The sequence below is a fragment of the Camelina sativa genome, chromosome 3 (assembly GCF_030686135.1).
Source record: "Camelina sativa cultivar CO46 ecotype springtype chromosome 3, ASM3068613v1".
NCBI classification, from domain to species: domain Eukaryota; kingdom Viridiplantae; phylum Streptophyta; class Magnoliopsida; order Brassicales; family Brassicaceae; genus Camelina; species Camelina sativa.
The window spans coordinates 16,599,611-16,743,789 of NC_141882.1; the positions used below are offsets into that span (position 1 = coordinate 16,599,611).

Genomic DNA, 144,179 nt, shown 5'->3' on the forward strand with positions numbered 1-144,179 from the left:
TGGCTATCTTCACCTTGTTCAACTCATAGGTACCTTGAACTTGAAAGTTCGACTCCATCTTCCTTTCCCAGTCTAGATAAGTCTCTGGATAATTGGTACCATGGAACGAAGGATACTGAATCTTGAGATGATTAAGCTGCTGCCTCAAAGGATCATAATCCCTGCCGTGATCTCTGTTTTTGTTTCTCCTCATTGTCTCTTGGCTATGATCTGAGGCTTCCTCTTCTTCTGAATACTCTCTATCTGTATCAAAGTATATTCAATGCCCAGCTACTTGTTCAGCTCGTCGTGGGCGTGTAGGATCTCTACCAGTTCTTCGATGCTCTCTTTCTGTGCTTTGAGTGTTTCTTCTCTGATTGAAACAAGTCTCTCTTCCCCCAGTAGGTGACTTAGCTGTTCTGGTCCGTGTATGTTTGGAAGAAGCTCCCATGTGTGCCTTTCCTTTAGCTAAGCGGAGAGCCTCATTAGGACTAGGCGGTTCTGAAGAACTCTGATCTGAAGCGCTAGTTGCTTGAGCTATATCTTTGATCTGCTTCTCAAACTTGTTACTGAGCTGCTCCATCTGTTGCTGGAACTGAGTAGACATTGTCTTGTTTGCTTCTGTTATTTGCTTAGCCATGGCTTGGTTCAAAGCTTCCATAGCTTCTGGAGAAAGCGCCATTGTACCTGCAAAATAAAGAAGAAAACTCGAAGTAAAACGTTCCTTGAGTGAAAGAACAAAATAAACTCTAAGACTCGTAATCTAGACACAAACGAACAACAAAAAATCAAATCCTAAAACTAAACAAGACTCACAACGAAAGCTAAGACAGCAGAGACTAACACAACAAAGAATTAAACAAATGAACAAAATCAAAACAACACAAAACGAGATTAGGGTTTAGAATCACTCAGCCTTTGGCACAGAGTTGGCTCTGATACCACATAATACGAACTTCCTAGGATGAAACTCTGATGGAGGCTGATGACAGGTAAGAGGCGACGTGAATTGATGGTGATGATGCACAAGTGGATCGCGAGTGACAGCAGGTGATGTTCGAGAGAGAAAAGCAATGATTCGATGGTGAGAAGTGTTAGATGGTTATATGGATTCGAAAAAAAAGTGAAGAGTTTCTTAATCACAAAGTGTTTAGAAACTCGGAATCATGAACGCATTCACGAGTTTGGATTGAGAGAAGAAAGATTCAACAATACTTGTTGCATAAAACTTCTTCGCTACCAAACAAGGAGGCGTCGCTTTTGGGTTTTATAATCAACCCTAAGGCTCGACACTCCAAACAACAGGAAGTTCAAAATAAAACAACAAGGCGTGTAAAGGAAATAAGAAAACAACGAAGCGTCTAGGTGATCTGTAGTAGTACATAAGTCACTTGTATTAGTACAAAAGTCATGGTGGCTTGTACATTATTCCCCATTGGTAATGACTTCTAGATAACTCGACGTAGTGATCCATTTGCCTCATTAAAAACCATACCGAGAAAACCCATTGGGACAAAACTCAGCTATGGGAAAAAGAGTACAAACTTCACACCTAAGTTATCTAGTTATCATTACCGGGTGAAGTATTCAGGGTGGATATGTTGAAGACTTGGATCCTTGGTAGAGTGAATGACCCGTCAGCTATGAGTGAATGAGCTTCCTTGGCCATCTCCTTAGCTCTTGAACGAGTGATCCTTCCCACGATCTCCGGTTTCTCTGCAGCTTCTGTCTCCTTGCTGACCACGATCATATCAGTAACAAATCTTTAAATCCTCCCAGACGTAGCAAACCGGCCGTCGGATATGGATGGGCTCACAGACCTAGTGAGAGGTATTGACCGTGATCATCATAGGCCGGTCATGTCCGTACGGTCGTCCGTAAAAATATACATTAAGGCCGAGTTACTCAAGACATGTGGAGAAGAGAGATTGCCTGATCACCTTAGGCCCATGAGAAGGTTCGGGAATCTCCTTATAGTTGTTAGAAGATAAAAGAGAAGTGGAGTCATAGGTTTACCTTCCTCTTAGGAGACCAGGTCGGGTCGCTTTCACCATTGGGATTAATTTTCTCTCTCTTTATGTCCCTTTCGGTTAGGCTGTCGCATGTAAGGAGTGTAGCCCTAGTTTCCTTTGATATTTAAGGGCTTATGTTGACATTGTAATTGATATACTTATGGAATCTAAGCTTCTCTTTATTCTCTTTGCCGACCAAACCCTCATCTCTTTACTTCCACTTAAACTAACATGGTATAAGAGCATGTTTTTCGATCTATAACTCTCTAAACCTACTCTTCATACTTCTATTCAATTTTTAAACTCGTTAGTGTACTCATTATCCACTTGCTATTCTACCCATTCTACTCTTTTATTCTCAAATCATTGACCAAGGATAACAACAAACCAATTGTTACTTGTTGTGGAAAAGAACCACAAAGACAGCACTTAGTGGCCGGGGATTATTGATCCATGTTGAAACGGAGCAACTCCCCAAGAAAGCCATCAAAGAAGACGGTAAAGAAGAAAAAAATGAAGACAAGGAGGCTAATCTCGAAAAGGAAGTCATGTGGTTCCAAGAAGATCAGACCGTGCTTGCCATTCTCCAAAACTTGCTGGGCGAACCAATCCTTGAAGCCTACTTGTACTGCGAGACGGCCAAGGAGTTGTGGGAGACGCTTGCGAATGTCTATGGGAACGCGACCAAATTGACCCGAGTGTTCAAAGTCAAGAAGGCGATTAACGGTCTCCACCAAGAAAACTTGGAGTTCACAAAGCATTTTGGGAAGTTTAGGTCACTATGGGCCGAACTTGAGATGCTCCGGCCAACCACAATTGGTCCGGCCATTCTCAATGAGAGAAAAGAGCAAGACAAGGTCGCTAAACTTCACACCGTTCGCGTGGTTCTCTCCCTCACTTGACCTTGTCCCATCGAACCATGCGGCCTTCCTCAGCAAGATTGATGCTCAGTTTGTTCCTCAAACATATGATGAGACTAAACAACATAAGTTGTGGCTCGATGCAGTGTCTGATGAAACCGGAGCCATGGTACGTAATCACACATGGGACGAGGCTGATCTCCCACAAGGTAAGAAGGTGGTGAGCTCCAAATGGGTGTTTACCATCAAGTATCTCAGCACTGGTGAGGTGGAGCGCCACAAAGCTCGTCTTGTGGCCCGTGGCTTTACACAAACCTACTACACAGACATGTTTGCTTTGGTTGCTAAACTTCACACTTTTCGCGTGGTTCTCTCCCTCGCCACTAAATTATCTTGGGATTTATGGCAAATGGATGTCAAGAATGCGTTTCTTCAGGGGGAGCTTTCCGAAGAAGTCTACATGTACCCTCCACCGGGGTTGGGAGACATTATTGCTCCGGGAAAGTTTCTCCGTCTTCGCAATGGCCTGAAACAATCTCCAAATGTGTAGATGTGTGTAGTTAAGTAATTTAAACTGCAATACACCATATGATAATTTTATTTTATATTCAAAATTTTTTATATAGTTTTAAAGTTGTTATTATAATTATATGATTTCAAATTATTGTTTTTATTTAACCTCTGATACATGTGTAATTTAGTAATTTAAACCCGCCATAAATTGCTGAGTTAATTTTAATTTTTACATAAAATGATTTAGTTTCTTATAATTTTTAATTTGATCAATACAATAAAACTTGAATGTTTCTCTCGAGAGCATGACACATCAGCATTGTGAAGCATTATAGAGATGATACATCAATTAAAACAGGTAACCAATATTTTTTTTTTAATTAATACAGTTCATCATTCTATGCCAATAATAATTATTCACTAACCTATCAAATTAAAATATTAATACAGATCATCTTTTTTCTAGGTGGACACATATGTATTTTCTTGAATGATTTGATTTTTTCTTCTTTCTAATTAACTTTCATCATCGGTTTTGATCCAATCAATAGAAAGAGAGCCATGAGATCACCAGCATTGCGGATTCAACGTTATTTTCACCGGTGTAACGAAAAGGGTTTGTGTGATCATGTGTTAAAAACACTTGTATCGCCGACATCGTTCAACAAGGACGTTGAGAGAGAGTTGGTGTTGAACTGTAACGCCCGCGAACCAAAACTTTGTGTTTTGGGGGACGGTGTCAATCGACACCATGGTGGTATTGGTCGACACCACTAATTTCTGGTTCGACCAGATTGAGTTTTTGATCGTTTTGGTTTGGTTTGGTTTAAGGAAAACCATTAAACCAAGGTTTAAAAGGGATAAAACGACCTAGGGTCGTGTTTTTGTTGTTTTACGCCGCTTGAGAGAGAGAGAAAGAGGAGAAAACAGTTCCTAAAGGTTTTTGAGAGAGTTTGTGAGATTTCAAGGTGTTTTTGGTGAGATCTTGCTGTGTGAGTGAAGATACAGGACTAGGAACGTGGTGGGAAGGTTGTTGTGGTGGTAGCTTCGTCTTTTGGGCTTAGATCTCATTGTTTGGCTAAGGTGAGTGCATGACTCTGTTTCTGTGATATTGTGTGTTGTTTGGTTGTTTGTGAGTTTTTCATAACTCCTGAGGTTTGGATTAGTTCCTGGGATCGTGTGGGACAAAAAGGAGAAGTTGGAGGCGAGATTCAGAGGTTCTGTTGAAGGAAATCACTGCTCGACAGTGGTGTCGGTCGTCACCAGAATGGTGTCGGTCGACACCAACGCGAGGACAGCTCGGGAACTTAGCAAGTGTCGGTCGACACCATGTGGAGGTGTCGGTCGAAACCGTTAGGGTTTCGGGGGTGTTGAGCAGGTGTCGGTCGACACCCAAGTGGTGTTTGTCGACACCAGATGTCCAGTGTCGGTCGACACCTTCTGTTATCGGTCGGCACCTTCTGGTATCGGTCGACACCCTTCTGACAGTAACCGGATCGTGTCGAGTCACTTGTGCATGTTCCTGGTTTGATTTATTGTTGTTGTTTGTGGCATGAGAAATCTTATTGCTTGTGTGTATAGCCCAGTAGATGGGAGGATTGCGTCACTGAGTGTTTATCAAATACTCATGCATCTCAATTTGTGTTTGTGGTGCAGGTAAAGGCAAAGTGTGATCGTGGAATCAAGGTAATGAAGAGGAGGATGTTCTAGGGACTCGATTGGTTGTTGTCTGGCATGGTTAGGTTGCTAGAGTTGGGTCTTTAGAACTTGCTAGGTTCTCGGTTTCTTGTTTCCTGTTGTTTGACATTGGAATGATTATGTTTGGATATTGGTTATTCTATTATTGAATATTATTGGATATTGGTATTTGTTATTCCGCTGTTGTTTGTGATTGTGGTTAGGTGGCTAGTGGGTATGGGACCACTAGTTGTAGTTAATTTATTATTAATATTATTTTATTACTATTTATTATTTAGAAAAAAAAACGGGTCAGGTTGTTTCAGTTTGGTATCAGAGCCCCTACGATTCTAGGTTTGGGTTCACTAGATTTCTGCTGTTGATGTTGAGATTGCATGTCTTGATTGATTATGTGAGTTAGTCAATTGCGTGTGGCATGGAGTCCTAGAACATCCTCTTCGAGACTACAGTGTGATTCCACGGTGAGTTTATGATTTTGTGTTATGTTAATTGTGTACTTAGCCTTCTGTTCACGGTAGTGCAGATGGTTAGAGAGGATGTTGTTGCTGTTCGTGGTCGAGGTCGAGGAGGCGGACGTGGTCGTGGTAGGGGGAGAGCCCCAGTGGTTAGTGAGACTGAGGACCAGAGTGTGACATCAAAGGGTGTTGGCGAGTCGCAGGGTGTCCAGGGGGATACCGTGAGTGTGGCCGGAGGGGGCGGTGTTGATGATCCAGTAGCCGGTGATGGTAGGGCCCCAGGTGCGGGTGTGGGGGTTCATGCTCGTTATATCAGCATGTTGACAGAGATGGGTCGTATTCGTACCAAGCGGTTTTCGGGAGGTACAGATCCTACCGCTGCGGAGGCGTGGAGGACGAGTGTGGAACGTAACTCCCATACTCTGAGATGTCCTGAAGAGTTTTCGGTGGATATTGGGGTCCACGTTTTGACTGGTGATGCTCAGTTGTGGTGGAGTTCTATGGCAGCCAGGAGAGTGCAGAGGACGACACCGTTATCCAAGGCTCCTTACAAGATGGCTCCAGCAGATATGGCAGAGCTGAAAAAGCAGCAAGAGGGTTTGTTGAGCAAGGGATTCATCCGTCCTAGTGTATCACCGTGGGGAGTTTAAGAAGAAGGATGAGAGTTTCTGCCTGTGTATTTATTACAGGGGTCTTAATCGGGTCACTGTGAAGAACAAGTACCCTCTTCCGAGGATCGATGAGTTGTTGGATCAGTTGAGAGGTGCTACTTGGTTCTCCAAGATAGATCTGGCGTCGATTTATCATCAGATCCCAATAGATGAGGCAGATGTGAGGAAGACTGTCTTCAGAACGAGGTATGGGCATTATGAGTTTGTGGTGATGCCGTTTGGGTTGACTTATGCACCAGCTGCGTTTATGAGATTGATAACCAGCGTGTTCCAGGAGTTTCTGGACGTGTCTGTCATCATTTTCATCGATAACATCCTGGTTTATTCTAAGAGTCCTAAAGAGCATGCAATGCATTTCAGGGCAGTTCAAGAGAAGTTGCGGGAGCAGAAGTTGTTTGCTAAGTTGAGCAAGTGTAGTTTCTGGCAGCGTGAGATAAGTTTTCGGGGTCATATTGTTTCTACAGATGGGGTCTCTGTAGATCCGGAGAAGATTCAGGCTATCAGGGATTGGCCTATACCGCATAATGCCACAAAGATCAGGAGTTTTCTCGGGTTGGCAGGGTATTACAGAAGATTTGTGCAGGGGTTTGCGAGCAGAGCACATCCTATGACTAAGTTGATGGGTAAGGATGTTCCTTTTGTCTGGTCACAGGAGTGTGAGAAGGGCTTTGCAAGCCTGAAGGAGATGTTGACTACTGCTCCGGTGTTGGCTTTGCATGAGCAGGGAGAATCCTATGTGGTTTATACAGATGCATCTAGAGTGGGTTTGGGATGTGTGTTGATGCAGCATGGGAAGGTGATTGCCTATGCTTCGCGGCAGTTGCGGAAGAATGAGGACAACTATCCTACTCATGACCTGGAGATGGGTGCTGTAGTTTTTGCCCTGAAGATTTGGAGATCTTATCTTTATGGTGCAAAAATACAGGTGTTTACAGATCATAAGAGCCTGAAGTATATATTCACTCAGCCCGAGTTGAACTTGAGGCAGAGGCGGTGGATGGAACTGGTGGCGGATTATGATCTAGAGATAGCCTATCATCCTGGTAAGGCTAACTTGGTTGCAGATGCTTTGAGTCGGAAGCGGGCGGCTTTGGGTCAGGAGCAGGATATGGAGTCTCTGGTAGGGGAGATCAGTGCGTTGAGCTTGTGTGCGGTTTCTCAGGAGCCGTTGGGTTTGGTTGCAACTGATAGAGCAGATTTGTTGAGCAGAGTGCGATTGGCTCATGAGTTGGATTTGGGGCTAGTGAATGCCTCAAAGGATGGTTACTCAAAGTATCAGGTTTCGGCTAATGGTACTATTCTGTTGCATGGGCGGATTTGTGTGCCCAAGGATGAGGAGTTGAGGCAGGAGATTCTGAGAGAGGCTCATTGTAGCATGTTCTCTATTCATCCAGGAGCGACTAAATGTACCGGGATCTCAAGAGGTACTATCATTAGGTTGGGATGAAGAAGGACGTGGCTAGTTGGGTTGCGAGGTGCGATGTGTGTCAGCTAGTGAAGGCTGAGCATCAGGTACCAGGTGGTTTGCTGAAGAGTCTTCTCATTCCAGAGTGGAAGTGGGATATGATTATTATGGACTTCGTGGTGGGTTTGCCAGTGTCCAGGACGTTTGATGCTATTTGGGTCATTGTGGACCGATTGACTAAGTCGGCACGTTTTCTGGCCATTAAGAAGACTGATGGAGCAGCGGTCTTGGCTAAGAAGTATGTGAAGGAGATAGTCAGGTTGCATGGGGTGCCAGCGAGCATAGTGTCTGATAGGGATTCCAAGTTCACTTCGGTGTTCTGTAAGGCATTTCAGGCAGAGATGGGCACTAAGGTGCATATGAGTACAACCTATCATCCCCAGTTAGATTGACAGTCAGAGAGGACGATCCAGACGTTAGAGGATTTGCTGAGGATGTGTGTGCTGGATTGGGGTGGCCATTTTGCAGATCATTTCAGCTTGGTAGAGTTTGCTTACAACAACAGTTACCAGGCGAGTATCAGGATGACACCTTATGAGGCTTTGTATGGGAGGTCATGTCGTACACCGTTATGCAGGACTCAGGTGGGGGAGAGGAGCATGTACGGGGAAGATTTTGTTCAGGAGACTTCAGAGAAGATTTGGGTTTTCAAGCTGAACATGAAGGAAGCTCAGGATCGGCAGAGGAGTTATGCCGATAAGAGGAGGAGATATCTTGAGTTTCAGGTTGGAGATAGAGTGTACCTCAAGATGGCCATGTTGCAGGGTCCAAACAGGTCATTGACTAAGACTAAGTTGAGTCCAAGGTATATGGGTCTGTTCAGAGTGATTGAGCGAGTTGGACCAGTGACATATAGACTAGAGTTATCTGTTCAGAGTGATTGAGGAAGTGTCTCTGCAAGGATGATCAGTTGTTGGCTAAGATTCCTGAGGATCTTCAGCCTAACATGACCTTGGAGGCGAGACCAGTGAGGGTTCTCGGGAGGAGGATCAAGGAACTTCGAAAGAAGAAGATTCCTTTGATGAGAGTCCTTTGGGACTCTGATGGTGTTGAGGAGCAGACTTGGGAGCCTGAGGCGAGCATGAAGGCAAGGTTTAAGAAGTGGTATGAGAAGCAAGCCGCGACTTGAGCTTGCCTAGCCTGGTTCCATCTGTAATTCGTGGCTGGAGCGGGAATTGAGTATTCTAGCTCATCTCTCTTGTTTACTTGGTCGCTTGGGGTGGTTGATTGTGCGACTAAGTAACAAGATGAGGTGGTGTTTGGGGTACAAAGTATCCGCGAGGCAGTGTGTTGGAGGAAAGTTTCCTGATTTAGAAGTTTCTTTAAGTGGAAAGTTTCCAGAAGTGGAAAGTGCTAAAAATGGAAAGTTTTATGAGCCTTGGAGGGGGGATTGTGTGGCCTTAGTGGCGGACTTTTGAGTCGTTGCGCCGTGTGTGGCGGTCTTTTGAGTTATTGTGTGGCCTTTGTGGCGGGCTGTTTAGCCATTGTGTGGCCTTTGTGGCGGGCTGTTTAACCATTGTGTGGCCTTTGTGGCGGGCTATTTAGCCAATATTGTGGCCTTTGAGGCGGGCTGTTTAGCCAGAGTTCCTGTTTAGGCGGTCCTTCGGGACAGATGGTCTTTGTGACGGTCCTTCGGGACGACTGGCCTTGGTGGTGGTCCTTCTTAAGACATTTGTTTGGCCTTTGTGGCGGTCCTGTTTAGGACATTTGTTTGGCCTTGGTGGCGGTCCTGTTTAGGACATTTGTTTGGCATTGGTGGCGGTCCTGTTTAGGACATTTGTTTGGCCTTTGTGGCGGCCCGTTGTGCAGTGAGATTATCCTTGTGTGGTCATGAGGTATTCCAGTGAGGGGATATGTGGCTGGTAGGACATCGTGTTGTCTTACGCAAGCCACAGAACGGAAACTTGGATAGGGATAGGACTCAGACGTGTTCAGAATTGTTTGCTCGCGACTCTTGGGGAACTTAGGTTCTCCTAGTACCGTCATATTCTAAGACTTTGTGGTTTAGGAGTATGGCTGGTATATCGACTTCGGATGACGATCCGGGGGCGCGCTGTAGTGTGGCAACCCGAGAGATGAGTATTGGACTCTCTTATATATATTATGGCATGCGGACTTAGGCCCAATGAGGAGCCAATATTATGGCATGTAGTCTTCGGTCTGATGAGGAGCCAATAGAAACTCAAGGTTTAGGCCTGTGAGTAAAAAGGAGAGTCCAAAAGTCGAGAGCAAATGATGCCTGGAGCATGAGTTTATCGCCTAGAGGTGACCTTTTGTAGATCGGTTGGAGGAGTGCGGGCCGTGGAGACTGTTGCACGAGAGTCCTTGACTGATGTTTTGTTCGAGATTCGAGGACGAATCTATATTGGTGGGGGAGAATTGTAACGCCCGCGAACTAAAACTGTGGGTTTTGGGGGACGGTGTCAATTGACACCATGGTGGTATCGGTTGACACCACTAATTTTTGGTTCGACCAGATTGAGTTTTTGATCGTTTTGGTTAGGTTTTGTTTAAGGAAAACCATTAAACCGAGGTTTAAAAGGGAGAAAACGACCTAGGGTCGTGTTTTTGTCGTTTTACGCCGCTTGAGAGAGAGAGAGAGAAAGAGGAGAAAACAGTTCATAGAGGTTCTTGAGAGAGTTTGTGAGATTTTAAGGTGTTTTTGGTGAGATCTTGCTGTGTGAGTGAAGATCCAGGGCTAGGAACGTGGTGGGAAGGTTGTTGTGGTGCTAGCTTCGTCTTTTGGGATTAGATCTCATTGTTTGGCTAAGGTGAGTGCATGACCATGGCTTATCAAAGCTAAGATCTCTATTTCTGTGATATTGTGTGTTGTTTGGTTGTTTGTGAGTTTTTCATAGCTCCTGAGGCTTGGATTCGTTCCTGGGATCGTGTGGGACGAAAAGGTGAAGTTGGAGGCGAGATTCAGAGGTTTTGTTGAAGGAAATCACTGCTTGACAGTGGTGTCGGTCGTCACAAGAATGGTGTTGGTCGACACCAATGCGAGGACGACTCGGGAACTTAGCGAGTGTCGGTCGACACCATGTGGAGGTGTCGGTCGACACCGTTAGGGTTTCGGGGGTGTCGAGCAGGTGTCAGTCGACACCCAAGTGGTGTTGGTCGACACCAGATGTCCAGTGTCGGTCGACACCTTCTGGTATCGGTCGATACCCTTCTTATAGTAACCAGATCGTGTCAGGTCACTTGTGCATGTTCCTGGTTTGTTTTAATATTGTTGTTTGTAGCATAAGATATCTTATTGCTTGTGTGTATAGGCTAGTAGATGGGAGGATTGCCTCACTGAGTGTTTATCAAATACTCATGCATCTCAATTTGTGTTTATGGTGCAGGTAAATGCAAAGTGTGATCGTGGAATCAAGGCAATGAAGAGGAGGATGTTCTAGGGACTCGATTGGTTGTTGTGTGGCATGGTTAGGGTGCTAGATTTGGGTCTTTAGAACTTGCTAGGTTGCATGTTCCTTGTTTCCTGTTTTTTGACATTGGAATGGTTATGTTTGGATATTGGTTATTCTATTATTGAGGATTATTGGATATTGGTATTTGTTATTCCGCTGTTGTTTGTGATTGTGGTTAGGTGGCTAGTGGGTATGAGACCACTAGTTGTAGTTAATTTATTATTAATATTATTTTATTACTAGTTATTATTTTTTTTTAAAAATGGGTCAGGTCGTTTCATGAACGCTACCATCGCCACATGAAGGAGAGAGGAGAAGAGAGGTAGCCATGAGAGAGAGTATGGGAGAGAGCAAGAGATATCGTAAAAAATAGAGAAAAATGAAGAAAAAAAGATGATGCCGAGAGATGGAGGTGGGAAGCGAGGAACCGGATAACAATCAACGGAGAAGGAGACGTTGCGAGGTAGTGGATCTGGTAGTCATTACTGTGACTGTGGCAGGCCACGGTGGTGGTGGAAGAGCAAAGTCGGAGTAGATCGGAGTTGGAGAAGAGAAGAACGAGAAAGAGGAATAAGAAAATAAAGCAGTTTGGAGAGGTACCTTTGAGGCTTAGGCCCGATGAGGAGCCAATATTATGGCATGCAGGCTTCGGTCTGATGAGGAGCCAATAAAAACTCAAGGTTTAGGCCTGTGAGTAAAAAGGAGAGTCCAAAAGTCGAGAGCAAATGATGCCTGGAGCATGAGTTTATCGCCTAGAGGTGACCTTTTGTAGATCGGTCGGAGGAGTGCGGGCCGTGGAGACTGTTGCACGAGAGTCCTTGACTGATGTTTTGTTCGAGATTCGAGGATGAATCTATATTGGTGGGGGAGAATTGTAACGCCCGTGAACCAAAACTGTGGGTTTTGGGGGAGGGTGTCAATCGACACCATGGTGGTATCGGTCGACACCACTAATTTTTGGTTCGACCAGATTGAGTTTTTGATCATTTTGGTTTGGTTTTGTTTAAGGAAAACTATTAAACTGAGGTTTAAAAGGGAGAAAACGATCTAGGGTCGTGTTTTTGTTGTTTTACGCCGCTTGAGAGAGAGAGAAAGAGGAGAAAACAGTTCATAGAGGTTCTTGAGAGAGTTTGTGAGATTTTAAGGTGTTTTTGGTGAGATCTTGTTGTGTGAGTGAAGATCCAGGGCGAGGAACGTGGTGGGAAGGTTGTTGTGGTGGTAGCTTCGTCTTTTGGGCTTAGATCTCATTGTTTGGCTAAGGTGAGTGCATGACCATGGCTTATCAAAGCTAAGATCTCTGTTTCTGTGATATTGTGTGTTGTTTGGTTGTTTGTGAGTTTTTCATAGCTCCTGAGGCTTGGATTCGTTCTTGGGATCATGTGGGACGAAAAAGTGAAGTCGGAGGCGAGATTCAGAGGTTCTGTTGAAGGAAATCACTGCTCGACAGTGGTGTCGGTCGTCACAAGAATGGTGTCGGTCGACACCAATGCGAGGACGGCTCGGGAACTTAGCGAGTGTCGGTCGACACCATGTGGAGGTGTCGGTCGACACCGTTAGGGTTTAGGGGGTGTCGAGCAGGTGTCGGTCGACACCCAAGTGGTGTTGGTCAACACTAGATGTCCAATGTCGTTCGACACCTTCTGGTATCGGTCGACACCCTTCTGACAGTAACCGGATCGTGTCGGGTCACTTGTGCATGTTCTTGGTTTGTTTTATTATTGTTGTTTGTAGCATGAGATATCTTATTTCTTGTGTGTATAGCCCAATAGATGGGAGGATTGCCACACTGAGTGTTTATCAAATACTCATGCATCTCAATTTGTGTTTGTGGTGCAGGTAAATCCAAAGTGTGATCGTGGAATCAAGGCAATGAAGAGGAGGATGTTCTAGGGACTCGATTGGTTGTTGTGTGGCATGGTTAGGTTGCTAGAGTTGGGTCTTTAGAACTTGCTAGGTTGCTTGTTCCTTGTTTCCTGTTGTTTGACATTGGAATGGTTATGTTTGGATATTGGTTATTCTATTATTGAGTATTATTGGATATTGGTATTTGTTATTCCGTTGTTGTTTGTGATTGTGGTTAGGTGGCTAGTGGATATGGGACCACTAGTTGTAATTAATTTATTATTAATATTATTTTATTATTTAAAAAAAAACGGGTCAGGTCGTTTCATAAACGCTACCATCTCCGCATGAAGGAGAGAGGAGAAGAGAGGTAGCCATGAGAGAGAGTATGGAAGAGAGCAAGAGATATCGTAAAAAATAGAGAAAAAGGAAGAAAAAAAGGTGATGCCGAGAGATGGAGTTGGGAAGCGGGGAACCGGATAACAATCAACGGAGAAGGAGACGTTGCAAGGTAGTGGATCTGGTAGTCATTACTGTGACTGTGGCAGGCCACGGTGGTGGTGGAAGAGCAAAGTCGGAGTAGATCGGAGCTGGAGAAGAGAAGAACGAGAAAGAGGAATAAGAAAATAAAGCAGTTTGGAGAGGTACCTTTGAGGCTCGTTGGTGTCGGATGTGACATTGGATTAGAAAGAAAAAAATACATGCATGATCACCATCTATCCATGACTCGTAGCAACTGACGAAAGTCCGATCGAAGTTATATTCAAGAAGTTATTTGGGTTGCTTTCTACACAAGGAATTACTAAAACTTCCCAAATCAGAAACCCTAGAAATCAGTTTCGAGGTTGTTCCTTGGAACAGTGTTTGGTAGTCCAAAACTTACCCGATCAAGCTGAGATTTGGTGGGGAGCTTCACGGTACTACTGGCTATAGATTCAACGGCGGGATTGTGATTTTAACGGTTAGTTATGGTTTTCCACTGGTGTGTTTTGAGACATTTGTATGGAGTAAATAGTAATATTTTAATGTTTGGTTTGACAAACAAGGTTGGATGGAGCTGAAGCTTTGTATGAGTGTTCTTGAATATTGGGACTGATATGGGAAAGAAGAAATGAGTTTCAACATTTAAGTGGCAAAGGAGGAGGAGAATTCTCGAGATAACGAAACACAAGAAGTTACGAAATATGAGGATATGTCTGAACCAAAGAAAATGGAGATAGATGTTGAGATAAAAAAGAAAAAATATGATTGAAAGTTGTGATAGTCAGAAGTTTAGACAAATGGAGACAATGCTGAGACTGAAAAAACTGTGATGGAAGATATAGAGTCAAGAGGTTAACTTGTGATTGTAGGCAATACTCATCCTTTGGAATAAAAGATGTTAGAGTTTTACAAATACTAAAATGAAGACTAAAAGACCACTAGAGTAAAGTACATATCTTTGTTTTGGAAGAAGATATGCTAGAGTTTTCAAATACTAAACTACAGACTAAAAGACCACAAGAATAAAGAACATAACTTTCTTTTAAATGCTTCATGATAGAGCCAGAATAATGGAGATGTTTTTTTGATGAAGAGATTGAAACTAGGAACTGATAGGTAAAACATTTTTTTAATTTTTTTACTTAGTTAACGCTACATAAGCATAACTATGATGTGATTTCGAATATGGTTTGAGTTGGATATTGAAATATTTTTTTATTCACAGAGGTGGATATTGAAATATTTTTTGGTTTGAGTGTGAGGCGGATTATGTTTCAGAGAATTTCATTATGAGATTTATATAGTATGGTTTTGGTAATTTACGATCCTAGAGTTTTCTATTATTTAAATATTATATTTTCTTTTAATGTTGAAAAATTAAATAAAAAAATCAAAAATGATAATTAATTAACACATGCTTTAATTTATCATTATTATTATTGCAAACAACATATTAAATTATTTTTAGGTTAATTAAAATAAAAACAAAATAAAAAATAACCTGCAGTGTAGCCCGGGTACTATCCTAGTATTAATAAAAACTATGAACTATCCCCTATATATATTAAAAGAGAAGCATTTTGGAGAAAAAGTTAATGTATCATCGCCAGATAGCTCCATAGCCAATTTATTATTCACCCTTAGTATTCTATAAAATTACATAAAACTGCCACTGACTATATATATATTTTATTTGTCAACTGCCACTGCTCTTCAATTTATTTATATACACAATATTTTGCTCCTATAAATTCTAAAATTGGTGAATATTATTCAAAAATTGATAAATATTACCCTACATATTTTCAAAATTAAATTAATTTCACTATGTATTGTAATATAGTAATATAATAACATAACTATATTATGAGATGTAAAATATATATATATATATTTAAAATCATATTTTTCAGAAATATAAATAATGTTACCTTTCTAATAATTTTATAAAGCTCTAATAGTGAAAGAATCGAATATCATTTGAAACTGTCTCAATGTTTATTCTTTTGCTAAAAACAATAACTATATTTGCCCAAAAGAACATATGATCACCAATTGAAATGACATGAATATATACTTTAATTTGGATAACTATGTAGTTAAACATTATATATAAATATGTAGTTATAGTGTTTTTACATAAACCTTAAAATTTAAAAAATTCAGTTCAATAAAAATGAAAACAAGTAATAATATTATACCAATAGCTGAGATATATAGGGATCTAATGACCAATAAAAAAATTATTAAATCCAGTGATATAATATGTAACTAAGACCAATTATTTAAGGGATTTAATGACCAATTATAGTCTTCCCCCTCAAGAAACAACAATTTTGTAATTTTATATCTCGATCAATTACAGGTACATATATTACTTTAAAAAACTAAAAATATCCAAATTAATAGAATTCTCCTCAATAAAATACCTTCTGGTATCTCCTATATAAAATACTTTATATCCCATTTTATTATTTGCCCTTCTTTTACTATATTATTTTCACGAAATTGTCATTAATATAACTAAGGAATATTATATTCAATAATTGAAGGAAATCTATACTATTAATTGAGGAATACACTTAAGAGTTAAAAAAAAATCATATCAAATATCGATGTCACCAAGCTGACCCAATTTACATATTAGGAAGAAAAAAACATTAAACAACAAATTTATTATATTTTAGGAAATCGTTCAAGTTAGTTCCATAATAATCAGCTTATGAGAATTTTTGCGTGGGTATATTCATGTATGACAAAATACGGGATGAAAATTTTCAGAACATATGCGGACATACTATTTACTCATGTAAATTATGAAGAATGGGTTTTTTTGGGTCAAAAAAAAAATAAACGTTGCAGTCAGACATATTAGACGGGTTTGATTGCTTGACAATTATGTTTTTTTAATAAAATTAAGAAAATATAACTCCGCACTTACGTGCGGGTCCGAACCTAGTATTTTTAGTATTCGGTTGTATATTCAAAGATATAAAAGATTTCAAATTTTATTTAAGTCATCATAAATGGAAATTACGTCAATCTTAAGTTATTAATTGTGACTAAGTATTAATTGTAGCAAAGAATATGCCATTTTTTATTGATAAGTTAGCATTTTTAGTTTCCATTTTGCTTTAAATTCGGGTTTTTTGCTATCACATGACTATATTTTTTTTGGGGAAATTAGAAATAAAGAATATTTTTCTTGAAAAATGTCAAAATATACTTTATTTTTACAAGTTGGACCATATAGGTTTTATAATAATCAAAACCCAGTTTTACCCTCAATTTTACAAAAACTTTAATAACAAAAATATAAATATCTAATTTATTTACAAAATAAATAAAAGAAACTTCCTAATCCGAAAACGTTAACTGCTTTGTGATCGTCCATCTCTCTGTGACTATTTCTCATCTGTGACTCTATCTCTCGACTCTCGTCCGTCTCCCTGTGACTCGACTCCAACATTAGCTGCTTTGTGATTGTCTATTGTCGTGTTTGTGCTATAATTATTTGCTCTTTTCTAATCTATACTAGTATTTTTGCAGCAGTTTTTGCCCAAAAATACAGTTTGGAAAGTTTTTACATTTAATGCTTATATTCATATCCAAACAAGATTAGTTAATTCTCTCTACTATACTTATAACCAAACAGAATTAAAATATTTTAAATATTCATATATATAGTATTCTATAATTAATATAGATATTTAGAAGAATTCCATATTAAAAAAACATATTCTCCTATCATCTTTTCTTTATTTAAAATTTTTAATACAGTGAATCGTCATATAATGCATAAAGTTAATAACAATGTATATTTTTTCCTGCATATATTGTGATTTGAATTTTTTAAAACGAACATAGATTACTTAATTAAGATAAAAAGTTTGTGTTCAACCTACATATATAGTAAATTTACCGTATATAGTAAATGATAGAATTTTAAAAAGTTTATAATTTATAACTGATATATCTAAACTTAATAAAAAACTTTAAAATTATGAATATTTAAACATATTAAATTTTCAAAATAACACAAACGAGTTATATTACATGACGTGTTATATGACATTACATGATTGAATTGATAATACTACAAAATAAAATATCATTAATATGATATTTCAATACGGGTTAAATCCTTATTTCACTATTTTAACAACACCAATATGAAATCACTCGAATCAAAATGATTTAACTAAGATAATATTAAACAAAAAAATTTGTGTGGTATACCACAAATTATATACTAAAATCACTAAAATTAACAAAAGATTACATTAGCAAAATTAGTATTAAAATAGTACATTGACAATAAAAATAAAATAAAAAACTTGCCCCGCGGTGTACCGCGGGTCATAATCTAGTTTAATATTACTAAACTAGTAATAAATAATTTGATACTTTTACTTTTATGGTTACACTTTAGATCTTTTGAATAATTTCTATTTCATTGATATTGGAGCACCGATCATAATCTTTTGTCATGATTTGATTATTTAATATTCAGGCTCTTTAATGGCTGGCCCAATCATAGTCTCTTCCTCTCCTACGAAAGTGAAACGACCTGACCAGTTTTTTTTTTTAAATAATAAATAATAATAATAATAATAATAATAATAATAATAATAATAATAATAATAATAATAATAATAATAATAATAATAATAATAAAAAACTACAACTAGTGGTCCCATATCCACTAGCCACCTAACCACAATCACACACAACAGCGGAATAACAAATACCAATATCCAATAATAATCCATAATAGAATAACTAATATCCAACATAATCATTCCAATGTCAAACAACAGGAAACAAGGAACCGACAACCTAGCAAGTTCAAAAGACTCAACTCTAGCAACCTAGCAACGCCAGACAACAACCAATCGAGTCCCTAGAACATCTTGCTCTTCATTGCCTTGATTCCACGATCACACTTTCCCTTTACCTGCACCATAAACACAAATTGAGATGCATGAGTATTTGATAAATACTCAGTGAGGCAATCCTCCCATCTACTGGGCTATACACACAAGCAAAAATGATTCCAATGTTCCGAACAACCAACAAACAAAACACACAAAACAGAAAAACGAACATCATCTCGCTGGAAGGGAGGTGTCGACCGACACCAGCCAAGTATCGACCGACACTGGCATTGGTGTCGACCAACACTACCCCACAGTGTCGATCGATGCCAAGTGGTGTCGATCGACACTCCATCTACAACTGCGATCCGCTCGAAGCCGAGAGTCGAATCTCGCTTCCCAACCTCTTCCAAGTCCAATACTCAAAACCCATGCCGGAATCATCCTTAGGAACCTGTAGCAACCAATCCCCAGCAAGAAAACACACAAAACAACAACAAACAAGCAAGAACAAGGAAATTAAGGGCTTAGATTAGCCATGGTCATGCACTCACCTCTTTGTAGAAAGATTCAGACCAAAAGCAACAAACCCAACCCTCCTAGCAAGCCTCTAGATCCTTCCTAGCTCCAAATCTCTCAAAAACAGCCAAGAATCTCACCAATCTCACCAAAAATCTCAAGAACTCTCTTTTTCCTCTTTCTCTCTCAGAAGCCTTAAACAGCGATAAGAGAACTTTCCAAAACCCTTCTGGTCGACAAAACACTTAAATATCTCGGTTTTAGTGGTTTTTCCTAAACCAAACCGGTTCAAATAGATAATTAAATCGAACTGGTCAACCCAGAAAAAAAAAACTTGGTGTCGACCAACACCCACCCCCAAAACACAGAATTTTGGTTCGCGGGCGTTACAATTCTCCCCCACCAACATATATTCGTCTTTGAATCTCGAACAACCATCAGTCAAGGAATCCCGTGCAACCGTCTCTATGGCTCGCACTCCTCCGACCGATCTACGAAAGGTCACCTCTAGGCGATAGACTCACGCTCCAGGCATTATTTGCTCTCGACTTTTGGACTTTTCTTTTCTCATAGGCCTAAACCTTGAGTTTTTATTGGCTCTTCATCAGACCTTAGTCTGCATGCGATAATGTTGGCTCGTCATCGGGCCTAAAACCGCATGCCATAATGTATAAGGAAAAATCCAATACTCGTCTCTCGGGTCGACACCCTACAACGCGCCTTCGGATCGTCATTCGAAGTCGATATACCAACCACACTCTCAAGCCACAAAGTCTTAGAATATGGCGGTACTAGGAGAACCGAAGTCCCGCAAGAGTCGCGAGCAAACAATTATGAACACGTCTGAGTTCTATCCCTATCCAGGTTTCCTTTCCGTGGCTCACGTAAGACAACACAATGTCCTACCAACCACATATCCCCTCACTGGAATACCTCATGACCACACGAGAATCATCTCACTGCCCCACAAGCCGCCACAAAGGCCAAACAAATGTCCTAAACACGACTACCACAAAGGCCAAACAAATGTCCTAAACAGGACCCCCACCAAGGCCAAACAAATGTCCTAAACAAGACCGCCACAAAGGCCAAACAAATGTCCTAAACAGTACCGCCACCAAGGCCACTCGTCCCGAAGGACCGTCACAAAGACCATATGTCCCGAAGGACCGCCTAAACAGGAACTCTGGCTAAACAGCCCGCCACAAAGGCCACACAATTGGCTAAACAGCCCGCCACAAAGGCCACACAAAGGCTAAACAGCCCGCCACAAAGACCACACAATTGCTAAACAGCCCGCCACAAAGGCCACACAATGGCTAAACAGCCCGCCACAAAGGCCACACAATGGCTAATTAAATAGCCCGCCACAAAGGCCACATAATGGCTAAACAGCCCGCCACAAAAGCCACACAATGGCTAAACAGCCCGCCACAAAGGCCACACAAGCCCTTCCAAGGCTCTCCGCCGCTAAAAATGGATGAATTCTAACTCACATAAAACCTTCCATTTTTAGACTTTCCACTTCCAGAACTTCCCATTTGTAGAAACTTCTAATTTAGAAACTTTCCTTCAAAACACTGCCTTGCAGAAATGTTGTACCCCAACCACCCCAAGCAAGCAAGTAAACAAGAGAGATGGGCTGGAATACTCCATTCCCGCTCCAGTCACGGACTACGACTGGGACCATGCTAGACAAGTTCAAGTCCCGAACTGCTTCTCGAACCACTTCTTAAACCTTGCCTTCATCCTCGCCTCTGGCTCCTAAGTCTTCTCCTCAACACCATCACAGTCCCATAGAACTCTCATAAATGGAATCTTCTTCTTTTGAAGTTCCTTGATCCTCCTCTCGAGAACCCTCACTGGTCTCGCCTCCAAAATCATGTTGGGCTGAAAATCCTCAGGGATCTTAGCCAACAACAGGTCATCCTCACAGAGACATTTCCGCAACATAGACACATGGAAAATCTTATGAAATGCACGCATAACCTCAGGTAACTCCATCATATATGCCACTGGTCCAATTCTCTCAATCACTCTGTACGGATCCATATAACTCGAACTCAACTTAGTCTCAGTCAATGACCTGTTCGGACCCTACAACATGGCCATCTTGAGGTACACTCTATCTCCAACCTGAAACTCAAGATCTCTCCTCCTCCTGTCGACATAACTTCTCAGCCGATCCTGAGCTTCCTTCATATTCAGCTTGAGAACCCGAATCTTCTCTGAGGTCCCCTGAACATAATCTGCCCCGTACATGCTCCTCTCCCCCACCTGAGTCCAGCATAACGGTGTACGACACGACTTCCCATACAAAGCCTCATAAGGAGCCGTGCCAATACTCGCATGGTAGCTGTTGTTATAAGCAAACTCTACCAAGCTCATGTGATCTGCCAATGGCCACTCCAATCCAACACACACATCCTCAGCAAATCCTCCAACGTCTAGATCGTCCTCTCTGACTGTCCATCTGTCTGGGAATGATAAGTTGTACTCATATGCACCTTAGTGCCCATCTCTGCCTGAAATGACGTCAAGAATACCGAAGTGAACTTGGCACCACATGCAACCTGACTATCTCCTTCACATACTTCTTAGCCAAGACAGCTGCTCCATCAGTCTTCATAATGGCCAGAAAATGTGCTGACTTAGTCAACCGGTCTACAATGACCCAAATAGCATAAACGTCCTGGACACTGGCAAAGCAACCACGATGTCCATAGTAATCATATCCCACTTCCACTCTGGAATAGGAAGACTCTTCAGCAAACCACCTGGTACCTGATGCTCAGCCTTCACTAGCTTACACACATTGCACCTCGTAACCCACCTAGCCACATCCTTCTTCATCCCGACCCAGTGATAGTACCTCTTGAGGTCACGGTACATCTTAATCGCTCCTGGATGAATAGAGAACATGCTCGCATGAGCCTCTCTTAGGATCTCCTACCTCAACTCCTCCTCTTTAGGCACACATATCCGCCCATGCACCAGAATAGTACCATTGGCCGAAACCTGATACTCGGAATCAACATCCTTTGAGGCATTCACCAGCCTCAAATCCTTCTCCTGAGCCAACAGCACTCTGCTCAGCATATATGCCCTATCAGCTACAATCAAACCCAATGGCTCCTGAGAAACCGCACACAAGCTCAACACACGGATCTCTCCTACCAGAGACTCCATATCCTGATCCTGAGCCGAAGCCGCCCGCTTCCGACTCAAAGCATCTGCAACCAAGTTAGCCTTACCAGGGTTATAGGTTATCTCTAAATCATAATCCGCCACGAGCTCCATCTACCGCCTCTGCCTCAAATTCAGCTCGGGCTGAGTGAATATATACTTTAGGCTCTTATGATCTGTAAACACATGTACCTTTTCACCATAAAGATAAGATCTCCAAATCTTCAGGGCAAAAACTACAACACCCATCTCCAAATCATGAGTAGGATAGTTGTCCTCATGCTTCCGCAACTACCGCGAAGCATAGGCAATCACTTTCCCATGCTGCATCAACACACATCTCAAACCAACTCTAGATGCATCTGTATACACCACATAGGGTTCCCCCTGCTCAGGCAAAGCCAACACCGGAGCAGTAGACAACATATCCTTCAGGCTTGCAAAGCCCTCCTCGCACTCCTATGACCAAACAAAAGAAACATCCTTCCCTGTCAACTTAATCATAGGTTGTGCTCTGCTCGCAAACCCCTGTACAAACAACCTGTGGTAACCTGCCAACCCAAGAAAACTCCTCATCTCTGTGGCATTCTGTGGTCTAGGCCAATCCCTAATAGCCTGAATCTTCTCCGGATCTACAGAAACCCCATCTGCAGACACAATGTGACCCAGAAAACCCATCTCACGTTGCCAGAAACTACACTTGCTCACTTTAGCAAACAACTTCTGCTCACGCAGCTTCTCTAGGACTGCTCTCAAATGCATTGCATGCTCTTCAGGACTCATAGAATAGACCAGGATGTCGTCGATGAAAATGATGACAAACACGTCCAGAAACTCCTGAAACACGTTGTTCATCAATCTCATAAATGCTGCTGGCGCGTTAGTCAACCCAAACGGCATAAGCAAAAACTCATAATGCCCATACCTCTTCCTAAAAGCAGTCTTCTTCACATCTACCTCATCTATCGGGATATGATGATAACCCGACGCCAGATCTATCTTGGAGAACCAAGTAGCACCTCTCAACTGATCCAACAACTCATCGATCCTTGGAAGAGGGTACTTGTTCTTCATAGTGACCTGTTTGAGACCTCTGTAATCAATACACAAGCTGAAACTCCCATCCTTCTTCTAAACGAATAACATCGGTGCTCCCCACGGTGATACACTAGGACGGATGAATTCCTTGCTCAACAAATTCTCTAGCTGCTTCTTCAGCTCTGTCATCTCTGCTGGAGCCACCCTGTAAGGAGCCTTGGATAACGGTGTCGTCTCTGGTTCCAGTTCAATCGTAAAAGGATCAGACCGAGAAGGTGGTAATCCCTGCAATGACTGGAACACATCCTCAAACTCCTCCACAACCTGAATACCGCTAACCGTAGACTTCCCCACTGACTCTGCCATTGATATAGTAACCAAATAAGCCTCAGGGCCCCTCTCAATCCTCTTCCCAGCCTGAATGGTCGAGATCACGAGACTCCCCGAAATTGGTTTAATCCCCTGAAAAACCAACTTCCCTCATGAGCGCTCAAACTCCACTCTACCCCGATGACAATCCAGATGAACCATATGCCGATGCAACCAGTCCATCCCCAAGATAACGTCATACAACTCCATTGGGCTGATAAGCAAATCCGCAGGCCAAGACTCTCCCGCGATCTGAACATCGATACCCCTCGCTTGACCAAAGACCCTCAGGAACTTGCCTCCAGCAACTTTGACAACTCTCGCACGCTCTCCGGGATCTCCCACGATACTCGCACTCTCTGCACACTTCGGGGTAATGAAGCTATGAGTAGCTCCAGAATCAAACATAACATGAGACTTAAACCCGCCCACCAACAAGGTCCATACACAAACCTCACGTGTTGAGAACCTAACACTTTATCACAGGACAACATAAAATATGAACTTACTAAGAATTCACAAAGATACAGTACCAAAAATTATACTTGTGATCGGCCCTGCACTGGTTCCACCAGTCTCTGCAGTCGTGTAAACCCTTGGCGCCTGCTCAATCTGTGCCACCTGCTGCCCACCCGGCTGCACCTGCTGCAACGCTGCCACTGCTACCGGCTGCAACTTGGGACAATAGGGCTTGATGTGCCCTAGCTCCCTGCAATAGTAGAATACACGATCTGCTGTCGACGGGGCACTCCACTTGGGACAGCTAGCAATCTTGTGATCCTTGCTCCCACACTTGAAGCAACTCGCACCACTCGATGTCTGCCTAGCCTCCCACCTCCTCTTGGTCCTCTGTGCAGGCTTGTCGCCCTTGCTAGAACCTCCCTGGTGCTGAGTCTTACTAGGCTGAACTGCTGGGCTAGCCGCCATTGATTGTGCCTGCTCTCAACCAGCTCTGCACGCGAAGCATACCTCCGCCCCCTACAGTGAACCCTCAAGTCATCACGTAGGGCCCTTAAAAACCTCCTGATCTAAGCCTCCTTAGACTCCATATCCTGAGCCTCGTACATCAGAAGTCGACTGAACTCCAAGTCAAGCTCCCGCACTGACTGAGTCCCCTGAGCTAGCTGAAGGAACTGCACCTACAACCTATCCAGTGCCTCTCTAGGGAAATACTTGCGGTTGAACTCCAAGACGAAGTCAGCCCAAGAACTCCACCACAACTGAGCATCACCAGTCAAATAGTGGACCCCAATGTCCACCCAAAACCCCTCAGGACATCTCAGAAAATGGTAGTTACGTTCCACAGTCGTCCTCCACGCATCCGCAGCGGTAGGATCTGTACCACCCGAAAACCGCTCGGTACCAATACGGACCATCTCTGTCAGCATGCTGATATAACGAGAATGGACACCCACATACGCAGCCACTGGCTGCCGCTCCTCCGCCACCACTGGTGGCACTACGTGAGCCTGACCCAATGCCATTGGTGGCAACCGCTTTAACAACTGCGCCATCAAACCCGCAAGGTCGACACTCGGGACTCCACCCACTGGGAAACCCGCACCCGGGGCCCTAACATCACCGGCTACTGGAGCATCAACACCGCCCCCTCCGGCCACACTCATGGAATCCCCCTGGACACCCTGCGACTCGCAAACACCCTCTGCTGTCACACTCTGGTCCGCAGTCTCACTAACCACTGGGACTCCGCCCGTACCAAGACCACGTCCGCGTCCACGACCACGACCAGCAACAGCATCCTCTCTAACCATTTGCACTACCATGAGCAGAAGGCTAAGCACACAATTAACATAACACACAAACAAAAACTCACCGTGAAATCACACTATAGGCTCGAAGAAGATGTTCTAGGACTCCATGCCACACACAAATTGACTAACTCAAATAATCAATCAAGACATGCAATCCCAAACATCACAACAGAAACCTAGTGAACCCAAACCTAGAACCGTAAGGGCTCTGATACCAAACTGAAACGACATGACCCGTTTTTTTTAAGAAAAAAATAATAAATAATAAATAAATAATAATAATAATAATAATAATAATAATAATAATAATAATAATAATAATAATAATAATAATAATAATAATAATAATAATAATAATAATAATAATAATAATAATAATAATAATAATAATAATAATAATAATAATAATAATAATAATAATAATAATAATAATAACAATAATAATAATAATAATAAACTACAACTAGTGGTCGCATACCCACTAGCCACCTAACCACAATCACACACAACAGCGGAATAACAAATACCAATATCCAATAATAATCCATAATAGAATAACTAATATCCAACATAATCATTCCAATGTCAAACAATAGGAATCAAGGAACCGGTAACCTAGCAAGTTCTAAAGACTCAACTCTAGCAACCGAGCAACGCCAGACAACAACCAATCGAGTCCCTAGAACATCTTCCTCTTCATTGCCTTGATTCCACGATCACACTTTGCCTTTACCTGCACCACAAACACAAATTGAGATAATCCTCCCATCTACTACGCTATACACACAAGCAACAATGATTCCAACGTTCTAAACAACCAATAAATAAAACACACAAACCAGGAAAACGAACATCATCTCACTGGAAGGGAGGTGTCGACCAACACCAGCCAAGTGTCGACCGACACTGGCATTGGTGTCGACCGACACTACCCCACAGAGTCGATCGATGCCATTCTGCTGGTGTCAACCGACACCAAGTGGTGTCGATCGACACTCCACCTGCAATTGTGATCCGCTCGAAGCCAAGAGTCAAATCTCGCTTCCCAAACTCTTCCAAATCATCCAATACTCAAAACCCATGCCGGAATCATCCTTAGGAACCTGTAGCAACCAATCCCCAGCAAGAAAACACACAAAACAACAACAAACAAGCAATAACAAGGAAATCAAGGGCTTAGATTAGCCATGGTCATGCACTCACCTATTTGCAGGAAGATTCAGACAAAAAGCAATGAATCCAACCCTCCTAGCAAGCCTCTAGATCGTTCTTCTTTCTTTTCCCAGCCAAAGCTCAAGAACTCTCTTTTCCCTCTTTCTCTCTCAAGGGCTTATACGACGACAAGAGAACTTCCCAAAACCCTTCTAGTCTACAAAACACTTAAATATCTCGGTTTTAGTGGTTTTTCCTATACCAAACCGGTCCAAATAGATAATGAAATCGAACTGGTTAACCCAGAAAAAAAAAACTTGGTGTCGACCGACACCACCATGGGTGTCGATTGACACCCACCAGATCGACACCCACCCCCAAAACGCAGAGTTTTGTTTCGCGGGCGTTACAGAAAGAGATTGCGTCATCGCTTCTAAAAATCCTAGGCTTTATTCCAACCCTACTTCCAGATTTCTCTACAGTGATACCAAACCTCGCCTTGAAATCCGCAATTCTCAGCTGGTGTGAAGGCCGAAACCGCTTGATTCCGCCTCTGCGGAGAAGCTTATACTCACTGTAATGGAGAAAAAGCCACAAAGAAAAAAAGTCTATGTTTCAGAGAAAGAGGAGACCTAATTACTTCAATTTAAGCGCCGACGAGTCAGTCAATAGCTTCATCGAGCCGTACACTACAATTAACAACTGAACCTAGTTGCTTCTCTTCACCTTCGTCTGGAGTAATAGATTCGTTAGAACCAAACATAACTCCAGAAGAAGAAGCTTTACTCCTAAAGCTAAAGAGTAATTGAATCTCAAAGATTGAAGAGGCGTTAAGAGAATCGACGAAGGTTCAAGAATCAGTAAGGCTAGGACTCAATAAAAATAGTGTTTTGGTTGTCACGGTTGTAGCAAGCAAATGAATGTAAATAAAAGCATGTAAAATAAATGAAACAAGCGTTGGGCATCAAGGGGAATCGCAGGGGTTCAAAAATCTATCTATCTAGGAAAGTTTAGGGTAAGGGATATGTGCTTCCTATGTCTCCCCACACATCTAAGCTAGGTCAAGCACACATGCAAGCTTTTGGCAAAGCACACACACTTTAGATCATAGTTAGTTCATGAGGCTAACTTAAAGCATTAAGTAAACACTTAGAATTAAAGCATAGAATAAACAGATTTAAATATAACAAACTCTAAAAATTGCCACCTAAACTAAGATCATCTCCCCCCTTTGATTTATCCCTTTAAACCCAACTAGAAAACTACTCTAGCATGTTTAAGGGAATCATCAAAGCAAGGTTTAAACAATTCATAAACATAAAAGAATAAATAGAGAAAAGGGTTTTAGATATTACTTCAATGATTGTCAAACAAAATTGTAGGATCTTCTCCCTTAGAAACAAAGTATAAAGCAAATATAATAGAAAGAGTTGGTGGATCTCAAAGCTTCAAAGAGAGGGACGAGGGAGAGGTCTGGACGTCGGCTGCTCCTATGGTCGTGTCTCTTAGCTGCTTCAATGATTGCACACTCTAAACCCTAGGTTTAGAAGAGTATTATAGGGTTTTGTCTAGGTTTAGGGTTTTGTAAGGGTAGAAACGTCTTCTCTTGTTAAGTGCATGGCAAGGGGCGGCGTAGAAAGCTTCTAGAACGGTGTTGAAGACTTGGACTGGGCCGCCGTGGTGGTAGCTGGTCAGGCCTTCAATAAAAGCCCATTGGCTTGATGGTTCTCCTTACGTCGGTTTATAACACGTCTCGGTAAATCGGGCATAACTTCCGGATGATTGATCGGATTGACTTGATTCCACTTCGAGGAGAAAGATGACTCTCTCAGATTTCCATAGACATCAAGTACGTAAATGTGAGTTCTGGAAGTTCTTCAAACGTTACCCGTACCGTAAATCTCTGAAACTTTCCTAAAACGTATTTTCCTTGCGTTTTGGTCCTTTTTGCTATAACACCTGTAAAACCTTCTTGAAACCTAAAATACTTGATAATAGACATTAAATCCTTGAAATCATATCAAACTCATCCTAAATGCATACTAAAACAATAGTTAAAATGGGTAAAATAATGATGTTATCAACTCCCCCAGACTTAGTCTTTGCTTGTCCTCAAGCAAATAATCAAACTAAATCATGGAAAAGAGGTTTTGAAAATACTGGGAATTCACTTATCTTTGGGGATATTGTCTTTGCACTCTTCATCGTCTTGACATTAGGAACTTCCATTTGTAATCCACCATGAGAGTCATCAACTTTCCTTGATCCCACAATTCTTTAGAGTTTCCAGAATCTCCATTGTCATCTCTTTACATAAATCAAACAATAATAAAAGTGAAATCTTACCATGGGAAAATCGATCAATGGCTTGTAGACTCTCTTCAAGCCAAGACTTTCCTCATATGATTCCTTTCCTCTCCCTTTTCTCACTTCTCTTTTTTTAATCAAAGGTGTAGGCGAATACTGGGGTCATCGGTAATTTACCTACCCTTCGCTTCCAAGCTTTGTGTGATCATTTGACTCAAGAGTAGAATAATGAGGTCACAGGTAATTTACCTACCTCTCTAAACTGATCAAAATCATCTCATTTTTTATTCTCTCTTTTTTTTTCTCTTTTTTTTAATAGTATTGAAGGGAAGAGAGAGGGGAACATACTCCTGAAGAAGTGCAATGTCTTGTGTGGCTTGAATGTAGAGATCTAGTCCAATGTATACCAATTCTCAGGGCTTGAAAATTAAGTCCGGTTTAGGTCCTATAAAAGTTAGAGACAACGTTAGATCATCTGAGTATCCATCGAATAGGGGCTTGGGGGATTGTTGAGTCGACTCACAGTCTTTCCAAACTTTGGTTCTGTTGTCAAGCATAATCAAGAGTCATAAGAATGTTAATCCAAATCAAATAAACCTTTAGAATAAGATCATAATCCCCTACTAGTTTTGACTTAATTAAAAAAAAAAATGTGACTCGATAAAATGTCAAAATTATTGATGTAAAAAGTGGAAAAGGTCTCAAGTCAACAAAATAGAAAGTAGCATTAATATAGGATGGAACATCCTTCCCCCCAGACTTAAATCATACCGTCCTTGGTGGGAAAAAAGAAAGAGATGAGCATTAAAAATCATAAGGAGAAGTGTAGGGTTTAAGAACAATGTCACCTTGATGGAATGATGTGTGTCAAATCTTAGACGTTTTATGGTTGCCCAAAAATTGTCTTAGAGTCGGCTGTGGAATGAGAATGTGGTGACTAACCGTTTGTACTTCCTTTGGTTGCTTGACATCAAGTTTGAACTAGGCTAAGTTCAATCGAATTGTGTTTGATATATCTCTGAATGCATCCTCCTTGAAACAAAAACCTAAAACCATCAATAATAATGAGAAAATAAAAATAATAAAAAAATACCTAAATAAAAGAATGGTGATGGTTGGTGGTGAGGATGGTGGTGGTTCGGATTAGTCTCGTGGTACACGGATGAACGGACGCGGACATAGCAGCTGGTACGGTGGTGCGGTACGCGGTACATGATGCAGGACATGGCATCGCCTATGGCTGGTATGGCTAGTGGGGACTCTCGGCATCGATCACATGAGGATTGTGATTGATCCGTTGCCTTCGGCTTGCTTCGGTTACATTGAACATGGCCGGTCAGTAGGTGGTGCTTGCCACTAGACATAGTTGTGCATTGCTAATCCATGGGTACTTCTTCTTCCTTCTTTTTTTTTTTGGCTTTTCTGTTTTCTATTTTTTTTTGTGTTTTTTTTTTTTATAAAAACCTGAAACTAAAATGCAAAAATATCAATAGTAAAAGAAAATAAATCCTAAAAACAAATACTTACTAGCTTGGGTTGCCTCCCAAGAAGCGCACTTGTTTAACGTCATTGGCTGGACGTTAGTTGCTTTTTTCAAGCAGGGTGAGGAGAGTGGGTTTTCCTTAGACAAGCTCTCTTGGATATTTCTCCAATGTAGGTATCAGGTGGCTCCTTAAGTTCATCTTCTTCTTCACTACACCTCCGAGTTGTTTCGGCAAAACTATTTGCGGTTGGCAGCTCCGGTTCTCCTTTACCTAGACCTCCTAGGTCTCGTGGTGGTGGAGCATAGGGTGTGGGAGTAGCAAAACAAACCTTTGTGAGGTTTACTAATCCTTCTTCTTCTCGAGAGTGCTTGAGTGAGTTGTGGTTAAAGCTTTTGGTTTCCATGGAAACTTGTAACTTGTCTCCCACGGCTTCTACTTCAAGTTCTTTGGCTCCTAAGGTTGCTTTTCCTTGTTGATTGGTCTCATGTGGGTTGAGGTTGAAGGTTCCGACCTCCATGGAACCTTGCAGCTTGTTCTCCACGAAATTCTCTTGTGCCTTTGTAAAAGAGAATTTTCCTTTTTCGAAAAGGAAATTAGAATGTTTTCCTTTTTCGAATAGGGTTTCCTTTTCTTCTCCTTCTTCCTCGACGAGCTGAGCTCCTTCTTCTGGTTTGTGTTCAGCAACACATGAGGTGAGATCCTCAATCTTAGCAGCAAAATTTTGGTTCTTCTCCTTTTGTTCAGCTTCAATCTCCTTATGGCTCTCCTTCGTGAATGCAAACTTTTCGGACATAGCTTCTCCAAAAAGTTTTTGTTCAAAATCGAGACCAAACATCTTCCTCTCAGCTTCATATGCTCGGTTCTCAAGATTCTGAACACGCCTCCTTGTGTCTAATTCCTTGTTGAATAAAACTCCATACTTGGACTCATGGTCCCTTTCTAAGTTCGAAACTTCATTGCCCAAGTCTCTAATATTGATAGCATTATCTTGGGCACTCTTGAGATGTCTCTCTTGTTCTTCTTCAAGACAATGTAGTCTTCTCTCCATGGCTTCAGCATCCTTAGATCGTTGATCCTCTATGCTTCTAACTCTAACAGCAATGTCATCGATTTTTCTTGAAAGATTGGAATCGATTTTGTCAAGCTTCTCATGCAGAATCTTCATAGTCTCATCTTGAAGATCAGCTAATTGACTTATTAGGTCCAGCATCTTATCTTCTTCAGCTCTTTGTTGGGTAGACATATGAAAATTGTCTTGATAGGCTTGGTGAGGGAATCGAATTAAATAGGGCTCACAGCGTGGATAGGGGCGGTTTAAATTGGTATCAGGCCTCCTTGGATAAGGCTTTTCAAAACGACTTGGCCGGTGACTTGGGACAGGTTCCCAATCTTCATAAACTTAAAATGGTGCTGGAGATGGTCGGGCTCTAGGGGTACATCGGTTGAAAGCTTCTTCATGGTGTTGAAATTGTCGAAAATTGTTGTTTTCGGTAACTTCTTCATTAGGGAACTGATATGTCATGCAACAGTAGAAGTCTGTGAGATTTTCTTCTCCATCTTCTTTAGCAGATGATAGATCATAGGGCTCATCATTCTCCATTGGCAAATCTTCATATTCTATAGCTCTTTCCTTGAAATAAGCTTCTTCCTCATTGGTTGGGTAATCTTTTTCTCTAGTCCACTCCTTGGACTTGTTAGGATCGGTTGGATAATCCAGTGAGGCTCCATGTTCTTCTTCAGCATCAGTAGGTTGATATAATTGATCTTCACTCCAATTATTGCATTCACCGAATTTGTTGAATAAGGCTTCTACTTTCCACTCTAGGCGGCTCTCAATGGTGTCGATGGTGTAGCCTATGTTGATGAGCTTCGTACTATGGTCTTGTAAATTCTCAAAGTTGTTTAAAACTTGATTGTTGATGGCATTGATTGATTCCTCCAAGCGTGTAACGTCCTTGGTAATAGTCTCGAGTTTAGCTCCAAACTCAATACTCATCTTATCCAACTTAGCATTAAGAACTTTATCAGCCTCCTCTTGACTTGATATAAGTTCATCCATCATCTTCATGAGCTTGTCTTCATTGTAAGAACTCCTTGCAGTGATAGGTTTTCGATTGTCATAGAAAAAGTTTTCATTGACATCGACATTCATAACTTCTTGCGGATCAAGGTGATGGTCTGTTGCAAAGCATGGCACGTCCGTGTGGTACGGAGTGTAAGAATGGTCAGCTCGGCAGTAAGCTGGTCCAAGTGGTGCTCGTTCTTGAGGTGGTCGAGTAAATGAACAGCGACAAGGTCGCCTAAGTGTTGGTAAAATGCTTGGTCGAGAGTGACCAATGCTTGTACCTTGCAGCGAGTGGGCTTGCGGACCGTATGAGTCTCCGTCCGTGGCTCGGTAATGTGACATGAGCTCAGCAATAGTAATGTTCTCAAAATCTCCTGGGAGAGCATCGAGGTTCATCCTCAAGGTCTCCTGAAAGAATGAAAAACAAAAAGAAAAATTAAAAAGCAAGGTGTCCTAGACGATACTCTAGTCCCTAGACTCTTGTAAACAAAAATCTCTCCCCGGAAACGGCGCCAAAAAGCTTTGATATGTGTGGTTTTTCACTTCAAATCTTTTACCTTAAAAAGACCACACAACTGCTGAAAGTGCACAGCTAATCGATAGAGAGTTGTTGTTCAACGGAATCTGATGGAGGTAAGTAAGGCTAGGACTCAATAAAAATAGTTTTTTGGTTGTCACGGTTGTAGCAAGCAAATGAATGTAAATAAAAGCAAGTAAAATAAATGAAACAAGCGTTGGGCATCAAGGGGAATCGCAGGGGTTCAATGATCTATCTATCTAGGAAAGTTTAGGGTTAGTTTGTTTATCTAAAACTTGGACTACGAAACACTAATGAACCGTTAACTTAAAGTTCTCAAGCTAACCGTCTAAGATCACTACACTCCATTACTCAACTGTCGCAGGCAACGACGCATAGATCAAAGTATTTAAAACATGTTCGATTCTAATCCATGGAATTCCATAGGTAAGGGGTATGTGCTTCTTATGTCTCCCCATACATCTAAGCTAGGTCAAGCACACATGCAAGCTTTTGGCAAAGCACACACACTTTAGATCATAGTTAGTTCATGAGGCTAACTTAAAGCATTAAGTAAAGACTTAGAATTAAAGCATAGAATAAACAGATTTAAATCTAACAAACCCTAAAAATTGCCACCTAAACTAAGATCATCTCCCCCATTTGATTTATCCCTTTAAACCCAACTAGAAAAATACTCTAGCATGTTTAAGGGAATCATCAAAGCAAGTTTTAAACAATTCATAAACATAAAAGAATAAATAGAGAAAAGGGTTTTATATATTACTTCAATGATTGTCAAACAAAGTTGTAGGATCTTCTCCCTTAGAAACAAAGTATAAAGCAAATAGAATAGAAAGAGTTGGTGGATCTCAAAGCTTCAAAGAGAGGGACGAGGGAGAGGTCTGGACGTCGGCTGCTCCTCTGGTCGTGTCTCTTAGCTGCTCCAATGATTGCACACTCTAAACCCTAGGTTTAGAATAGTATTTATAGGGTTTTGTCTAGGTTTAGGGTTTTGTTAGGGTAGAAACGTCTTCTCTTGTTAAGTGCATGGCAAGGGGCGGCGTAGGAAGCTTCTAGAACGGTGGTGAAGACTTGGACTGGGCCGCCGTGGTGGTAGCTGGTAAGGCCTTCAATAAAAGCCCATTGGCTTGATGGTTCTTCTTATGTTGGTTTGTAACACGTCTCGGTAAATCGGGCATAACTTCCGGATTGACTTGATTCTACTTCGAGGAGAAAGATGACTCTCTCAGCTTTCCATAGACACCAAGTACGTTTAAATGTGAGTTCTGGAAGTGCATCAAACGTTGCTCGTACTGTAAAGCTTTGAAACTTTCCTAAAACGTATTTTCCTTGCCTTATGGTCCTTTTGCTAGAAAACCTGTAAAACTTTTTTGAAACCTAAAATACTTGATAATAGACATTAAAGCCTTGAAATCATATCAAACTCATCCTAAATGCATACTAAAACTATAGCTAAAATGGGTAAAATAATGATGTTATCAATCAGTTTATGTACGAAGAGACTCATCATCTCTGAACGTAGAACATAATCTTAACAAACAATTACGATCTTAAATAAACATTTAGTTTCCTTATTCAAAGATTCACTTCCTATATTTAGTGATCTCTTAAATTTTCTGAGTATGCATTCTACTTTTTTGTAGTATATATCTACTAATTTTCTCAGAGATAGAGTAAAAAGAATAAATCATATTCTAACGTTTTCTGAGCATAGAGTAAATCGTACAAGGTTTATATTAAAAAGTTTAGAACATAGAGTAAACCGTAGAATACATACCCTGAATATTGTAGAATTTTGAATTTCGGACTACTAAACTATTTAGAACAAAAATCTTTTCTGAAATTAGTATAACATGTACAAAATGTTAGAATACAAAATCCGTTTTTTTCAGAACAGTAGAAAACATTTTCTAAATATTTTATATCAAATTTTATTTATCAAAAAAAATAACTCATACAATCTTTTTTTTTGTAAAAAAATATATTACCTCTATAATTGTATATCTACTTATTTTCCTATATCTATCTTAACATTTTTGAAGTACATTTTTGTGTCATCCTCTCTTATCTTTGTATCCAAACAAGTCTCAACTAAATTCTCTACAATCCTTACAACCAAACACAATCATTTCCTTATTTGATAATATTAATTTCTCAAAAACTATCTCCCTATTTTAAATCAATATGTTAGATTAAAATATAATTCTCCTTGAACTTTTATTTAATCTTACATTTAATTATTTTAATTACTATTTAATACATAAAGTTAATAAAATTTTAGATTTTTTTCAGCATATGATGTGATTTGAATTTTTATAAAAGGATATATATTTTTAAAATTTTCTTAGGATATTTATAACCAAACAAGTATATCCACATATAGAGCTCGAAATACATTTTTAAAGTACAATAGGGTGCCATCACTTTTTGGCTTTTTGCCAACTTCGGGTCAGATTTTTAACTAAAATTATAACCGATTCAATTATTCGGATCTTCCTTAAGATTACAGAATATTTTGGGCCGGTTTTTAATCCATATCGTACTTATTACATCCAATTAATGCCAATTAATGCACATTGTATCTTAGGAAAGATCTAATTTACATGCCGAATTTTTAGGGCTAAGTATGACAAAAAGAATTGATAACACAAATTCTGTAATCACATCCCTATAATATAGCATCCCTGTAATCACATCTCTATAAGTTCTTATTAGCTTTAAATGTATACTATTAATCCAATAATATCAATTGAGAATCAAAATAAAAATATGTCATATCATTCATTCCTAAATCATAACTAACCAAATCATAAAGGGGGTGTATTCAACTTGACATTTTAAGTGATTTATGTAAAAGTTACAAATCATATGTTATTCAATCATGGATTTTAAAAAGTCTCATGAAATCCACTGTTATTCAACTGATGATTTAAAAATCTATTTTGAAATCCACTGTTATTCAAAACAGTTTGTGGATTTGAATTTTAATAAGTTTTAGGGATTATGGAGGATTTTGAAGGATTTGTTTAGTTAAAAATACAGAAATACAAATCTCATGGTTTTAGGTGGGATTTGAAAGGAATTTTACCATAAATCATATCAACTCCCCTAAAATCTATCAAAATTCCAAATGTTCTAAATCTCATCAAATCCTCCAAAATCATTGTTTCAATACACCCCCCCCCCCCCCCAAAATGTATATTCTCAACTTGCGAATCAAGAGTTTATACAAAACCTATCTACTACCGTTAACAGTATATATATCGATGCAATTCACCATCGACTACAAGCAGGGCCGGCTCAAATTTTTTTGGGACCTTTTGTCCAATTTTTTTTTTCCACAAAACTGATGTTCTATTTGCAAAATTTCAAACTTTAAGACTCTAAATTACTAAATATCTAAAATATAGGGCCTTAAACCTTAAATAAAAAATTAAAAAAAAAAATAGGAGACATGGTGCAAAAGCACCGCCTGCACTGCCTCTAAGTCGGCCCAGACTACAAGCACCACTAAATTATGACAGTATCATATCAACAAAATAATAGATTCCGTGGTACACTTCTTATAACTTTTTAAATTTAGGTTTATTAATTTGTATGGGTATTTTATGTAAAAATGATCATTTTAAAAAAAGGTGTATATGGACAAAAAAAATTTAGTGATCTTTTTTTTTTTTTCAATTTTTGTTTTTTTTTTCATGTCTCGGAACTAAAAAAATTATAATACATTCTAAATTATGATTTTTTTATGTCAAATAATTAACTTATCTAACATGCTAATAACCGGCCAAGGAAATCGATTTAATTGTATAAATCCAACATGTTAATAACCGGCCAAGGAAAATCGAGAAGACAAATAGATAATTAGATCCATGCATATTCCCGATGACATAACTTAAAAAAAAAAAACCATTCGACCAGTTTAGAATACAATTATGTCAAACAGAAAATTATGTTAAAACGTAACCTGTTGTAAATAAAAATTCAAACCGCTATCAACTAGCAAGTGTTAGAATATAGGAAATGGTCTACCCAAACCATTTCCAGAAACTCCAATGTTCAAGAGTTAAATCAAATACTTTATCAAATACTTTAATAGACAAATGTATCAACTAAACCCATATGAAAATAATTGAGACATTAGATTTAATCAGTCATAATCTGTTGACGTAAAAAAATCTGAGTTGATTATAATAAGTAACAATATCTAAATTTCAGAAAAAAAATAAGGATTTGTCTATTGAAAGGCATAAAGTTTGTTTACTTTGTCGAAATTTTTTTGAGTTGGTGCATCTTTGGTTTTATAGTGAGGTTTATTAATATAGTTTCTTATTGATGATGGAAATATGTTTGATAACGAATCTTGTAAAAATTGGTGAGAAAGCATAATATCTTGGAAAATCTGACAATTACGATTTAACATTTGGATTCTTAATTTTCGTGTATGTATACTAATTAGTTTCTAAAACGCTATGTGTAGGTTTATTTGATATATTTTGATAAAAATTATATATAATTGATTACGGTAATAAAATATTATCTCATAAAAAAATTAAACTTAGTACTAAGAAAAAAATTAAATTTCAGATACACTATTTTTTAAAATATAAAAATTAGTTGTATTATAAAATCAAATCTGATTAAAAAAACATAAATTTAACTTGATGTCCAGGCAAGGCAAATCAAACTGATGACCTCACATATCCTAAACCATTTTCTTTGACCACCAGAAAAACGAAATAATTTTATAATCATGAATTTAACTCGTTTTCATATTTAATTGATTGCTACCACCTATGTTTTCGTGTTTTTTATTTAATATTTTCTTATTGTTCATATTCTTTTTTGTCATTTTCATTGTCAAATTTTGTGTTAATTGTCATCGTAACTTTTACCGTTTGATTATTCGTTATACTCTTTTTCTTCTTCTTCCTCGTCAATTTCTTCACATTCTTCCACTGAGAAACCTTTTTTTAGACTACCACACAACTTGTTAACCCATCAAATTCCAAGAACAAAATCATTTCTTTTCTCATAAAATTTGTGAAATTCATGATTACCAGCATGGTCAACACATACACCCAATTATTGACAATTTTATCCATATACTTATTTGGTTTTAGATCCATGCGTTTAGAAACTTCTCAAACCAAAATCTTTACTTGGTTTATAATATTTTAAAAACATAATAAAATATACTAATAATTATTTATTTAATATGAATCATATGATATATAGAAATATAAGTACACTATAAGAACATATTAATTATAAATAAATAATATCAATTATATTATATCATCAAATAATATTAACCATATCATATTATCAAATAACTGTAACCGTATATAACAGTAACCGCTTGAACCGTAACCGTATTCAAACGTAACCGTCTAACCGTTTGTTAAACAGTTCTAGTTAAGGTTACAAAAATTTCTAACCATAACTGATGGTTAATAAACCTTAACCGTGACAACCATAACCCTGGTCATGTCTATGCATAGCTAATAAAACATGTGTGTTTGTCGTACATCTTTCTTCTTTAAACTTCAAAATTTGACTCAAACATCAAATTAAGGTCTTGCAACGTCAATCCTTCTTCCTTAGACCCAAAAATAAAAAATTAATGAAAGAATATCAACTCATCTATAAAATCATACACAAAAATATGTTTTGCAGCTCATAAGAAATAAAAAGCACAAATGTAGATAAATAAGATAATTTAGAATATCAACTCATCTACAAAATCATACACAAAAATATGTTTTACAGCTCATAAGAAATAAAAAGCACAAATGTAGATAAATAAGATAATTTATATTTTGCTTCAATATTTATAATATTTTTAACTTTTAAAAGGTTTCGAAATATAAAATTTGAACCTTTTAAAAATTTTCAATATTTATAATATTTTCAACTTTTAAAATTTAAAACTTATAATATTTAAAAACTTTTCAAAAGCTAAGAACTTTTAAAAGTTTCAATATTTATAATATTTAAACTTTTAAATTTTTTAAGTATTATAATTTATTTTTTTGAAACTGTTTAAAGTTTTAGTTTGATCAAATAAAAAACCATATCAAACCAAATAAAATTTTTAAACGTGGACGTCTGATAAATCAAGCTTTCCTGCTCATTCGTTGTTGGAAGCATATTAATCTTATTTATACTGGTTCTGAACCATTGTCTAAAAACTTTCTAGCCGATGTGGGATATTGTGCATAGTTCTTTGATTTCCATAAATTTAAAATTTTCCTTTTTCTAAAAAATTATGTAAATTTAAAAAATGTTAATGAATGACATGTCAAATCATGATAGGTTGTTTAAAATAATTTTTAATATAGAAAATTCTGGAAATTGTATAAAATGTTAATAAGTGATATGTCAAATTTCTATTGGTTGTTTAAAATCCTATGTTGACGGTCTTAAGAGCTTATAGCTCCTACTTTTTATTAGCATAGATTTTATCGATTTTGTTTGTAACAGTCTAACCAATTTGATTTCGAAAGTTTCCTTACATTAGCATTAGTTGATATATATATATATATATATGCGTAATGAAAAGAACTCTTACCATATATATTATTTGACCAATCGATTTTGTTCCCATATATTGGTTATGGTTTATTTGTGCAAAATTTTTAGGGGTTAAGTTTGTAAATAAAATTTTAAATTAATATAACTAAAAGGATATAATCCACAAGAACATAAACTCTAATGTGCATAAGTCCACTAATAAAACATCAGGCAAATTCATAGCAATCACAACCTTGATCCAGTAAGAAGATTTGATGGTCCATTGCACCATATGTATGTCCAAACTTGGTGACATCTCCATTGGCTTTTAGAGATTGAGCAATGGAGTCCTACAAAAACAAAAACAAAAAAAGCAAAATAATAAGGTCGGGAATCGAGCAACTTGCAAGTTATAAAAGAGATACAGTTGTTAATACGCATAGTTTTTAAATGTTAATATTGATAATCGTATATATTGATGTATAATGCTCCATATAAGATATGTACAGTATAATAAGATATTCCACACTTAAGGAAACCAAAAGAATCTCAGAAATGTTTATGAAGGAAATAAAAAATTCATAGACCCCCTCTATATAATACCATCATATATTGATTTTTCCAAACGCTTCTTCAACACCCAAAAAACCTCCCCAATCTTATTTTTTTTCTTACAGTTCCTCAAGAACAATAACAAAGATCTTTGATCTAGATTGATGGAATCATCTTCCAATCACATGGTAAGCGTTCACTCATAAGAGATTTGTAAAGTTAGTGTATATATTTTATGATTTTAAAGTGTGTATGACTCTTATGTGTTTAAGCGCAGGCATGTCTCTTGAAGATAGAGTCTCCTATGCCCGGATGGAAGAAATCCTTGGAAAACTTACTCAAGACCATTAATGGTTTCATAATCTATATCACCTTTCTCCTTTAATTAACTTGTTTTTTTTTTCATTCATTTTTTACTTTATCTTCACTTTTTTTCTTTTCCTGATATCATAATCTATACATGATTTAAATTATGTGTATCATCATTTGCACTTACCAAAACTTTTTTTTTATATAATTTTGTGTGTGTGTGTATGTATCATCTGCCAAAGTCAACAATAGCCATCGAAGTAACCTTTCATATCTATAGCTAATATTGTACTTTTTGCTTAGTTCAGAAAATGACTGCCTGCTCTGACATGTTCAATTTCTTTGTTATATTATTGAACCAATCGATATTGTAACCACTTTGTTAATATTGGACTCTTTTATATAACTATACTTCCACAAATTGCTTAACGAATATATTTTCATAATTTTACTCTGTTTTTTTTTTTTTTACAGATGTGAGTTTCATCATTGACAAGCGAAGCAAAACGGTATATGTATATGGGAAAATCGACCCACAGATAATACTTGAAAAGATTACAAAAACAGGCAAAAAAGCTGTTATAATATGGAGCAACGGTGGAACGAATAAGCAGCCGGAAATTCGAAAAGACCTTTTGATGGAACAATCTACGTCCGGTTACATGAATGCTCCTAACAGTTTCTCAAATTACCCTCCGCCTAATTATTATTGTATGGAATCAACCGCAATCATACATGGATGCTCTTCCACCACCATATGTACAACAGTTCCATCCACAACCACCAGCACCACCACCACACAAGCCCAAACAGAATGAGCCAGTGGCTAAGAGTTTTCCGCCTACACCACCACCGCCGAAGAACTTTGTTATGGGAGATTTGCAACTAGGATGCAAGATCATGTAAAAAGTTCTATATTATTATTAGTATTAGATAGAGGCTTAGTTAGACGATGTGTTCTTTATGAATCTACGAAACCCATTTTCTTGAACTGCTTTATTTTGTGATCTTTATGAATCTACAAATATTTGTGAAGTAGGAATATATGTTCGAAAAACCACAAAAGTTAAATTAAATAACAAGCAAAACAAATCCACTCAATTGAAAAAGCACGTACAAACTGATGTTTTTATGAAGAAGATAACTTCGATAATTACTTTGAGTTTTAAGTTAATCCCACTGCATACAAGTTTCTCGCTAATCACAATATAATAACCTGCATGCATCTAAGACATATATCATCTCTTCACAAATGGTAATCAATAATATACTTACTTCTTGTCGAAAATTATGCGTTTTAACTTCAATTAATACCACACGTACAAACATCTATATATACTTTAGATGTGACAAGCAACTTTGTTTATTGATTGGTAATTATTCGTACCCCGTTGAACCAAACCCAAAAAAAGACATAACATGAACTATTTTAATATGAAGAGTTGATTTTCGATTATATAGCAATTGCAGCCGCTGAAGCAGCTATTGGATTAGCTATATAAAAAAAAACAAAGAATTTAATTTTGAAAAAAAAAAACAGGAAAAGTTGAGAGATCATTAAAAAAAAATTGAGTATTTTTAATAATAATGCTTGTATCTTTATTGTATATCACACTTTTTTTGAATTTGAATAAATTAAAATTTCCAAATGGATAATCATATAAAGTCGAATGTGATATATACATCCATTGCCTAGGACATGAACCTCACAGTACGAGACAGTTTGGGGACAGAACCGTGATTTTTATTTACTTAAAGGATCTTTATATGTTAAACTGGGTTTTTTAAGATTCTCCTAAAGTAACACGTAAAGACTCTTGAGATCCCCAACACACACTAAAAACAAAAAAAAACCTCGTTAAACAGTCAGCAGCGAAATCCAAAAAAAAAAAAACTTGAATCGGTACTGAATTAGGTATCGGGATGAGTTCGTTGCAGTTAATGATTTGTTGGATCTCGTTTCTAACGTTATCAATCTCACTCTCTGCTTCTTCGGATGATCAATTCACCGTCGACGGAACAGTACTAGAACTCACCGATTCCAATTTCGACTCGGCGATTTCAACTTTCGATTGCATCTTTGTTGATTTCTATGCTCCTTGGTGTGGTCACTGCAAGCGTCTTAACCCTCAGGTCCTCTGCTTTAGTACTACGATTGCTTAGTCGAATTCTTAGGTTTAAGATTGGTTTAACCTTTGAATTTTAGTTTTATAGATCCAATTTTTTAGTTGTGTAGCTTTTTTGGATTGAATCTAGAAAACATTGCGGTTTTGTTCAATTATTGATGGCTTCAGTTTTTGTTGCTTACTTATGTTCTGTGTTTGCAGTTAGATGCAGCTGCTCCTATTCTTGCTAAACTGAAGAAGCCTATCATCATTGCCAAGCTTAATGCCGATAAGTACTCCCGTCTCGCTCGGAAGCTTGAGATCGAGTATGTGTATACTTCTTCTTCTTCATATGTGTTTTTCTGATCGAGAGTATGTGTATTCTTTCCTAACGTTCTGCAATCACTTTAGCAAATTTCTTGATTCAGGACAACAACCTCACTTTAGGGACAGAACATATGAAGTATAAGTTCATATGTTCTTTGAGTTTTGAGACTTTCCTAGTGTTCTGAAATCACTTAAGCAAATTTCTCGATCCGGGAGGCTCAAAAGTTTTGATTTTTCGGTTCATTTTTGCTGATCTATTGCTTTACTCAGGAGTCGGCAAAGTTTCAATTTTTATGTTTTACCTTAGGTTTGGTGAAGTGTTCTTTTGCAGATTTGGCCATGTATTCTATTCCAAGTTTTAAGTCTTATTTGGCTGATCTGCCTTTGTTTTGCGCAGTGCATTCCCGACTCTCATGCTCTATAACCATGGAGTTCCAATGGAGTACTATGGACCAAGGAAAGCAGATTTGCTCGTCCGTTACTTGAAGAAGTTTGTTGCTCCAGATGTTGCAGTTCTTGAGTCAGACTCAGCCGTTAAGGAGTTTGTTGACGATGCTGGGACTTTCTTCCCTGTGTTTATCGGGTTTGGTTTGAATGAATCGTTGATATCAGGATTAGGTGCCAAGTATAAGAAGAAGGCATGGTTTGCTGTTGCCAAGGATGCTTCAGAAGATGTAATGGTTTCCTATGATTTCGATAAGGCTCCTGCTTTAGTTGCCAAACATCCATCGTACAATGAGCATAGCGTCTTCTATGGTCCATTTGAAGGTCAGTCTTTACTTCTTTTGGTGATCTTAAAGGAGTAACCTCATGAATCCTAGTAAACTAGTGCTGAGAACTTCATAATAGTAAATAGATTGACTGTATAATTTTCGATTGCAGATGGATTCTTGGAGGAGTTTGTGAAACAAAGTTTCCTTCCTTTGATTCTGCCAATTAACCAGGATACTCTGAAGCTGCTGAAGGACGATGAGAGAAAGATTGTCTTGACAATTGTGGAAGATGAAACTCACGAAAGCTTAGGGAAACTGACCAAAGCACTGAGAGCAGCTGCTCATGCAAACCGTGACCTTGTTTTTGGCTACGTTGGTGTGGAGCAGTTTGAAGAGTTTGCAGACTCGTTTCATGTTGACAAGAAGACACAGCTGCCTAAGATTGTTGTATGGGATGGGGATGAGGAGTATGATCAGGTAACAAAATTGGTTTTAAGAATATCCAAAATCGCATCAAAAATCTTTGTATTAACATACGATATGCAGGTGACTGGCATAGAGACTATTAGCCAAGAGGAAGATCATTTGACTCAAGTCTCTCGGTTTCTAGAGGGATACAGAGAAGGAAGAACAGAGAAGAAGAAATTTAAAGGACCATCTTTGATGGGATTCATTAACTCAATGATCGGGATCAGGTCAGTGTACGTCATTGTGTTCTTGGTTGCCGTCATTATGATGCTACGGAGCCTCGGTCAAGTGGATGAGCCTGCTGCAGCCCACGAAAGAGTTCATCAGACCACTAGTGTCCCTGAAGGTGAAACCAGTGAGATTACGGCTAGTGACAAAAAAGAGGACTAGTTTTGCTACAACTTGAATGTGGTATGTTTTTTTTGCTTTTACACTTGAAGCTAACTTGAATAGTTTACAGTCTTTTTTATATTGTTTTCGGAGCATTTTTATGTTTCACTCTATCTACACACAATTATTCCTTTTTAGTTATGAATCATACTGGCCCTCTAATTGCCATATGCATTAGTTCTTGGTGCTAGATACTGATTTTGCGTATACCAATCAAGCAGTTACTACACAACTACGTAAGTAACAAAGTTAACTCAGTGGTACTGATTTACAAAGACGCATCACATATGCTCACTTTTCAAATTCACTCATGTCATGTTCCATACACAACAAAGCAGGTAAAAAATAAGGCCAAACAGGTTCACTCTGTATTTACAACCTGGTTGCGACACGGTGTCACATTGCAACTTTGAGGAAATCTTGGTGGGAGTCTATTGAGTCTTGCAGAGTGACACAGCTCTTGTTAACATGGAATAAGCTTCTATGGTTTAGTTAAGCAGCCTGGAAGAGAATTAGTAGAGGCAAAAAGAGAGAGACCTGAACAACTCACTCTGGTGAGGGAAATGCTTAAGCATACCTAACGACCAAACCTAGCTTGGTGGTGTATTGACCGGGCTTGTTATTATATTTGTAGATCTTTTGGAAAAGGCGTTCCTGAAATCTTGTGTGGGGCACATAGGAACGAGAGAGAGACTCTGTTAAGTTTTGTGATATTGTAACCTCTGTAACTAACTCTTTATTGATAACCCAAACATTAACACACCATAGACGAAGGCAAGCACATCACAAGCTCTTCACCTAACAAAGATCAGAGACGAGAGCACATCACTCTCACACTAACCATTAGAGAGCACATCACTCTCTCACTAGCACATCGCTAGAACATTCAACAACAATAAGCATCCTGAACAAGAACAGCGTCACATCTCTTTTAAGTTGATCCCGTTACGGCCAAGCTTCCTCCTCGATTAGAGTCTTTCCTCTCTTCTGGTCCACGTCATCATCTTCTTTACTTACTTCCTTCTCATGTGGCACAGGCCTTCTCCTACTCAAGATATTAGTTTTCTTCTTCTTTATGTAATACGATGATGAATCGTATCAGACTCTTGTCTGATGCTCAGGCTAGGCGAAAGTAGAGGTGTCTGTTCTGATGCGGGTGGATCACCCTTTGCTACTTTTGCATCATGTTTACAAACCGGACAAAAAGATCTCCAATGACCGAGCCAAGAATCGATACACAGCATGGAATTCTAAAGTCCAAAATAAGACAACAAACCACTTTAAGCGTATGTGAACAAACAAAATCAATTATAACCCTCTTTAAAGAGAACAAAATGGACTTACTGTGTTGGCAAGGTAGGATCCTGACTTTGTCGCCAAGGCAATAATCAGCAATGCATATAGCACAAGTAATCGAAGTCGAACCAACTTCAAAAACACCTGAAAACACTTCAGTCGGTATCCGTTGTACTAACCTACAAGGTACGCGAGAAAATCCTTGGCCGCGGCCACGGGATAAAGACGTCACATGTAGACGCCTACGGACGAAGAAAAAAGTGGCGAGAACAACAGACACGATGAACAAAGATATGAAAGTGACAGCCATGATTGACCATGATGAAGTCCCGAACTCCGAGATGAGCCAAAGCTCCATCTCGCTTCGACCTGCGTACTCTTTGAGTACTTCTCCTGACGCTCTTGTAACAAGCACGCCGTGTATATGCACACCAGATGAATTTCCTCCCACTACATATTGTTTTTTACCAAGATTATAAAAACCAAACCAAACATCGTATTAAGATGTCTTATATACTTAAATGAGCTTACTATGTACTAAGAGCTCATCGTATGCATCGTTATAGACAATAGCAGCTTTGTATCCAGCTTCATGCGCCTTTCTAACTTTTTCCTCAAAACTACAGCCACCACGGACAATCAAAACATAAGAGGGCCTAAACTTAGATCCTTTTTCAGCTGTGTTCGTTAAAACCGAGCACGCATCAATAGGCTCTGCAGCGTACAACAATCCGCATTCCACCGAACTTCCAATAATCGGAGCTGAAAACATTTCAATCATACGGTACGTAGAGCAGAGAGGGAGAGAGAGAGATAGTTAAAGTTTTGAACTAAATTAACAAACTTACTGAAACTTGCTTCGACATCATCAAAGGAGAGAATTGTGTTTTTCCCGATCAACAAAACTTTCGACGAAGCCAGCTGAGAATTTACCAACAGAGATAGGATTGTGATCCAACTACGGTTCATGTTGTACTGTACGTAACGTACCCTCGGGTTTTAACCCAACTCGAACGAATAAATCACTACTGGCCAAATCAAACAAACATGGGAAAATTGGAAAAGATTTAATCAGGGATATACAACAAGGGAAGAGATGCACACCCATAGACTTCCATTGGTGAATTTTCTTTCATTTACTTTGTATAATAATACCATGTGATTCACCATTGATATGTTTTAATCAAATATTATATATTCAAAGTATATTTAGTCAACTCGACTCCGTACAGCGTGGGAAGTTGCAAAAATGTGCCGTCAAATTCACATTTTTAGAATAGTACTATTACTTTTGTACTAAACCTTATATCAATCAGCAAAGTAATCTTAGTGTATTGATCAGAGTGGTAAGTCTAATTGTAGAAGACCATCACATCAGATCGAGTCCCTACATAAATTTTCTCTGTGTAAATATCTAGATACTACTTATTTTCTTAACCTTCATTATGATGAGACTATCTCCAAATTATTTTGGTTTGGTTCTACTTAGTATAGTCAAACAATTTGAATCATACTTCCATTCAATTACATAGATAACAATCACGTTAGTAATGTCATTCACCTACCAATTATGACGCTTGGATTTTGGTGCCTTCTCTAGTTCCTCTTGCTCAAGTTCCGCAGTACGAGCTCTTAGCATTGTTTGGAGCACATGACACTTTGGTTTAGTAAGGTGAGGCCTCCAATCAGATGGAATGGAAACAACTAACAAAGTGTGTTTTAACATACAAGTTTTCTGGGGGTGAGAAGAAACTCAATAAAAAAGACAAGAGACAAGTAAAAGGAATCAGAGACTTTGATTGTTTATTACCTGTGGACGAGGAGGCAACGGAAATTGTCGGATGTTGGATTGAAATTTATTAATCAGTTCAGCAGTTGAAACAAAAGGTGCAATTTGCTCACGAACATAAACCTTGTAGAGCAGAGTTGTGGGTTTTTGATTGAGAATCTAGATAAAACAATGAAGAAAAGGTGTAGGAAGAATGAGACTCTCCTAGGAAACTTCCACTTCCACATGATTGTTGATGCAATTGTCAATGGATCGATGTTTTACATTAACCGACAAATCTTTGTAGTAGCTGAAATTTACTCTCAGTAGGTACATCGTTTCTGATTATGGTATTGATTTGTCACACACCAGTGGTCCTTCAAGTTTCAAGGTGTTTATCCGATAACACTTTCATCTTTCCCCTTAAATAAGTGATTTAGAATTATATTAACATGTTTTGAAGTATGAGAATATGTTTTGGGTAACATGCTAAAAGCAAATGGCTAGTAGGGCCGAGGAAGCACAATGAATGGGACACAAAAGTTGTAAGAGATTTTTAGCTTGTGTAACCATCAAACCATATAGACATGCTTGAAAAAAGAGTCGTGTGTACAAATTATGAGCAATGTATAAGAGCTAATCCGGGAGACCCTTTCAATAATTCTTTTTGTAGATTATGAGGTAAATATATTAACTTGCCAAGATTTTTATGTTTATATGATTTGACAACTATCCAAACTCACTTTGTTTTCTTTGAGTCAGTACTTTGCCACACTATTCACATCTTCAGTTTCAGTTCACAAACAAGGATTTGAATGTCTTGGACTTGAAATTCTTTGAAACCAATAAGAAGAAAAATAAGAAGTTGACTACTTACACACTTGATTGAATACACTATTTGGCTTGTTATCTCTTCCCATCTTGCTATTCCTCTTAACATTTATTTGTGACTAACTCACTTTCCCTTTATACATCATGAAATAGTGGAGGAAAACCTAACAAAACTAAAATAAAAATATTATAATTAGAGAACAATCAAACCTGAAAAAAATCAACAAAAGAAGAGCTAAACTTCATCATATTTACATTAATAACTCAAATCGTCAAAGAATATGTCAATTTGCTCAAAATATTAATTCACTACTAATACTAGCAAACATGCAAATAACACAAGTTCAACAAAAAAACAACAACACTATCATTATAAAATATAACAGAAGTTTTGTAGAAGTCTCTTTTCCAATTAGAGGTTTATAAGTAGGAGTTTTCTATTTAATTTTGTAAAATACTGTATATTAGGAAGTTATAATTTTTGTAATTTAATTTTCTTTTAAATTGAGAGCATAATTGGTAACTAAATTTTTTATTAGAATTGATATGTGTCTTTTTATTTTATTTTTTATCAACAGAATTGATATGTGTATGTTTTAAATTCAAAGAGAAACAGCTTTAGCATTTTCAACTAAAAAATCCCCCATAAAGAATGGGCTTTCAAAACAAAATTTATGACCTTCTAAAGAGCTCTCTCAAGAGAAGGGTCCAGCCCAATTCTAAGGTCTCTCTCTCTTAATTAGACCAACGGAGACAATTCCGTATACTCTCCGGCGAACCTTCGAGGACCTTCTAAACTCTAATACTCACGACGACTCGACCACTTTCATCACTCCAAAATTGAGATCAACTTCACGACGAACGAGAACTAATGGAGCAATCGGCTGCTCCACAACCTCCGTCGATGCCGTTACCATATCTTCCAAGCTCCGTTCAAGCCTCGAGAGATGACCTTCAATGTATCGGAACTATGGAGATCGTCCGGCCAAAGCCAGTCGGTTTTCTCTGTGGCACCATACCTGTTCTCGCCGATAACTCGTATCCGGCTTTTACTTCGGCTCTCCTCCCTCCTCAGGAAACGTTTGTTACATCTCTCACTTCTTCTTCGTCATATAACGGTTCTGCTTACACTTTGTTTGAAGTTTTATTTTTTTCTTCAATTTGTTGCAGCGTCGTCACTGCTCCGAGGTACCAGATTCTTCCGATGGAGACGGATCTTAATCGGCCTCCTTTGTTGACGGATTTTCCCGATAATATTTTACCCCTCTCCGCCGTCAAGTCTAGGATCACCGGAGGTATGGTTTAGTTGTTCTAGTTATACTTGTGGCGTTTAATTAGTCTACTTTGTTTTCCACAACTTATTTTGTTGAAGGTGGTGTGGTTATGGTGTTTTGACTTGACAGATATATCTAAGGAGGCTAATGTTATTGCTTCGAACCTTAGCAAGAAATGTGAAGCCCTTGCTGTGTCTGGTTTAGTGGAATATGGGGATGAGATAGATGTGATTGCTCCTGTTGATATTCTTAAGCAAATCTTTAAGATACCTTACTCGAAAGCTCGCGTTTCCATAGCAGTTCAGAGGGTTGGACAGACTCTCGTATTGAATCCTGGGTGCGTCTTTTGACTTAATTCCGTTATTTTTTCAATCTTTGTAGTTTTCAATGAGTAAGTCCTGATGTTGGGACTTACATCTTGTGTGATGCAGACCTGATGTTGAGGAGGGAGAAAAACTGATTAGGAGGCATAACAATCAACCCACATGTACAAAAAACGTGGATGAATCTTTGTTTCTAAACTTTGCTATGCATTCTGTGAGGATGGAGGCTTGTGATATTCCCCCGACGCATCGTCCACATACCGAGAAATACTCGAGTTCGTCTGCTCTCCCTGCGGGAGAGAATTCTCATGGGCTACAACAGAATTGTGATAGTGCTCCAGATGACAGACTTGATAACCCTGCAGGAGGTAGTAAACAATCTAAACGGGATGGTTTCATTTGTCAAACTAAGAAGAGCAAAAAAACCAAGGCACGTGAGCCGGTAAAAAAAAACACTCAAATCAGTGATAAGATCAAGCCTTCTGGAGACTCTGATAAACATAGAAGAGGTGGGAGTAACGAATTTTTAAGAGTTCTATTTTGGCAATTCCACAACTTCCGCATGCTTTTGGGTAGTGATTTACTTCTGTTCAGCAATGAAAAATATCTGGCTGTAAGCTTGCACTTGTGGGATGTTAGCCAAAAGGTTGCTGCTAAAACTCTAAGTGGTTCTGCTTTTTCAATTTTTCTGTAGACCTCTGTTAATTTTTCTCTTTTCACGCAGGTTACACCTTTGACCTGGCTTGAAGCTTGGCTTGATAATGTAATGGCCAGTGTGCCCGAGTTAGCAATTTGCTATCATGAGAACGGTATTGTCCAAGGGTATGAGCTTTTGAAAACAGACGATATCTTTTTACTAAAAGGTATCTCGGAGGATGGTACACCTGCCTTCAATCCTCATGTTGTTCAGCAAAACGGTCTTACTGTTTTAAGGTTTCTTCAATCAAATTGCAAAGAGGATCCTGGAGCTTATTGGGTAATGTTTTAATTATCTCTGAAATTGTTATATCATTCCTCCAAATTTTTCCTTGCGTACTCAAAATGATTTGGTTATGTCTTCTTCAGCTCTACAAAAGCGCTGGTGAAGATGTGCTGCAGCTCTTTGATCTTTCCATTATTTCAAAGAACCATTCAAGCGTTCATAATGACAGTGCAAGCTCATTACCTTCTTTGATTCACACTGGGAGACGTGACTCTATGTTTTCTCTAGGAAATCTTCTTTACCGTGTTGGCCATAGGCTTTCTTTGTCAGTGGTAAGTATCTTCATGTAACATCAATAAGAACTTAACTTCCACAATCTGACACTTTGCATCTTTTGCAGGTGCCAAATGATAGGAACAAGTGCGCTAGGTTCCTCAGACAATGTTTAAATTGCTTGGACGGGCCTGATCATATGGTATTGGTCGTTAAAATATATTTTTTAATGTTTTCTCTTTAAACTTTTGATGGGTACTCATTTGTGATACCATTCTGGTAGGTTGTGCGGGCATATGCACACGAGCAGTTTGCAAGGCTCATTCTGAACAATGACGAGGAATTTGATTTGACTTTTGAGTCTAATAGTGTGCAACGTGAAGTCAAAATAACAGACCTAGATGAGGAATCACTTGATCCTGTTACTATTGTTGACCGTGAAAATGAGGCCTTGATTTTCTCAGAGGACAAGTTCACTGAAGATTGCTCAGTTTCTACTATAGCGCCTTTAATATCTGTTACACCAAAGTTGGAAGCAAATGTGTCTCCTTGCAATGAACTCGTACATTCAGATACTCCAGACTCCCACGATACTAAAAGCTCTGCAGTGCACACCAGTTCAGATACTAATTTCGATTGTGGTCCGGTATGCCAAACTGCAACTAGTCTGATCTCATCTAAAGTAGCAGCAGTAAACCATGTTTCTCAAGCTATAAAGTCTCTCAGGTGGACACGTCAACTACAATCTTCAGAACAGGAGGAGGCATTTCATGATATGTTGCCTGATTTTTCCAAGTGTGCATGTGGTGATCCTGATTGTATTGAGGTTTGTGATATCCGTAAGTGGCTTCCAACATCTAAATTAGACAGGAAATTGTGGAACCTCGTTCTGCTTCTCGGTGAATCATATCTGTCTCTAGGGGAAGCTTACAAAGAAGACGGACAATTGCACCAAGCTTTGAATACTGTGGAGTTAGCTTGCTCGATTTATGGATCAATGCCCCAGAAGTTTGAGGAGACGTTGTTTGTTTCCTCGATGAACAAGTTTCTTTCATTGCAGTCAAAATCGCAAGCAACAACGCAAGTGGAAGATTTAGAAGAAAAATCAGGGCCATGTGACATCAGTGTCAGAGAACTTTCATCAACACGCCTCTTTTGGGCTAAAGTATGGATGTTGGTTGGCGACATATATGTTCAATTCCACATTCTTAAAGGTCAGGAGCTCTCCAGAAGAACAAAGGAGACATCAACCAATCATTTAAAAATGCCGTCTGAAGTAGTTAAGGAAGTACAGCGGCTCAAGAAAAAGTTAACTGAGTATAGTCAAAATTGTGCCTCGTGTTCATTAGTAAATTGCAGCTGTAAGAGTGATCGAGCAAGCAGTGGAAGTAGCGCAAGTAGCAGCAACAGCAATGGAAGTAGTGCTCGTACTGCGCCTCATAGCAGGAAGCACAATAAAAAATTACAGTCCAAGAATGTCGCCAGCAGGCTCTCACGAAATGTTGAAGATGAACGTGTTAATTTCAAAGTTGAGAACACGAGCCATAAAGATGAAAGTGCATCCAAGGGAAGAAAGGAGGCTTTTCCTCTGGAGCAGAGTGAATTCAGCTCTAAAAGATCCCCAGGGGCAAAAAAGGGCGGAATCTTCAAGTACCTTAAGGTGACCAAGACTGATGATGCAGAAAGCAATCTGTTGGCTGCCCTAAATTGTTATGAGGAAACTCGAAGAGCATTACAGGAGCTTCGAAGCGGCTGTAATGAGTTGCAGTCTGTTCTTAGAAAGAAAGGGTGGGTATGTAATGAACTTGGTCGGAACCGTCTCGGGAGCAAAGAGCTCAACAAAGCTGAAGACGTTTTCGCTGATGCTATAGTGGCATTCAAGGAAGTCTGCGATCATACAAATGTTATACTAATTAACTGCAATTTGGGACACGGACGACGAGCTCTGGCGGAAGAAATGGTTCCAAAGACGGAAGCTCTCAAACTGCATCCTGCTTTTAAAAATGCTTACCAACAAGCTCTGGGGACTGCAAAACTAGAATACAGCAAGTCACTTAGGTATTACATGGCAGCAAAGACAGAACTCGATGTTGCCACCAAAGAGGCTAGTTCGGTTCCAGACAATCTGAAAGTTGAAGTCTATACACAGCTTGCCCATACATATCTCAGATTTGGTATGCTTCTAGCAAACGAAGATACAACTCCTGCAGATCGCGAACAGAAGATCATCCTAGAAAACACTCATGATTCATCTTCAGATGGAAAATCCAGCGACTTGAGAAAACATGACGTATTATCAGCCAGCGATGCTATAAGAGAGGCATTGGCTCTATATGAATCTCTCGGGGAAATTCGCAAACAAGAAGCCGCATACGCTTACCTTCAGTTAGCACGGTATCACAAAAGTTGCTGCTTGAGGTTTCTGGAGACAGAGCGTCAAGGAAGTTCTCCTAAACCCGAGGCTAATGTCATCCAGAGAGCCAAGCAGTATGCTTTGTTGGCAGATAGAAATTGGCAGAAATCAATGGACTTTTATGGCCCCGAGAATCATCCTTCCATGTTTCTTACGATCCTGATAGAGAGATCGGCTCTTTCCTTCAGCATTTCAAACTTCTGGCAGTTAAGCGCTGTAAGTGCTCAATTCCTTCTAGCTGTATTTGTTTTTTTTTTTTTTTTTTAATTGATTTCGCGCATATAGATTCTTAACTTCTCTTGTTTTTGCCTAAGATGCTTGAGTCAGCTTTGTCTCGCTTGCTGGAAGGCCGTCACATCTCCAAAACATATGCAGAATCTTTAAGAACCGAGGACCCAGAGCTTTACACCAAATTCTGGGCCAAATTGCAAATGGTTCTAAAGCGTATGTTGGCCTTATCATTACCAGCAGGCAAGTCTCAGACTTGTGGAAGATCCGAAGACTCCAGAAAACTAAGAGAACTATATAAAGCATCACTTAAGTCAACAAACCTTGGTGAGTTGAACGCTATGCATGTCTTGTGGACATCATAATTTTAACTAGGTAATGTTCTCTTCTCTCTGCTTGTTTCTGACCAAATTGATAATTTTATTTAATATTAATGATGCTTAATATTTGTTTTTTCTATATTTCTTAGGCAATCTCTTACATGGGCAATGATGCGATGGCGGAACCATCATATTAGTATAAAATGGTATCAGAACTAAAGCTAGTTTTCTAAATAAGTGTGATAGTGTGAATCATAAAAGAATGGTATTAAATTTTAAATGTCTTGGCAATATTATAAATTTTATATCATAGACTATCTTCATAACTTCCACAATTATCTATTACTCTATCAAAAGCTCTAAGCCAAGTTGCAATGATTGTTCAAAGTTTTCTTACCGATTAGATGGCTACAATCTACAGTCAAATTTCTCTAAATTAATAATGTTGGGACTTGATAAATAATTATGAATGTATCGATATTAATTTAAATTTAGTAAACCATAATTATCTGTTAGTATTTACATTTTTTTAATTTATAATTTTGGCTATCATAATCCAATTGATGCTGATAGTATACTAAATTATCTAGGTAAAAATGATAAATGTTAGAAGTTTAGAGTTTAGAAAAAATTGTTGGTACTATTCTTCATATTAAAAAGTCAAGGCAAATATTACAGTGCTTTTAGAATCAATCACATGTAAAAAAGATAATTATTGCATTTAAGTTTTTTCATAATTTTTGGATGAGATTTGAGAATACAACACAAAATGTTTTGATGGAATGAAAAATTACTTCTGTGATTAGAGATTGTTAGATAAAAAATTAGAGATATGCTCCAACTAGAATGCAGATTCAAGAATAGACAAACATAAATAGAGAGCTTTCCTACCAATTGGATCATATGAGCTGATCTTTTTGTTGTCAAAAAAAAAAAACATCAATAGAGGCATATTTTACTAATTTTTTTGTAGATATATATTTAATTTATATCATTATTAATTTATGATATTAACGAGACTATATTTTTACATAGAATTTCCAAAAAGATTATTATCTTATTATTTTATCTAACAATGTTATTTTTTATAATGGTCCAAAACTAAAAAGTTTATTAATTTATAGCGAGTTTAATTTAAAGAGTATTGATTTATAAAAATTTGATTATATATATTTTTGTCGTATTCCAAGAATGTGAGAATGTAATAAATGAGTTTCCAAAACCTTTCGGTCTCTTTGTTAACAAAGTTTATAAAACATAATTTTACATTCCTGAAATGCCACCATACGACTCCATACAGTGCCAATATTGATTTATTTTATTTTATTTTGCAAATTTTATGTCCACTTAGAGGAAGCCCATCCCTCATCCTTTAAAATTAGGATCACAGAATTATTTTATTAATATTTTATTACAATAATATTATTTAATTTAATTAGTTATTTTTTTAAAAAAATTGAATCAATTAGATTGTGACACATAAGTGAGAGAGGGTCAGAGAAGTGCATCTCTGAATCTGCTGCGAGACCTTGTATCTCTCTTTTTCCTCAGTTTTTTTTTTATTTTTTGTTTGTTTTTTTATTAAAAGACACTCCTCAAAAAATGACGGATAGGTTTGTCCTCATTGGCCGACCCAGAAATTATTTTACCTGGATCATAGGGAGGATTGAACCCTAGTTTAGGGGTGTCAAAGCCTATTATTTACCATATGTTCTAACTATCACACTAAGATTTCTATACAAAAAATCTTAATTTCAATATTTATAGGGTCAATTGAACCCCTTTTCCCCTTAATAGGTCCGCCACTGCTTGCCCTTGGTAGACTCTACTATGATTAACCAAGAAGGCGTGAAAACTGTGATATGTGAGTGTGATCTATCGTACACGGATAACAACATATACTGTCTAAATTTTCACACTAATTGACTTTCGTTTTTAAACACATCCGGTCATGTGATAAATGCATATGCAGAATCTTTAAGAACTGAGGACCTAGATAATTTGAGGACCTAGATAATTTAATATCATTTTATAACATTATTAATTTATAGAGATTTTACTTTATCTAATTAACTAGAAAGGTGATGTTGCCATAATAAAATATAGTTCTTTTTCAATTGATAATTTAATACTTTTTCCATTTTTACAGGTTATTTTAAACTTTGTAATTGATCCCTATATTACATGGATCTTTATGGTTGATTATATTGTAGGGTTTATTGGCACAACATTGATTCCCAGTTATTAGATTCTGAGATGGATAGTTCTGATTTGATTCTGAGTTCTTTCCGAGTAGAACCGAACCTAAATATCTTAAAAAACATTACACACTATGACTCACATATATATATATATATATATTAGTAGTTTATCATTTTCACAACTTTTAAATATTTTCTTATCAAATTAAGTTATGCATTACGCAAACATCTACTATATAAAATTTTGGTTACTATGATCACTCTACTATCTAACCTGAATAGAAATAACCCATACCAATAATGGAGTTATTTTTATTATTTTATATCCACCAGATTAAATACATGCACTTAATATATATTTCTTATTCTCCTACCAAAAACCAAAAACATATATATCATATTTACGCATTAATTACCTTATCTATGGTATATATTTTGAAAACTACCATATGCTTTTTTCTTTCTTTTCTAAACTATTTCTTTTATTCTTTTTCGTGGAAATTTTCTAAACTAACTTTCTATTGTCTAAAAGACAAGTTCTGTCTTCACCTAAAAATAAAATTACATATTTAATTTTAAAAAGTTATAAATTGTATTTTTCATGATTTTATATTACCATTTTTTTAAAACATCTAGAAGGAAAAAAACATTAGGGTAGTTTTGAAAAAAATATATTCTTGATAGTTTATTAAAAAGAGCATTTTCAAAAATACCTCTTTTTATATATCACTTTTCAAAAATACTCTTTCATTGTATATATTTTCAAAAATACCCCTTTTCATTGTGTATATATTTTTTTGTCGGCAAATTTTCGTTAATTAAGTCTAAGATGGGGATCATACAGGAGAGATACAAGGTGAAAAGCCCAACAAACTAAAGCCCAATCATTATAGTCTAATACAAAATACAGCAAAACACAAATAGGTTTAGAAATGGACACATATTGGACACGTGTTAAACTACGAAGTTGGGGTGGAAAACGACAGAGTCGTCACTGCCTACCATCGGAGCTGAGTCTCCGATCAGGTCCAAAAATTCCGGCTATCAAATTCGTCTTACCCCAAATATCACCACTTTCCTTATGCATCTTCCTCCGAATGTTAAGAAACAAAGCCTCATGAATCTTCAGATCTGTGAAGCACTGGAAAATGTCAGATGGCTAGATATAAGATTAGTCGCAAAACTTTGCTCTCCTAAACTGTTCTTCACCCTCCACAGAATTCCTCCTATCACGATTCACAAATTTAGTAAGAAACCATCATACAATGCCAATTACGGCCACTAGTATGAGTATGAGGATTTACTCTCTTCTTGATTGGAATTGAGCAATCTAATGATCCAAATCCTCTAAAACACCACTCAGCTTTTACCTCTTCAACTTTAAAGAGATCTATTTGGGTCTGCAAAAGGAAAATAAAACACAAAACTTAGCCATAAGGGCTAAGAAGAACTTGCATATAAGCGAGAAAGATAAACCGGACTTAGCCGGAAATAAAAATCGGCGACAATAGTCGCCGAAATATTATACAACAGCTTTCTCTCTCTCAAAGATTTGAGAGAAAGAAGAGAGAGAAAGTTTTGCCGTATATTTTTATTAAAAACAACTAGGTTAGACCAAAACGATGCCGCGAGATGTTATTCTATACATTTTGAAATACATTTGGTGTTAAAAATATGATTTTTAATTTTTTGGAATTAAATTAATCATAAAAATTATGTTTACACAATGATAAAATATAGAAATGGACTGGAAAAAAAAACCTACAATGGTTTGTAACTCTATAGTATTTGTTATTACAATCTTTACATTTGAGTCGGGTAAATTTAATCGTATAATTGGCTTAACTCTACTGTATGATATGTTTTTTCTCCTATTACTTGTTATGCGAAATATATTAGTGTAGTTTTATTTTGTGGTGTATTTTTTTGTATTTTACAAATTTAAATCATCTAAGTTTATATAGTTTGTGTTGTTCTTACGTTATTATTTGTTTGTTTCTTTTTGTAAATTACCTATTCTTTTTTATTTGTTTGTTGTCTACATATGTCAAAGTAATTAGACATATTTTTTACTTTAGTTTGGTTTTGTGTTATTATTTAAATACTATAATTATGTTAAATTGTATACAACAATTATAAAGATTATGTTAATTGTCAAAGTTATTTAAAAAGTTATAAATGATTTAGTTTTCTTGAATTTAATACATTCGGTTTTCGATCTTAAACATTATTTAATTTGTCATTGGTGTTCTTATATGTAAATCTTGAGAGACAAGGAACCTTTGTTATCACAAGCCAAAATTCAAACACTGCAATCCTATGAAAAGAAATCACATAGTAAATGTATAAGCAATAAGAAAGACATATGATATTTTTTTTTAATAATACGTAACTGACTTACTCTAGTTTATATATGCTTCAGTGCTTCACAAAGAGAGTTTATCCTCCAATCACGCTTGAGAGATTACTCTAGACTCTAGTTTGGTTCATATCCCTTATATGTATAAGTTTTCTCACAAAAACAAAAAAATACTGACGTGTTGCGCTTACAAAGCTCGAGAAATGATTTCTTTATTCGTCCTCAATTTTTCATAGTATTTCTATTTACATACGATTGTATTTTTTTACATGACACCCAAATTTTAATTATTTTATTTTCTTTATAACTTAATTGTATCACTTACTTAAATTTTCATAAAATTTTAAGAACTCTTGATTCATATGGTGAGATAATATAAAATTCATATTATAAGAATTTCCATATGTTAAATCTTAATTATTATACAAGAATTTTATATATTCAAATAAAAATGAAAAATATATACTACACAAATAAAATTTAGATCCCAAATAATAATTTTATAGAGAAATATTATAGATTTTGTATATATAAATTATAGTAAAATTATTTAATAATTATTTTACTCTGCACATAGTGCGGATTGTTATTTAGAATAAAATAAACTGCTAAAATGATGTTAGATTACAAATAATACCTTACCATTATCTTTAAAGAACTTTGTGTTCCTTCATGGAGAAAATATCAAGTTCCCTCAACTCTTCAAATGTTCTAAAACCATCAAATCAAATAAAAGACACATAAAAGAAACCATATAAGTATATATACACATATGATGGAAAAAAAATCACATAGATCATACTATCATAGTATTTCTAAGGTAGCAGCCTCAATCGTAACTTGCTTAGCCGAATATACTTGAGAAAAATTTCAGATTATTCGAGTTAATCAACCAAAATACAACAAAGGTTTTTCCCAAAATCAACATTAGAGTTTTCCTCTGATTCTATAAATAATATTCATGATTAAAAAGTTCGTAACGAATTTAGAAATTTCTTGTAGCCAATTTCTGACACATAAAAACAAACACTAGAATATAATTAAGGGATGGATATATGCGTTTTGCTTGAAAGCAGCAGCACCAGTGGAGTCATTTTTCTTTATATTATTTGCACAATAGTATTTTTTTTTATCTGATATGTAACCTTGTAGCTAGAAAAATTACAAAATTACAATCCATTTGATAACCCTCTAGAAATTTACTGATAGATTTATTTTTCTATCTTTTTTGGAGAATTTTGAATTACTATCATCCAACATAACTCTTGCATAAAATCGAGAAGTAACTTGATTAAAAAATTTATTCAAGCTTTATATAAAAACAAAACTGTTTAAGCGTTGGAGAGCTTTTAAATGACAAAACTGTTATATTACGCTTCACATGTGTACACGTGGAATAGAGGAAAAAAAAGAAAATTTATTATTGGATGAATATGCTGAGTTGTTCAATTCTTATGTTTTGATTAGTCACATGTTTTAAATGATGTGCCAGCTCCAGGTTTCTCCAAAATTTTAAGGTGTCATCACCTGAAGAGAAATACTTTCTACTTTTACTGTATTGATCTCCTTGGAGCAAAACGGTTGTCTCCAAAGTTTTAATAACTCATATACATTGTAAAGATTGTTAGAATGAAAATTTTCGGTTTTGGTATTAAAAGTTAGGTTTCATCGAGTCAATTAGTTCAGTTGATCATACGATGGGTTTTAAGAGTAACCACAAAAGACACAACACATATGATAGCAACAACATTTAGAGATAATGAAGCAAAGTCCACTTATGATAGCAATTGACATTTACGCTCCTACAGAAGAAGAAGTGATAACTCTCTAATTTACATGTTTTTAGCATCATTTTTTGTCCATATTTTGCATTGTTTATACCTTTACCTTAGCATTTTTAGGTCATTAAGTGTAAGAATTCACTTTTAGGCCATTTAGGTGTTGCATTCTTGCATTTGCATACTTTGGATGAAAACAAGTGATTTAGAGTCTAAAATGGGGAGAAACAAGGACAAATCCGAGCATGTACCCGAAGGAGCCATCGAGCTGGAAGAACAGTCTGAACCCCAACACGATCGAGGAGGATCCAAGAGCAGGAAGAACAACCCGAAGATCTACCCGAGGAGTAACCCGACCTTATCCTCGTGTAACCCATCGAGTAGACCCTCAGGCATGACTGGGAAGCTAGGTCAAAGGGGTTTCCATATATAAACCCCCTCTTCTTCCTCGCAAACAAGCACACCGCAGACCCAAAAAATAGAGAGCGAGAGCTTCTGTGAGAGGACTGAGCGACTCAAAACACTTTTCACTTTTTGATAGGATTTATTTTATATCTTTTTGTCATTTCTTTATATTTCTACTTTGTACTCTTATTTCTCTACTCTATCTTTGAACACAATGCAATTTTCGTTCATATATGCTTTTATGTTTCTTGCTATGATTTCCGAGTAGTGTAGAAAAGTTTCTAGGGATGGGATAGATGATTTTGTGTTCTAGATCGGTTAGGATGTCTTAGTTTGATTGTATATATTTTATAGATGCCCTTCTAGGTTGGTGTTCTTAATGCTGTCAACAAACCGAGAGGTTGAGATTAGATCTAAGGTGTTTTACCACCGAGAGGTGTAGATGAAATGCTTGAATCAACCAATGCTAGAGATTTACTCACTTAGCCTAAGAGATTAGATGAGTAAGGGGTTTATTGACAATAATGAATCGGTTCTTATTGCCTGCTTGGTCATGTTTCTCCAACGAGAGTTGGGTAGGGGAGTGATCAAGGTTGATTGTTTCTATCACGAGCGTGTTTTGACAAGGTTTTAGCGATTCATTGTCTAGGGAATATTTGCTTGAGGCATGTAAGACATCTGTATTGGTCAGGAACACTTAGAATTCGATTACCCCATCCTTGGAAGGTTTCGTATTTTAATTGCTTGCATTTTTATTCATCTCTCGTTCCATTACCCGAACAGGTACACGATCACCTGCTTCGAGTAACACCTCAAGTTGTTCATACCTTCTTTGCTTACTCGATCACCCCACCCGATCCTGTACTCGAATGCTTTCATCGAGTGTTTAGGTCGTGTGGTTTCTTGTTTATATTCTTTCTTTATTTATTCTAGGATTGTTAGATCAAAACCATCTTTTTCTTGGCTTGACTTGCATTGTTCTGATTGCATCCTTCCTGCTAGCATAAACAACCATTTGGATTGATAACCCTTTGTACTACAAGTGCATAGGGAATTGATACCCTGGGTGAAAATCCTGTTATCAAGAAACATCATTCTTCAGACTTCAGAGCCATTCCCTTGTACAAACAAAGAATCCACTATGTGCATCGGTCGATGCAAGGTCGGTTTTGTGCAGACGAGTTTAAGTTAAATGTTTCGTTTTGGGGTTAGGAAAACCTTGGAATCACTGATAAAAGCAGAAACTCGAGGGTTTGGTCAAGTTTGGTCGTTTCTGCAGAGAAAGGAAAGAGGGAAAAGGAGTTCTTGCTGTTCTTGAGTTTTGAGGAGATTTCTGTAGAGATCTATAGCTGGGATCGTTGTAGGAGCTTCCTAGGAGCGTTTCCCTTCTTGTTTGAGGTTCAGAATCTTCTGTGGCAAAGGTAAGTGCATGATCTGCTTGTTTATGTGTTATGTGGCTTGTTAGATTGTTAGTTAAGGCTTCGTGAGGCTTTCTTGTGGCTTGGGATCGAGTTTGACGTTTGTAGGAACAAAGATCCGATGAGAAGCTTTGACGAAAATGATGCTCGGCATGTGCGTCGGTCAATGCAATGCGAGGACGGTGCAAATTGACCTAGGAGCATCGGTCGATGTCATGTGGAGGCGTCGGTCGATGCAATTAGGGATTTCGTGAAATGTCGAGCATGTGTCCGTCGATGCAAGTGTACCTTGTATCGGTCGATGCAAGCTTGTGTCGGTCGTTGCAACCCCAGTTGGTGTCGGTCTATGCAAAGTCCTAGTTTGTTGTTGTTTGGTTATTGATTGTTGGTTGATGGTTAGAGATGTCTCTACTGCTTGTATGTATAGCCCAGTAGATGGGAGGATCGCCTTACTGAGTGTTTATAAAATACTCATGCATTGCAATTTGTGTTTGTGGTGCATGTAAAGGAAAAATGCGATCGTGGAATCAAGGCAATGAAGAGGAGGATGTTCTAGTGTCTCATTTGGTGGTTGTCTGGTTATGCTAGGTTGTTAGAGTTGAGTCATTAGTACATTGTTTAGGATTGCTGGTTCTTTGATTCATGTGGTTTGGTTATTTATTATGAATTAATGCTGGTTATTGGATATTTTCCGCTATTTGGTTTTGATTGTGGTTAGGTGGCTAGTGGGTATGGGACCACTAGTCTAGAGTATTTATTAATATTATTAAATTTATTATTTTAAAAACAAAAAAAATGGGTCGGGTCGCTTTAGTTTGGTATCAGAGCCCTTACGGTTCTACGTTTGGGTTCACTAGGTTTCTGTTGTTGATGTCGGGATTGCATGCTTTGATTGATTATGTGAGTTAGTCAATTGTGTGTGGCATGGAGTCCTAGAACATCCTCTTTGAGCCTACAGTGTGATTCCACAGTGAGTTTATGTTTTTGTATTATGTATAATTGTGTGCTTAGCCTTCTATTCATGGTAGTGCAGATGGTTAGAGAGGGTGATGTTGCTGGTCGTGGTCGAGGGCGCAGACGTGGTCATGGACGCGGACGTTGTCATGGACGCGGACGTGGTCGTGGTAGGAGCAGAGTCCCAACAGTTAGTGAGACTGTGGACCAGAGTGAGACAGCTGAGGGTGTCAGCGAGTCGCAGGGCTTTCAGGAGGGGTCCACGAGTGTGGCCGAGGGTACTGACAGGACCGTAGGTGCTGATGGAGTCGGTGTGGGCGGTGTCGGTGCTGGTCTGGCTGGTGAGGCTAGGGTTACGGGTGTGGGAGTCCCAGCAGGTGGAGCCCCTGGAGTAGGGGTTGTTGACACAGTTGTTGCAGCGGATACTGGGAGTGGTACCGGCTCAGGCACAGGTAGTGCCGCCAGTGGCGGCAGGGGTGCAGCAGCCAGTGGCTGCGGATGTAGGAGTTCATTCTCGTTATGTCAGTATGCTGGGAGAGATGAACAACATTGGTACCGAGCGGTTTTCGGGAGGTACTGATCCTTCTGTTGCTGATGCGTGGAGGACAAGAGTGGAACGTAACTTCCAGTCTCTCAGATGTCCTGAGAAGTTTTGGCTGGATAAAGCGGTTCACAACCTTACTGGTGATGCTCAATTGTGGTGGAGTTTTGTGGCTGCTAGGAGAGTGCAAAGGGAGATGTTTTGGGCTGACTTCTTCTTGGAGTTAAACCGCAAGTATTTTCCTAGAGAGGCACTAGACCGGTTGGGGGTGTAGTTCCTTCAGCTATCTCAAGGGACTTGGACAGTGCGCGAGTTAGACTTGGAGTTCAGTCAACTTCTGATGTATGGGGGTGATATGATAATGGAAAGCAATGATGATCAAGTGGAAGCTGAGTTTGTTCCTGAGGATGCTATGCTTGTACCAGTTGGACCAATGACAAGGGCAAAGACCAAACAGCTTGCTGGAGCTGTTCAGTTGATATTTGAAGATATTTGGAGCAAGGAGAACATGGGAAGTTGTTATTGGGATGATATCTATCAAATCCAGTCCACTTTGAGCCTAATACAAGCTCATGAAAGCCCAAAATAATCACTTTATTTTGGGTCTAAGAAGAGTGACAAAAATAAGAGATACATGCACCAAAAGTCACTTTGGAGGAAGGAAACATGCACCAAGAGTTTGGTCTTCATTCAACTTAGTATCTTTAATGTTTTTAGTTTAAAGAATAATCAATACTTGGCTTTGTGACCAAACTATCCCTATATAAACACATGTAATCTCATATGAGAAAGGCATTCAATCAAGAAATCTTTTATCTTTCATTTGAGAGTGGTAAACTCCTTTGTTCCTTTGGAACTTGTTCTTTCTTCTTGGTGGGTTACATCAAAGAGTTTTCGGTATATCAAGTGATTCCACAGCACTTGACGTTGCCATTCACTAGCTGAGGATTGAAGAGTCGTTATAAGAGAGTCTAGGGCACAAGGATTTTCGGGATTCGTCTCACGCCTTGTCATCTGTTTCCGCGAAGCTTCTATCTAAAGCTCCACCGCCTTGCTTTGTTTGGTTTGTTTTAAGAGAGTTTGGGGCATAAAGATTTTCGAGTTTATCTCACGCCTTATCATCCAGCTTCGCGAGCCATCGGATTTCTAGGATTATCAGTCTACCTACCTTAGAGCGTCGATTCCTTGCGAGAATCACATCAAGTGGTATCAAAGCATCAAGAATCACATTAAGTGGTATCAGAGCCCGCTCAAGGACTTTTGGTATTCTTCTAATCAAAACCTTTCATCTTCGCATCTATCCATCTTTTCATCTTTTTCTTTCATCTTCTATCTTTTTATTTTCTTTCTTTCATCTACTATCTTTTCATCTTCTTTCTTTCAAAAAAAAAAAAAAAAAAAATGAAGGAAGAACCCGTTCTACCAACAAAAAAAAAGAAAAGAGAACCCGTTCTGCAAAAAAAAAAAAAAAAAAGAACCTGTTCTGCAAAAAAAAAAAGAACCCGTTGTGCCAAAAAAAAAAAAAAAAATCTGATTCTATTTTATTTCATCAATCTATTCCATTCTATTTCTTTTTGGGTAATAAGTTACTGGAACACTTTTGGTATCTCATTGAGTTGAGTGGGATTAGTTTTATTGGAACCTCGGAGAAAACCACTACTGTGAGAACATTTTGAGAGATTGAGTGAAACACTTGTGGGAAACACTTGTGAGAAACACTAGTGAGATATTTTACCACTAACCGTTTGTTCAGTTTTGTAGGGAAAAATGTCTTCTAATGAAGGTGATAACTCCGGAAACAATAACCCAAGAAGAGAACAAGTAGCAGGTCTTTCGCAAATAAAAATGGAGGCATTGACGGGGCATTTTACGCGGTTGTTTCAGACTGAGATGGAGGCTATGAACCAGCAGATTGGAAGAGAGCAATAGCCTCAACAACAGCTTGAAGGGGAACGCGATCGGAGGGGCAGAGATCGACCTAGGCGTAACAGAAATGAAGAAGACGACTACTACAACCAAAGAAGCAATTCGTCTAGTGAGGGTCAAAGGCGTCCAAGACGAAACAGAGAGGTTAGAGGAAGAAATGATGATGATTTGAGAGGAATCAAGTTGAAAATACCACCATTCTATGGAAAAAATAATCCAGATGCTTACTTGGAGTGGGAAAAGAAAATGGAGTTAGTCTTTAGATGTCAAGACTATCCAGACCGCAAGAAGGTTCAAGTTGCTGCTACCGAGTTTTATGATTATGCGATCAATTTGTGGGATCAACTGGTTACTAGTCGGATGCGCCGACGTGTCCAACCTGTTGAAACATGGGATGAATTGAAGACAGTTATGAGAAAAAGGTTTGTGCCCAGCCACTACAACAGAGAGTTGCATCAGAAATTGAGACGTCTAAATCAAGGCAGCAAGAGTGTATAGTATTACTTCCAGGAGATGGAATCTCTTATGATTAAAGCTAATATTGAAGAAGAAGTAGATGCAACTATGGCAAGGTTTCTAGGAGGATTGGCCAGAATATTCAAGATCAAATGGAGTTGCAGACCTATGAGGACTTGGAAGAAATGTTGCACAAGGCAATTCTGATTGAGGAGCAACTTAAGAGAAAGAGCAATACTCGACAAGTCGTTGGTTCTAGTTCAAAGCCGAGTTGCTACAAGGAGGATAAGTCAAGTTTTCGGCCTAGGACAGACTTCAAACCAAATTTGGGAGCTAAGCCAAATGTTGTTGGACAAGAGTCAAAAGGAAAAACGGAGGCTACTCACACTAGGAACCGAGATATCCAATGCTTCATATGTCATGGGATAAGACACTATGCTAGCCGATGTCCAAACCAGCGAACCATGATATTGATGGAGAATGGAGAGGTTGAAACTGAGGAAGAGAAAGAATGTGATTCCACTTCATCTTTGGAAGAACATGAGGTTTGTGCTACAGAGGGGAAATTGTTGGTTACACGAAGAGCTTTGGTGATGCAAGACAAGGTCCAGGAAGTAGAACAACGAGAAAACTTGTCCACACAAGGTGTTTGGTGAAGGATAAAGTGTGCAGTCTTATCATTGATGGAGGAAGCTGTACTAATGTTGCAAGCACTATTTTGGTGGAGGAGCTGAAGTTGGATACAAAGAAGCATCCCAGGCCATATAATCTTCAGTGGTTGAATAACCAAAGGTATATGAAGGTTAACCAGCAAGTGTTGATTCCTTTGTCCATTGGGAAGTATGAAGATGAAGTGTTGTGTGATATATTGCCCATGGAAGCAAGTCACATTCTGTTGGGAAGGCCATGCAGTTTGATCGCAAGGTTAATCATGATGGCTACACCAACAAACACTCTTTTGAGCACAAAGGGAAGAAGATCACACTAGTTCCATTAACACCACAAGAGGTCTACGAAGATCAGCTGCAACTTGGAAAGAACAATGTGAGTGAACCCCTAAACAGTAAAAACCACAAAGAAGAGAGTGAGAGTTTGAGAAAAGCCCAGCCAAAGGCCTTTGAGAGTAACCCTGTGAGACAATCTAACTTCTTTGTGAGAGCAAGTGAGATTAAGAGAGCTTTATATTTGGATCAACCTATCATTTTGCTTTTGTACAAGGAAACTCATGAGTTTGACTAATTTTGAGCCGGAACTTCCGAGCAGTATTGTTTCTCTTTTGCAGGACTATGGCGATGTTTTTTCAGAAGAAAATCCAAATGGTTTGCCACTAATTCGGGGAATTGAACATCAAATAGAATTTGTCCGAGGAGCTTCATTTCCTAATAGGCCAGCCTATAGAACCAATCATGTGGAGACAAAAGAGCTGCAGAAACAAGTCAGTGAGCTCATGGAAAAGGGATACATTAGGGAGAGCATGAGCCCATGTGTTGTGCTGGTGTTACTTGTGCCAAAAAAGGATGGTAGTTGGAGAATGTGCGTGGATTGCAGGGCCATCAACAATATCACTATAAAGTATCGCCACCCTATCCCTCGCTTAGATGACATGCTAGATGAGTTACATGGGTCATGTGTGTTTTCTAAAATTGATCTTAAGAGTGGATATCACCAAATTCGTAAGGAGGGTGATGAGTGGAAAATTGCATTTAAGACTAAGCATGGATTATATGAATAGCTTGTGATACCTTTTGGGTTAACAAATGCACCTAGTACTTTTATGAGGTTAATGAATCATGTCTTGAGAGCATTCATAGGAGTTTTTGTGGTTGTGTATTTTGATGACATCTTGATCTACAATAGAAGCCTTGATGAGAATGTAGAGCATTTGAAAAATGTTTTAGATGTTCTTAGGAAGGAAAAATTGTTTGCCAATTCAAAGAAATGCACTTTTGGCAAAGATAACCTTGTTTTTCTAGGATTTGTTTTGAGTGCACATGGCATTAAGGTGGACGAAGAACATGTAAAGGCAATTCGAGAATGGCCTAGTCCAAAGACGGTTGGTGAAGTCAGGAGTTTCCATGGTCTTGCCGGCTTCTATCGGAGATTTGTAAAGGATTTCAGCACCATTGCTGCTCCTCTCACTGAGGTTATCAAGAAGGTAGTTGGATTTAAATAGGAGACAGCACAGGAAGAAGCATTTCAACTCTTGAAACAAAAACTCACTTCTACACCCCTTCTTTCGTTACCAGATTTTAAGAAAACTTTTGAAATTGAATGTGATGCTTCTGGTGTAGGAATTGGAGCTGTGCTGATGCAAGATAAGAAACCAATTGCTTATTTCAGTGAGAAACTTGGAGGAGCAACCTTGAATTATCCAACCTATGATAAGGAGCTGTACGCTTTGGTTAGAGCGCTACAAACTTGGCAACACTATCTTTGGCCCAAGGAGTTTGTGATTCACACAGATCATGAGTCTCTAAACAAGCGCCATGCTCGATGGGTTGAGTTCATAGAAACATTTCCATATGTCATTCAATACAAACAAGGTAAAGACAATGTTGTTGCCGATGCTTTGTCAAGAAGGTATGTACTTATCTCAACCCTTGATGCTAAGTTGTAAGGTTTTGAACAACTTATGGAGATATATGTTACTGATTGTGAGTTTAAAGAAGATTTCCAAGCTTGTGAAAAGTTTGCTCATGGAAAATACTTTCAGCATGAAGGATTTCTATTCTATGAAAATCGTTTGTGTGTGCCTAATTGTTCTTTGAGAGATTTGCTTGTCAGAAAAGCTCATGGAGGAGGATTAATGGGACATTTTGGAGTTGCCAAAACACTTAGTGTTATGTAGGATCACTTCTACTGGCCGCATATGAAAAGAGATGTGGAAAGGATTTGCGGAAGGTGTGTCACTTGCAAGCAAGCCAAGTCTAAAGTACAACCCCATGGTTTGTATACTCCTTTATCCATCCCTACTGAACCTTGGACTGATCTTTCAATGGATTTTGTGCTAGGACTTCCTGGAGCCAAGAAAGGTAGAGATTCTGTCTTTGTGGTTGTTGATAGATTTTCTAAGATGGCACACTTCATTCCATGTCACAAAACTGATGATGCTTCAAACGTTGCTGATTTATTCTTTAGAGAAGTTGTTCGATTGCATGGCATGCCTAGAAATATTGTTTCTGATAGAGATACGAAGTTCTTAAGCTATTTCTGGAAAACTTTGTGGTCTAAGTTAGGGACTAAGTTGTTATTTTCAACTACTTGTCATCCTCAAACTGATGGACAAACTGAAGTAGTGAATAGGACTTTGTCTACACTTTTGCGTGCTATCATTAAGAAGAACATCAAATCTTGGGAAGATTGTTTGCCTCATGTTGAGTTTGCATATAATCATTCAGTTCGTTCTGCTACTAAGTATTCTCCTTTCCAAATTTTTTATGGTTTTAACCCTTTAACACCTTTGGATCTAATTCCTTTACCTCTGAGTGAAAGAGTTAGTATGGATGGGAAAAAGAAAGCTGAACTTGTTAAGCAGATTCATGAGAAGGCACGACTCAATATTGAAGCAAGGACATAGCAGTATGAGAAGCAAGCAAACAAAGGAAGACGCCAGCTGGTTTTTGAAGTGGGAGATCTAGTATGGATACACTTGAGAAAGGAACGTTTTCCAGCTGAAAGAGAGTCTAAACTAATGCCAAGGGTCGATGGTCCATTCAAGATCTTGAGGAAAATCAGTGATAATGCTTACAAGCTTGATTTGCAAGGTAAGTACAAAGTGAGTTCCATTTTTAATGTTTCTGATATGGATCCATTTGTTGCAGATGGTCCGGATTTGAGGACAAATCCTTTTGAAGAGGAGGGGCATGATATGATAATGGAAAGCAATGATGATCAAGTGGAAGCTGAGTTTATTCCTGAGGATGCTATGCTTGTACCAGTTGGACCAATGACAAGGGCAAGGACCAAACATCTTGCTGAAGCTGTTCAGTTGATATTTGAAGATATTTGGAGCAAAGAGAACATGGAAAATTGTATTGGGGATGATATCTATCAAATCCAGTCCACTTTGAGCCTAATACAAGCCTAAGAAAGCCCAAAATAATCACTTTATTTTGTGGTCTAAGAAGAGTGACGAAAATAAGAGATAAATGCACCAAAAGTCACTTTGGAGGAAGGAAACATGCACCAAGAGTTTTGTCTTCATTCAAATTAGTATCTTTAATGTTTTTAGTTTAAATAATAATCAATACTTGGCTTTGTGACCAAGTTTTCTATCCCTATATAAACACATGTAATCTCATTTGAGAAAGGCATTCAATCAAGAAATCTTTTATCTTTTATTTGAGAGTGGTAAACTCCATTGTTCATTTGAAACTTGTTCTTTCTCCTTGGTGGGTTACATCAAAGAGTTTTCGATATATCAAGTGATTCCACAGCACTTGACGTTGCCATTCACTAGCTGAGGATTGAAGAGTCGTTATAAGAGAGTCTAGGGCACAAGGATTTTCGGGATTCGTCTCACGCCTTGTCATCTGTCTCCGCGAAGCTTCTATCTAAAGTTCCACCGCCTTGCTTTGTTTGGTTTGTTTTAAGAGAGTTTGGGGCATAAGGATTTTCGAGTTTATCTCACGCCTTATCATCAAGCTTCGCGAGCCATCGAAGTTCTAGGATTATCAGTCTACCTACCTTAGAGCGTCGATTCCTTGGGAGAATCACATCAGGGGGTCGGGCTATGGAGTCTGAGGATGCACAGATCAGGAGGTTTATGAGTGCCCTACGTGGTGACTTGAGGGTTCACTGTAGAGGTCGGGGTTATGCTATGCGTGCAGAGCTGGTTGAGAATGCAGCAGAGATTGAGGAGGACATCCGGGCATAGTCAGTGGCGGTTAGTCCATCAGTCCAGCCTAAGAAGGCTCAACATCATGGGGGTTCTGGTAAGGGCAGTAAGCCTGCGCTAGGAAACCAAGAAGAAGTGGGAAGCTACGCAGAGACCGAGTGGTGCAGGGTGCTATGGGTGTGGTAGTTTAGAACACATGGTAGCTAGCTGTCCCCATAGGAATGCAGTGCCGACGGCTCAGGCAGCGGTTCGTGTATGCTATCATTGCAGGGAGCCAGGGCACATCAAGCCCAAGTGCCCCAAGTTGGAGCCGATAGCAGTGGCAGCTTTGCCGCAGGTAGTGCAGCCGGGAGTGCAACAGGTGGCATAGATTGAGTAGGCGCCATGGGTTTACCCAACTACAGAGACTGGTGGAATCAGTGCCGGGGCGATCACATATATAATTTCTGGTACTCAAACTTTGTGAATTTCAGTAGGTTCAGATTTTATGTTTTGCTTGTGATAAAGTGTTAGGTTCTCAACACATGAGTTTTGTGTAGGGACCTTGTTGGTGGGCGGGTTTAAGTCCCATGTTATGTTTGATTCTGGAGCTACTCATAGTTTCATTACTCTGGAATGTGCAGAGAGTGCGGATATCAAAGGAGATCCCGGAGAGCGAGCGGGAGTGGTCAGAGTTGCAGGAGGCAAGTTTCTGAGGGTTATTGGACTGGCGAGGGGTATTGATATTCAGATCGCAGGGGAGTCGTGTCCAGCGGATTTGCTTATCACTCCTGTGGAGTTGTATGACATCATCTTGGGGATGGATTGGTTGCATCGACATATGGTCCATCTTGTTTGTCGTTGGGGTAGAGTGGAGTTTGAGCGTCCATGAGGAAAGTTGGTTTTTCATGGAGTAAGACCGACTTCGGGGAGTCTCGTGATCTCGGCCGCGCAGGCTGGGAAGATAATCGAGAAGGGCCGTGAGGCTTATCTGGTTACTATATCTATGCCAGAGTCAGTGGGACAGTCTACGGTTAGCGGTATTCAGGTTTTTGAGGAGTTTGAGTATGTGTTCCAGTCATTGCAGGGGTTACCACCATCTCGGTCTAACCCTTTTACGATGGAGCTAGAACCGGGGACGACACCGTTATCCAAGGCTCCTTACATGATGGCTCCAGCAAAGATGTCAGAGTTGAAGAAGCAGTTGGAGGATCTGTTGAACAAGGGATTCATTCGTCCTAGTGTATCACCGTGGGGAGAGCCGGTGTTATTCGTTAAGAAGAAGGATGGAAGTTTCCGCTTGTGTATTAACTATAGGGGCCTGAACCGGGTCACTGTGAAGAACAAGTACCCTCTTCCTAGGATAGATGAGTTGTTGGATCAGTTAAGAGGTGCTACTTTGTTCTCCAAGATAGATCTGGTGTCGGGTTATCATCAGATTTCGATAGATGAGGAAGATGTGAGGAACACTGCATTTAAGACGAGGTAGAGGCATTATGAGTTTGTGGTGATGCCGTTTGGGTTGACTAACACACTATCAGTGTTTATGAGATTGATGAACAACATGTTTAAGGAGTTTCTGGACGTGTCTGTCATCATTTTCATCGACGATATCCTTGTTTATTCTAAGAGTCATGAGGAGCATGCAGTGCATTTGAGGGCAATCTGGAAAAGCTGCGGGAGCAGAAGTTTTTTGCTAAGTTGAGCAAGTGTAGTTTTTGGCAGCGTGAGATGGATTTTCTGGGTCACATTGTTTCTGCAGAGGGGGTTTCTGTAGATTTGGAGAAGATTCAGGCTATCACAGATTGGCCTAGACCGCATAATGCCACAAAGACCAGGAGTTTTCTTGGGTTGACAGGTTACTACATGAGATTTTTGTGCAGGGCTTTGCGAGGAGCGCACATCCTATGACTAAGTTGACAGGGAAGGATGTTTCTTTTGTTTGGTCACAAGAGTGTGAGGAGGGTTTTGCAAGCCTGAAGGAGATGCTGACTACTACGCCTGTGTTGGCTTTGTCAGAGCAGGGAGAATCCTATGTTGTTTATACTGATGCATCTAGAGTCGGTTTGGGGTGTGTACTGATGCAACATGGGAAGGTGATTGCCTATGCTTTGCGGCAGTTGTGGAAGCATGACGACTACTATCCTACTCATGACTTGGAGATGAATATTGTAGTTTTTGCCCTGAAGATTTGGAGATCTTATCTTTTTGGTGCAAAGGTACAAGTGTTTACAGATCATAAGAGCCTGAAGTATATATTCACTCAGCCCAAGCTGAATTTGAGGCAGAGGCGGTGGATGGAGCTAGTGGAAGACTTTGATTTGAAGATAGCCTATCACCCTGGTAAGGCTAACTTGGTGCAGATGCCTTGAGTCGGAAGCAGGCGACTTCGGCTCAAGAGCAGGATATGGAGTCTCTGGTAGGGGAGATCAGTGCATTGAGTTTGTGTGCGGTTTCTCAGGAGCCGTTGGGTTTGGTTGCAGCTGATAGAGCAGATCTTCTGAGCAGGGTGCGGTTGTCTCAGGAGAAGGATTTGGGGATGGTGAATGTCTTTAAGGATGTTGATTCAGAGTATCAAGTATCCGCTAATGGTATTATTTTGGTGCACGGGCAGATCTGTGTGCCCAAGGATGAGGAGTTGAGGCAGGAGATCCTGAGAGAGGCTCATGTGACCATGTTCTCTATTCATCCATGAGCGACTAAGATGTACCGTGATCTCAAGAGGTACTATCACTGGATCGGGATGAAGAAGGATGTGGCTAGTTGGGTCCCGAGGTGTGATGTGTGTCAGCTAGTGAAGGCTGAGCATCAGGTCCCAGGAGGGTTATTGAAAAGTCTTCCCATTCCAGAGTGGAAGTGGGATATGTTTACTATGGACTTCGTGGTGGGTTTGCTAGTGTCCAGGACGTTTGATGCTATTTGGGTCATTGTGGACCGGTTGACTAAGTCGGCACATTTTCTGGCCATTAAGAAGACTGATGGAGTGGCAGTCTTGGCTAAGAAATATGTGAAGGAGATAGTCAGGTTGCGTGGGGTGCCAGCTATTATTGTGTCTGATAGGGATTGCAAGTTCACTTCAGTGTTCTGGAGAATGTTTCAGGCAGATATGGGCACTAACGTGCATATGAGTACAACTTATCATCCCTAGACAGATGGGCAGTCAGAGAGGATAATCCAGACTTTGGAGGATTTTCTGAGGATGTGTGTGTTGGATTGGGGTGTCCATTAGGCAGATCACCTGAGCTTGGTAGAGTTTGCTTATAACAACAGTTACCAGACGAGTATTAGGATGGCTCCTTATGAGGCGTTTTATAGGAGGCCATGTCGTACACCGTTATGCTAGACTAAGGTGGGGGAGAGGAGAATGTATGGTGATAGTTTTGTTTAAGAGACCTCAGAGAAGATTCAGGTTCTCAAGCTGAACATGAAGAAAGCTCAGGATAATCAGAGGAGTTATGCCGATAGGAGGAGGAGAGATCTTGAGTTTCAGGTGGGAGACAGAGTGTACCTTAAGATGGCCATTTTGCGGGGTCCGAAAACGTCATTGACAGAGACTAAGTTGAGTCCGAGGTATATGGGTCCCTTCAGAGTGATTGAGCGGGTGGGACCGGTGGCATATAGACTGGAGTTAGCTAAGGTTATGCGTTTGTTCCACAAGTTTTTCCAAGTGTTTATGTTACGGAAGTGTCTCCGTGAGGATGATCGGTTGTTGGCTAAGATTCCTGAGGAACTAAACCTAACATGACTTTGGAGGCGAGACCGGTGAGGGTTCTTGAGAGGAGGATCAAGGAACTTCAGAAGAAGAAGATTCCTTTGATGAGAGTCCTATGGGACTGTGATGGTGTTAAGGAGCAGACTTGGGAGCCAGAGGCGAGGACTTCAGAGCCATTCCCTTGTACAAAACAAAGTCTCCACTATGTGCATCGGTCGATGCAAGGTCGGTTTTGTGCGGAGGAGTTTAAGTTAAACGTTGCGTTTTGGGGTTAGAAAAACCCTGGAATCGCTTATAAAAGCATAAACTTGAGTGTTTGGCCGAGATTTGAGGAGGTTTCTGTCGAGATCTGTAGCTGGGATCGTTGTAGGAGCTTCCTAGGAGCGTTTCCCTTCTTGTTTGAGGTTCAGAATCTTCTTTGGCAAAGGTAAATGCATGACCATGACTTATATAAGCTGGAGATTTCTATGATCTGCTTGTTTATGTGTTGTGTGGCTTGTTAGATTGTTAGTTAAAGCTTTGTGAGGCTTTCTTGAGGCTTGGGATCGAGTTTGACGTTTGTAGGAGTAAAGATCCGACGAGAAGCTTCGGAGAAAACGATGCTCGGCATGTGTGTCAGTTGATACAATGCGAGGACGGCGCGAATTGACCTAGGAGCATCGGTCGATGCCATGTGGAGGCGTGAAATGTCGAGCATGTGTCGGTCGATGTAATGTGCGTGTTGGTCGATACAAGTGTACCTTGTATTGGTCGATGCAAGCTTGTGTCGGTCGATGCATGGTTGGTGTCGGTCGATGCAAAGTCCTGGTTTGTTGTTGTTTGGTTATTGATTGTTGGTTGATGGTTAGAGATGTCCCTACTGCTTGTGTATATAGCCCAGTAGATGGGAGGATTGCCTTACTGAGTGTTTATAAAATACTCATGCATTGCAATTTGTGTTTGTGGTTCAGGTAAAGGGAAAGTGTGATCGTGGAATCAAGACAATGAAGAGGAGGATGTTGTAGTGCCTCATTTGGTGGTTGTCTGGTTATGCTAGTTTGCTAGAGTTGAGTCATTAGTACATTGTTTAAGATTGCTGGTTCTTTGATTCATGTGGTCTGGTTATTATGAATTAAAGCCATTAATGCTTTTTAGTTTTGATTGTGGTTAGGTGGCTAATGGGTATGAGACCACTAGTCTAGAGTATTTATTAATATTATTATATTTATTATTATTTATTATTCATGTGGTTTGAGTGTATAACTAAGAAAGTTGTCTCTCTTTCTCTAACTTCCCATTGTCTCCTTCATAATTCCGGTGACAAAGAAACTGAATCTTTTGGAAGAGACTAATCAATGGCTTTTTCAAGCAATGACAACAACATCCAGACTTCTGAAGCCGATAAAGCTCAAAATTTGACTTCTTAGCAAAAACTAAAGAAGATACTTTTTGAAGGCGTTAAGAATCAAAATGAAGCATCCATGGGCTTTCTACTGGGAAGAATATTCGAACAGGCGCTATGGACCTGAAGCCTTGAGAGTTTCAATCAAAACCCCTTACGCTGCCACAACTACATCAAAATCCACCAGCGTCTTCGTCATCAGAATGAAGCAAGCCTTCAATTTAAAATTTAATATTTATCCAATTTAGTGATCGATTCCTATACTCACTTTTTTACTATTTTCAAAAAATTTCCAAGCTTTGTTCCAGCCTTCGAATACTCATCGATGATCTCAAAAACGTAAGTCTTTGATTGCCTTCTTTAGAGCTCGCCTTATGCAAGCTTCTCCTTTATTTTCTAACGGCGATGATTTCTAAGGTGAGAAAGAGAGAAAGAGTGAATTTAGAAAACTACATGGAAGAGATCTACTATAATCAGATCCAAGAAAAAACATGCTTTCCTCAGTTCTAATCTACAACAACAACGAATCAATATAGAATAATACTCTTGGAAAGAAAACCAATTTGATATGAAGCACATAAACAACAGAACCCAAAGAAGTCGAGGACAAGACAAACAACAATTTGATAAAATGTTTAAATTTTTTTGGTTAATGGGCCTCTTCTATAGGTCTTATTGGAATCATAAATATTGACAGGTAAGCAGAAAATAAGTTGACATCTATTCATATTATAATTTGATAATTTAATAATTTTAATTAAGGTGTCAAATCGTGCTTGAATAATAAATCTAATGTGTCAAATTCTAGAGAGAAATAAGAAAGTTTTCTTGTATTGATAACTATGAGACAAACAAGAATTAAGAAAATAACCTTATATAATAATAGTAGAAAACTCTCCGGCTTCTCTCTAAGTTTATCCTAGATCTATTTCGTTTGCCTTCCCGACAAGTTCTTCTGGCGCTGGAGAGGGCTGGTCCCTCCTTTTTAGCTTCTTATTTTTGTCCTCCTACTACTCATTCCTTTTCTTGTGCAAATCTGTACTCCACTTTCGGGTTGTGCTCTCTTAGTGATGGTTTCAGTGAGGTTTTCGGCGGATCTAGCGAAGAATCGCTTGAGGTGGCTCATTACAGATGCTTGAGGACAGCGCCGTTTATGTAGCTTTCTAATGGCGGATCTGGGAAGAGGTTGTCGTTTGTCCTTGTTTCTTCTCTGGCGGGTTGGTTTGGCTTTGGTGAACAGTGGGAGTTGGGGGCTTTGCTTCGGTTTAGTTCCTGTTGTCGTTTTATGGTGATCTCTTGCCGAATCCGGTGTGTTCTTTTTATGTATGAGATCTAGATTTGTGTGGCGGTAAGAGTGGGATGAACATTGATTGTAGGTCTTGGATTTTGCAAAAGGTGGGAAACGGTGAGCATATCCTTTCTCTAACAGTTGATGCAACAGTGGGCCTGATTTGAAGGTCGAGATGAATCCTAGACCTATTGAACTGGGCTGAGAATTCCAATGATCCGTGGTGGATTCTTCTTGAGGCTCACCTTCTAAATTACTAGTTGCGGTTGCGGCGGAAGTCAATGGGGGAACGGTGGGATGCGCTGTGTTGTATGGGGTTAATTGTGGAAACTTTTGGTTTCTAGAGGGTTCTCGTGGGATTCCGGTTTTTGGAGACTCTATTGAGCCACTAGCCGCTATAAAACCGCCACGAAATTAGCATTATTTGTAACAGATTGAAAGGATGTTGTTCAAAGATGCGAAGGATACCAGATTTAGAGGAGAGGTGATAGAACCCAAGGGGTTAGATTGCTAGGAACGTGATCTAGCTCCGGTAGAGTCGGTCGTTGGAGGCTTGAGCATACCAGGTGTCTTGTAGCGGGTTAGGTAGGTTATCGAGAAGGAGGCGGGCATGGAAACCAAACATTTCTTTCGAAGCTTCTGATCCGATGGTGTTGCCGCAAAGCGGTGTGACTTTTGTTTGCTGGTACTACTACTTCGAGTCTCTGCTTCCGGTCGTCATCAGGTTCCAATCAGCAAGTTCTGATCTTCTTCACAGGTGATGGTTTATTTCTCCGTTTCTCCAATTATTTTGGAAAGCCCATTTAAATTTTAATATAAATTGGTATTAAAAAAAAACCCTTATGTAATAGTAACTTGTTGGAAGGATGATGTAAGTTACATTCATAACTTTTAGTACACATTTTATCTCAATATCTCTCTCTTCATTTATCTTTATTCTTTTTCTTGCTGCTTCATTTATGTTTCTCTGTCATTAAAAATACATAAACCTTTCGCTTTATCACTAAATTCACCATCACTAACACATATCCACTTCGTCAAGTCCATCACCATCATCTCTGTAACAATCACCGCACCTCTGTAACGACCACCACCTCCAATATCATCACCGTCACATTTCTCTTCTGTAACGCCCCAACCGCCACCTCTTAGGTGTTGACTGGTTCTCCCGATACCTTCCGCAAACGATGCGTTTGCGGGTGGTAGCGGTTGCTAGCGATTGGAACCAATCACACAAACCGCTTCCAATCGCTCCTAATCGCTCCCAACCGCTCCAAACCACTGAATTTCAAAAGCTGCTTCCCGCAACCGTTAGCGGTTGCGGGCGATTGCGGTTGGATATTTTTTTTTTTTTTTTTTTTTTTTTTTTTTTTTTGTAAAAAAACTTAAAAGAAATCAATGATAATTAATTTTTTTTTGTAATATTTTCTATCTAACCATTTTACTCATTAAGGATGGGAGAAAATGAAGTACGGATATGATTGCTGAGATAATAAAATAAACGATTAGAAGAAAATAATATTCCAATTAACAATAACCCGGAAAACTTTATGTAAATTTAATGGCACATCGCACATAAGTTCAAAAAAATCTAAATAAATATAATATTTCATCAGAATTTAAGAAAATAAAATTATTTGTGAAAAATATTAAAACAAATCACCAGTAACTCTTCTCAACTCTCACTTGACCATTCCTACCGATGCAACTACTGACCCACAATCTAAGAGAAAAGAGAAAAGATCTACGATCTAAAGTATATGTTTTGTCATTTATCAAATTACTTGATTAAATTTTTGGTGAAAAGCCAAATGCATAAAGGAATAAGTATTTCAATATGATTTTTTTTTGAATAATTATTATTTTAATAAATTTTAATTATAAATCAAGTTTAATAAAAAGTTTGGTGTTTTTAAACATTTGCATATTAGATATCACATTTATTATGTTCCAACCGCTATTGCACCCACTGGTCAACCAGTCGTAAACCTCTCGCAAACGCACCAATTTTAAACCGCTAAACCAGTCATTCAAAACGCTTAATAACGCTTGAAACCACAATCGCCCGCTTCCGCAATCTCCCGCAACCGCAACCGCAACCGCAGCGTTTGAACCAGTCAAGCCCTTAGTGGGCCCCATGTCCAATCCCAGTCCATGGGTCCATTTTCCTTAATGGGCCTCACATCCTCTCACTAGGCCCATGAGCCCATCCATATCTAACGGTCGGTTTGCTACGTCCGAGACTTGTTACCGTCCCTACAAATCACCACATGATCTTTCCCTGTGTTTTGTCCTTACTCACCCAGTTCCGACAGTCACTTCCCGAAAGGTCACCCATCCTAAGACTACTCCAGCTCAAGCACGCTTAACTCTGGAGTTATGCCATGACCCTGGACCGAAAAGATAAGTGCACTGTAGTGACACAGGTGGCCAAATACATTTTTTTAAACCTCTCCGCAAGTCTCTGAAACCGTGGTGTCACAATTCACCCTCACTAAGAGATCGCAACGTCCTCATTGTGCACCAAGACCGTCACCCCGAGAGTGTATCTATCTTTATCTATCATGTTTTTTAGAAAACTATTGTAATTATAGTGTTTTTTTATATAAATGACATGATATAATCCAGCAAATGATAATATCGCATGCTTTTTGTATCTACTCCAACCAAGCCTGCTATTTTTGTAATATCAGATGCTATTTATATGATAAACAAATATAATGTTAACATGATTCATGCTACTTTTTGAAAATTACCCAATCACCACCTCTGTAATTACTTTCAATCACCACCATTGGCACCTCCATAACAATCACAAACACCATCTCTTCCAACTGTAATCTCAACTTTAATTTTGGTACTCATTATGACTTACTGGTAGTATTATCTCTCTTCACTTCTCCAGTCACAAATTCTAACTCATAATGGATTTTCAGATTTTGTAAAACTTGTAAATTAGAAGGTTAATTTGGTAACTAATCTACCCTACCCCACCATAAAAAAAGTCATTTGTTGGCTTAAGCTTGAAGAACAAGCAAAGTTAAGAAGCTTCTACACTAGTCCTACCGAGACATTGATTAGGATTAGCCTAAAGGAACTTAGGAGTTATCTAAGTTAAACCTATTTCTATTAGGATTTGGTTTTAAGGTCTCTTAATGTATATATAAGGATGTGCTGGGTTGTGGCATAACTTGTGAGAAAGATAAGAGAGTTTGTGAGAGCTTTAGTTTTGAGTCAGTTTCGAAAGCAATAAAAGGGTTTTCTCAAGAGAGTTCAATCAAGGTTACTAGAGTTTGATTCAATATTTGGTATCAGAGCATTATTGAATCTTTCAAACTAGCAATCCTCGAACTAAGAAAGAAAAATCCTATTCATCAAACCACGTTTTTCTTTTTCAACTAGAAACACGTCTAAAACAAGAAACAAATTTCTTGTTCTGCAATCTAAACCATGGGAGATACAGAGGGAACTGCAGGTACGATCGTTGCGGTTCCAAATCCAACACGAGAAAGCGGCTCCTCCTTGATTCAATGTCCAATGCTCAATACTACCAACCATACGGTTTGGTCTATGAGAATGAAGGTCACTCTGCAAATACACAAGGTATGGGAGGCGATTGAACCAGGATCAGATAATCAAGACAAGAATGATATGGCTATAGGTATTTTGTTCCAATCCATCCCTGAAGCACTAATCCACCGTTGCTAGTTTAGAATAGGTTCTTGATTTTAGCACAACAAGTTTTGAAGATATCATTGGTAGACTCAAAGCCTATGAAGAAAGAATTAGTGACGAAGAAGAAGAACAAGAAGAAGAACAAGGAAAGCTCATGTATGCGAATATGGAGTCTCAAGCGTATCATGACAATTTCGCTGCGAACAGAGTAAGAGGACAACATGGTGGTAGGTTTGGTGGACGAGGATGCTTTGTGTGCTATCAGTGTGACAAAACTGGTCATTATGCTTCTAATTGTCCTGATAGGTTGCTTAAGAGGCAGGAAACACAAGAAACCGAGGATGAAGAAACTCATGTAGCTGATGAGTTGATGATGCATGAGGTAGTTTATCTAAACGAGAGGAAAGTAAAGCCAGACAAGTTTGAGAATCATCCTGCTAGTGACAGTGTCTGGTAGTTGGATAATGGAGCCAGCAATCACATGATAGGTAATCTTAGCTATTTCTTCAAGATTGATGAAATAATGACAGGTAAGGTTAGATTTGGCGATGATTCCCGCATCGACATAAAAGGAAAAGGCTCTATCGATAGAAAAGTTCTGAGTGATGTTTACTTCATTCCATAACTGAGGAGTAACATCATCAGTCTAAGTCAAACTACAAAATCTGGTTGTGACATTAGAATGAAGAATAAGTTTCTGATTCTATGTGACAAGGATGGAAAACTACTAGTGAAAGCCAACATATCAAAGAACCGGCTTTACAAGGTTGTTATGGAGGTTGAAAACACCCGATGCTTACAAGTCGTAACTACTAAAGATGCATCAAAATGGCATGCGAGACTAGGCCACATTGGGGTAGAGAGTATGAAGACTATGATAAGAAAAGACATGGTCACAGGAATGCCTAGCTTGGTTGTTGAAAAGGAAACATAATCCTCATGTTTGCTGGGAAAGCAAACAAGGCAAGCTTTCCCTAAAGCAACTTCATATCGGGCCTCACAAGTTTTAGAACTTGTTCACGGAGACGTGTGTGGACCAATTACTCCTGCAACATCTGCTGGTAAGAGATATATGTTTGTGATAATAGATGATTATTCTCGCTATATGTGGACCTTGCTTTTGAAGGAAAATAATGAAGCCTTTGAACGATTTAAGATCTTCAAATCACTTGCAGAGCAAGAATCAGGGACTGAAATAAGATGATTTAGAACAGATCGAGGAGGTGAGTTTGTGTCAAAAGAGTTCAGCAGATACTGTGAAGAATCTGGAATACAAAGGCATTTAACAGCACCTTATTCTCCACAACAGAATGGAGTTGCTGAAAGGAGAAATCAGACGTTGCTTGAGATGACTAGAAGCATTCTTAAACACATGAAGCAACACGTAGAGCTTTGAACACACAGACACCATATGAAGTGTTAGGCATTCCACTTATCTCATAAATAGAGTGATGACTAGAGCTTTGAACACACAGACACCATATGAAGTGTTTAAGAAGAAAAAGCCAAATCTGGAGCACCTACGAGTTTTTGGTTGTGTTGGTTACGCCAAAACTGAGGAGCAACACCTAAAGAAATTGGATGATCGATCCAACGCACTTGTACATCTGGGCACTGAACCAGGATCGAAAGCATATAGGTTGTTAGATCCCACGACATTGAGGGTTATTGTGAGCAGAGATGTGGTTTTCGATGAAGAACAAAGCTGTAAGTGGAACAATGCAAGAAAAGAAGATGGTGTTGGTTCAGGAATGTTCACATTGAGCTATGGGAATTTTGGTAATAATGGCATAAGAGAGTTTGTGATGTGATCATGAGACCATCCAAGACGACCCTTGAGTCTTGCTCACCACGAACGAAGTCAAAGGTCAACTCTTCCAGCCAAACAACTATTTGTGATACATTCTTACCTCATCTAGAGCATATCTCGAGGTGGAATCAGTCCAATCAGAGTTCAGATGAAGAAGTTATTCATTTTACAACTCAGGTGAACTCATGGCTACACGATTTGGACCTACGAGTATTCAAAGGAGGATTCCGACCAATTCAAACGGACTCAAGGTATGAACCAACATGTTCTGGAATCTTGATCCATCATAGAATCACTGAGAATTAGAATCACATTAAAACCAGTTCATACTTGAAAGATATGGATATTTCAAATCAGTAGATCTGTCCCTGTCCCAGTTTTGCGTCTGAGCCAAAGATCGTGTTACACAGACTAACTCAGCATCAATTTCGACATGAAATCGGTTTGAGGATGTTAATGGATCTCTTATATTTCCAACAAGCCCAAGAACACAAGATCTGACCAACAAAACCACAAAGTTACGCTTCATTTGCCAAAGGAGGTCAACCTAGTTCTTCACATGAAGAATTTTAGGTCCAGTTGGTTTAGGTGCTTCCAGAATTACATTTGGCAACCAGGAGGTGTTTCTACTAAGCTCAATGTGAAGAAATGGTATAACCCATGTTGTTTGTCATCAGCAAATTGGAACAAAGAGTCAAAGAGAGAAAAGATCAAAGAAACCCTTAATGGGTCAATTAAAAAGCTTATGGCTAAAGAGAGCATGGGAGATACTATTGGGGATGATACCTATCAAGTCCAGCCCACTTTGAGCCTAATTCAAGTCCAAGAAAGCTCAAACTAATCAATTTATTTTGTGGTCAAAGAGGGATGACGAAAATGGAGTTCAACTCACCTTGGGAAGGACACCTTGGGAAGACAAACTTCAAAGAGTTGAATCTTCATTCAACTATCTATCTTTATTGTGTCTCATTTATCCATCTTTTCATCTTTTTCTTTCTTCTTCTATCTTTTCATTTTCTATCATTTTCTTTCTTTCATCTTCTTTCAAAAAAGAAATACAGAAAAAGAGAAAAAAAAAAAAAGAAACAAAGAAAAAAAAGGAAAAAAAAAAAACAAAAAAAAAAGAGGAAAAAAAAGCAAAAAAAAAAAAGAAAAAAAAATGTAGAATGATCGTCGAGAACGTGGAATCATCGAAGACGAAGGGCTTGGGATTCCAAATCTACAGTTTCAAGCACTTATGGAAGAGACGCGACAGTTGTTAAGGGTTAAGATGAATGTCCTCTACGAGAGGTTGGATGTAGTTCAAGCGGAGGCACAACCGAGACAACCACAAATGTTGCATCATAGAAAGGAAAGAGATCAACCTAGAGTAGCAAGGTATGACGATTATTACAATAGTCAATCATCAAGAGGGAGCCACATGAAACCAAGAAGTTCTGGAGAAGCAAGAGGAAGAATGGATGCTAACATGGGTATTTTGAAGTTGAAGATTCCTACCTTTAAAGGCAAGAACGACCCAAATTCATATCTAGAGTGGGAGGAAAAGATTGAGTCAATTTTTAGTTGTCAAAACTATTGCGAGATGAAGAAGGTACGAGTTGCAGCCATTGGATTTTGTGATTATGCTATTACTTGGTCGGATCAGTTGGTGGTAAGCAGGAGGAGAAATGGAGAACACCCCATTGAAACTTGGGCAGAAATGAAGTATATTTTGAAGAAACGATTTGTTCCCCACCATCACCATCGTGGTTCAAATCATATTTTGAGGACTTATAGACCAATTGATGGAGCGTCTACTGTCACACCAAGTTACCCACAAGAAAGGACGTCTTTTGTTTCTAAGGAAGAGGAAGTTGCTTTTGTTTTCTTACCATCACCAAAGGAGCATAAGGAGTTGATAGTTCAGGATAATCTGTTAGAAATAACAAAATCACCGAGTGAGCAAACAGAAACCAAAGAACCAGCGCATAAAGAGATCAACAAAGATCATAGTGAGGAAGCTGCGAATGAAGACATGATCATCAACAACCCTGGCAGTATGAATGATTCAGCTAATGCACCAACAAAGAGGTATCCAATATTATCTACACTTGAAGAATATACTCTTGATGTTAAAATGGTGGAAGCAGTGGACTTTGTTTTTGGAGAATCAGTATTTTTCAAACCAGAAATCAGAGTAAAGAGTTTACTAGAAGAGGTTATGGAACCAAGTTGAGAAAAGCAAACGTTCCACTTATGGCCAAGTAAGATTAAGCAAGTTGTGGACTTTGAAGGAATAAAGAAAGGTCTCACGGAAAGCGGTGCACTTCTGCCTCATGGTATACAATATGGAGTCATATATTCCCTCAAAGAAAAGCCACCAGAATCACTTTAACACTCTCCCACCCATGGCCTTACAGTTTCGAGGACGAAACTTTTTCAAGAGGAGAGGTATGATGTGATCATGAGACCATCCAAGACGACCCTTGAGTCTTGCTCACCACGAACGAAGTCAAAGGTCAACTCTTCCAGCCAAACAACTACTTGTGATACATTCTTACCTCATCTAGAGCATATCTCGAGGTGGAATCAGTCCAATCAGAGTTCAGATGAAGAAGTTATTCATTTTACAACTCAGGTGAACTCATGGCTACGCGATTTGGACCTACGAGTATTCAAAGGAGGATTCCGACCAATTCAAACGAATTCAAGGTATAAACCAAAATGTTCTGGAATCTTGATCTATCCTAGAATCACTAAGAATTGGAAGCACATTAAAAGCAGTTCATACTTGAAAGATATGGATATTTCAAATCAGTGGATCTGTCCCAGTCCCAGTTTCGCGTCTGAGCCAAATATCGTGTTACACAGACGAACTCAGCATCAATTTCGACACGAAATCGGTTGGAGGATGTTAATGGATCTCTTATGTTTCCAACAAGCCCAAGAACACAAGATCTGGCCAACAAACCACAAAGTTACACTTCATTTGCCAAAGGAGGTCAACCTAGTTCTTCACATGAATAATTTTAGGTCCAGTTGGTTTAGGTAATTCCAGAATTATGTTTGGCAACCAGAAGGTGTTTCTACTAAGCTCAATGTTAAGAAATGGTACAACCCATGTTGTTTCTCATCAGCAAGTTGGACCAAAAAGTCAAAGAGAGAATAGATAAAAGAAACCCTTAATGGGTCAGTTAAAAAGCTTATGGCTAAAGAGAGCATGGGAGATACTATTGGGGATGATACCTATCAAGTCCAGCCCACTTTGAGCCTAATTCAAGTCCAAGAAAGCTCAAAATAATCACTTTATTTTGTGGTCAAAGAGGGATGACGAAAATGGAGTTCAACTCACCTTGGGAAGGACACCTTGGGAAGACAAACTTCAAAGAGTTGAATCTTCATTCAACTATCTATCTTTATTGTGTTTTAGTTTCAAGAATAATACTTGGCTTTGTGACCAAGTTTTCTATCTCTATATAAACTCATGTAATCTCAATTGAGAATAATCAATCAATTTTCTTTTTCATTTTATGAGTTTATCTCTTTGTTCTTTGTCTAGAACATTTCTTTGTTTCTTGGTGTGTAGTATCCAAGCAACACCCTCCTTTTGCTGGACTAGAGTGTCATATCTAGCAGTGATTGGAGTTGGGAATATCAGCAGCCTTCCGCAACTGCTGTGCGACCCCTCAATCCATCAAATCTCCCTTGTTGCACCTTGCACCTTGGCGAGTTTCTATCCTTTCTAATCCGGCTGAGTGATCCTCGAATTTTGGGCGTATCAAGAGGAATCCGACCAATTCAAAAGGATTCAAGGTATGAACCAAATTTTTCTAGAATCTTGATCCATCCTAGAATCACTGAGAATTGGAAGCACATTAAAATAAGTTCATACTTGAAAGATATGGATATTTCAAATCAGTAGATCTGCCCCAATCCCAGTTTCGCGTCTGAGCCAAAGATCGTGTTACACAGACTAACTCAGCATCAATTTCGACTCGAAATAGGTTGGAGGATGTTAATGGATCTCTTATGTTTCCAACAAGCCCAAGAACACAAGATCTGGCCAACAAACCACAAAGTTACGCTTCATTTGCCAAAGGAGGTCAACCTTGTTCTTCACATGAAGAATTTTAGGTCCAGTTGGTTTAGGTGCTTCCAGAATTATGTTTGGCAACCAGGAGGTGTTTCTACTAATTCCAATGTGAAGAAACGGTACAACCCATGTTGTTTCTCATCAGCAAGTTGGACCAAAGAGTCAAAGAGAGAAAAGATCAAAGAAACCCTTAATGGGTCAGTTAAAAAGCTTATGGCTAAAGAGAGCATGGGAGATACTATTGGGGATGATACCTATCAAGTCCATCGCACTTTGAGCATAATTCAAGTCCAAGAAAGCTCAAAATAATCACTTTATTTTGTGGTCAAAGAGGGATGACGAAAATAGAGTTCAACTCACCTTGGGAAGGACACCTTGGGAAGACAAACTTTAAAGAGTTGAATCTTCATTCAACTATCTATCTTTATTGTGTTTTAGTTTCAAGAATAATACTTGGCTTTGTGACCAAGTTTTCTATCTCTATATAAACTCATTTAATCTCATTTGAGAATAATCAATCAATTTTCTTTTTCATTTTATGAGTTTATCTCTTTGTTCTTTGTCTAGAACATTTCTTTGTTTCTTGGTGTGTAGTATCCAAGCAACAGCCTCCTTTTGCTGGACTAGTGTGTCATATCTAGCAGTGATTGGAGTTGGGAATATCAGCAGCCTTCCGCAACTGCTGTGCGACCCCTCAATCCATCAAATCTCCCTTGTTGCACCTTGCACCTTGGCGAGTTTCTATCCTTTCTAATCCGGCTGAGTGATCCTCGAATTTTGGGCGTATCAAGTGGTATCGGAGCCACTCAACCGGTATTTGTCCGTTCATCTTCTCATCTATCCATCTTTTCATCTTTTTCTTTCTTCTTCTATCTTTTCATTTTCTATCATTTTCTTTCTTTCATCTTCTTTAAAAAAAAATACAGAAAAAGAGCAAAAAAAAAACAAGAAACAAAAAAAAAAAAAAGGAAAAAAAAACAAAAAAAAAAAGAGAAAAAAAAGCAAAACAAAAAAGCAAAAAAAATGTATAATGATCGTCGAGAACGTGGGATCATCGAAGACAAAGGGCTTGGGATTCCAAATCTACAAATTCAAGAACTTATGGAAGAGACGCGACGGTTAGCAAGGTATGACGATTATTGCAATAGTCAATCATCCGAGACGATTGTTAAGGGTTAAGATGAATGTCCTCTACGAGAGGTTGGATGTAGTTCAAGCGGAGGCACAACAACCGAGACGACCACAAATGTTGCATCATAGAAGGGAAAGAGATCAACCTAGAGTAGCAAGGTATGACGATTATTGCAATAGTCAATCATCAAGAGGGAGCCACATGAAACCAAGAAGTGCTAGAGAAGCAAGAGGAAGAGTGGATGCTAACATGGCTATTTTGAAGTTGAAGATTCCTACCTTTCAAGGCAAGAACGACCCAGATTCATATCTTGAGTGGGAGAAAAAGATTGAGTCAATTTTTAGTTGTCAAAACTATTGCGAGATGAAGAAGTTATGAGTTGTAACCACTGGATTTTGTGATTATGCTATTACTTGGTAGGATCAATTGGTAGTAATCAAGAGGAGAAATGGAGAACATCCCATTGAGACTTGGGCAGAATTGAAGTCTATGTTAAGGAAGCGATTTGTTCCCCACCATCACCATCGTGGTTCAAATCATATTCTAAGGAGAACTTCTAGACCAACTGATGGAGCGTCTACTGTCATGCCAAGTTACCAACGAGAAAGAATGTCTCTTGTTTCTAAGGAAGAGAAAGTTGTATTTAATTTGTTACCATCACCAAAGGATCATAAGCAGCTGCTGGTTCAGAAGAATCTGTTGGAAATAACAAATTCACTGAGTGAGCAAACGGAAGCCAAAGAACCAGATCACAAAGAAGTCAACAAACATCAAAGCGAGGAAACCACAAAGGAAGGTCTCACGGAATGGAGAACACTTCTGTTCAGGGTCAACAATATGGACTCATATATTCTCTTGGAGAGAAGCCACCAGAATCACTTCAATACTCTTCAACCCATGGACTTACAGTTTCGAGGATGAAACTTTTTCAAGAGGAGGGGTATGATGTGATCATGAGACCATCCAAGACGACCCTTGAGTCTTGCTCACCACGAACGAAGTCAAAGGTCAACTCTTCCAGCCAAACTACTATTTGGGATACATTCTTACCTCATCTAGAGCATATCTCGAGGTGGAATCAGTCCAATCAGAGTTCAGATGAAGAAGTTATTCATTTTACAACTCAGGTGAACTCATGGCTACGCGATTTGGACCTACGAGTATTCAATGGAGGAGTCCGACCAATTCAAAAGGATTCAAGGTATGAACCAAAATGTTCTGGAATCTTGATCCATCCTAGAATCTTTGCTTGGATTAGTGTGTCATATCTAGCAGTGATTGGAGTTGGGAATATCAGCAGCCTTCCGCAACTGCTGTGCGACCCCTCAATCCATCAAATCTCCCTTGTTGCACCTTGCACCTTGGCGAGTTTCTATCCTTTTTAGTCCGGCTAAGTGATCTCGAATTTTGGGCGTATCAGTTTGATGAGGCCTGAGAAGCAGAGGAACTTGATGAAGATAAAGAAAACAATGATTGTGGAGATATCATAATCATATAAAGAGAGTCAGTTCCTGTAATTGATATTAAGGAATTCGAAGAAAATAAACAGGAGGATCCATTGCTGCGAAGATCTTCTAGAGTATCTGTTAAGCCCATATACTTAGATGATTATGTTATGTTGGGAGAGTTGGAGAGTGAGAAGGTCTTACTTAGCCTCGATGAAGAACCGTGGGATTTTGAAGAAGAAAAAGAACTGCAGGTGTGGAAAGATGCCTGTGATAAAGAAATATCTTCTATAGTTAAGAACAACACATGGTCTTTGGTTGATTTACCTGCTGGAGCCAAACCAATAGTGTAACAACCCATCCTGTGGATCCCACTAGCCCCCCCCCCCCCCCCGCTAGGTTGCCTCCATAGGCCCAAAGCTGGCCCTGCAGGGCATCGATCCTAACCTCTCACTGTGGATATCCAAATCCACCAGTAGGTTATTGGTGCGCCAGACGTTCCTCGAACCCTGGTCCCCACCTTTTAACAACCTTCCCACAGGACAAGCTGTCACCAATTGACCGACACCATGCTAGACATCACCGAAACCCTAGCTTGTGTTGACCGACACCTCCACATGGTGTCGATCGACACTCCCCAAAGTTATCGAATCGTCTTCGCGTTGGTGTCGACCGACACCGATGCCGAGCATCGATTTTCTTCGATCAAAACCTCCAAATCTCGCCTCCAAACTTCTCCAATCCGCTCCATGCTCCCTCAGCAGCAAAACCCAGCCATAACAGCCACGAAAACCATATAAAACTCAATGGAAACAATCACATAAGCATCACATCACAGAAAAACTAGAGATCTTAGCTTAGATAAGCCATGGTCATGCACTCAACTCTTTGCAGGAAATTTCTGACCAAAAATGACAAATCCCACACTCCCAGCAAGCTTCTAACACGTTCCTAGCCCTGGATCTTCACTCCCACAACAAGATCTCACCAAATAAGCCTTGAAATCTCACAAAACTTCAAGAACAAAGTTTCTCTTCTTTTCTATCTGTTACAGCGGCGAGACAACAACAAAATACGACCTAGGTCGTTCTCCTACTTAAATAGTCCGGTTTTATGGTTTTCCTTAAACAAAAACGACCCAAATCGACGATTAAATCAATCTGGTCGAACCAGAAATTTTTGGTGTCGATCGACACCACCGTTGGAAACATTAATTAACCCCTCATCCTTCTCAGGAAACACCCAAATCCTGTTCATAAGAGATGTCTAATTAGCTGCCACCAACCACTATCGTTCCTACATTGTAGCACACATTGGTGTTGTGAATGTTATGTTTTATATCTTTTATTAGGATGTTAGTTTATGGAATTATTGTTGTGTAGGACTGACATTTATGCTGCTAGTCTTGATTCTTTTTTATGACATATGTTGGTTAAGTAGCTTTATGTTATTGGTTTAGTTCATTGCAGGCTTGGTTGATGGTTTGATAGCATGCTTTAATAGGTAGAATTGATTAGTAATTATGAGGCTAATAAATAATTGATTGGATTGTTTTAAAGATGATACTAAAAATATAACACTTAAATATAGTAAATATCACTCATGAAATTGGTGTGCAGAAATATTTTTTGATAGTTTATTTGTTCGTCATTTGTAGACAAACTTGTCTAACAACTGTCTTTTTACTACAAACATGTCTAACAACTATTCGTCATTTTTTAATGGGAAACATGAGAGTACGTAACTTCTATATTCATCTTAAACAAGTAATAACATATTAACTTATTTTCTAAATGATAATTAATCCAAATAAAGAACAAGGAGTGAGAGGTAAAAAAATGTTTCCACAACAATATAAGATAGAACAATCTAATAACAATTAAAAACTAAATACAAGAGAGAAAAACAAATCATATATATCTTAAACGAAGAAAAAAATCTTTGTGGTCCACAGTCAACATTTTTCACACTGAGATTTATTTACTTAGACTATTTTTAAATTTATTAATTTAAAATACGAGTATCATAAATCTCACATTTAATAATTAATATTAACCAAAAAGAGGAAAAAATCCAAACAAAAATCTAATTATCATTTAGAAATTTATATATAAAAAAATATATGTAGAGATGCTTTCTGTCTGGTCAGTTGAGTTTTTATTTTATTTTTGCTTGCTCATTTGGTATGTAAGATATATTTGCTTGCTCATGCATGTAAAATATATGGTAAATCTCTTAAAAATATTATTATCTAGCTACAAACGTTTTCTTTTAAATATAAAACTGCTTTCATAAGTTTTTCAACAGATTTTTTTTGCACTGAAACAATAATTAATTTGGTGCGAAACTGTATAATTAATTATACTTTGTTTTATTGCAATTATCTCAAATTGACATAATTAGTATATTGATTCCAATTGTTTTGTCATTTTAATTTTCGAAGCATCATGTTCTTAGAATCTAGATGAATATTTTTTTAACCCGAATTTGTTTTTATAAGTTTTGAGGTTGTTTATTTCATCAAGTTTTTGCCACCATATTATATATATATTTTAAATAAACTAATCTTTTAGAACAAAAATCTATTCATGTTAATTTCTTGCAACAAATTTTGGTGGCCAAACCATTAGCATAATATTACTGTGTTTTTAGAATTAGCTTGAATTATTTTTTTCTTAGAAGTTTGATGAATTATTTCCCAGGTTAATTTTAAGCAAAAAATTATTTTAGAAGAATAATATATCTGGATCTTAAGGACTTTTGGCAATCCATCCGTTTAGTCGTATATATATATCTTTTAAGTTGATTTGAAATTATTTTTCACATTGAAATTTATGAATACCGTCTATTCAAATATCTCTTTTTATTTATTTGTATTTATTATTTACATTGAGCTAGATATTTCATTAAAACTTAGATTTGGGACATAAACTTCTCAAAATATATGTCAGGAGTTTAAAATAATATTGCAAATTTGTTGAATAAGTTTTTCTATATTACAGTATTGTTTAATTTGTTTCTTAATCAATATTTTGTTTATGTTTTAGAATACAAACTATGAAAAATAAATAGACAGATCCAGAGTGGAAGCATCTCTTACAATGGAAGAATTTTATCAAGAATTTCCTATACGTGCAAAGATCCAGAATGGAAAGCACCCCTTTCAACGATATCGTAAACAAAAAGTCATGGTGAGTTTTTAAATACAAATTTGTGAAACGACTGACCCGTTTTTTTTGTTTTAAATACTATATATATAATTAAGTATCCCATACTACTTAATTAAATCAACTCAAACCACAAAACATCATTTAAACCAGCCATAACCATCTTACACAGCGGAAACATACAAACAATACCAAACCAACATATCCTTAATACAATAACATTCCTAACCATTCTATCCAACAACCTATCATAACTATAACCAAGGTTCCAACACATAACCATAAATAACCAACAACACACAAATGAGACCCTAGATCATCCTCTTCCTCGTCGCCTTGATTCCACGTTCACACTTGCCTTTACCTGCACCGCAAACATAAATTGAAATGCATGAGTATTTAATAAACACTCAGTGAGGCCATCCTCCAAACCGCTTCCGAACTTCTCAGGAACCTATGGGAACATGAAAACAACCAACCCACACAAGCAAAACACCACAAACACAAAGAAACAGCCAACACAACAGAGATCTCAGGCTTAGATCAGTCATGGTCAAGCACTCACCTCTTTTGCAGAAAGATTCTCACTCAACAACGACGAATCCAACACTTAGAAGCCTTCTCCTTCATTCCTAACACAAGATCTTCACTCCACAGCAATAGATCTCTCAAGAACAACAAAGGATCTCACAAATCTCTCTCAAAAACGTTTTCTCCTTCTTCTCTCTGCTTCTCTGTCCAAAAACGGCTAAAAGGACGAAATAAGTCGAGTTCCCCTTTTAAACTCGAGATTAGGGCTTCTCTTAAACCAACCACGCAAACCGGGCAATTAAAATCAAATCAATCGAACCGTCAGCAAACGGTGTCGATCGACACCCTAAACAAAATTCTAGAAATTGGTTCGCGGGCGTTACAATTCTCCCCCACCTATAAGGATTCGTCCTCGAATCCCGCAACATCGTCCCTCCACCAAGAACCCCCGTTCAACCATCACCACGGCCTGCACAATATCCGCCCAGACTGAACACTGTCAGCCCAAAGCTTTCTGTGCAACTGTCGCAACAGCCCGCACATCCACGTGACTCAACGGTCCACACAGCCCTAACTCCACTAGTCATCACAACACAAAAAAGACAAGATCAATACCGACCTCCGAGGTCTACATCCAGCCACTATGCTCATACCCACATCCTAGACATTGTTTGCTCTCTCACTCATACGTTCTCAGGTCGCAACCTTCGAACTACACCGCCTGCACTCTCAGACCGTTGTCCTCGAGCCATACCGTCTCACTCTCAGATCGTCACCCTCGAGATCTCAGTACCAGGGGAACTACTCGTCTCCTCCGGGGTACTAATCATCCCCTAGGAGAAATAATCATCTCCTCTGCCGCTCTCAGGGTCGCAACCCGTCAAGCCCGTAGTGCACTAGGGAAACTAATCATCCCCTCAGAAGAACTAATCATCTCCTCCGGAGAACTAATCATCTCCCCCAGGAGAACTAATCATCTCCTCATGAGCAAACAAGTCCTAATGTCTATAAGCATCTCCTGACCGGAACCACCTTCCGTGGCTTGCGTAAAACATCACAATGTCCTACCAACCCCCATATTCCCTCACTGGAATATCAACACCATCATGACCACTAATCAGGCCAACTCTAACACATCTTAACCATTCGGGTGTTTACACACGCCCTTTTCAAAAACAGACAAGTTCTAACTATTCATAGAACGTTTTATTTGTTTGCAACTGCAATCTCCATAAATAGCTTTTTCCGCTTGGCAATTATCCACAGCAAATCATCAATACGAGCGTAATAAAACAAACAAGTACCATACGTTCGCATATTCTGATTCACCGCATCAAATGATTTGCAAGCTGCAACTCCGGTGTTTCACATCACCTTTCCAAAAATAGACAAGTCCTAACTATTCATAGAACTTCACATTTTTAGAAACTTTCTATTCATGGAAACTTTCCATTTATAGAAATTGAATAATCTTTCAACCCAGTATACCTCAGGATTCCATAGGAACTAATCATCTTATTAAATCCTCTTCAACAACACCAGTAAGCACATCGGCCACACAATTGGCTAAACAACCCGCCAAAAAGGCCACACAAGCCCCTCCAAGGCTCGCAACCGCTAAAAATGGCAACTTCTATCTCCCCTAAAACTTTCCATTTTTAGAACTTTCCTCTTTTGGAAACTTTCCACTTATAAAAACTTCTATATCAGGAATTTCTCTCCATTTACAAATCACATAAACATTCATCCATTACGCATCAAAATTTCATAAGAACTAATCATCTTATTAAATTCTCAAATGCAACAAACGTCTACAATTCCAAAACGCAAATGCTTAACAAAACCAATGAAAACAGAAAGAAACTAAACTCCGGGATTGGCGCCCGACCCCTCCCTCGGCTGCACCCCTCTCACAGTCAACCGCTGCAACCTTGGACAATGTGGCCTGATATGTCCCACCTCCTTGCAATAAAAGCACACTCGAATGTTCTCTTGCGTCCCGCTTCTCTTGGGGAAGCTTGCCAACCTTTGATCCATGCTCCCGCACCCGTAGCATCTCTGACCGCCTTGGTTTGTCACCGACGTCTCCTCCCACTCCCTCTTATGCCTTTGTTCTGACTTGTTACCCTTGCTTGGAACGCTCAGCTCCAATGTCTCCTCTGTCTGAACGGTAGGGCTAACCACCCCAGTCTTCCCCCTCAAGTCATCCTCTATCTCAGCTGCAGTCTCCACTAGCTCCTCCCTCGTAGCATAACTCCTCCCTCTGCAGTGGACCCTCAAGTTCTCACGAAACGCCCTCATGAACCTCCTAATCTGAGCCAGCTCAGACTCCATCGCCCGACCACCATACATTTGAAGCCGACTAATCTCCAAGTCTAGCTCCCGCACCGACCGAGTCCCCTGAGATAACTGTAGAAACTGTACCTCCAATCGGTCCAATGCCTCTCTAGTAAATACTTGCGGTTGAACTCCTCGACGAAGTCAGCCCAAGACATCTCCCTCTGCACTCTCCTAGCAGCCACTGATCTCCACCACAATTGAGCATCGCCAATCAAGTGGTGGACCCCTATGTCCACCCAAAAATCCTCATGACATCTGAGAGACTGAAAGTTACGCTCCACTCTCGTCCTCCATGCATCTGCAACAATAGGATCAGTACCACACGAAAACCGCTCAGTACCAATGTTGTTGATCTCCCTCAGCATACTGACATAATGAGAATGAACCCGCACATCCGCAGCCACTGGCTGCCGCTCCTCCGCCACCATTGGTGGCACTACCTGAGCCCGAGCCGGTGCCACTGGTGGCAACCGCTCTAACAACTGTGCCAGCAAACCCGCAAGGTCGACACCTGGGACTCAACCCACTGGGACTCCCACACCTGGGGCCTTAACATCATCGACTACTGGGGCATCAACACCGCCCCCTCCGGCCACACTCATGGAATCTCCCCGGACACCCTGCGACTCGCCAACACCCTCTGCTGTCACACTCTGGTCCGCAGTCTCACTAACAACTGGAACTCTATCCCTACCACGACCACGTTCGTGTCCACGACCACGTCCGTACCCTCGACCACGACCAGCAACAGCGCCCTCTCTAACCATCTCTCTGCACTGACAGAACAGAAGGCTAAGCACACAATTCAAAACCACACACAGAGCACACACACATCTTACCGTGGAATCTCATTGAAGGCTCCAAGAGGATGATGTTAGGACTCCATACAACAAGAAAATTGACTAACTACTCCTAATCAATTTCATCACCCAACATCAAGTATCAAACAACATAGAGATCAATTAAACCAATTAAATCCCTAAACCGCTCCACAACATCCACATGACCATCCTAGAACCGTGTACGCTCTGATACCAAATTGAAACGACCCGACCCGTTTTTTTTAATACTATATATATAATTAAGCATCCCATACTACTTAATTAAATCAACCCAAACCACAAAACATCATTTAAACCAGCCATAACCATCTTACACAGCGGAAACGTACAAACAATACCAAACCAACATATCCTTAATATAATAACATTCCTAACCATTCTATCCAACAACCTATCATAACTCTAACCAAAGTTCCAACACATAACCATAAATAGCCAACACCACACAAATGAGACCCTAGATCACCCTCCTCCTCATCACCTTGATTCCACATTCACACTTGCCTTTACCTGCACTGCAAACACAAATTGAGATGCATGAGTATTTAATAAACACTAAGTGAGGCTATCCTCCCATCTACTGGGCTATACACACAAGCAACTGACATTCTATTATTAAAACCAACAACCAAAACACAAACAACACAACAAACCAGGAAAACAAGACTCGGTTAAGTCTAGTGTCGACCGACACTAAGTTGGTGTCGACCGACGCTAACGCGTCACTGGTGTTGACCGACACTAGGTCCGTGTCGACCAACACTCAACCAACATGGTGTCGATCGACACCACCTTCGCAAAATCGATCTGCACGAAGCCGAACGACGAACCTCCGTTCCAAACCGCTTCCAAACTTCTCAGGAACCTATGGGAACATGAAAACAACCAACCCACACAAGCAAAACACCACAAACACAAAGAAACAGCCAAAACAACAGAGATCTCAGGCTTAGATCAGCCATGGTCAAGCACTCACCTCTTTTGCTGGAAGATTCTCACTCAACAACGACGAATCCAACACTTAGAAGCCTTCTCCTTCGTTCCTAACACAAGATCTTCACTCCACAGCAATAGATCTTTCAAGAACAACAAAGGATCTCAGAAATCTATCTCAAAAACGTTTTCTCCTTCTTCTCTCTGCTTCTCTGTCCAAAAACGGCTAAAAGGACGAAATAAGTCGAGTTCCCCTTTTAAACTCGAGTTTAGGGCTTCTCTTAAACCAACCACGCAAACCGGACGATTAAAATCGAACCAATCGAACCGTCAGCAAACGGTGTCGACCAACACCACATGTGGTGTTGATCCACACCCTAACCAAAAGTCTAGAAATTGGTTCGCGGGCGTTACAATTTGCCCGATAGTTAAAATTAATTTTACATTAAACCATAAGTAACTTATGTATATCAACGATCTAATTCGTTATTAATTCGTCATAAATGGGGTGTACATAAATATAGTAATGGAAATCAATTCTTCTTGAATTAATAAAAATACATCTACATTTTAAGTAAATATGACATATCCTTGCCAAAATGTTAATTTTTTGTTAATAAACCGATTCTAAAACATTTCTCATAGTACTTCTTTACTATGAAAAAAAATCCAAAATTAAATGATAAACTAAGTAAAATTATTAAATAAATGATAACTAAAATTTCCTTTTAAAATAATTATAAGCATGTTTTATCTTTTTGTTTTAATTCTCGAAAATATTTGGTCTAACAAATACTATATTATGTAGAGTAATATCTTTACTAAATTAAATGACTTTAAATATATATATATATATATATATATTTATGTTTAAAAAATATTGTCAAGAAAATACAAAATATCAAATAGTGAGAAACATAGAGTATGAATTATTTGAATAAATGATAAAGACATATATACTACAGAAAAAATAACAACATCGTCCTTTTCGAAATAAATGTATAAAATTAGCTTTATCGAAAAAATGATTATAAAAGTATTACCTTTTACCAATTTATTAAGTTGACGAAATTGTTTAACTTGAGCAAAATTTACAGAGAACTGTTCTATGAAGGCGTTAAACGCTATATTTCCCATGGTGAAACTTTGTTAGGTCTTGCAAATGAGGAGAACACATGTCATTTCACATAAGAATCCATAGTTATTTAGTAATGCTAAAATGTTATCTATTACACTTAATATATTTTGAAATAAAGTAATAAAAGGGTTAAAAGAGTTTTACTTGTAAGATTCCTCATTCTGGAACGATTATTGTTATAACCTCGTTGGAAGAATATAGAATGGCGAAGCCTACAAGTAATATTCTTTTCACACGTTTATTACATTATTTCAAAGTATATTTTGAATTTAATAAATAACTTACAACTAATTAACTATGTTTTTATCTTGTGCAATGGCATGACTGTTTTCACCACTTCCTAGAACTGATAAGGTTTCACCTTGAGAAACAAATGATTTAAATATTTTATCAAATATTACTCATTCAACTTTGCTCACGAAAGATACATTCTCATCGAGTTAATGATATAACACAACACTCTTATAATCATTGTTCGATATGTGAAAACTTATTTATAAGTACCTTTCTGATTCCAACTATTTCTATTTATAGGTAAAACATCATCAAATTGTTGGACATAACTAAAATATTAGACAATCGATCATGAATATTCTAATTAGTGTTCTTCTGTTTAGTTATTGTGATGAGAGAATCGCCTCACTAAGTATATGTGATAATACTTATGCATTTGTATTTATAAAAAAGAAAAGAGATGACCGTGGAATCATGAGAAGGAAAAAATGATGAAGAATGGTTTTGTTTTGGTGATTTTTGTCGGTTTATTGTTTTTGTTTTATTGTTAGATTTTATGTTGGATAATTTTATGATATTTGTTGTGTTGAGTTTCTGGTAATTTATTTATGAACTGAATTTGGAGTTTTGGTGGTTAGTTTGTGTTGTAATTGGTATGTTTTACGAGTATATATGGTAAATAATTGATTAACTGAAAAAATGGTCGCCATCGTTTCATGTATTGCCAAACAATTAAGTAAAATAGTTTTCTCGCGGTTCTCTGATGAGTTATGAGTTATGAGTTATGTTTTAAACTATAAAATTAAGTGTTTGGTATACATCTCAATAACTAATTTGGATTTTAATCTAGTTAACTATGAAATTAAGTTTTTTTGTGCAATAACTAAGTTAGTTTTAACTAATATGTGTGTGAGTTCATATTTCCAGATTGATCAACTAAAGCATGAATTATCCCATAATCTCGATGAACATTTTGACTATTTAAAAACAAACTATGTAACTTGCTTAGCTTTTATGGAAATTTATTTAGGTTAAAAAATTATAAAAGAGACGTTTCAAGAGATGCTGCTTAAGAAAACCAAACTAATTACACAATAATGACCAATAAATATATACAAACATGTAACAACTCATAAGTCAAAGGCTAAAAGAATAAGCACACAAGAACAATGGATAATAAATTTTCCTTTCATTTTATATTATTAATTGTTCTAGATAATTTCACCATATTTAGAAAATAAATAAAGTTTTTGTTTTATCCTTCATTAACACACCATTTTATTTGAAACAAACTAGCTTCTAGAGCTTATATTTGATTCATAAATTTGCATCGCCAATATAAAACGACAGGTAATATGGAATAAAAATTTAAATCTACAAATAAAAACTGAAAAGACCGAAGGGAGTAATAATGACAATTAAATGGTAAAAATTTGCGGAATCACATAACCACATCCCACAACATATATACATAGCAATACCAACACCATCAACAAACAATCAATCAAATCTCAAAAAAATTACAATCATTCCAAAAAAAAACAAAAAACACATGGATTATATTCTCTATGTATTGTACTACTGTAATATGAAATTAGCTCAACGACAACACAGTCCCACAACCAACTCATTTTCAAAATCAAATAATCAACATCGAGAAGAAAACAACATCAACTACACAATTCCATATTGTCTAACAAGTACATATTTCAGAAAAAAACTACTCTAAACAGAAAATAAATAATAATATAAATAAAACTGTACAGCGCACATGATTACTCCTAGTGAATATATATTATTAATGCTCTACAAGTCTCGATTCAAGTCCTAACTAACATTACAACAAGAAGTGTCATATGTAAAATGAGCTCACATTTTCCTTTGACATCACAGACCTAGAGAGGATGTGAGACCCATTAAGAAAAGTGGCGATCTGTGCGTTATAAAATTTATTTTTTAATCTTTGTCTGACACTATCTTTTCGAACACTCCATGGAGCCTCACTATCTCCTTCACATATATTTTTTTAAAATAAAAACTAGTGTTCTAACGATCTTTTTAATAGCAAGAAAATATGCTAACTTGGTTCGACGGTCCAGAATAACCCAAATAGTATTTTGGGTCCATGAAGTTGGCAACCTTACTACGAAATCAATCATAATTATCTCATTTCCACTATAGGATAGCTAAACTCTGCAACAATCCACTTGGAACCTGATTCTCAACCTTCATTAACTAGCACATATCGCAATTTGTGACTGAGTTCGCGACATCCTTCTTCATCACGATCCAATGATAGGACCTCTTCTGATCTAGGTACATCTTGGTCTCCCCTGGATGAATTGAAAACATGCTCGCATGAGTCTCACTTATAATCTTCTACCTCAAACTCTTGTCCTTGGGCACGAAGAACCCCCCCCCCCCCCCTATGCACAAGAATAGTCCCATTAGCGGATACTTGATACTCATAACCTGCATCCTTGGAAACATTAGTCAACCCCTCATCTTTCTCAGGAACCAACCGAACCCTGTTCATAAGAGATGTCTAGTTAGCTGCCACCAACCACTATCGTTCCTACATTGTAGCACACATTGGTTTTGTGAATGTTTTGTTTTATATCTTTTATTAGGATGTTAGTTTATGGAATTATTGTTGTGTAGGACTGACATTTATGCTGCTAGTCTTGATTCTTTTTTATGACATATGTTGGTTAACTAGCTTTATGTTATTGGTTTAGTTCATTGCAGGTTTGGTTGATGGTTTGATAGCATGCTTTAATAGGTAGAATTGATTAGTAATTATGAGGCTAATAAATAATTGATTGGGTCGTTTTTAAGATGATACTAAAAATATAACACTTAAATATAATAAATATCACTCATGAAATTGGTGTGCAGAAATATTCTTTGATAGTTTATTTGTTTGTCATTTGTAGACAAACTTGTCTAACAACTGTCTTTTTACTACAAACATGTCTAACAACTATTCGTCCTTTTTAATGGGAAACATGAGAGTACGTAACTTTTATATTCATCTTAAACAAGTAATAACATATTAACTTATTTTCTAAATGATAATTAATCCAAATAAAGAACGAGGAGTGAGAGGTAAAAAAATGTTTCTACAACAATATAAGAAATTTATTACTTTAAAATAAGAGTATCTAATGGTAATAAATCTCACATTTAATAATTAATATTAACCAAAAAGAGGAAAAAATCCAAACAAAAATCTAATTATCATTTAGAAATTTATATATGAAAAAATAGATGTAGAGATGTTTTCTGTTGTTCAGTTGAGTTTTTTATTTTTGCTTGCTCATTTGGTATATAAGATATATTTGCTTGCTCATGCATGTAAAATATCATGGTAAATCTCTTAAAAGTCTTATTATCTACCTACAAACGTTTTCTTTTAAATATAAAACTGCTTTCATAAGTTTTTCAACATATTTTTGCATTGAAACAGTAATTAATTTGGTGCGAAACTGTATAATTAATTATACTTTGTGTTATTGCAATTATCTCAAATTGACATAATTAGTATATTGATTCCAATTGTTTTGTCATTTTAATTTTCGAAGCATCATGTTCTTAGAATCTAGATGAATATTTTTTTAACCCGAATTTGTTTTTATAAGTTTTGAGTTTGTTTATTTCATCAAGTTTTTGCCACCATATTATATATATATTTTAAATAAACTAATTTTTTAGAACAAAAATCTATTCATGTTAATTTTTTGCAACAAATTTTGGTGGCCAAACAATTAGCATAATATTACTGTGTTTTTAGAATTAGCTTGAATTATTTTTTCTAAGAAGTTTGATGAATTATTTCCCAGGTTAATTTTAAGCAAAAAAATATTTTAGAAAAATAATATATCTGGATCTTAAGGACTTTTGGCTATCCATCCGTTTAGTCGTATATATATATCTTTTAAGTTGATTTGAAATTATTTTTCACATTGAAATTTATGAATACCGTCTATTCAAATATCTCTTTTTATTTATTTGTATTTATTATTTACATTGAGCTAGATATTTCATTAAACTTATATTTGGGACATAAAATTTCTCAAAATATATGTCAGGAGTTTAAAATAATATTGCAAATTTGTTGAATAAGTTTTTCTATGTTACAGTATTGTTTAATTTGTTTATTAATGAATATTTTGTTTATCTTCTAGAATACAAACTATGAAAAATAAATAGACGGATCCAGAGTGGAAGCATCTCTTACAATGGAAGAAATTTATGATGAATTTCCTATACGTGCAAAGATCCAGAATGGAAAGCACCCCTTTCAACGATTTTGTAAACGAAAAATCATGGTGAGTTTTTAAATATAAATTTGCCCGATAGTTAAAATTAATTGTATCTGAAACTATAAGTAACTTATATATATCTATAACGCCCGCGAACCAATTTATGGAATTTTGGTTAGGGTTTGCTGACGGTTCGATTGGTTCGATTTTAATCGTCCGGTTTGCTTGGTTGGTTTAAGAGAAGCCCTAAATTCGAGTTTAAAATGGGAACTCGACTTATTTCGTCCTTTTAGCCGTTTTTGGACAGAGAAGCAGAGAGAAGAAGGAGAAAACGTTTTTGAGAGAGATTTGTGAGATCCTTTGTTGTTCTTGAGAGATCTATTGCTGTGGAGTCAAGATCTTGTGTTAGGAACGAAGGAGAAGGCTTCTAAGTGTTGGATTCGTCGTTCTTGAGTGAGAATCTTCCTGCAAAAGAGGTGAGTGCTTGACCATGGCTGATCTAAGCCTGAGATATTTGTTGTTTTGGCTGTTTCTTTGTGTTTGTGGTGTTTTGCTTGTGTGGGTTGGTTGTTTTCATGTTCCCATAGGTTCCTGAGAAGTTTGGAAGAGTTTGGGAGGGTTTGGAAGCGGTTTGGAACGGAGGTTCGTCGCTCGGCTTCGTGCAGATCGCGTCTGCGAAGGTGGTGTCGATCGACACTAGTTGGTGTCGGTCGACACCATGTTGGTTGAGTGTTGGTCGACATCGACCTAGTTTCGGTCGACACCAGTGACGCGTTAGCGTCGGTCGACACCGACTTAGTGTCGGTCGACACCAGACTTAACCGAGTCTTGTTTTCCTGGTTTGTTGTGTTGTTTGTGTTTTGGTTGTTGGCTTTAATAATAGAATCTCAGTTGATTGTGTCTATAGCCCAGTAGATGGGAGGATGGCCTCACTGAGTGTTTATTAAATACTCATGCATCTCAATTTGTGTTTGCGGTGCAGGTAAAGGCAAGTGTGAACGTGTAATCAAGGCGATGAGGAGGAGGAGGATCTAGGGTCTCATTTGTGTGTTGTTGGTTATTTATGGTTATGTGTTGGAACATTGGTTAGAGTTATGATAGGTTGTTGGATAGAATGGTTAGGAATGTTATTGTATTAAGGATATGTTGGTTTGGTATTGTTTGTACGTTTCCGCTGTGTAAGATGGTTATGGCTGGTTTAAATGATATTTTGTGGTTTGGGTTGATTTAATTAAGTAGTATGCGATGCTTAATTATATATGTAGTATTTAAAAAAAAAACGGGTCGGGTCGTTTCAATATCAAAGATCCAATTCGTTGTTAATTCGTCATAAATGGGGTGTACATCAATATAGTAATGAAAATTAATTCTTCGTGAATTAATAAAAATACATCTACATTTGATGTAAATGATGTTCATATATTTTACTCTGTTTTCCCTTAATATATTCACATCTTTTGCATCTTTTGCTATCCATTTTGACCATTATTGCATAGCTTTAGGACTGTTCTTGCATTAGAGTTTAGTTGCATTGCATTTGCATATTTTCATGCATAAACAGGTGATTTTGGAGCTTAAGGAGCATGGAAGCAATCATGAGGAGAAAGCAAGAGAGCTAAGGCTGAAGAACCAAGGTCCGGAGTCCAACTCGACTGCCCACTCGACCAGACACTCGACCGTGAGCTGAGAGGGACTCGACCGAGTGGGAGGAGCACAAGAGGAGCCAACTCGACCGGTCACTCGACCGAGCACCAGGTCGAGTTGGTCGAGCCGCCTAGCTATTTTGTCTTTTAGCGTTTTTAGGGCTTCCACTACATTTTCTATATAAGTGTTGTACCTGCAGCCACCAAAAGAGTCCAGCTTTTTAGAGAGTCAAAAACCTAGTTTTTACCTTTTTTAGAATTATTCCTTTTGCACTTTTATTTTCTTAGATCTTGTACTTCTTTTAAAAGGAGAAAAAGACTAAATTCTTCAATATTGTTGGTTTCATAACTTTCTTAATATTGAGAATTTGAGTTTGGTTCTTTCTTCAATATTGTAGATCTTTGATTTATCGTTCTAATGATGCAAGTTTCAGTATTTTCTGGGTTTATGATTTTGATGTTCATCATGTATGCTTGTGAGTAGTTGCTTAGGATCTTGAGGATGGGTTAGGCTGGGTTGTGTTTGAGTTTTTTCTGATTTGGTCAAGCTTGATTGTTGTAGATCTCTTCTAGGCTAGATGTTCTTAATGCTGATCCTATATCTGAGAGGGTAGGATCTGATTTCAAGCCTCTTAGCATCACACCAATGTCTAAGGAACATAGATAAGGCTAGATCTAGAGATTATCATTAGGCTTGCTAAGAGATTAGAAGTCTTGTTTGATTTTTTGACATATTGCTTAATGCCTGCTTGTGTAGATTCTTTACTTTGTGAGAACAAGTCTAGAGATGCATGAGTTTGATTGTTTCTTGCCATGAGAGTGGATTAAACATGTCTTAGAAATATATGTCTAGAGATTAGCTCAAGTTGTTTGAGATTTGTTGACCAAGTTAGATGACCTCAATCATAGTCCAGCCCATGAATCCCTCCTCAAGACCTTCCTTGTTTATTGATTTCTTAGCTTAAATCCTGTTGTTTGATCGTTGTTTGATTCGTTTTGGTATTGCTCTGTTTTTCTTGTGTTGCTCTGTTTTGCGTATTTGTCCAGCTCGACCATGTACTCGATTAACACTCGATCGAGTGCTTGCTCGAGTTCTAACCCAGAACTTGTGTTTATGATTTGTGTTTGTCCTGTTTCACCCTAGTTGCATTTCTGTTGCATTCATTTAGTATCATGTTCATTACTTACCTTGCATTAGTTCAATACTTGCATTTCCATAGTTTCTATTTCTGTTTGTCATAATCACTCTGTTCCATTTGCATTTAGCTCCTAGTTCTTGTAGTTTTACTTTCTGCACTTTCCATTTCATCATAGGATTGTTAGTGACAAACAACCTTTACATCTGGCTTGACTTAGACTCATATGCACATCTTGATTGTTCACAAACACTCAGATTGGATTGACACCTCTTATACTACAATTGCATAAGGGGAATTGAAACGCCCTGACATCCATTCATTCATAAGTCATCATTCCATACATCATTCACCACCACCTACAAAAATAATCATTTTCAATTTGGCGCTGTTGCCCATTTGAGTTTGTTTTGTGACATTTAGGATCATTATTAGTCTAAGATTAAGTTCGTTTAAACACTTGTGAAGTTACTGAACTCGAATCTTCCTTTGCTTGGCTGTCTTGAGTTTCAGGTACCCAATCGACCACCCACTCGACCACCAATCGAACGAGCCGTGATCGAGCACTTGATCGAGTCAGAAGCTGGATCCAAATAGCCATTACTTCCCAGTCGACTCGACCACCCACTCGAGCCTGCGCTCGACCGTGTACGTGTTCGAGTCTGTAGTCGAGTTTGTTGATGCACACAAGGTCAAAAGGCAAAGACAGTCTTCAAAGGCCTATTGACAACATCCACATGCTGAAAAAGGGTTTGAGACATAAGCAAAGAAGAGTGGTTCAACAACAAGAAGAACAAGTAGTCATGGAGCAGCAAGATCACCATGATCATAGACCTAGACACATTGGTGCTGGGGATGCACCTAACACACACAACCAAAGAGCTGGTATTGTGCCTCCTGCTGTGGCAAATAATAATTATGAAATAAAGAGTGGATTGATCTCCATGATACAAGCCAACAAATTTCATGGGTTGCCAATGGAGGATCCTCTAGATCACCTTGATGAGTTTGACAGAATATGTGGACTCACAAAAATCAATGGAGTAAGTGAAGATGGCTTCAAGTTAAGGCTATTCCCATTTTTCCTTGGAGACAAAGCTCATCTACGGGAGAAGACTCTTCCTACTGGAGCTATAACCACATGGGATGCATGCAAGAAAGCTTTTCTGGCCAAGTTCTTCTCCAATGCAAGGACTGCTAGGTTGAGGAATGAAATTTCTGGGTTTGCTCAAAGGAATAATGAGAGCTTTTGTGAAGCTTGGGAGAGGTTTAAAGGATTCCAAACTCAGTGTCCTCACCATAGCTTCAGCAATGAGTCCCTTCTAAGCACTTTGTATAGAGGAGTACTTCCCAAGATAAGAATGCTTCTTGATACAGTTTCAAATGGCAACTTCCTAAACAAGAATGTGGAAGAAGGATGGGAATTGATTGAGAATCTTGCTCAGTCAGATGGTAATTATAATGAAGATTATGATAGAACCATGATGATCCCCTCCACTGATCAAGAGGACAAATACAAGCAGGATTTAAAGATGGTCAATGAGAAGCTTGACAAGATTCTCCTAAGCCAGTCAAAAACCATTCACTTCATTGGTGAAGAAGAAGCTCCAGTCCAAGAAGGAGATAGGGAGTTTGCTGAGTTGTGTTATATGCAGAACCAAGGAGGAGGATACAAAGGCTACAACCAAGGTGGAGGATTCAAGCAGAACAACCTCTCTTATAGGAGCACCAATGTAGCCAACCCTCAAGACCAAGTCTATCCACATCCTCAGCCTCAACAACAGCACAACTATGCACCCAAGCAGCAGCAACAAGTGTTCCAGCCCCAATTGTGTCCCCCACCAGGGTTTCAGACTAACCAAGGCCAGGAACAAGACCTAAGCGCAATGATACAACAACTGTTGATTGGGCAAACCAATGGGAAGATTGAGGCAGCAAACAGAATTGCTGAGCTGAACAAGAGGATAGATGATATTTACCGTGAACTTCATGCCAAGTTTGACACACTGACATCCACGATTGTGACTATGGAGAATCACCAAACTTCTGCCTCAAAGCATGACCATTACAAGGGCAAAGCTATTGTGCAAACTACTGAATCTGCCAATGCTATCAATCTCCGCAGTGGAAGAGTCTTACCAACACGGCTATGAGCACATCCCAACATTGAGGACAGTGGAATTCAGGAAGGGGAGGGTTTCCAACAAGAAGAAACTCAGAATGAAAACACCGTTGAATTCGACGTACCACTCGACCAGTCACTCGACCGAGTAGGTGGTCGAGTACCCGATCGAGCTGCTTCTCAGGAGAATCAATCCAGTTACCTCCAAAGAAAAAGAAGTCCGGTTCATTCCTCCTCCTTACAAGCCTCCACTACCTTTCCCTGGAAGATTTAAGAAACAGATGGTTGAAAAATACAAGGCATTGTTTGACAAACAAGTTAGAGAGATTGAGCTTAGGATGCCTCTAATAGATGCCTTTGTGATGATCCCTCCTTACCAAAAATTCTTGAAAGATGCTGTGATGGAAAGGATCAAAGAAGTTCAAGGGATGGTGATTCTCAGCCATGAGTGTAGTGCAATAATCCAAAAGCAACTGAACCCTCAAAAGCTAAGAGATCCTGGTTCCTTTACTCTACCTTGCTCTATAGGGCCCTTAACCTTCAATAGATGCCTTTGTGATTTGGGAGCCTCAGTAAGCCTAATGCCTCTATCAGTTGCTAAGCGCCTAGGGTTTACAAGGTATAAGCCATGCAACATCCCCTAATCTTAGCTGATAGATCAATAAGATTACCACATGGTGTTTTGGAAGATCTACCAGTTAGAGTTGGAGCAGTGGAAGTCCCAACAGACTTTGTAGTCTTGGAAATGGATGAAGAACCAAAAGATCCTTTGATCTTGGGGAGACCTTTCCTGGCTACAGCAAGAGCAATAATTGATATGAGACAAGGGAAGATTGATCTCAACTTGGGAGAAGACCTCAGAATGACATTTGACATTGTAGAGGCTATGAAGAAACCAACAATTGGAGGACAAGTCTTTTGGGTTGAAGAGTTGGACAAATTATCAGGAGAACTGATGGAAGAGCTAGCAGAACAAGATCACCTTAGAACTGTTTTGACCAAAAGTGGAGAGGAAGGGTTCATCCATGAAGAAACCAAGGCCTATGAAGATATATTGGACTCCTGTGGAGAATCACACCATCCAGAGGTTTTTGAGGGTTTACCAGCATTAAGAGAGGAAATCTGGTCAGTTCAAACAGCAAATACGGATAGCTCGACCACCCACTCGAGCATACACTCGACCGAGCACCAACACTACTCGACCGAGTGCACTGCCGAGTCCTCCACAGACGACTGGTCTGAACTGAATGCACCAAAAGTAGAGCTAAAACCTCTCCCTTCTAGGCTAAGGTAAGTCTTTTTAGGTGAGAACTCTACTTATCCTGTGATAGTAAATGCTAACTTGGGTAGGGAAGAGCTTGATTTGCTAGTTGTTGAGCTAAGCAAGTTTAGAAAAGCTATTGGTTATACTTTGGATGACATTAAAGGAATTTCACCTAGTCTCTGCATGCATAGAATCCACCTTGAAAATGAATCCTACTCTAGTATTGAACCTCAAAGAAGGCTTAATCCCAACCTAAAGGAAGTAGTCAAAAAAGAGATTCTAAAATTGCTTGGAGCTGGTGTGATCTATCCTATTTCTGATAGTACTTGGGTCTCACCAGTCCACTGTGTCCCTAAAAAAGGAGGAATAATTGTAGTAAAGAATGATCGTGATGAGTTAATTCCCACTAGAACCATAACAGGACATCAAATGTGCATTGACTATAGGAAGCTTAATTCTGCTACTAGGAAAGATCATTTTCCTCTTCCATTTATTGATCAAATGTTGGAAAGATTAGCCAATCATACCATTACTGTTTCTTGGATGGATATTCTGGATTTTTCCAAATTCCTATTCATCCCAATGATCAAGAGAAGACAACATTCACATGTCCATATGGTACCTTTGCATATAGGAGGATGCCATTTGGATTATGTAATGCTCCAGCTACCTTTCAAAAGTGCATGATGTCAATCTTCTCTGATCTTATTGAGGATGTGGTTGAAGTTTTTATGGATGATTTCTCTGTCTATGGAGATTCCTTTTCTTCTTGTTTTACTAATCTATGCAGAGTTTTAAAGAGATGTGAGGAGACAAATCTAGTCTTGAATTGGGAAAAGTGTCACTTCATGGTTGAAGAAGGGATAGTTCTTGGTCATAAGATTTCAGAGAAGGGTATTGAAGTTGACAAAGCAAAAATTGAAGTCATGGTTCAACTTCAACCACCAAAAACAGTCAAGGACATAAGAAGCTTTCTTGGTCATGCTGGATTTTATAGAAGGTTCATCAAGGATTTCTCAAAGATAGCTAGGCCATTGACAAGGTTGCTTTGCAAGGAGACTGAGTTCAACTTTGATGAAGATTGCTTGAAGGCTATCAAGGAGATCAAGGCTGCTTTGATAACAGCCCCAATAGTCCAAGCTCCAAACTGGGATCTTCCATTTGAGATTATGTGTGATGCTTCAGATTTTGCAGTAGGAGCAGTTCTGGGACAGAAAAAAGATAAGAAGCTGCATGTTATTCACGATGCAAGCAGGACCTTGGATGAAACTCAAGGAAGATATTCAACAACAGAGAAAGAGCTTCTAGCAGTGGTCTTTGCCTTTGAAAAATTCAGAAGTTACTTAGTAGGGTCCAAGGTAATTGTGTACACCGATCATGCTGCTTTGAGGCACATCTACTCAAAGAAGGACACAAAACCAAGGTTGTTAAGATGGATTCTGCTTCTCCAAGAGTTTGACATGGAAATAGTTGATAAGAAAGGGATAGAGAATAGAGTAGCTGATCATTTGTCCAGAATGAGGATAGAGGAGGAGATTCCAATCGATGATTCAATGCCTGAGGAGAAGCTGATGCAAATAGGGACAACTCGGCCTCTAACTCGACCGCCTACTCGAGCATGCACTCGGCCGAGTATGTTTGGGCACACGATCGAGCAGGATGAGATGGAGGAGTGGATGGCACTTGAAAGTGAAGATCTACCTTGGTATGCTGACATAGTCAATTACAAGGTGTGTGAAGAAGTCCCAGCAGATATGGACCCTTATAAGAAGAAAAAGCTCCTCAAGGACATCAATGGGTACTATTGGGATGAACCTTACTTATACAAAAAGGGATCAGATGGGTTGTTTAGGAGGTGCATAGCAGAAAATGAAGTTGAAGGAGTACTAGGGCATTGTCATGGTTCTACTTATGGAGGCCATTTTGCAACTTTCAAGACAGCCCAGAAAGTCTTACAAGCTGGCCTATGGTGGCCTACACTATTCAAGGACACTCACAAGTTCATCACAAAGTGTGATGCTTTCCAAAGAATGGGAAATATCACAAGAAGGAATGAGATGCCCCAAAACCCAATTCTTGAAGTTGAGATATTTGATGTGTGGGGAATTGATTTCATGGGACCTTTTAATCCTCCTTCAAATGGGAATGTCTACATATTAGTGGCAGTGGACTATGTCTCCAAGTGGATAGAGGCTATTGCCAGCCTTACTAATGATCACAAAGTGGTACTTAAACTTTTTAAGACCATAATCCTCCCAAGGTATGGAATTCCAAGGGCTGTGATTAGTGATGGAGGAACACACTTCATCAACAAGATCTTTGAAGGAATGCTAAGGAAGTATGGAGTTAAACACGAGGTGTCTACAGCCTACCACCCCCAAACAAGTGGACAAGTTGAAGTGTCAAACAAACAAATCAAGACCATTCTATCAAGAATAGTAGGAGCAACAAGAAAGGATTGGTCTAGTAAACTTGATGAAACACTTTGGGCCTATAGAACAGCTTTCAAGACACATATAGGAAGAACCCCATTCCAACTGGTTTATGGCAAGTCTTGCCATCTCCCAGTTGAAGTTGAGTACAAAGCCCTATGGGCAATCAAACTTTTGAACATGGATCTAGAGACAGCACAAGCTAAGAGAAGCCTTGAATTGCATGAGCTTGAGGAAATCAGATTGGAAGCTTATGAAAACTCCAAAATCTACAAGGAAAGAACTAAAGCCTTCCATAATAAGAAGATTCTCATCAAAGACCTACAGGCTGGAGACCAAGCTTTGCTTTACAATTCAAGACTCAAGTTATTCCCTGGGAAGTTGAAAAGTAGATGGGGAGGCCCTTTTGAGATAAAGGAGATCCTACCATTTGGGGCTGTCACACTTCTCAACAAGGATGGTAGTGAGTTCACAGTCAATGGTCAGAGAGTTAAGAAGTATTTGGGAGAAAAGGAAACACCTGAGAAGTGCACAATGCTTCTCCAGGATGCTCTTCAAGCCTAAAAAGGCATCAAGGGTCAAGCTTAGTGACTTTAAACAAGCTCACTAGGGAGGAAGTCCCTAAGGTATCCCTGTACATAATGATTAGAATTCTGTTATTTTGATATTTGTTTTGTTGTTTTCATGGTCAGGGAAGCAAGGGAGTTTAATTGGAAGAAGAAAAGGAGACTCGCGGTCCAGCTCGACCCCCCCCACTGGAGCACGTACTTGACCGAGTCCCGGTCGATTCCCATCGTCGAGTTGCCCCAATCTCCACCTCCAAGTCATCAACAAGACCCCAATTGCACCTTTGACAGCATGCAAGAGGATGTGGACAGTTTCTTCTCCAATCCTTGAGGTACCACTATCACCTTCCCTTGTAAATACCAGCATTTGATGTTGTGTTTTGTTTTTGATTTTGAATCCTCTTACAAATTTCTTTCACACAGAGGACTGTGTGATTTAAGTTTGGGGGAGGGTTTGAGATAGCATTTGATGCTGTGTTTTGTTTTCTTATTTGAAATTTTTAGCATCATCATGTTAATACTTGCATAACATCTAAGGCATAGAAAAACTCTAAAAATTTGAAATTTTTTGCAAAATTCTTTATAAAAAAAAAAGAGTGTTCATGTAGTTTGCATTGCATAATAGCATCTTGTTTAGCATGTTTCATGTAGGATTGTATAATATTTGCATTAGGGATCTATGATGAGTTTTGCCTTGTTAGCTTGTTTAATTCACTAGACTAGGATCAATGCCCAAGTTAATAGTACTTTGATGCTAGTTGAGTGGTTAGTAGCATAAGATTGAACCAAGCCTTGAATTCCTGCATTGCATTTGGTCTAAATTGAAGCATGTTGTGATTTGACACCATTTCCTACTTATAAGAACTTAATATTGACTGTTAAATATCAATGTGTGCATTGCTTTAAACTCATGGATATCATATACATATTTGGATCATCTTTCTCCTCTTTACCACTCTTGTTGATCCAAGTAGCTGATTGAATCATTAAAATCAGTTTCCAATACCCCTAACCAACCCTTCTTTCAAACCATGTTTATTCTTGAGTGTGTGAGGCCTTTTTGGGATTGAGCTTGGTAGAAAGTGTTAGGTTTGAGCTGACAAGAATAATGCCTTGTGTAGTTCTAGTTTGCATTTTCCAAACTAGACAGGACTAGGTGATTTCATTGTTGGGTTTGGGATTTGGTTGTTTGAAAAAGAAAGAAAAGAGAAGAGGAGAAGAGAAAGAAAAGGTTAGAGTCTTTAGGAGGGGAATGTTTTTAAGTAAAATCAAAGTCTAGTGAAAGAATGGGAAGTATGATATTGTTTAAAGATGGTTTCAGTCAAAGAAAATAAAGAAAGAAAAAGAAGAGTTTAGCAAAATGCTTTTATGTCTTCAGAATAAGAAGAAAAGAAAACCATAGCAAATAAGTAAGAATCTCCCATTCCACTAGAAAGATCAAATAAGAAACTTCTCCTAAGACTTTAAAATCAAAAGAGAAAAGGGTGAAAGAGAAGAGAAGAAGTTAAAGGGTAGCACTAGGATCAATTGGGTTTAGATTGATAGGATAAACACTTTGGGTGCCTTTGGGTAGACAAGGTTTTGTTCTTGTATGTGTCTAAGTGTTCTTACCTTTAGCATTCTTCTAAAGCTCAATCTATTTTTTATGAGAGAACCTTGATATTGATAAGCCCCACTCTAAAGAGAGACCATCATTGTCTCTAAACCTTTTACTACCAAGCCAAATGAGTTTAAGCATTGCATATAATTGATTCATGTTCTTGATTAATGAATGTTAAAGGAAATGGTTGATTTGAATGCATGTGGACATCTAAGGCTCAAATCAGTAAAGGATGTGATATGCTAGTCTAAAATCTTTAAGTACAGCTCATTCAACTTGCATCATAGTACTAGTAACTTGGACATTGATTCTAGATGGTCTATTTGCAAGCTTTAGGAGCTGAGATCCCACTTTCAACCCTCACCTACCTACTTATATCTTGATTATTTGCTGGAGGGCAAGCAAAGACTAAGTTTGGGGGTGTTGATGTTCATATATTTTACCCTGTTTTCCCTTAATATATTCACATCTTTTGCATCTTTTGCTATCCATTTTGACCATTATTGCATAGCTTTAGGACTGTTCTTGCATTAGAGTTTAGTTGCATTGCATTTGCATCTTTTCATGCATAAACAAGTGATTTTGGAGCTTAAGGAGCATGGAAGCAATCATGAGGAGAAAGCAAGAGAGCTAAGGCTGAAGAACCAAGGTCCGGAGTCCAACTCGACTGCCCACTCGACCAGACACTCGACCGTGAGCTGAGAGGGACTCGACCGAGTGGGAGGAGCACAAGAGGAGCCAACTTGACCGGTCACTCGACCGAGCACCAGGTTGAGTTGGTCGAGCCGCCTGGCTATTTTGTCTTTTAGCGTTTTTAGGGCTTCCACTATATTTTCTATATAAGGGCTTGTACCTGCAGCCACCAAAAGAGTCCAGCTTTTTAGAGAGTCAAAAACCTAGTTTTTACCTTTTTTAGAATTATTCCTTTTGCACTTTTATTTTCTTAGATCTTGTACTTCTTTTAAAAGGAGAAAAAGACTAAATTCTTCAATATTGTTGGTTTCATAACTTTCTTAATATTGAGAATTTGAGTTTGGTTCTTTCTTCAATATTGTAGATCTTTGATTTATCTTTCTAATGATGCAAGTTTCAGTATTTTCTGGGTTTATGATTTTGATGTTCATCATGTATGCTTGTGAGTAGTTGCTTAGGATCTTGAGGATGGGTTAGGCTGGGTTGTGTTTGAGGTTTGTCTGATTTGGTCAAGCTTGATTATTGTAGATCTCTTCTAGGCTAGATGTTCTTAATGCTGATCCTATATCTGAGAGGGTAGGATCTGATTTCAAGCCTCTTAGCATCACACCAATGTCTAAGGAGCATAGATAAGGCTAGATCTAGAGACTATCATTAGGCTTGCTAAGAGATTAGAAGTCTTGTTTGATTTTTTGACATATTGCTTAATGTCTGCTTGTGTAGATTCTTTACTTTGTGAGAACAAGTCTAGAGATGCATGAGTTTGATTGTTTCTTGCCATGAGAGTGGATTAAACATGTCTTAGAAATATATTTCTAGAGATTAGCTCAAGTTGTTTGAGATTTGTTGACCAAGTTAGATGACCTCAATCATAGTCCAGCCCATGAATCACTCCTCAAGACCTTCCTTGTTTATTGATTTCTTAGCTTAAATCCTGTTGTTTGATCGTTGTTTGATTCGTTTTGGTATTGCTCTGTTTTTCTTGTGTTGCTCTGTTTTGCATATTTGTCCAGCTCGACCCTGCACTCGATCAACACTCGATCGAGTGCTTGCTCGAGTTCCAACCCAGAACTTGTGTTTATGATTTGTGTTTGTCCTGTTTCACCCTAGTTGCATTTCTGTTGCATTCATTTAGTATCATGTTCATTACTTTGTTCCATTTGCATTTAGCTCCTAGTTCTTGTAGTTTTAATTTCTGCACTTTCCATTTCATCATAGGATTGTTAGTGACAAACAACCTTTACATCTGACTTGACTTAGACTCATATGCACATCTTGATTGTTCACAAACACTCAGATTAGATGGACACCTCTTAAGGGGAATTTAAACACCCTGACATCTATTCATTCATAAGTCATCATTCCATACATCATTCACCATCACCTACAAAAATAATCAGTTTCAGTAAATATGACATATCCTTGTCAAAATGTTAATTTTTCATTAATAAAGCAATTCTAAAACATTTCTCATAGTACTTCTTTACTATGAAAAAAAATCCAAAAGTAAATGGTAAACTAAGTAAAAATATTAATTAAATGATTACTAAAATTTCCTTTTAAAATAAATATAAACATATTTTATCTTTTTGTTTTAAATCTCGAAAATATTTGGTCTAACAAATACTATATTATGTAGAGTAATATCTTTACTAAATTAAATAACTTTAAATATATATATATATATATATATATATATATATATATATATATTTACGTTTAACAAAATATTGTCAAAAAAATACATAAGATCAAATAGTCCGAAACGATAAACATAGAGTATGAATTATTTGAATAAATGATAAAGACACAGATATTACAGACAGAAATAACAACATCGTCCTTTTCGAAATAAATATATAAAATTGAAACGACCTGACCCATTTTTTTTTTCATAATAAATAATAATAATATAATAATAATAATAAATAACTATGACTAATGGTCCCATACCCACTAGCCACCTAACCACAATCACAATCAACAGCTGAAATAACCAATATCATTAACCAATAATTCACCAATCATAATCCAATAACCAACATTAATTCCAAATCATAAACTAATGATCCAAACAGCATAAACCAGAGAACCAGCAAACCTAACAACATTCTAGGACTCAACTCTAGCAACCTAGCAACGCCAGACAACAATCAATCGAGTCCCTAGAACATCTTCCCTTTCATTGCCTTGATTCCACGATCACACTTTGCCTTTACCTACACCACATACATAAATTAAGATGCATGAGTATATGATAAATACTCAGTGAGGCAACCCTCCCATCTACTGGTCTATACACACAAGCAATAAGATCTCTCATGCCACAAACAACAACAATAAAACAAACCAGGAACATGAACAAGTGACCCGACACGATCCGGTTACTGTCAGAAGAGTGTCGACCGATACCAGAAGATGTCGACCGACACTGGATATCTGGTGTCGAGTAACACCACTTGGGTGTCGACCGACACCTGCTCGACATCCCCGAAACCCTAACGGTGTTGACCGACACCTCCACATGGTGTCGACCGACACTCGCTAAGTTCCCGGGCCGTCCTCGTGTTAGTGTCGACCGACACCACCGTCGAGCAGTGATTTCCTTCGAACAGAACCTCGGAATCTTGCCTCCAAACTTCTCTTCTTCGTCCCACACAATCCCAGGAACGAATCCAAGCCTCAGGAGTTACGAAAAACTCACAAACAACAAAAAACAAACAACCAAACAACACACAATATCACAAAAAAAGAGATCTTAGCTTAGATAAGCCATGGTCATGCACTCACCTTATCCAACAAAGAGATCTAAGCCCAAAGGACGAAGCTACCACCACAGAAACCTTCCCACCATATTCCTAACGCCTTCAAAACGCCTTCAAAACTCATAAACTCTCACAAGAACTCTTAGAAACTGTTTTCTCCTCTTTCTCTCTCAAAAACAACAAACGGCGACCAAGACAACAATAAAACATTACCTAGGTCATTTTCCCACTTAAATATCTCGGTTCAATGGTTTTTCCTAAACCTAACCGGTCCAAATCGATAATTAAATCAATCTGGTCGAACCAGAAATAAGTGGTGTCGACCGACACCACATGAGTGTCGATCGACACCCACCCCCAAAACGCAGAGTTTTGGTTCGCGGGCGTTACAATTCTCCCCCACCAAAATAGATTCGTCCTCGAATCTCGAACAACACCAAGCCAAGAACTCATGTGCTACCGACTCCACGGCCCGCACTCCTCCGACTGATATACAAAAGGTCACCTCCAGGTGATAGACTCACACTCCAGGCGTTATTTGCTCTCGAATTTTGGAATTTCCTTTACTCACAGACCTAAATCTTGAGTTTTTATAGGCTCTTCATCAGACCGAAGTATGCATGTCATACTGTTGGCTCCTCATCGGGCCTAAATCCGCATGCCAAAATGTATAAGGAGAAATCCAATATTCGTCTCTCGGGTCGTCACCCTACAGCGCGCCTTTGGATCATCATCCGAAGTCGATATACCAACCACACTCCCAAGCCACAAAGTCTTGGAATATGGCGGTACTAAGAGAACCGAAGTCCCCCAAGAGTCGCGAGCAAACAATTCTGAACACGTCTGAGTCCTATTCCTAGCCAGGTTCCCTTCACGTGGCTCGCGTAATACAACACAATGTCCTACCAACCACATATCCCCTCATTGGAATACCCCATGACCACACAAGGATCATCTCACTGCCCCACGGGCCACCACGAAGGCCAAACAAATGTCCTAAACAGGACCGCCACAAAGGCCAAACAAATGTCCTAAACAGGACCGCCCCAAAGGCCAAACAAATGTCCTAACAGGACCGCCACCAAGGCCAAACAAATGTCCTAAACAGGACCGCCACAAAGGCCAAACAAATGTCCTCAACTGGACCGCCACCAAGGCCACTCATTCCAAATAACCGTCACGAAGACCATCTGTCCCGAAGGACCGCCTCAACAGGCACTCTGGCTAAATAGCCCGCCACGAAGGCACACAATGGCTAAACAGCCCGCCACAAAGGCCACAGAATGGCTAAACAGCCCGCCACGAAGGCCACACAATGGCTAAACAGCCCGCCACGAAGGCCACAGAATCGCTAAACTGCCCGCCACGAAGGCCACACAACGGCCAAACAGCCCGCCACAAAGGCCACACAAGCCCTCTCCTAGGCTCTCCGCCACCAAAAATGGACAAATTCTAACTCACGTAAAACTTTCCACTTATAGAAACTTCTAATTCAAGAAACTTTCCTCCAAAACACTGCCTTGCGGAAATTTTGTACCCCAAACACCACCTCCTCTTGTTACTGAGTTGCACAACCAACCACCCCAAACAACCGAGTAACAAGAGAGATGGGCTGGAATACTCCATTCCCGCTCCAACCACGGACTACAGATGGGGCCAGGCTAGGAAAGCTCAAGTCGTGGCTTGCTTCTCATACCACTTCTTAAACCTTGCCTTCATCCTCGCCTCAGGCTCCCAAGTCTTCTCCTCCACACCATCATAGTCCCAGAGGACTCTCATCAAAGGAATCTTCTTCTTCTGAAGTTCCTTGATCCTCCTCTCGAGAACACTCATTGGTCTCTCCTCCAAAGTCATGTTGGGCTGAAGATCCTTAGGGAGACACTTCCGCAACATAGACACATGGAAAACCGTATGGAATGCTCGCATAACCTCAGGTAACTCCAGTCTATATGCCACTGGTCCAACTCGCTCAATCACTCTGAACGGACCCAGATACCTTGGACTCAACTTAGTCTTAGTCAATGACCTATTCGGACCCTGCAACATGGCCATCTTGAGGTACACTCTATCTCCAACCTAAAACTCTTGATCTCTCCTCCTCCTATCGGCATAACTCCTCTGCCGATCCTGAGCTTCCTTCATGTTCAGCTTGAGAACCCGAATCTTTTCCGAGGTTTCCTGAACAAAATCTACCCCGTACATGCTCCTCTCCCCCACCTGAGTCCAGCATAACGGTGTATGACACGGCCTCCCATACAAAGCCTCATAAGGTGCCATCCCGATACTCGTCTGGTAACTGTTGTTGTAAGCAAACTCTACCAAGCTCAAGTGATCTGCCCATCAGCCACCCCAATCCAACACACACATCCTCAGCAAATCCTCCAATGTCTTGATCGTCCTCTCTGACTGTCCATCTGTCTGGGGATGATAAGTTGTACTCATATGCACCTTGGTGCCCATCTCTGCCTGAAATGCCTTCCACAACACCGAAGTGAACTTGGAATCCCTATCAGACACTATGCTCGCTGGCACCCCATGCAACCTGATTATCTCCTTCATATACTTCGTAGCCAAGACTGCTGCTCCATCAGTCTTCTTAATGGCCAGAAAATGTGCCGACTTAGTCAACCGGTCCACAGTGATCCAACTAGCATCAAACGTCCTGTACACTGGCAAACCAACCACGAAATCCATAGTAATCATATCCCACTTCCACTCTGGAATGGGAATTCTCTTCAGAAAACCACCTGGTGACACACATCGGACCTCGCAACCCAACTAGCCACATATTTCTTCATCCCGACCTAGTGATAGTACCTCTTGAGATCTCGGTACATCTTAGTCGCTCCTGGATGAATAGAGAAAATGCTAGCATGAGCCTCTCTCAGAATTTCCTGCCTCAACTCCTCATCCTTGGGCATACAGATCCGCCCATGCACCAGAATAGTACCATTAGCCGAAACCTGATACTCCGAGTCAACATCCTTTGAGACATTCACCAGCCCCAAATCCGACAAAAGATCTGTTCTATCAGCTGCAACCAAACCCAACGGCTCCTGAGAAACTGCACACAAGCTCAATGCACTGATCTCTCCTACCAGAGAATCCATATCATGCTCTTGAGCTGAAGCCGTCCGCTTCCGACTCAAAGCATCTGCAACCAATTTAGCCTTACCAGGATGATAGGCTATCTCCAGATCATAATCCGCCACGAGCTCCATCCACCGCCTCTGCCTCAAATTCAGCTCGGGCTGAGTGAATATATACTTTAGGCTCTTATGATCTGTAAAGACCTGTACCTTTGCACCATAAAGATAAGATATCCAAATCTTCAGGGCAAAAACTACAGCACCCATCTCCAAGTCATGAGTAGGATAGTTGTCCTCATGCTTCCGCAACTGCTGCGGAGCATAGGCAATCACCTTCCCATGCTGCATCAACACACATCCCAAACCAACTCTGGATGCATCTGTATAAACCACATAAGGTTCTCCCTGCTCAGGCAAAGCCAACACTGGAGCAGTAGTCAACATCTCCTTCAGGCTTGCAAAGCCCTCCTCACACTCCTATGACCAGACAAAAGGAACATCCTTCCCCGTCAACTAAGTCATAGGACGTGCTTTGCTCGCAAACCCCTGCACAAATCTCCTGTAATACCCTGCCAACCCGAGAAAACTCCTGATCTTCGTGGAATTCTGCAGTCTAGGCCAATCCCTGATAGCCTGAATCTTCTCCGGATCTACAGAAACCCATTTTGCAGACACAATGTGACCCAGAAAACCCATCTCACGCTGCCACAAACTACACTTGCTCAGCTTAGCAAACAACTTCTGCTCTCGCAGCTTCTCCAGGACTGCCTTCAAATGCACTGCATGCTCTTTAGGAATCTTAGAATAAATCAGGATGTCGTCGATGAAAATGATGACAGACACGTCCAGAAACTCCTGGAACACGCTGTTCATCAATCTCATAAACGCAGCTGGTGTGTTAGTCAACCCAAACGGTATCACCACAAACTCATAATGCCCGTACCTCATCATGAAAGCAGTCTTCCTCACATCTGCCTCATCTATCGGGATCTGATGATAACTCGACGCCAAATTTATCTTGGAGAACCAAATAGCACCTCTCAACTGATCCAACAACTCATCGATCCTCGAACGAGGGTACTTGTTCTTCATAGTGACCCGGTTGAGACCTCTGTAATCAATACACAAACGGAAACTTCCATCATTCTTCTTAACGAATAACACCGGCGCTCCCCACGGGGCTGATAAGCAAATCCGCAGGCCAAGACTCTCCCGCGATCTGAATATCGATACCCCTCGCTCGACCAATGATCCTCAGAAACTTGCCTCCAGCAACTCTGACAACTCATGTACGCTCTCCGGGATCTCCCACAATACCAGCACTCTCTGCACACTCCGGGGTAATGAAGCTATGAGTAGCTCCAGAATCAAGCAGAACGTGGGATTTAAACCGCCCACTAGCAAGGTCCATACACAAACCTCATGTGTTGAGAACCTAACATTGTATCACAGGACAACATAAAATCCGAACTTACTAAGAATTCACAAAGACAAAGTATCAGAGATTATACGTGTGATCGCCTGGCACTGGTCCCACCAGTCTCTACAGTCGTGTAAACCCGTGGCTGTACCTGCTGCAACGCCGCCACTGCTACCGGCTGCAACTTGGGACAATAGGGCTTGATGTGCCCTGGCTCCCTGCAATAGTAGCACACACGATCTGCTGTCGACGGGGCACTCCTCTTGGGACAGCTAGCAACTCGCACCACTCGGCGTCTGACTAGCCTCCCACTTCCTCTTGGTTCCCTACGCAGCCTTACCACCCTTGCTAGAACCTTCCTGATGCTGAGCCCTACTAGGCTGGACTGCTGGGCTAGCCACCACTGACTGTGTCCGGATATCCTTCTCAATTCCTGCTGCACTCTCGACCAGCTCTGCACGCGAAGCATAACTCCGCCCCCAACAGTGAACCCTCAAGTCATCAAGTAGGGCCCTCAAAAACCTCCTGATCTAAGCCTCCTCAGACTCCATATCCCGACCCCCATACCTCAGAAGTCGACTGAACTCCAAGTCAAGCTCCCGCACTGACCGAGTCCCCTGAGCTAGCTGAAGGAACTGCACCTCCAACCTATCTAGTGCCTCCCTAGGGAAATACTTGCGGTTGAAATCCAAGACGAAGTCAGCCCAAGACATCTCCCTCTGCACTCTCCTGGCTGTCACATAACTCCACCACAACTGAGCATCACCAGTCAAATAGTGAACCCCAATGTCCACCCAAAACCCCTCAGGACACCTCAAAGTATGGAAGTTACGTTCCACACTCCTCCTCCACGCATCCGCAGCGGTAGGATCTGTACCTTCCGAAAACCGCTCGGTACCAATACGGCTCATCTCTGTCAACATGCTTATATAACGAGAATGGACCCCCACATCCGCAGCCAGTGGCTGCCGCTCCTCCGCCACCACTGGTGTAACGCCCGCGAACCAAAACTCTGCGTTTTGAGGGTGGGTGTCGATCGACACTCATGTGGTGTCGGTCGACACCACTTATTTCTGGTTCGACTGATTGATTTAATTATCGATTTGGACCGGTTTGATTTAGCTAAAACCATTGAACCAAGATATTTAAGTGGGAAAACGACCTAGGTCGTGTTTTATGTTTGTCTTAGTCACCGTTTGTTGTTTTTGAGAGAGAAAGAGGAGAAAATAGTTTCTAAGAGTTCTTGTGAGAGTTTGTGAGATTTGAAGGCATTTTTGGAGAGATCTTGCTATGAGAGTGAAGATCCAAGGCTAGGAACTTGGTAGGAAGGTTTCTGTGGTGGTAGCTTCGTCCTTTGGGCTTATATCTCTTTGTTGGCTAAGGTGAGTGCATGACCATGGCTTATCTAAGCTAAGATCTTTGTTTCTGTGATATTGTGTGTTGTTTGGTTGTTTGTTTTTGGTTGTTTGTGAGTTTTTCGTAGCTCTTGAGGCTTGGATTCGTTCCTGGGACGAAGAGGAGAAGTTTGGAGGCGAGATTCGGAGGTTTTGTTCGAAGGAAATCACTGCTCAACAGTGGTGTCGATCGACACTAATATGGTGTCGGTTGACACTAACGCGAGGACGGCTCGGGAACTTAGCGAGTGTCGGTCGACACTATGTGGAGGTGTCGGTCGACACCGTTAAGGTTTCAGGAGTGTCGAGCAGGTGTCGGTCGACACCCAAGTGGTGTTGGTCGACACCAGATGTCCAGTGTCGGTCGACACCTTCTGGTATCGGTCGACACCATTCTGACAGTAACCGGATCGTGTCGGGTCACTTGTTCATGTTCCTGGTTTGTTTTATTGTTGTTGTTTGTGGCATGAGAGATCTTATTACTTGTGTGTATAACCCAGTAGATGGGAGGATTGCCTCACTGATTATTTATCAAATACTCATGCATCTCGATTTGTGTTTGTGGTGCAGGTAAAGGCAAAGTGTGATCGTGGAATCAAGGCAATGAAGAGGAAGATGTTCTAGGGACTCGATTGATTGCTGTCTGGCATTGCTAGGTTGCTAGAGTTGGGTCTTTAGAACTTGCTAGGTTGCCAGTTCCTTGTTTCCTGTTGTTTGACATTGAAATGGTTAGGATTGGATATTGGTTATTCTATATTGGATTATTATTGGTTATTTCATTGGTATTGTTATTCCGCTGTTGGTTGTGATTGTGGTTAGGTGGCTAGTGGATATGGGACCACTAGTTATAGTTTACTATTATTTATTATAATTATTATTATTTATTATTTATTATAAAAAAACGGGTCAGGTCGTTTCAGTTTGGTATCAGAGCCCTTACGGTTCTAGGTTTGGGTTCACTAGGTTTCTGTTGTGTTGTCTGGGATTGCATGTCTTGATTGATTATGTGAGTTAGTCAATTGTGTGTGGCATGGAGTCCAAGAACATCTTCTTCGAGCCTACATTTTGATTCCATGGTGAGTTTTTGTTTTTGTGTTCTGTTTATTGTGTGCTTAGCGTTCTGCTCATGGTAGTGCAGATGGTTAGAGAGGATTATGTTGCTGGTCGTGGTCGTGGATGCGGACGTGGATGCGGACATGGTCGTGGTAGGGGCAGAGTCCTAGTGGTTAGTGAGACTGCGGACCAGAGTATGACAGCAGAGGGTATCGGCGAGTCGCAGGGTGTCCAGAGGGATTCCATGAGTGTGGCCGGAGGGGGCGATGTTGATGCTCCAGTAGCCGGTGATGTTAGGGCCCCAGGTGTGGGTGTCCCAGTGGGTGGAGTCCAGAGTGTCGACCTTGCGGGTTTGCTGGCACAGTTGTTGGAGCGGTTGCCACCTGTGGCACCGGCTCAGGCTCAGGTAGTGCCACCAGTGGTGGCGGAGGAGCGGCAGCCAGTGGCTGCGGATGTGGCGGTCCATTCTCGATATATCAGCATGCTGACAGAGATGGGCCGTATTGGTACCGAGCGGTTTTCAGGAGGTACAGATCCTACCGCTGCGGATGCGTGGAGGAGGAGTGTGGAACGTAAATTCCATACTCTGAGGTGTCTTGGGGGGTTTTGGGTAGACATTGGGGTCAACTATTTGTCTAGTGATGCTCAGTTGTGGTGGAGTTCTATGGCAGTGATGTTCATATATTTTACCTTGTTTTCCCTTATTTTATTTACAACTTTTGCATCTTTTGCTATCCATTTAGGCCATTATTGTGTAGCTTTAGGACTAATCATGCATTAGAGTATAGTTGCATTGCATTTGCATCTTTTCATGCATAAACAGGTGATTTTGGAGCTTAAGGAGCATGGAAGCAATGCTGAGGAGAAAACAAGAGAGTTAAGGCTGTAGAATCAAGGTCCGGCGTCCAACTCGACCGCACCACTCGACCACCACTCGACCGTGTGCTGAGGAGGACTCGACCGAGTGGAGAATGCACGAGAGAAGCCAGCTCGACCAGCCACTCGACCGAGCACTGGTCGAGTTGACCGAGCCGTTGACCACTTTGACTTTTTAGGGCTTCCACCTCACCTCCTATATAAGGCCCTTGTACTTGCAGCCACAAAGGAGTCCAGCTTTTTAGAGAGTCAAAAACCTAGTTTTTACCTTTTTTAGAATTATTCCTTTTGCACTTTTCTTTTATTTTAGATCTTGTACTTGTTTGAGAGAGAAAGACTAGATTCTTATATTTTGTTTGTTTCATAACTTTCAAAGTATTAAGATTTCGAGTTTTATTCCTTCATCAATATTGTAGATCTCTGTTTCATCTTTCTAGTGATGGAAGTTTCATTATTTTCTGGGTTTTTGACATATTTCACCATGTGTTCTTGTGAGTAGTTTCTTTAGGACCTTGAGGATGGGTTATGCTGGGTTGATCTTGTGGTTTGTTTGATTTGGTCAAGCTTGATTGTTGTAGATCTCTTCTAGGCTAGATGATCTTAATGCTGATCCTATATCTGAGAGGGTAGAGTTTGATTTCAAGCATCTTAGCATCACACCAATGTCTAAGGAGCATAGATAAGGCTAGATCTAGAGCTTACCATTAGGCTTGCTAAGAGATTAGGAGTCTTGTTTGGTTTGAGATGTATTGCTTAATGCCTGCTTGTGTAGATTCTTTTCTTTGTGAGAACAAGTCTAGAATTGCATAGGTTTGATTGTTTCTTGCCATGAGAGTGGATTAAACATGTATTAGAATAGTATGTCTAGAGATCAGCTCAAAGTTTGCTTGAGATTTGTTGACCAAGTTAGATAACCACAATGATTAGCTCAGCCCATGAATCCCTCCTCAAGGCCTTCTTTGTTTATTGAAATCTTAGTCTAAATATCATTGCTTGCTTGTTGTTTGATTAGTTTTAGCATTGCTCTGTTTTTCTTGTGTTGCTCTGTTTTCACGTTCAAGTCTAGCTTGACCACGTACTCGACCTACACTTGGTCGAGTGCTGCTTGAGTCCATCCCCAGAACTTGTGTTTTTGATTTGTGTTTGTCTTGTTTCATTCCTGTTTCATTTCCATTGCATTCACGTAGTTTCCTGTTCATTACTTGTCTTGCATTAGTTCATTAGCATAGTTTCTATCTCTGTTCTAGTTTCATTATAGCTTTAATTTGTCTGTTCTGTTTGCATTTAGTATCTTGTTCTAGTTGTTTTTACTTTCTGCATTTCTTATCTTATTTTAGGATTGTTAGTGACAAACAATCTTTACAATTGGCTTGACTTAGACTCATATGCACATCTTAATTGTTCACAATCACTCAGATAGGATTGACACCTCTTATACTGCAACTGCATAAGGGGAATTGAAACACCCTGACTTCTATTCATTCCATACATCTTTCTTTCACCACACCACAAAGAAAGTCAGTTTCAGGCAGTCAGGAGAGTGCAGAGGGAGATGTCTTGAGCTGACTTCGTGTTGGAGTTCAACCGCAAGTATTTCCCTAGGGAGGCAGTGGATAGGTTGGAGGTACAGTTCCTTCAGCTAGCTCAGGGAACTCAGTCAGTGCGGGAGCTTGAATTGGAGTTCAGTCGACTTCTGAGGTATGGGGGTCGAGATATGGAGTCTGAGGAGGCTCAGATCAGGAGGTTCTTGAGGGCCCTACGTGATGACTTGAGGGTTCACTGTAGGGGGCGGAGGTATGCTTCGCGTGCAGAGCTGGTCGAGACTGCATCAGGGATTGAGGAGGATATCCAGGCACAGTCAGTGGCGGCTAGCCCAGCAATCCAGCCTAGTAGGGCTCAACATCAGGGAGGTTCTAACAAGGGTGGTAAGCCTGCGCAGGGAACCAAGAGGAAATGGGAGGCTAGGTAGACGTCGAGTGGTGCGAGTTGCTTCAGGTGTGGGTGCAAGGATCACAAGATTGCTAGCTGTCCCAAGAGGACTGTCCCGTCGACAGCAGATCGTGTGTGCTACTATTGCAGGGAGCCAGGGCACATCAAGCCCTATTGTCCCAAGTTGCAGCCGGTAGCAGTGGCGGCATTGTAGCAGGTGCAACCGGGAGGGCAACAGGGGGCACGGATTGAGCAGGCGCCACGGGTTTACATGACTGTAGAGTCTGGTGGAACCAGCGCCGGGGCGATCACAGGTATAATCTCTGATACTTTGTCTTTGTGAATTCTTAGTAAGTTCATATTTTATGTTGTCCTGTGATAAAGTGTTAGGTTCTCAACACATGAGGTTTTTGTAGGGACCTTGTTCGTAGGCGGGTTTAAGTCCCACGTTATGTTTGATTCTGGAGCTACTCATAGCTTCATTAACCCGGAGTGCGCAGAGAGTGCGGGTATCGTGGGAGATCTTGGAGAGCGTACAGGAGTTGTCAGGGTTGCTGGAGGCAAGTTTCTGAGGGTCATTGGTAGAGCGAGGGGTATCGATATTCAGATCGTGGGAGAGTCTTGGCCTGCGAATTTGCTTATCCTGGGGATGGACTGGTTGCATCGGTATATGGTTCATCTGGATTGTCATCGGGGTAGAGTGGAGTTTGAGCGTTCAGGAGGGAAGTTGGTTTTTCAGGGGATTAGACTGACTTCAGGGAGTCTCATGATCTCGGTCATTCAGGCTGGGAAGATGATCGAGAAGGGCCGTGAGGCTTATTTAGTTACTATATCTATGCCAGAGTCAGTGGGGGAGTCTACGGTTAGCGGTATTCAGGTTGTAGAGGAGTTTGAGGACGTTGCAGGGATTACCACCTTCTCGGTCTGATTCTTTTACGACTGAACTGGAACCAGGGACGACACCGTTATCCAAGGCTCCTTACAGGATGGCTCCAGCAGAGATGGCAAAGCTGAAGAAGCAGCTAGAGGATTTGTTGAGCAAGGGATTCATCCGTCCTAGTGTATCACTGTGGGGAGCGCTGGTGTTATTCGTTAAGAAGAAGGATGGGAGTTTCCGCTTGTGTATTGATTACAGAGGTCTCAACCGGGTCACTGTGAAGAACAAGTACCCTCTTCTGAGGATCGATGAGTTGTTGGATCAGTTGAGAGGTGCTACTTGGTTCTGCAAGATAGATCTAGCGTCGGGTTATCATCAGATCCCGATAGATGAGGCAGATGTGAGGAAGACTGCTTTCAGGATGAGGTATGGGCATTATGAGTTTGTGGTGATGTCGTTTGGTTTGACTAACACACCAGCTGCATTTATGAGATTGGTTAACAGTGTGTTCCAGGAGTTTTTGGACGTGTCTGTCATCATTTTCATCGACGACATCATGGTTTATTCTAAGAGTCATGAAGAGCATGCAGTGCATTTGAGGGCAGTTCTGGAGAAGCTGCGGGAACAGAAGTTGTTTGCTAAGTTGAGCAAGTGTAGTTTCTGGCAGCATGAGATGGGTTTTCAGGGACACATTGTGTCTGCAGATGGGGTTTCTGTAGATCCGGAGAAGATTCAGGCTATCAGGGATTGGCCTAGACCGCATAATGCCACAGAGATCAGGAGTTTTCTCGGGTTGGCAGGGTATTACAGGAGATTTGTGCAGCGGTATGCGAGCAGAGCACGTCCTATAACTAAGTTGATAGGAAAGGATGTTCCTTTTGTTTGGTCACAAGAGTGTGAGGAGGGCTATGCAAGGATGAAGGAGATGTTGGCTTTACCTGAGCAGGGAGAACCCAGTGTGGTTTATACTAATGCATCCAGAGTTAGTTTGCGACGTGTGTTGATGCAGCATAGGAAGGTGATTGCATATGCTTCACGGCAGTTGCGAAAGCATGAGGACAACTATCCTACTCATGACTTGGAGATCGGTGCTGTAGTTTTTGCCCTGAAGATTTGGAGATCTTATCTTTATGGTGCAAAGGTACGGGTATATATTCACTCAGCCCAAGCTGAATTTGAGGCAGAGGCAGTGGATGGAGCTCGTGGCGGATTATGATCTGGAGATAGCCTATCATCCTGGTAAGGCTTACTTGGTTGCAGATGCTTTGAGTCGGAAGCGGGCGGCTTCGGCTCAGGAGCAGGATATGGATTCTCTGGTAGGAGAGATCAGTGCGTTGAGCTTGTGTGCGGTTTCTCATGAGCCGTTGGGTTTGGTTGCAGCTGATAGAGCAGATCTGTTGAGCAGAATTCAGTTGGCTCAGGAGTCGGATTTGGGGCTGGTGAATGCTTCAAAGGATGTTGACTCAGAGTATCAGGTTTCGGCTAATGGTACTATTCTGGTGCATGAGCGGATCTGTGTGCCCAAGGATGAGGAGTTGAGGCAGGAGATTCTGAGAGAGGCTCATGCGAGCATGTTCTCTATTCATCCAGGAGCGACTAAGATGTACCGTGATCTCAAGAGGTACTATCACTTTGTCGGGATGAAGAAGGACGTGGCTAGTTGGGTTGCGAGGTGCCATGTGTGTCAGCTAGTGAAGGATGAGCATCAGGTACCAGGTGGATTACTGAAGAGTCTTCCCATTCCAGAGTAGAAGTGGGATATGATTACTATGGACTTCGTGATGGGTTTGCCAGTGTCCAGGACGTTTGATGCTATTTGGGTCATTGTGGACCGGTTGACTAAGTCGACACATTTTCTGGCCATTAAGATAACTGATGGAGCAGCAGTCTTGGCTAAGAAGTATGTGAAGGAGATAGTCAGGTTGCATGGGGTGTCAGCGAGCATAGTGTCTGATAGGGATTCCAAGTTCACTTCTGTGTTCAGGAAGGCATTTCAGGCAGAGATGGGCACCAAGGTGCATATGAGTACAGCTTATCATCCCCAGATAGATGGACAGTCAGAGAGGACGATCCAGACGTTGGAGGATTTGCTGAGGATGTGTGTGTTGGATTGGGGTGGCCATTGGGCAGATCATTTGAGCTTGGTAGAGTTTGCTTACAACAACAGTTACCAGGAGAGTATCGGGATGACACCTTATGAGGCTTTGTATGGGAGGTCGTGTCGTACACCGTTATGCTGGACTCAGGTGGGGGAGAGGAGCATGTACGGGGCAGATTTTGTTCAGGAGACCTCGGAGAAGATTCGGGTGCTCAAGCTGAACATGAAGGAAGCTCAGGATTGGCAGAGGAGTTAAGCCGATAGGAGGAGGAGAGATCTTGAGTTTCAGGTTGGAGATAGAGTGTACCTCAAAATGGCTATGTTGCAGGGTCCGAACAGGTCATTGACTGAGACTAAGTTGAGTCTAAGGTATATGGGTCCGTTCAGAGTGATAGAGCGAGTCAGACCAGTGGGATATAGATTGGAGTTACCTGAGGTTATGGGAGCATTCCATAAGGTTTTGCGGAAGTGTCTCCCTAAGGATCTTCAGCCCAACATGACTTTGGAGGCGAGACCAGTAAAGGTTCTCGAGAGGAGGATCAAGGAACTTCGGAAGAAGAAGATTCCTTTGATGAGAGTCCTTTGGGACTGTGATGGTGTTGACGAGCAGACTTGGGAGCCTGAGGCGAGGACGAAGGCAAGGTTTAAGAAGTGGTATGAGAAGCAAGCTACGACTTGAGCTTGCCTAGCCTGGCCCCATCTGTAGTCCGTGGCTAGAGCGGGAATGGAGTATTCCAGCCCATCTCTCTTGTTACTCGGTCGCTTGGGGTGGTTGGTTGTGCGACTCAGTAACAAGATGAGGTGGTGTTTGGGGTACAAAATTTCCGCAAGGCAGTGTTTTGGAGGAAAGTTTCCTGAATTAGAAGTTTCTATTAGTGGAAAGTTTCCAGATGTGGTAAGTGCTAAAAAATAGAAAGTTTTATGTGAGTTAGAATTTGTCCATTTTTGGTGGCGGAGAGCCTAGGAGAGGGCTTGTGTGGCCTTTGTGGCGGACTGTTTAGCCGTTGTATGGCCTTCGTGGCGGGCTGTTTAGCCATTGTGTGGCCTCCGTGGCGGGTTGTTTAGCCGTTGTGTGGCCTTCGTGGCGGGCTGTTTAGCCATTGTGTGGCCTTCGTGGCGGGCTGTTTAGCCATTGTGTGGCCTTCGTGGCGGGCGGTTTAGCCATTATGTGGCCTTTGTGGCGGGCTGTTTAGCCATTGTGTGGCCTTCGTGGCGGGCTGTTTAGTCATTGTGTGGCCATCGTGGCGGGCTGTTTAGCCAGAGTGCCTGTTGAGGCGGTCCTTCGGGACAGATGGTCTTCATGACGGTCCTTTGGGACGAGTGGCCTTGGTGGCGGTCCTGTTGAGGACATTTGTTTGGCCTTTGTGGTGGTCCTGTTTAGGATATTTGTTTGGCCTTCGTGGCGGCCCGTGGGGCAGTGAGATGATCCTTATGTGGTCATGGGGTATTCCAATGAGGGGATATGTGGTTGGTAGGACATTGTGTTGTCTTACGCGAGCCACGTGAAGGGAACCTGGTTAGGAATAGGACTGAAACGTGTTCAGAATTGTTTGCTCGCGACTTTTGGGGGACTTCAGTTCTCCTAGTACCGCCATATTCCAAGACTTTGTGGCTTGGGAGTGTGGTTGGTATATCGACTTTGGATGATGAACCAAAGGCGCGCTGTAGGGTGACGACCCGAGAGACGAATATTGGATTTCTCCTTATACATTATAGCATGCGGGTTTAGGCCCATTGAGGAGCCAACATTATGGCACGCAGACTTAGGTCTGAAGAAGAGCCAATAAAAACTCAAGGTTTAGGCCTATGAGACAAGGAAAGTCCAAAAGTCGAGAGCAAATAACGCCTGGAGCGTGAGTCTATTACCTACGAGTGACCTTTCGTATATCAGTCGGAGGAGTGCGGGCCGTGGAGTCGGTAGCACATGAGTCCTTGGCTGAGTGTTGTTCGAGATTCGAGGACGAATCTATTTTGGTGGGGGAGAATTGTAACGCCCGCGAACCAAAACTCTGCGTTTTGGGGGTGCGTGTCGATCGACACTCATGTGGTGTCGGTCGACACCACTTATTTTTGGTTCGACCAGATTGATTTAATTATAGATTTGGACCGTTTTGGTTTAGGAAAAACCATTGAACCAAAAATACCAATGTTTAAGTTGCTGGATAAGGCTAAGGCTAGAGATTATCATTGAGCATGCTAAGAGATTAGATGCTTTGTTTGATTTTTGACAATAATGATCTGGGTTTTAATGCCTGCTCTTATATGTAATAGCCAGTGAGAGCTGGGTCTAAGAAGTATCTGAGCTTGATTGTTATTGCCATGAGAATGGATTAACTTGTCTTGGAAGATCATTGTCTAGAGATTAGCTCATTGATTGAGGTTTGTTGGTTAATCTTGATAACCATAGTTTAAGCTCAGCCCATGAATCCATCCTCAGGACCTTTTTTTGTTTATTGATTTCCTAGTTCAAGTATTGTAGTTTGTTTACTGTTGTTCTGTTTCAATATTTGCTCTGTTCCTTACATCCGCTTACCAACTTTACCATCCACTCGATTGTGCATCGATCGAGTGCCTGCTCGAGCTCGTCCAGAGTTCTTGTTTTTGTTCTGCATTCACCTATTTCATTTCCTGTCTTGCATCAATTTATCTTAGTAGCTTTTATATTCTACATCTCACAATCATCATTAGGTTGTTAGTGACAAACATCCTTTATATTTGGCTTGACTTAGATAAGTATTCACATCCTGATTGCTTGCATCACACTCATTTTGGTTTGACATCCTTTATGCTACAGCTACATAAGGGTAATTGAAACACTTTGCATCCATCTCCATCATCAATCATCACACATAACAAAAAGAATAGGTTTCATCCGTCGACACCGTTAGGGTTTCGGGGGTGTCGAGCAGGTGTCGGTCGACACCCAAGTGGTATTGGTCCACACCAAATGTCCAGTGTTGGTCGACACCTTCTGGTATCGGTCCACACCATTCTAACAGTAAACGGATCTTGTCGGGTCACTTCTTCATGTTCATGGTTTGTTTTATTGTTGTTGTTTGTGGCATGAGAGATCTTATTCCTTGTGTGTATAGCCCAGTAGATGGGAGGATTGTCTCACTAAGTATTTATCAAATACTCATGCATCTCAATTTGTGTTTGTGGTGCAGGTAAAGGCAAAGTGTGATCGTGGAATCAAGGCAATGAAGAGGAAAATGTTCTAGGGACTCGATTGATTGCTGTCTGGTATTGCTAGGTTGCTAGAGTTGGGTCTTTAGAACTTGCTAGGTTGTCGGTTCCTTGTTTCTTATTGTTTGACATTGAAATGGTTAGGATTGGATATTGGTTATTCTATATTGGATTATTATTGGTTATTTAATTGATATTGTTATTCCGCTGTTGGTTATGATTGTGGTTAGGTGGCTAATGGATATGGGACCACTAGTTGTAGTTTACTATTATTTATTATTATTATTATAATAATTTATTTATTATTTATTATAAAAAAAACGGGTCAGGTCGTTTCAACTGGTGGCACTACCTGAGCCTGAGTCGGTGCCATAGGTGGCAACCGCTCCAACAATTGTGCCAGCAAACCCGCAAGGTCGACACCCGGGACTCCATCCACTAGGACACCCGCACCTGGGGCCCTAACATCACCGGCAACTAGAGCATCAACACCGCCCCCTCCGGCCACACTCATGGAATCCCCCTGGACACCCTACGACTCGCCGACACCCTCTGCTGTCACACTCTGGTCCGCAGTCTCACTAACCACTGGGACTCTGCCCCTACCACGAACACGTCCGCGTCCACGACCACGTCCGCGTCCACGACCACGACCAGCAACAGCATCCTCTCTAACCATCTGCACTACCATGAGCAGAAGGCTAAGCACACAATAAACAGAACACAAAAACAAAACTCACCGTGGAATCACAATGTAGGCTCGAAGAAAATGTTCTAGGACTCCATGCCACACACAATTGACTAACTCACATAATCAATTAAGACATGTAATTCCAGACAACACAACAAAAACCTAGTGAACCCAAACCTAGAATCGTAAGGGCTCTGATACCAAACTGAAACGACCTGACCTGTTTTTTTTAATAATAATATAATAATAATAATAAATAACTATGACTAGTGGTCCCATACCCACTAGCCACCTAACCACAATCACAATCAACAGCTGAAATAACCAATAATTCACCAATCATAATCCAATAACCAACATTAATTCCAAATCATAAACTAATGATCCAAACAGCATAAACCAGAGAACCAGCAATCGTAACAACATTCTAGGAGTCAACTCTAGCAACCTAGCAACACCAGACAACAATCAATCGAGTCCCTAGAACATCTTCCTCTTCATTGCCTTGATTCCACGATCACACTTTGCCTTTACCTGCACCACAAACACAAATTGAGATGCATGAGTATTTAATAAATACTCAGTGAGATAATCCTCTCATCTACCGGGCTATACACCCAAGCAATAAGATCTCTCATGCCACAAACAACAACAATAAAACAAACCAGGAACATGAACAAGTGACCCGACACGATCCGGTTACTGTCAGAAGAGTGTCGACCGATACCAGAAGGTGTCGACCTACACTGGATATCTGGTGTCGACCAACACCACTTGGGTGTCGACCAACACCACTGTCGAGCAGTGATTTCCTTCGAACAGAACCTCTGAATCTCGCCTCCAAACTTCTCCTCTTCGTTCCACACAATCCCAGGAACAAATCCAAGCCTCAAGAGCTACGAAAAACTCACAAACAACCAAAACCAAACAACCAAACAACACACAATATCATAAAAATAGAGATCTTAGCTTAGATAAGCCATGGTCATGCACTCACCTTAGCCAACAAAGAGATCTAAGCCCAAAGGACGAAGCTACCACCATAGAAACCTTCCCACCACGTTCCTAACCTTGGATCTTCACTCTCACAGCAAGATCTTTTCAAAAAAACCTTCAAAACTCACAAACTCTCACAAGAACTCTTAGAAACTGTTTTCTCCTCTTTCTCTCTCAAAAACAACAAACGGCGACCAAGACAACAATAAAACACGACCTAGGTCGTTTTTCCACTTAAATATCTCGGTTCAATAGTTTTTCCTAAACCAAACTGGTCCAAATCGATAATTAAATCAATCTGGTCGAACCAGAAATATGTGGTATCGACCGACACCACATGAGTGTCGATAGACACCCACCCCCAAAAAGCAGAGTTTTGGTTCGCGGGCGTTACAAAAATTAGCTTATCGAAAAAATGATTATAAAAGTATTATCTTTTACCAATTTCAAAAAGTTGACGAAATTGTTTTACTTGAGCAAAATTTACAGAGAAATGTTTGATGAAGGCATTAAAAGCTATATTTCCCATGTTGAAACTTTGTTAGGTCTTGCAAATGAGGAGAGCACATGTCATTTCACATAAGAATCCATAGTTATTTAGTATTTCTAAAATTTTATCTATTACACTTAATGTATTCTAAAATAAAGTAATAAAAGGGTTAAAAGAATTTTACTTTAAGATTCGTCATTCTGGAATGATTATTGGTATAACCTCGTTGGAAGAATATAGAATGGTGAAGCCTACAAGTAATATTCTTTTCACACGTTGATTACATTATTTCAAAGTATATTTTGAATGTAATAAATAATTTACTACTAATTAACTATGTTTTTATCTTGTGCAATGGGTTGAGTGTTTTCACCACTTCCAAGACCTGATAAGGTTTCACCATGAAAAACAAATGATTTAAATATTTTATCAAATATTTCTCAGTCAGTTTTGCTCAAGAAAGATACATTCTCATCGAGTTAGTGATATAATACAACACTCTTATAATCATTGTTCGATATGTGAAAACTTATTTATAACTACGAAATTAATTTTTTTTGTGAAATAACTAAGTTAGTTTTAACTTATATGTGTGTGAGTTCATATATCCAAATTGATCAACTAAAGCATGAATTATCCCATAATCTCGATGAATACTTTGACTATTTAAAAACAAACTATGTAACTTGCTTAGCTTTTATGGAAAATTATTTAGGTTAAAAAATTATAAAAGAGACGTTTCAAGAGATGCTGCTTAAGAAGACCAAACTAATTACACAATAATGATCAATAAATATATTCAAATACGTAACAACTCATAAGTCAAACGGCTAAAAGAATAAGTACACAAGAACAATGAATAACAAATTTTCCTTCTAATTTATATTATTAATTGCTCGAGATAATTTCACCATATTAAGAAAATAATTAAAGTTTCTGTTTTATCCATCATTTACACGCCAATTTATTTGAAACAGACTAGCTTATAGAGCTTATATTTGATTCATAATTTGCATCATAAATATAAAACCACAAGTAATATGAAACAAAATTTTAAATCTACAACTACAAATAAAAAAACCGAAGGGAGTAATAATGACAATTAAATGGTAAAAATTTGCGAAATCACATAACCACATCCCACAACATATATACATAGCAATACCAACACCATCAACAAAAACAATCAATCAAATCCCAAAAAATTACAATCATTTATATAAAAAAAACACATGGATTATATTATCTATGTATTGTACTACTGTAATATGAAATTAGCTCAACGACAACAAAATCCCACAACCAACTCATTTTCAAAATCAAATAATCACATCGATAGGAAATCAACATCAACTACACAATTCCACAAGTACATATTTCAGAAAAACGAACTAATAGCAAGTTACTCTAAACAGAAAATAAATATTAATAGAAATAAAATTGTACAACGCACAGGACTACTCCTAGTGAATATATATTATCAATACTCTACAAGCCTCGATTCAGTTCCTAACTTACATTACAACAAGAAGTGTCATATGTAATATGAGCTCACATCTTCCTTTGACATCACGGACCTAGAGAGGATGTGAGACTCATTAAGAAAAGTGGCGGTCTGTGCGTTATTGAAATGATCTGACCCGTTTTTTAAAATAATATATAATAATAAATATAGTAATAATAAATACTTTGCAACTAGTGGTCCCATACCCACTAGCCACCTAACCACAAACACACCACAGCGGATAACATAACCATAACATTAAACCAATAAATATCCAATAATTAAATAACCAATATTCAAAGTATAATAATTCCAATAACCAAGCATCAGGAAACATAGAACCAGCAACCTAGCAATGTTATAATAACCCAACTATAGCAACCTAGCAATGCCAGACAACCAAGCGAGCCACTAGAACATCCTCTTCTTTATTGCCTTGATTCCACGATCACACTTTGCCTTTAACTGCACCACAAACACAAATTGAGATGCATGAGTATTTGATAAACACTTAGTGAGTTAATCCTTCCATCTATTGGGCTATACACACAAGCAACAAGATCTCTACATGATACAAACAACAATCAATAAAAACAAACTAGGTATTAAACAAAGCATTGCATCATTCGTAGCAACTGAAGAAGGGTGTCGACCGACACTGGCAATCTGGTGTCGACCAACACCATGCTTGACACCACCAAAACCCTAGTTTGTGTCGACCGAAACCTCAACATGGTGTCAACCGACACCCCAAATGGTGTCGACCGACACCCCAACTGGTGTCGACCGACACCGATGCCAAGCATCGATTTCCTTTGATCAGAACTCCGAATCTCGCCTCCAAACTCCTCCAATCCGCTTTATGCATCCTCAGCAGCAAAACCCAGCCATAACAGCCATGAAAAACCATAGAGAACTCAAAGGAAACAATCACATAAGCATCACATCACATAAGCCGCTCAAACACACCCCAAGCTGGCCCTGCAGGGCATCGATCCTAACCCTTCACTGTGGATATGGAACTATTCATCCAAATCCATCAGTAGGTTATTGGTGCACCAATACTGGAGTAGTAGTCAACATCTCCTTCAGGCTTGCAAACCCCTCCTCACACTCCTGTGACCAAACAAAAGGAACATCCTTCCCTGTCAACTTAGTCATAGGATGTGGTCTGCTCGCAAAACCCTGCACAAATCTCCTGTAGTAATCTGCCAACCCAAGAAAACTCCTGAAGTAATCTGCGGTCTAGGTCAATCTCTGATACCCTGAATCTTCTGTAGATCTACAAAAACCCCTCTGCAGAAACAATGTGACCCAACAAATCCATCTCATGCTGCCAGAAACTACACTTGCTCAACTTAGCAACCAACTTCTGCTCGCGTAGATTTTACAGAGCTGCTCTTAAATGCATTGCATACTCCCCCATACTCTTGGGATAAACCAGGATATCATCTATGAAAATGAAGACAGCCAAGTCCAGAAAACTCCTGAAACACGCTGTTCATCAATCTCATAAACACTGCTAGCGCGTTAGTCAACCCGAAAGGCTTCGCCACGAACTTATAAACCCATACCTCGCCCTTCTACTTAACGAACAACACTAACGCTCCCCACAGTGAAGTGATAAGACAAATGAATCCTCTGCTCAACAAATCCTTTGGTTACTTCGTCAGCCCTACTAGATAACAATCAAGTATGCCGACATCAACTTACCACCTCTCAAAGATCAACACCTCTTGTCCATCCAAGAATCATAACTTGTCTCTTAGGAAAACTTCCACAAGATAGCTTATTCCAAAAATAGCTTTTCCGCTTGGAAATTCTCCACAGAAAATCATCAATACGAGCGTAATAAAACAAATAAGTACCATATGTTTGCATAATCTGATTCACCGCATCAAATGCTTTGCAAACCGCCAACTCAACCCACTTGACTTATTTCCCTCAGCAAGCTTACCAAAACCTTGAATCTAGCAACCCTGTCCATCTCCAATGAACTTCATCCACCATCGTCGCATGATGAGTTTATCCTACCATGAAGGCTTCTCGTGAACTTATGTATCTGGGAACCTTGCCCCTGCCGGCTCATACCTGCTGCATCTCCCCTTCCCGGGACTCCAGCGCCAGCGGCCATACAATCCTGGCACATCAGCCACACATTCATGACCGCACCGGTCATAAAATCAAGGCCAACCGACCAACACAGCTAAAATCCAAGATTAAACCACTATCAACTCTCGAGGTCTATATTCCGTCATAATGTTTATACTCACGTCCTATGCATTGCTTGCTCCCAAATCTTCCACCATTAGGTCGCAACCTTTGAGTCATATCAATCTCAGTCTAAGACCACCGTCTTCGAGTTATACCATCTCACTCTTGGACCATAATTCTCAAGATCTCGGTATCAGGGGAACATCATCCCCTCTGCCACTCTCGGAGCCCACAGCCCCTCGAGCTATCGGTATTCAGGGGAATCATCATCCGCTCATGAGCAACAATACTTAACGACTATAAACATCTTCTGACAAAATGTACACCCGTGGTCCGAGTATAACATTGCAATGTTACACCTGCCGACTCAACTTCTAATATCCGACTGGATTACCCACCAAACAGAGAAATATCTGCTCCAACTGCATATGTCCACCTATCTGCCTCTCTAATCTTGATACCTCTCGAGACGAATCTCGTACTGGTCATCTACAACTGCTCCATCCTCCTAACATAATATGGAAACTTCTCAACATCCACAGCCCTCGGCTGCACCCTACCACAAGCGGCACAATTGGAACCTGCACTGGTACCCCTCTCGGTAACCGCTCTAACAGCACGTCAATAGATCCGCCAAGCGATCATCTCGACCCTGGGCTCCACCTGCTGCAACCCAACACTTGGGTTCCATGCACGCCCAGCACGCTCACCGGCTAACCCCCTCTGGTCCCTCCTGATACGCTTGCGACCCTTTGAGATACCTCCTCTTGGAACTCTGGACCACACACTCGCTGGCCTCGAGAACCCGCCCGACCACGACCACGACAACGATAACGTCCAACAACTAAACCACCTTTAACCACTACTTTTCCAAGAACAGAGGCTAACAAGCATATAAACAAACCAAAACCACACAAAGAAACCTTGAATCTAGCAACCATGTCCATCTCCAATGAACTTCATCTACCATCATCGCAACGATGAGTTTATCCTACCATGAAGGCTTCTCATGAACTTATCTACCTGACAACCTTGCCCATGCCGGCTCATACATGCTGCAGCTCCCGTTTCCAGGACTCCAGCGCCACCGGCCATACAATCCTGGCACATCAGCCACACATTCATGACTGCACCGGTCATAAAACCATGGCCCACCGACCAACACAACTAAAATCCAAGATTAAACCACCATCAACTCTCGAGGTCTACATTTCGTCATTATGTTTATACTCACGTCCTAGGCATTGCTTGCTCCCAACTCTTCCACCTTTAGGTCGCAACCTTTGAGCTATACCAATCTCAGTCTTAGACCACTGTCTTCGAGTTATACCGTCTCACTCTTGGACCATAATCCTCTAGATATCGGTATCAAGGGAATTAATCATTCCCTCAGGGGAACATCATCCCCTCTGCCACTCTCGGAGCCCACAGCCCCTTGAGCTATCGGTATTCAGGGGAATCATCATCCGCTCATGAGCAACAATACTTAACGACTATAAACATCTCCCGACAAAATGTACACCCGTGGTGCGAGTATAACATTGCAATGTTACACCTGCCGACTCAACTTCTAATATCCGACTGGATTACCCACCAAACAGAGAAATATCTGCTCCAACTGCATATGTCCACCTATCTGCCTCTCTAATCTTGATACCTCTCGAGAAGAATCTTGTATTGGTCATCTACAACTGCTCCATGCTCCTAACATAAGATTGAAACTTCTCAACATCCACAGTCCTCGGCTGCACCCCGCCACATGCGGCACAACTATAGCCTGCAGTGGTACCCCTCTCGGTAACCGCTCCAACAGCACGTCAACAGATCCGCCAAGCGGTCCTCTCGAACCTGGGCTCCACCTGCTGCAACCTAACACATGGGTTCCATGCACCTCTAGCACGCTCACCGGCTAACCCCCTCTCGTCCCTCCTGATATGCTTGCGACCCTTTGACATACCTCCTCGTGGAACTCTGGACCACACACTCGCTGGGCTCGGGAACCCGCCCGACCATGACCACGACCACGACCACGTCCAACAACTCAACCACCTTTAACCACTGCTCTTCCAAGAACAGAGGCTAACAAGCATAGAAACAAACCAAAACCACACAAAGAAACCTTGAATCTAGCAACCCTGTCCATCTCCAATGAACTTCATCCACCATCGTCACAACGATGAGTTTATCTTACCATGAAGGCTTCTCGTGAACTTATGTACCTGGCAGCCTTGTCCCTCCTAGCAAGCTTCTAACACGTCTCTAGCCCTGGATCTTCACTCCCACAGAAATATCTCACCAAAAAAGCCTTCAAATCTCACAAACTCTGACCAAAACCTTAAGAAACTGTTTTTCTCCTTTTCTCTCTGTTTCAAGCGGCGACAAACAAGAATAACACGACCTAGGTCGTTCTTCCACTTAAATATCATGGTTCCTTGGTTTTCCTTAAACCAAACCGACCAAAATCGACACTTAAATCGAACTGATAGAACCAGAAAAATGTTGGTATCGATCGACACCCCCTTGGTGTCGATCGACACCCATCCCCAAAATACACATTTTGGTTCGTGGATGTCACAGTTACAAAAGTTAATATGGAATCTTTGACTGACACTATCTTTTCGGACACTCCATGGAGCCTCACTATCTCCTTCACATATATTTTTTTTAATAAAAACTAGTGTTCTAACGGTTTTCTTAATGGCTAGAAAATATGCTAACTTGGTTCGATGGTCCAGAATAACCCAAATAGTATTTTGGGTCCGTGAAGTTGGCAAACTTACTACGAATCAATCGTAACTAGCACATATCGCAAGGTGCAACTGAGTTCGCGAGTTCCGTCTTCATCACGATCCAATGATAGTACCTCTTCAGATCTAGGTACATCTTGGTCTCCCCTGGATGAATTGAAAAAACGCTCGCATGAGTCTCACTTATAATCTTCTACCTCAAACTCTTGTCCTTAGGCACAACGACCCTTCCCCCCCCCCCCACCCAATGCACAAGAATAGTCTCATTAGCGGATACTTGATACTCATAACCTGCATCCTTGGAAACATTAATCAACCCCTCATCCTTCTCAGGAACCAACCGAACTCTGTTCATAAGAGATGTCTAATTAGCTGCCACCAACCCCAATCGTTCCTACATTGTAGCACACATTGGTGTTGTGATTATTATGTTTTATATCTTTTATTAGGATGTTAGTTTATGGAATTATTGTTGTGTAGGACTGACATTTATACTGCTGGTCTTGATTCTTTTTTATGACACATGTTGGTTAACTGGGTTTATGTTATTGGTTTAGTTCATTGCAGGTTTGATTGATGGTTTGATGGCATATTTTAATCGGTAGAATTGATTAGTAATTATGAGGCTAATAAATAATTGATTGGGTTGTTTTAAAGATGATACTAAAAATATAACACTTAAATATGTTAGTTTAAGCGGAATTATAATACAGAGAATAGAGTTGAGAGTAAAGAACAAGGACAACGAGTGGAGAAAATATGAGATTCTATTAGTGTGTTATGATACAATGTCGGCTAGATCTTTTTAAGTAGTAAAATAAACTAGGGCTACTCCCTTTACACAAGGCATCTCGATGATATGGACATAAAGAGAGAGCTAGAGATGATCCCAATGGACACAAGATATAGCGGTTTCCTTAAGTGAAACCACACGTGATCTCATTCGATCTTATCATCTAACGGCTATAAGATGACTTCTAGATCCTTCTCTTAGGCTTCCTTAAGTGATCAGGCTTCATCTCTCCACCTTATGTAGTTAAGGATCGGCCTTAGCAAATGTTTGTACGGACCAGACCATGACCGATCTGATCATAATCAATACTCCCCCTCAAGCTTAATCGAATGAAATGGCTAAGCTTGGAACCCATGAAGCACCTCGTTAAAAAACTTTAACATAGAAAACCACGTGGGACAGAATTATGTTTAGGGAAAAAGAGTGTGATGTCCATGAGTTAGAGAATTTGATCATGGGCGTGTAAGGTCCACGAGTCCAAGCTTGTTGTGTATATGTTCACAAACCTTTAGACTTGCGGCCTTGGTAAAAATTTCCGCCAATTGATCTTCACTCTGAGTATGACAGGGGAGAGTTACCCCTTCTTCAATCTTCTCTCTCACTTTATTGCAATCAACCTTTATGTGTTTGGTTCTCTCATGAAAAACCGGGTTGGTAGCAATGTGGATTACGACTTCATTGTCACAATGCATAGTAATAGGTTTCTTTGACTCAATTCCAAGATCTTTAAGTAGTGCTTTCAGCCATGTGAGTTCATTGGTCAGCTTTCTCATGGCCCAGTTTTCGGCTTCAGCGCTTGAACATGAGACCACTTTTTTGCTTCTTAGACTTCCATGTGACCAAATTTCCTCCAATGAAGGTACAATAACTCGTGGTAGACCTCCTGTCCAATGTATCACCCGCATAGTCAGCATCGCAATAACCTACAATCTCGGTGTTAGAGTTTTGGCCCATCCAAATGCCTTGACCCGGGCTTCCTTTGAGATAGCTCAAGATCTGTTCCACCATGCTCCAATGATACTTGGTTGGAGCCTTCATGTGTTGGCTTACTTGGTTCACCGCGTAACACAAGTAAGATAGATCAGTTTACCAACAAGACGCCGATATCTAGTAACATCTTCATAGGGTTCATCAAACGGATCACGTGGAGCGTGGTCTGCCGTGTGCTTTTTCTTCTCCCCCTTTCGCTTAGCCTGATATCCTTCTTCTAGTGGAGTGAGAACTGGTTTTAATCCGAGCTTCCCGGTCTCATTTAAGATATGGAGGGTATACTTGCGCTAAGAAAGAAATAAACCCTTCGAAGAGCGGTAGATTTCAATGCCAAGAAAGTATTTCAACTCATCGAGTTCTTTAATATCAAATGTGGAGTGAAGAAAGGCTTTGGTGTCGCGGATGCCCACCTTATCAACACCGGATATGATAAGGTCGTCAACATAGATAAGGACCACCACGAGACGGCTTGTGGTGTGGCGTGTGAAAGGCGTATGATTGGCTTCCGAACGCTTGAATCCATGAGTTTTGAGTGTCGAGCTCAGCTTGTGGTACCAAGCCCGAGGGGATTGCTTCAAACCATAGTATGAAGCTTCGCGACCAGAGCAAATTTATCCGTATAGTCAGAGCTGACTGCTTTCTTCCCTTGAGGTAGATCTGCCTTGTCCCAAGTGTGGTTGCGAAGCACGGCACCATTTTCATCCGCTACTGCGTCCAACCAGACTTTCTGGTCTTTGGCCTCATCATACGTTTGGGTAATGTAATTTGAATCAATGGTACCAAGTAACGCCGCATGATCTGGTGGTAGCAGGGCAAGCGAACACACAGCTTCAATAGGATGAGCCACGGCCTGATTATTGTAGTATACACGCTTGTCCTTGAGACGTTCACTTCTTCTTAGAGGTGGTGGAGGAATGGCAGATTTGTGTGGTGTTTCGTCATTGTTTTCGACTTCGACTTCTCCATCATTATATAAAAGATCTGGTCGATAGGTTTGGTTTTATGTGCCCCATCATGCAGTTCTTGATGATCGGATGAAGTGGTCGGCGTTGTAGAGTTCTGA

General features: G+C 39.7%; 4 protein-coding genes, 1 long non-coding RNA gene, 1 other non-coding gene and 2 pseudogenes across 12 annotated transcripts in view; 5 read left to right on the forward strand and 3 right to left on the reverse strand.

The window, feature by feature from the left end:
* Positions 1-39,933: 39,933 nt before the first annotated feature.
* Positions 39,934-41,066, forward strand: LOC104779104 (uncharacterized; annotated as a pseudogene).
* Positions 41,067-41,786: 720 nt separating this feature from the next.
* LOC104777478 (protein disulfide-isomerase 5-2) lies at positions 41,787-44,846 on the forward strand. 5 transcript variants are annotated; one of them, XR_766292.3, is made up of 8 exons: positions 41,856-42,211; positions 42,406-42,509; positions 42,908-43,278; positions 43,393-43,700; positions 43,770-44,102; positions 44,260-44,317; positions 44,420-44,635; positions 44,716-44,846. XR_766292.3 is itself a non-coding variant. In XM_010501742.3 (6 exons), exons 1-5 carry the CDS (start codon positions 42,002-42,004, stop codon positions 44,079-44,081), a joined length of 1,305 nt encoding a protein of 434 aa, XP_010500044.2. In that variant the 5' UTR covers positions 41,856-42,001; the 3' UTR covers positions 44,082-44,102; positions 44,420-44,846. The 5 variants fall into 5 exon arrangements, 2 of the variants coding, with proteins under 2 accessions (XP_010500044.2, XP_010500045.2); XR_766291.3 differs by having other exon boundaries at positions 41,787-42,211; positions 44,420-44,846; XR_015593787.1 differs by lacking the exon at positions 44,260-44,317.
* A 131-nt stretch (positions 44,847-44,977) lies between these two features.
* LOC104777477 (receptor homology region, transmembrane domain- and RING domain-containing protein 6-like) lies at positions 44,978-46,405 on the reverse strand (annotated as a pseudogene).
* A 2,225-nt stretch (positions 46,406-48,630) lies between these two features.
* LOC104777479 (uncharacterized) lies at positions 48,631-54,055 on the forward strand. Of its 3 annotated transcripts, XR_015593811.1 has the most exons (11): positions 48,676-49,056; positions 49,147-49,271; positions 49,380-49,587; positions 49,682-50,219; positions 50,298-50,549; positions 50,639-50,827; positions 50,896-50,970; positions 51,052-51,414; positions 51,495-53,397; positions 53,496-53,784; positions 53,879-54,055. XR_015593811.1 is itself a non-coding variant. In XM_087506230.1 (10 exons), exons 1-9 carry the CDS (start codon positions 48,848-48,850, stop codon positions 53,772-53,774), a joined length of 4,221 nt encoding a protein of 1,406 aa, XP_087362356.1. In that variant the 5' UTR covers positions 48,631-48,847; the 3' UTR covers positions 53,775-53,784; positions 53,879-54,055. The 3 variants fall into 3 exon arrangements, 2 of the variants coding, with proteins under 2 accessions (XP_087362356.1, XP_087362367.1); XM_087506230.1 differs by having other exon boundaries at positions 48,631-49,056; positions 51,052-53,397; XM_087506241.1 differs by lacking the exons at positions 48,676-49,056; positions 49,147-49,271; positions 49,380-49,587 and having other exon boundaries at positions 49,975-50,219.
* Positions 54,056-65,557: 11,502 nt separating this feature from the next.
* Positions 65,558-67,499, forward strand: LOC147947023 (uncharacterized). Its single transcript, XM_087507328.1, has 5 exons — positions 65,558-65,733; positions 65,859-66,312; positions 66,426-66,559; positions 66,649-66,811; positions 67,050-67,499. The coding sequence occupies exons 1-5, from the start codon at positions 65,558-65,560 to the stop codon at positions 67,497-67,499; spliced, it is 1,377 nt and encodes a 458-aa protein (XP_087363454.1).
* Positions 67,500-85,932: 18,433 nt separating this feature from the next.
* LOC147947024 (uncharacterized) lies at positions 85,933-87,060 on the forward strand. Its single transcript, XR_015587104.1, has 2 exons — positions 85,933-86,241; positions 86,433-87,060. It is a non-coding gene; the product is annotated as an uncharacterized LOC147947024 (long non-coding RNA).
* Positions 87,061-106,526: 19,466 nt separating this feature from the next.
* LOC147947025 (small nucleolar RNA R71) lies at positions 106,527-106,633 on the reverse strand. Its single transcript, XR_015595634.1, has one exon. It is a non-coding gene; the product is annotated as a small nucleolar RNA R71 (small nucleolar RNA).
* A 35,945-nt stretch (positions 106,634-142,578) lies between these two features.
* LOC147947026 (uncharacterized) overlaps positions 142,579-144,179 on the reverse strand; it is a 3,633-nt gene continuing 2,032 nt past the window's right edge. Inside the window, exons 3-5 of the mRNA XM_087507329.1 lie at positions 143,697-144,097; positions 143,217-143,403; positions 142,579-143,009 (exon numbers count right to left, since the gene is read on the reverse strand). Of these exons, the coding sequence (XP_087363455.1) occupies positions 142,579-143,009; positions 143,217-143,403; positions 143,697-144,097 (1,019 nt within the window). The remainder of the gene's footprint in view (positions 143,010-143,216; positions 143,404-143,696; positions 144,098-144,179) is intronic.

What these genes read in the sequence shown, in the direction of transcription:
- LOC104777478 (XM_010501742.3), top strand. Translation starts at nt 42,002, where the DNA reads ATGAGTTCGTTGCAGTTAATGATTTGTTGGATCTCGTTTCTAACGTTA. An exon ending in CTTCTATGGTCCATTTGAAG is followed by an intron (nt 43,279 to 43,392) that starts GTCAGTCTTTAC and finishes TTTCGATTGCAG; the next exon opens with ATGGATTCTTGGAGGAGTTT. An exon ending in GGGATGAGGAGTATGATCAG is followed by an intron (nt 43,701 to 43,769) that starts GTAACAAAATTG and finishes TACGATATGCAG; the next exon opens with GTGACTGGCATAGAGACTAT.
- LOC104777479 (XM_087506230.1), top strand. Translation starts at nt 48,848, where the DNA reads ATGGAGCAATCGGCTGCTCCACAACCTCCGTCGATGCCGTTACCATAT. An exon ending in TGTGGGATGTTAGCCAAAAG is followed by an intron (nt 50,220 to 50,297) that starts GTTGCTGCTAAA and finishes CTTTTCACGCAG; the next exon opens with GTTACACCTTTGACCTGGCT. An exon ending in AGGATCCTGGAGCTTATTGG is followed by an intron (nt 50,550 to 50,638) that starts GTAATGTTTTAA and finishes TGTCTTCTTCAG; the next exon opens with CTCTACAAAAGCGCTGGTGA.
- LOC147947023 (XM_087507328.1), top strand. Translation starts at nt 65,558, where the DNA reads ATGGAGTTAGTCTTTAGATGTCAAGACTATCCAGACCGCAAGAAGGTT. An exon ending in AAGACAGTTATGAGAAAAAG is followed by an intron (nt 65,734 to 65,858) that starts GTTTGTGCCCAG and finishes CTAATATTGAAG; the next exon opens with AAGAAGTAGATGCAACTATG. An exon ending in CATCTTTGGAAGAACATGAG is followed by an intron (nt 66,313 to 66,425) that starts GTTTGTGCTACA and finishes TGTTTGGTGAAG; the next exon opens with GATAAAGTGTGCAGTCTTAT.